Here is a 105,799-nt window from a genome sequence, read left to right as displayed (position 1 = left end):
CCTCTCCCCAGATGGCGGTGGCCTAATCTAATGCTTTGCCGGTGAGCAGTGAGCAGACGAAGGATATGAGGCTGGAATATGTGGAGTACAGAGAGGGCTGCTGATTAACATACAAAGAACATTGCGGGAGAAACCCCTTACAATTCATAGGTGTGCCATCAAAATTTTCAGGGAGAGCTAGCTGAGGGTTAACAACAGGTGGACTGGGAACTGTCGGTGTGGCAGCTGCTGCGGCCTGCGGCGTGGCCGCCTCGGTGGGATTGAGGCAAAGGCCTTGCAGCGTTTTCACCAGCTCTTCAGTCAACGAGGTGAGTCGTGTCAACTGATGATGATGCATGGCTAGTTGGCTGGCTTGAGCGGACAGTTCAGTGGATATCTGAACTAGAGCTGCTGGATCGCTGTGTGGCGAAGTCTTCTGTAATGAAGGGTCAGTGGAGAGTGGATCCATTTGCAGCTTTTATTAAAAGATACAACAATATAACAGGGCAAAGACAGTACCGTCTTTTGGGACAGGCAAGAGGTCGAGGCTGGCAGCAATAGTCAGAGTCAGGTCACAGGCAATGGTCATGGCAGGCGGCAAGCAAACAAATTTCAGAGTCCAGGCAGTAATCTGGGCAGGCGACAACGGATCAAGCAGGGTTAAACAGTCCAGGTAATAACAGAGAATCAGTCCACAGAAATAACACTCAGAAATGATCACCTTAGCAAATCAAGACTTTGCGAGGTATGAGAGCATGTGAGCGTCTTAAATAGTGTGTGTGTGTGTGTGTGTGATATGGTGTATGTGCATGTGTAATCAGTCCCAGGAATGAGGGCCTATGGGAATTGGAGTCCGAATGGTAACCAGTCAATATTCAGGTGATGGCTCCCTCCGGTGGTCCGGAGGATGAGTCGAGGGAGCCTCATTCATGACACAGCCCATTCAGATATATCGATGATTGTGAATGATTGTGCTCTCATCTTTTTCAAGGTTTCTAGTTGGTTCTTTAGTGATTTTTCAACTATTTACTATGTCTTGTCCCAAATAGGTGGATTTAGAGGTTTTTGCGGGAAAAAAGCACAAGTGGATTTAACTGGTTTTGATGCAAAAGAAAATCTAACTTGTTAAAACCAATGAATTGTCTAAAGTGACATTTTGGAAAAAATGTTATTTTATTCACTAGCTAATAACCTTATTATTAACTTTAAAATGAAACTCCTGAACTTTATTGTAAAAACCTGGTAAAAAAATGCTCATTTAAAAGAAAAGAAGTCTGATGGATTTGGAGGGTTTTGCATCTGAACTCTTCGTGAACATAACCGTATTAAGACACAAATACAGGACTGACAACCATATTCTGCTGCTGTGTGAATGTGGCCTATGTATATCAATGAATGACACATTTTGTCTGTGATTTCTTATTCCAGTCACTTATATTTGGTTCTTTTGCACTTAATTTGGCTTATTCTTACTGTTGACATTGAAAATGATTACATTTGTTTTTCTGAGGGTTAAAGTCATTGGTTAATTTCTTGACTGCCGTTTTGACATAGTTTCCACCTGGACATTTTAATCATATTTGCTAATTCTATTTAATGTATTTGCCCTGTTTCGATCCAGTTCCCTGGGAAATTGATTTATTTTTTTATTTTTTTGTCATTATTATATTCTTTTAATGAGGTGCTAATCAACCTTGATTTACATGGAAATAAATTTCTATCAGATTATTTTGGCAGTTCAAGTTTTAGGGCTGGTTTTTCTTGAAGTGGGAGGGTTTTGGTGAGCTTTTGGGCTGGAAATCGTTGACCATATCTGGCAAGACTACTGCAAGGAGTTTCACTTTGATATGAAGAAGCCACACTGCCAGTCATTTCAACACACTGTGAAACAAATTTCTCGTTGTGTTTGTTGATTTTGCAGGTAAGATAAGTGATGTGACATTGCAACTAATGTTTTCTAATGATTATATGTGGATTTGATGTGTTTGCTTGATGCACTTGTGTTATAAATCAATTAAAAAAAAAAAACTGCATCACCACACCTGTGGCTGGAGGATGCCATGTGAGGTATTGTGATATGACAGAATGCTTGATGTCGTCAGAGATTTTAATTACATTGCGCTCAATGTTGTTTGTAAATAGAGTTGAGTAACTTTTACTTATTAAGGCGCTTGTGTCCTATAACATTTGGTCATTGTTTGGTGACTATTACAATGCTGGTGATTAGAGTTTACAGAGTTATATATAGTTAAATAGCTTCTTAAGATGCGTGTTTGTGGATGTTCATTGAGCATTATTATCTGATTACTGTAATGATAATGTCATTAAGCTTTGGTGGAATACATTGTTCTCCTTTTCTGTGACATACTACCAGTCATCGCAAAGCACTGTGAATCGAAATCTAATTTCTTGTTGTGTTTGTTGATTTTGCAGAGTGGGACAAAAAGAAAAGACAAATACGAACCACCAGAAAACACCTACTCTTCTGTGTGTGCAACAGCAGCCAAAATGACAAGAACAGTCATACTCCTTTACTTCTTTTTGGCAGTCTGTCCTCTCTCTAATGCCATTCTCCTTGATTGGCCTTTTCCATTTCTGAATCAGAGTGCACACCTGGGATCAGGTAAACTTTGTGCAACGCTGCAACTGCAGACCAAGTTGCCCTGGCTCAGTGTAAACCTGTCAGTGAGTGAAAATGTGCTGCTGAATCCTGAAAAATTGCTTCTGGAGAGTCTGTCACTGAAGGTAAGGTTTTAAAGCAGAACTAAGTAACTTTTTTACCTTCATAAATAGTTTTCTAAGTCCTTACGGTGGTTAATTGACTTGTAGTGGTGTGTTTGAGGTGAGCACTAACCCCCTCTGGCACGTCTACGCCATAAAACAGCACTTGCAAGTTGAGCTGCACCAACCCGACACAATCTCGCCTCATGTTCACGTTCACGCAAGACTGACAAAATGTTTTACGGTAATTCAATATACATATAGCGACCTCACACAGTATGTGTATATTATGACTTTATAAGACAATTTCGAAAATTACCCACCTCCATCGAGATTTCTTGTACTGCATTTGCAAAACTACTGCGCTGGTGATCATTGTAGTCGTTGTAGTCCAGAGCTGCGCTTGGAGTATTTACGACAGTGTGATTCACTGAAGGAACCTGTAGGGGGAGCTTCGCAAATCTTACTGAGTTCTGCTTTAAGATGAATGTTTACTAAATTATATTTTTCTATATGGAAAATAGTATTAGAACCCTTCTTGTCAGGACATACATGATATTTCTATATTTGTATGTAGGTGAAATGTGGATGTTAAGTGTAGATGATATATATATTGCACGTCCTGATATTGCTGAGTTAGATGCGTTCCTGGGTCAACATATTTTGTTGATCCTGGAACAACATTCTAGTCTGAAAATTTAGTCTTAACCCTATTCCTACCACTAAACCTAACCCTACCCATAAGTTATCCCAAAAATCAGAGGGAAATTATAGATGAATAACACTGATGTAGAAGCACCAATTCATGATTTTAAGACTAAACTTGACATAATCTGTAATCTGTAAACTTGTCCCTCAAATCTGGTTGATTTGAATGTTGTTCCAGGATCAACAAAGATGTTGACCCAGGAACATGTTGAACTCAGCAATATCAGGTTGTGCGATATATATTAAATTAAAAATTACATAAATTAAAACAATACGCAGATTCGGGTCATACTAGTTCCCCATTCAAGCTTTCACTTCAGAGCTGAGCAGTTTCTCACTCTGCTCTTGACAATCATCATTTGTGAGAGCTGAACAAGAGGGAAGCAGTTCTGCATTTGTGTAATGGCATATCAGCGATGGTCGCGATCTGAAAGAGTTTTGCACAGCCAAGTGCAGCGAGTAGTTCCCTAAAAAATTAAACGGGTGACGTTGCATCTTTTTCAAGATGGCATTCCACCCATGTGTTTCTATATGTGGTCATTTCCTGGACCCTTCTAACAGCCACGATCACTGCCTCACATGCCTGGGCTGGAACATGACTCAAGTTCCCACTGCAGGAACATGACCATTGCAATGTTGAGATTGAGACCTTGAAAAAGGTGGAGTCCCCTCTGCGTTCCCCGATCTGGTTTCTCTGCACTTCAGAGGACCACTTTGTTTAAAACTCATGGTGATCTGTGCAAAGTCAGACAGTAGTGAAGTGCCTTACAGGGCTAAGCTATTTGGTATGCTAAGGAGATGATACTGATCAAGTCTACTTTTGTCATATATCTTATAATCTTATGAGCTGTAACATTAAATCTTACCTTTTCTTTTTAGGTGGAAAGAACCTGCAGTTTCATGGTGTTTCAACAAGACAAAGAAAGCCAACATTTTCCTGGAGGATTCTATTCCAACATTACTATAAACTCCAACAGTACACAGTCAGGAATTTTGTGTGTTTGCTCAAAATTGCACATCAGATACAGACGTGATCCAACATTTCAAGATTTTGGTATAACACATTTTTTAAACAGTCCCAGACCTTCATCTGACAACAACTATTGGCAGAAAGTGTGGGACTGTGCAATAAATTATAGAAAGACTCATATAAAAGACAAAGGCAAATTTAAACCACCAAGGACACAGTCCTTCATGAAAAGTGAAAATTTCAAAGAAAAATTTAAAAAAGATCCCAAATATCTTATTAAAGTTAACAACAAATCTTTATACAGAAGCATGGTAAAAATTGATATTTATGATGTCACTTATTCATCAGAGGGACTACACATTTCAGAAAGAAAATATTTTGTTGTGGTTGCTCTTGACAACAATGATAATCCAATTCATTATGAACGAGTTACAGATGAAATTGCTAAACAGTTTCCACAAATGACTACAGCCACGATTGTGGACACTGCAGACGTGACTACAGCAGACGTGACTACAGCAGGCTTGACTACAGCAGACGTGACTACAGCAGACGTGACTACAGCAGGCTTGACTACAGCAGACGTGACTACAGCAGAAGTGACTACAACAGATGTGACAGAAGTAAGAGGCAAATGTGACTACAGCCACGACTGCGGTGACAGAAGAGGCAAATGTGACTACAGCCACGACTGCGGTGACAGAAGAGGCAAATGTGACTACAGTAGCTGTGACTACTGCCACGAAGATGTGACTACAGCCACGACAGATGTAACTACAACAGAAGTGACTACAACAGACGTGACTACAACAGAAGTGACTACAGTAGACATGACTACAACAGAGGTGACTACAACAGAAGTGACTACAGTAGACATGACTACAACAGAGGTGACTACAACAGAGGTGACTACAACAGACGTGACTACAACAGAAGTGACTACAACAGAAGTGACTACAACAGAGGTGACTACAGCTGTGACTGAGGTCACAGAAGAGGAAGACGTGACTACATCCACGAATGTGGCCACAAAAGAGTCAGATGTGACTAAAGAGGATGAGGATGAGGATGAAGACAAGGATGAGGATGAAGATGAAGACAAGGATGAGGATGAAGATAAGGTCAAAGAAAATGAGACTGTGGATGAAGGTGCATTCAGACGTGCCATGAATATGATTAGAGATGCTTTGATGAACTTTGCAAGTTTGATCGGAAGTGCCTTGGCTGCAGTCGGAGGTGTTGTTGGAGGTGCAATCGGAGGTGCCTTGATTGCAATTGGAGGTGCCTTGAATCCAAACATAGGTACAACTGGAGAAGAGGCAGCCAAGACTACAACTGCGACTGTGGTGTCAGAAGAGGCAGACGTAACAACAGACGCGACTGCTGTCACAGAAGAGGCAGCCAAGACTACAACCGCAACTGCAGTGACAAAAGAGGCAGACATAACTACAGATGTGTCTGCGGTGACAGAAGAGGCAGATGTAACTACAGAAGATGTGACTGCAGCCATGACTGCATTGACAGAAGAAGCAAATGTGACTACAGAAGATGTGACTACAGCCATGACTGCGGTGACAGAAGAGGCAAATGTGACTACAGAAGATGTGACTACAGCCATGACTGCATTGACAGAAGAAGCAAATGTGACTACAGAAGATGTGACTACAGCCATGACTGCGGTGACAGAAGAGGCAAATGTGACTACAGGAGATGTGACTACTGCCACGAAGATGTGACTACAGCCACGACAGATGTAACTACAACAGAAGTGACTACAACAGACGTGACTACAACAGATGTGACTACAACAGACGTGACTACAACAGATGTGACTACAACAGACGTGACTACAACAGATGTGACTACAACAGACGTGACTACAGCAGATGTGACTACAATAGACGTGACTACAACAGACGTGACTACAACAGAAGTGACTACAGCAGATGTGACTACAATAGACGTGACTACAACAGAGGTGACTACAACAGACGTGACTACAACAGAAGTGACTACAACAGAGGTGACTACAACAGACGTGACTACAACAGAAGTGACTACAACAGAAGTGACTACAACAGAGGTGACTACAACAGACGTGACTACAACAGACGTGACTACAACAGAAGTGACTACAGCAGATGTGACTACAATAGACGTGACTACAACAGAGGTGACTACAACAGACGTGACTACAACAGAAGTGACTACAACAGAAGTGACTACAACAGAGGTGACTACAACAGACGTGACTACAACAGACGTGACTACAACAGAAGTGACTACAGCAGATGTGACTACAATAGACGTGACTACAACAGACGTGACTACCGTGACTACAACAGAAGTGACTACAACAGACGTGACTACAACAGAAGTGACTACAACAGAGGTGACTACAACAGAAGTGACTACAGCAGATGTGACTACAACAGACGTGACTACAACAGAAGTGACTACAACAGAGGTGACTACAACAGACGTGACTACAACAGACGTGACTACAACAGAGGTGACTACAACAGACGTGACTACAACAGAAGTGACTACAACAGACGTGACTACAACAGAAGTGACTTCAACAGAAGTGACTACAACAGACATGACTACAACAGACGTGACTACAGCCATGACTGAGGTCACAGAAGAGGAAGAAGTGACTACATCCACGAATGTGGCCACAAAAGAGTCAGATGTGACTAAAGAGGATGAGGATGAGGATGAAGACAAGGATGAGAATGAAGGTGAAGACGGTGCGGTCAGAGGTGTTGTTGGAGGTGCAATCGGAGGTGCCTTGAATCCAAACATAGGTACAACTGGAGAAGAGGCAGCCAAGACTACAACTGCGACTGTGGTGTCAGAAGAGGCAGACGTAACAACAGACGCGACTGCTGTCACAGAAGAGGCAGCCAAGACTACAACCGCAACTGCAGTGACAAAAGAGGCAGACATAACTACAGATGTGTCTGCGGTGACAGAAGAGGCAGATGTAACTACAGAAGATGTGACTGCAGCCATGACTGCATTGACAGAAGAAGCAAATGTGACTACAGAAGATGTGACTACAGCCATGACTGCGGTGACAGAAGAGGCAAATGTGACTCCAGGAGATGTGACTACTGCCACGAAGATGTGACTACAGCCACGACAGATGTAACTACAACAGACGTGACTACAACAGACGTGACTACAACAGACGTGACTACAACAGAGGTGACTACAACAGACGTGACTACAGCAGATGTGACTACAATAGACGTGACTACAACAGAGGTGACTACAACAGACGTGACTACAACAGAAGTGACTACAACAGAGGTGACTACAACAGACGTGACTACAACAGACGTGACTACAACAGAAGTGACTACAACAGAGGTGACTACAACAGACGTGACTACAACAGACGTGACTACAACAGAGGTGACTACAACAGACGTGACTACAACAGAAGTGACTACAACAGACGTGACTACAACAGAAGTGACTTCAACAGAAGTGACTACAACAGACATGACTACAACAGACGTGACTACAGCCATGACTGAGGTCACAGAAGAGGAAGAAGTGACTACATCCACGAATGTGGCCACAAAAGAGTCAGATGTGACTAAAGAGGATGAGGATGAGGATGAAGACAAGGATGAGAATGAAGGTGAAGACGGTGCGGTCAGAGGTGTTGTTGGAGGTGCAATCGGAGGTGCCTTGAATCCAAACATAGGTACAACTGGAGAAGAGGCAGCCAAGACTACAACTGCGACTGTGGTGTCAGAAGAGGCAGACGTAACAACAGACGCGACTGCTGTCACAGAAGAGGCAGCCAAGACTACAACCGCAACTGCAGTGACAAAAGAGGCAGACATAACTACAGATGTGTCTGCGGTGACAGAAGAGGCAGATGTAACTACAGAAGATGTGACTGCAGCCATGACTGCATTGACAGAAGAAGCAAATGTGACTACAGAAGATGTGACTACAGCCATGACTGCGGTGACAGAAGAGGCAAATGTGACTCCAGGAGATGTGACTACTGCCACGAAGATGTGACTACAGCCACGACAGATGTAACTACAACAGAAGTGACTACAACAGACGTGACTACAACAGATGTGACTACAACAGACGTGACTACAACAGAGGTGACTACAACAGACGTGACTACAGCAGATGTGACTACAATAGACGTGACTACAACAGAGGTGACTACAACAGACGTGACTACAACAGAAGTGACTACAACAGAGGTGACTACAACAGACGTGACTACAACAGAAGTGACTACAACAGACGTGACTACAACAGACGTGACTACAACAGAGGTGACTACAACAGACGTGACTACAGCAGATGTGACTACAATAGACGTGACTACAACAGAGGTGACTACAACAGACGTGACTACAACAGAAGTGACTACAACAGAGGTGACTACAACAGACGTGACTACAACAGAAGTGACTACAACAGAGGTGACTACAACAGACGTGACTACAACAGAAGTGACTACAACAGACGTGACTACAACAGACGTGACTACAACAGAAGTGACTACAGCAGATGTGACTACAATAGACGTGACTACAACAGAGGTGACTACAACAGACGTGACTACAACAGAAGTGACTACAGCAGATGTAACTACAATAGACGTGACTACAACAGACGTGACTACCGTGACTACAACAGAAGTGACTACAACAGAGGTGACTACAACAGACGTGACTACAACAGAAGTGACTACAACAGAGGTGACTACAACAGAAGTGACTACAGCAGATGTGACTACAACAGAAGTGACTACAACAGAGGTGACTACAACAGACGTGACTACAACAGAAGTGACTACAACAGACGTGACTACAACAGAAGTGACTACAACAGAGGTGACTACAACAGACGTGACTACAACAGACGTGACTACAACAGACGTGACTACAACAGAGGTGACTACAACAGACGTGACTACAACAGAAGTGACTACAACAGACGTGACTACAACAGAAGTGACTTCAACAGAAGTGACTACAACAGACATGACTACAACAGACGTGACTACAGCCATGACTGAGGTCACAGAAGAGGAAGAAGTGACTACATCCACGAATGTGGCCACAAAAGAGTCAGATGTGACTAAAGAGGATGAGGATGAGGATGAAGACAAGGATGAGAATGAAGGTGAAGACGGTGCGGTCAGAGGTGTTGTTGGAGGTGCAATCGGAGGTGCCTTGAATGCAATTGGAGGTGCCTTGAATCCAAACATAGGTACAACTGGAGAAGAGGCAGCCAAGACTACAACTGCGACTGTGGTGTCAGAAGAGGCAGACGTAACAACAGACGCGACTGCTGTCACAGAAGAGGCAGCCAAGACTACAACTGCAACTGCAGTGACAAAAGAGGCAGACATAACTACAGATGTGACTGCGGTGACAGAAGAGGCAGATGTAACTACAGAAGATGTGACTGCAGCCATGACTGCATTGACAGAAGAAGCAAATGTGACTACAGAAGATGTGACTACAGCCATGACTGCGGTGACAGAAGAAGCAAATGTGACTACAGAAGATGTGACTACTGCCACGACTGCGGTGACAGAAGAGGCAAATGTGATTACAGCAGATGTAACTACAGCCTCGGCTGCAGTCACAGAATGTCAATTTCAGTTTCAATTTCAAATTTATTTGTATAATGCTTTTTACAATACATATCGTTTCAATGCAGCTTTACAGAAAATGCATGCAGAAGAGGCAGACATGACTACAGCAGATACAGCATAAATGCATTTAAATTATACTTGTGAATGTAACCATAAACTACGCATGAAAAATTTTGACAACTTTGTAAAATGATGTTCAGCATGTGTCATCACAATGATACAGATGTTTTCTTAACTTGCTGGTGTTTTTTCAATTGCATGTGTTTTCTTTAGTTGCAGGACATTGAGCTCTCTCAGCTACCTAACTTTATAATTTCATACAATTGAACAGCAGTGATTATTAATACAATATACTAATGCATGTGCCTGAAAATGATAATTAAAGGTGCAAAACTCAATCTTTGCAGAAGCAAACATCCATCTATCCTCTACACTGCTTATCCTCTTCAGGGTTTGACGAAATATTTTATTTATCCTATAGAAAATAATTGTAGAATAAGTTTAAATATCATTTAAGCCAGATGTGTTGGCCTACGTGACTGTGAGGGTCAAATGTATATGGGAGGTTAGCTTGGCCATTGAGCATATTTTGCTTAGTCGTGGATTTTCTAGTAAAGAACGGGTGGCTGTGGAAAGAAAAAGGCCATTGTGTCACATGGAGGCTTCTTGCCTTGGACAAGTGTTGATTGGCCTTGGAGATTGTTACATTTGTTAATTTGCTCAATAAAGTCTAATTTTCTGGAACTCTGACTGCTAAACTTAATTTCCAGAGATAGAACACTTTTCTCCACGACAGGTTTTGGAATTTTACACTGATGAATTTTCTGTCCTGCATGCACTTTTGCAAGTGCACCATCTGTGCGGTCTCGAAATTTGGCCAGCACACCCTGTCCATGTGCAGTCCACATTTTGAGACAGTGCGGGCAGTGCATGTGCAACAGCGCCTGCGCAAGCAGGACAGAAGAGTCCACTAGGTGGCAATACATACAGTACTAAGCACAGTTTGCAGGTGTCGAAGGAGAGAGTGGAAAGAGTGATTTGAAACATGCTTGAAACAAAGAGAAAAACATGACAGCGAACTTGGCAAGCATTTGTGCAAAGAGATTAGGAAGTACCCACAGGTAACACTTTAGAATAATGGCCCGTCATTAATAAGTAACTATGCAGGAAGTAATGCAGGACTTATGAGTAGTTCTACATTAACACTTCAGCTACTACTATTAACTAACATAGAAACAATCTTAACTAATCGGTAAGTAATATCAAATTTAGGACTAAGATAGTTCCTTATTAGCTAATCAATAATTACCTAATGAGATTACCATCATTAATAACTATTAACTAACAGACAAACTGTAAAGAACATTAGCATGTGTCTGAGATATAATCGGTCATAATTTTTACTCTGAATATTGTCATAAAATGCACCATTAATTACTCAAGTGTTACCTAGTCACTATGCAAGAACTACTAGTGATCAGGACCATTATTTTAAAGTGAAAAACATGTTTTTCGCTTTAAAATACTGGTCCAGATCACTAGTAGTTCTTGAAGAATGACTAGGTACTTGATTGAAAATCAAGTACCCATAGTGATGCATTTTATGACCACATTGAGATTAACTACTAGTGGTCTGGACCATTATTATAATGTGAAAAACATGTTTTTCACTTTAAAATAATGGTCCTGATCACTAGTAGTTCCTGCATAGTGACTAGGTAACACTTGAGTAATTAATGATGCATTTTATGACCAGGTTGAGAGTAAAAAAGACAATTGCTCACATCTCAAACACTTTAATGTTGTGATTAGTAATTAATTAGTAATTCTTTATCATTTCTAATAGTTACCTATTAGTTATTACTGATGCTAATCTCATTCTCTAATTATTGATTAGCTAATAAGGAGCTATCTTAGTCCTAAATTTGATATTACTTACTGATTAGTTAAGCTTGTTTCTTTATTAGTTAATAGTAGTAGCTGAAGTGTTCATGCAGAACTACTCATTAGTCTTGCATTACTTCCTGCACAGTTACTTATTAATGACGGACCATTATTCTAAAGTTTAGGGCAGCAAAATCATGAAGGGAAAAGTAAAAATAAGGGAAAGGATTAAGCATTTTACCAACAACAATGACACGACTCTGTGCTGCCCTTTGATGTTTCACAATAATATGGTTTTGATGATATGTGTTAACGATACAAGCTAATAAATCAAAATTATACATTAAAGCTGCTGTCTGTAAATTTTTTACGTTTAAAATGGTATTTAAACCAGTCAAGTAATTAGGGTCCAAGAACCGAAGGTGCATAGGCACCTAATGAAATCATTAGTGTTCTTATTCTTATTCTTCCACCATTGATTCGACTGCACCCTATGACGTCATTATATGTTATGAAAATTTTCCTGCCATTTTGAATTTGACAAAAAACATTGTTTCCCTTTCAAGGGAACTCGCACTGCGTAAAACGCTATGGGAACGCCTCTGCGTGATGTCGTCATGAAGCACGTATGAAATCTGTCCAATCAGGAGACAGAACGTCATAGGCGGGTGACGTCACTGACCAGAAACTATAAAACCCGCCCAAAAACACTGTCATTCAGCTTCTGTGTCTTCAGCATGCGCTTCGTGTGATACTGTCTGTCCTATTTATTGTTGTCTGTCTTTGCAAAGTTTGGTTGAAATGGCGAGTGAACAACTCTACAGGAAGTGTGTGCACCCTTGCCCATGTTTATCCCGGGCGGGGACACACATGAAATGTGTGTTGTTTGTTTGGGAGCGCAGCATGCCCAAGCAGCTCTCGAAGGGGCTGCCTGTGTGCATTGTGAACAGCTGCCGCTATGGACGCTGCGCTCCCGCCGAGCCCTCTTCGAAGAGAGTGGCTTGGCTCACGTTCTTCAGGGCTCGGGTCCCGCTTCTGCTGAGGCAGGGCGGTGCCTTTTGTCCTGGGGTTCGCAAATGGATGTAACAGAGGGGTTAGAGACGGGCCCTGCCTTATCTCTGCCCTCACCTGTTGCATCCGGAAGTGTATCCATCCGGAGGCAGGAAGCACGCGTTGTGGTTTCTTCCGCTCCGGTGGATACGGTCACGTTAATGGCATCTAGATGAGGAGCTAGATGTTGTTAGCGTGGCCACGGGGGAGTCTGAAGATCCGCCACTTCAGTCTCCCGCCAGCGAGGAGCTTATGGAGGTGCTTTCTCGTGCTGTTGCCAAGTTGAACATCGATTGGCCAGCCGAAAAGCAAGAGCAGACCGTGAGAAGTAAACTGGATGAACGCTTTCTGCCATCTAGGTCTGCTCAGCCTCCACGTCGGGCATTACCATTCTTTCCCGATCTCCACACTGAGGTGTAGAGATCGTGGAAGAAGCCGGTATCTACCTGTGTTTTCACACCTCAGACCTCCATATACAGCAATGTGGCAGGAATGAGAAAACACGGGTATGGGGCGATGCCAAGAGCAGAAGAGACGCTTGCGAGCCATCTCTCTCCGCAGGCGGCATCGTCCCTCAAAACCCTGACGTTGCCCACTAAGTTGCTCAAGACAACTTCAGCGCTAGTGGGCAAAGCGTACTCAGCAGCAGGTCAGGCTGCAGCATGCTTGCACACGATGTCTATCTTGCAAGCATATCAGGCTGATCTGCTGAAGGATTTGGGGGAAAGTGATGAGGTTGGGGCAGATCTGATACAGGAGTTACGCCTTACTGCCGATCTCGCTCTCCGTGCCACTAAGGAGACAGCTAAGTCTGTCAGCCGTTCCATGTCTTCCTTGGTGGCTACGGAGCGGCACTTGTGGCTTAATCTCACCGAGATTAAGGACAAGGATAAGGCGTTTCTCCTTGATGCCCCGCTGAATCCTTCCAACCTGTTTGGTGATGCTATCTCTACCGTCACCGACAGGTTCCAAGAGGCGAAAAAACAGTCTGCAGCCTTGCTGTCAAAAGTATCTCAGTGGGTCCTGCGAACTATAGAAAAGGGGTATGCGATTCAGTTCAGAACACGCCCAACCCGATTCAACGGGATTCTGACCACGGTGGTAGATCCCGAGCAGGCTCTGGTGTTAGCACAAGAAGTTCAGACACTCTTGCAAAAAGGAGCAATAGAAAGGGTTCCTCCTCCCAGCAAGGAGTCAGGTTTTTACAGCCGATACTTCATTGTGCCAAAGAAAGACGGGGGATTATGTCCGATTTTAGATCTACGACAATTGAATCGAACAGTAGCAAAGCTCAAGTTCAAAATGCTCACAATAAAGCATGTCGTGTCACAAATCAGATCCGAGGACTGGTTTGTGACCATAGATCTGAAAGATGTGTATTTCCATGTGTCAATCCTCCCGCATCACAGAGAATTCCTGAGGTTTGCTTTCGGGGGCGAAGCATACCAATATCGGGTTCTTCCCTTCGGCCTAGCATTGTCACCCCGCACTTTTACCAAATGTGTAGATGCGGCTCTAACGCCCTTGCGAATGCAGGGCATCCGCATATTAAACTACATAGACGATTGGTTGATTCTCGCTCAATCAGAGCAGATGGCGGTTCAACATCGAGGTGTTGTTCTCGCTCACATGGAAAAGTTGGGGTTGAGACAAAACGCGAAGAAAAGTGTTCTTTCTCCAGTACAGAGAATCACTTATCTGGGCGTGATATGGGACTCTGTGATTATGAGAGCCCGTTTATCTCCGGCTCGAATAACATCAATCCTCAATGCAGTCTCGGACATAAAGCTAGGCCAGTCACTCACGCCCGCTTTACAAGCTTTACAAGCTGGCGAATCAGATCCTCCTGTGGTCCCAGGGGAAACTGCTGTCCCTCAGAGCAGTTTACATCCCTGGGTACCAAAATGTGGGAGCGGACATCCTGTCGAGGCAGGGGCCGAGGCCCGGGGAGTGGAGACTTCACCCGGATGTGGTGAAGCTCCTTTGGGAGAACTACGGCGAAGCCAAGGTGGATTTGTTTGCGTCTCGAGGGACGACTCACTGTCCACTGTGGTTCTCCATGACAAACCCAGCACCTCTTGGGCTGGATGCGATGGTACAGCCGTGGCCGAGGCTACTGTTGTATGCATTTCCCCCGATCGATAGTTCTGGACAGAGCTCACCGGGACGGAGCCCGTCTATTATTAGTAGCCCCGTTCTGGCCGACTCGGATATGGTTTTCGGACCTGGTCTCTCTCCTAGACGGCTCTCCGATGGAGATTCCGGTCAGGAAGGACCTTCTATCCCAGGCGGGCGGTCTAATATTGCATCCCCGCCCGGAGTTATGGAATTTGTGGGCGTGGCCTCTGAGGGGGCACGTCTCATAGATTCCGGTCTCTCAACTGAGGTTGTTGAGACCATACTCCAGTCCAGAGCTCCATCCACGAGGAATCTTTACGCCTTGAAGTGGAGATTATTCACTTCCTGGTGTGAAAATCATCAGTGGGATGATCAACTGCCCGGTTAGCGCGGTGCTGGACTTCCTACAGGATAGATTTTCTGCAGCGTTATCCCCCTCCACACTGAAGGTGTACGTGGCGGCCCTAGCTGCTTACTACGCTCCTTTAAGTGGGGTTTCTTTGGGGAGACACACGCTCATTACTCGTTTCCTTCGTGGCACTTTGAGGCTGAGACCTGCAGTATGCACGAGAGTTCCAGCATGGGATTTGGCCACTGTATTACAAGGCCTTTCTATGGCTCCCTTCAAACCCATTGAAGAGGTTGCAGAGAAATTTCTAACACTAAAAACAGTGTTTCTTCTGGTTATCTCGTCTCTAAAGAGAATTGGTGACATTCAAGCCCTGTCGGTTGCTCCATCGTGCCTGGAATTTGCGCCTGGTAATGTGAAGGCATTTCTACACCCCAGAGCGGGATATGTTCCGAAGGTTCTCACTAATACTGCAAGGCCTATTGTACTGCAGGCCTTCTGTCCTCCTCCGTTTACGTCATCGGACCAGGAAAGACTGAATCTGCTATGTCCAGTTAGGGCATTAGATGCTTATGTACATAGAGCTTCTACATGGAGAAAATCTGAACAGTTATTTGTTTGCTTTGGTGCACCAAGAAAAGGTCTGCCAGCATCTAAGCAGAGGATGAGCAAGTGGGTGGTTGAGGCTATCTCACTTGCGTATGAGTCAGTTGGACAACCTTCACCATTGGCTGTCCGGGCTCATTCAACTTGGAGTATGGCTGCCTCCAAGGCATTTATTTCAGGGGTTTCCCTAAATGACATTTGTAATGCGGCAGGCTGGTCCTCACCGCACACTTTTGTGAGGTTTTATGAATTAGACCTCAGCTCCACTCCAGGAGTGCAAGTGCTACTGTGAACTGTGCGCCTCGGCCTCACACGATCGGTCACTTGTTACTATGGCGGCATGGGTATAGCGTTCCCATAGCGTTTTACGCAGCGCGAGTTCCCTTGAAAGGGAACGTCTCGGTTATGTATATAACCTTAGTTCCCTGAATAGGGAACGAGACGCTGCGTATCCTTGCCATACTCCCTGCATGCCCGATAAGCGACTTGCTTCAGACTTTGAGAAGCTGAATGACAGTGTTTTCGGGCGGGTTTTATAGTTCCTGGTCAGTGACGTCACCCGCCTATGACGTTCCATCTCCTGATTGGACAGATTTCATACGTGCTTCATGACGACATCATGAACCTATTCAGAGAACTAAGGTTATATACATCAGTGGTTCTCAACCACATTCCTGGAGGCCCACCAACACTGCACATTTTGCATGTCTCCTTTGTCTGACACACCCATTTTAGATCTTTGAGTCACTACTAATGAGCTGATAACCCTAATCAGGTGTGTTTAATTAAGGAGACATGCAAAATGTGCAGGGTTGGTGGGCCTCCAGGAATGTGGTTGAGAAACACTGATATACATAACATAAATATTTTCAAACTCCTCCTAGGCCGTTACTCCGATTTTCACGAAAATTGAACCAGATCATCTTCAGGCCATGCTGACAAAAAGTTAAAGGAATTTAAGTCAATTTCTAAAATGTTTTTTTTTTAAAAACATGCAAACTAATTTTACATAGCGCTTATGGAAATAGACATAAGGCTGTATCTCCACAATGCTTTATCGTATTCAGACCAAACCAGGCACATGTCATCACAAGCATGACCTGAGGTAACATGTAGCGTTTTGGCACAGTGACACCTACTGGTCCGGAGATACAAAACAAGATGTTTATTTTTCCTTATAACTTCTGATGGGTTTATCCAAAAGTCATAAATTTATCAATAAATTTCATTAGATTTGGGACATCATGTTGAGTCGAGCAATATCCAATTTTCCCATATCGGCCATTTTGAATTTTGTGCTGAAATTCTGTATTTTTAAACGCATTAGCTTGTCGTAATGGAACTCGGTATGCACCATCAGCACAATGCCCTGAAGAAGCCTGAGAAGTTTCGGACCAGTGCCACCTAGTGGAGAAAAAAATATTTTTATATTTATAACTAGATGTGATTGGCTTATTTTCAAGGATTCTCCTGAATCCTTGCAAATTCAACGATACCAAACTTGCTAGGTTTCGACTTACGGTTTGTGCAACTTGGTGATTTAGCGCTTAAAAAATTATTGCGAATATCTTCGAAACCGTTAGTCCGATCGAGACTAAACCAGCATAGTAAACACGAAACCTAAGCATATTGTAGCCCAAATGTCAAAATGTTAAGTGGCAAAAAAATCTAAACAATCCTTGGGTCTTTTTTATGATTTCATACATATACATGTCTATAACTCCAAAATGAAATTAGATATGTTAATCAAATTTGACACACACATGTATGGGGATCCCTCTGAGGACACACAAAAAATGGTGGGATTGTGCATTTTGGTAGTGCTATAATTGAATAAAACACAAAATTGTCATTAACTACAATACGGTATTATGATATAAAATACTATATTATATGAATGCACTGGTGTACCATTATAAAACTTAGTACCATCCTAGGTTTCATATGGTTTTGAACTTGTGGTCAAATTTTGTAAAAACATTTTTCAAAACAATGCTAATAGCTTTATATAAATGTGTCCTATTGTAATGAGACTGGTCTTATTAGATTCTGTGGGTCATGCTGAGAACAATAATGCCAATTTTGCCATAGTCAGCATAACTTACTGTCTGTAATTTTGTTTTGATTTTTAAACATTTCTTGAACTACAAATAAGTGGAGACCCTGTCAGTAAAACATTATTTCGTGTTGATAGACGAAGCTGTAGTCAGCAACGAAGAGGCTTGATGCAAAAATGCCTCTCGAGGCTGTATCTCAGCAATGCTTTGACATATTGACACCAAACTTTGCCATTGACATTGTCACTTCAGTCTGACCGTACCACATTAATTTGATCACAGCACCACCTATTGGTGGTTAAACCAGTAAATCTTTATTTTTGACTGTATTTGTGATTTTTCAGCTCTTTTGCCTAAATTGATCTTAATAAATCTTTAATTAACCTTTAATTGGTGACTGTTGCAGTTGGTCTGATGCCCACAGCCATGTTGGCTGGCTTCTTGTGCCGCATTTGTGCTTGGCCCCAAAATGCAGCTTTAAAGCTTGCAGCTTTAATTTTAACTTGGATTTTCTGAGTAAGAAAGGCATAGCATGCAAACAGTACAGGTTACTAAATTGTTTTAAGTAAGTTCAACAAATTCTTGAACATTAAGTAAATTTTCCAAAAAAAGGTTAGTTACTTGTTAGGTTTTACAGTGACAGTGAGGTTAGGGTTAGGTTTAGAGAGACAAAAGCGCCAACTACAGTCACAGATTTCGATGGTCAAAAGAACACCATGTTAAACTATAAGCTTACCAACTAGTTAATAGTACTTATTATAAGGCATGTCTCATGTTTAGGATGATTTGGATCTTGCACTTTCTCACATTCCTCCATTATGTGTTTTATTTATTGTTAAAAATGTTTAATGTTTAATAGTTCCAATATCTTTTTGCGTCACCTTTATACCCATACTGAAAGCAACAATGGCTACACAGTAAAATCCTTAATTATCTCATTAACTTTAACTCTGCTTTAGTGTTATTTTAACACTATTTAGAGAGGGACCATATACTCTGTGCAGAGTTGATTTAACTCTGGGGATTTTGCTGTGTAATCACCTCAGATCTTAAATAATAATAAAATAGAGTCCACAGTTTTTACATCTGTGTGAACAAACAAGTCTGTTACATGATAAAAAAAAATTTATGCCACTCAGTAGGCTATGTATTTTTAATAATGTTAAAATGATTTAAAATCTACAAATCTAGTTGCAGTATGCTTGCAACGAGAGAGCCTATAACCCTCTTCTGATTGGCTATGATTTTTTAATTATTATTTTGTTGTGTTTCATAGCCATGTCTCGTCTTTCATGAACAATTGAGTTGTGTGGGTTACTAGAGAAGAGCCTGTGCTTCAGTCAAGGATGAGCTGAGAAACATTGGTGTTATGCTGCATGTTGCTTTATTAAAAATCATTAACTGCATCTCACTTAAGTTTAATTTAAATAATAACTTAAATAAAACTTAAATTGTATTTAAGTTCAGAGAAAATATACACCAATGTTCCAGTATGATGTTGACATGAAACAGTTGTCTGTATTATAAACATGTGTAAACAATGAGTACTCGTTTACAGTTACAATACTAATAACTTCTCACATTATAGAAAACTTTTTGAAGAATAATCTTTGGATAGTAAGTGAATATCAAAGCAAACAAAATAAAGTCTTCCTTGACTGTGTTCTGCGTACTGTGTTTTCCTCGCCTCTGGGTGGCGCTTGTGTTCAGTGTTCTGGTTTCTATGAGTCGCTGTACTGTGTTTTCTGTCCTGTACGTTAGATGGCGCTGCTGCTGTGACGGACGGGTGGACCATATTAAGACACACGGGATGGATTGTCCATATTAAGACAAAGACCATATTAAGACAATGGCGAGACGCGGAGTGACTCCTCGGTTAAACACTGTGTACATTCTGTCGCAACTTCTGTTTGCTGAGAGACACAGTGTCCTAAATCAGTGTTTACACGACGCAAAAACATGTTTAAATGTTTTAATTAACATTTAAAGGCATGTTCATTTTATTAGGATCAATAAACCTGAATAAGAGAAGAAGTGAAAGTGAAAATGAACTGAAAATTAGGACAATAATCTGTGCTCTGCGTGTGTGTTATCAATGAGGTTGTTCTTGTACAGGTTAAAGTGTAAAGAAGTGATTTGATGTTTGCAGGAGAGCGCGATCATCACGTCCCTCATTTAACTGGGTAAAAAAAAAAAAAAAAAATGTCATTCTGCACCCTCTGAAAATCCACAAAAAACCTAAAACAACAACTAAAAATAATTGGTCTAATAATAATAATAATTAGCTGAAGTCTTTCACCAGATGTTCACTTACAAAACTAGCCATGATATTTATAGTTTCCTCCATAATGCCATTATTATTGTTACAGCAGTAAAACTGTGCTAACATAAAAAGATTAAAACAGACAAAAACATTAAAACAGACTTAAAATAACAGGATGAATATTTATTAACTAAAGAGTCTAAATGTTATTTAATCAAAATACTTTAACAGAAATATTATAAAGAAAAATACCGTTTCTGATTTTTTAAATAGCCTATAATAGTTTAGACTCATGAAAAAATTCCCTGAATTTTGTTTATTCAAATATTTAAAAATAAATAAATAAATAAAGATTCTGAATGATATTTATTAATATAATACTTTATTTATTAAAACAACAACAATTCTGAATTTTTTGTAAATAATATTTTATTGAAAAGGTAATTTGGGGGATACTATGACATAAGTTTATGTAAAGTCGCTTTTAAACAAACAAATAAAAATGACTAAAAGTTTGTGAAAAAATTTTCTGCTAACTTTATTGAAACATTCAAGAAACTTTACAAACATTCATTCTTCATATTCATATAGATGTAATTTCTTAATGACATCTAAATTATCAAAGTTTTTCTCAAAGTTGCAATGGCATTTGTTATTTTGAACATGTCAAACACAGAACCAGATGTAAAGCGTTACACATTTTCAGCGTGTCGCACGTAATGATTGTCCAGTTCAGTGTCATGTTGTCTTGTAATGGTTTGTGTACTCTCCTTTGACTCTTTTGTAGGGATTTGCGTAAGAGGCTCGTTTGAGGTCATCAGTCTTATCTGCTCCCCTCATTCAGAAAATCTGCTTTTGACCCTCGTTCATATTAGAAAATTACTGAACAAGCAGGAAAAACGATCTCAATTTACATCACAGCTTGATTTTCTTACACAAACAATGATTGTTTCTTGAATCTACACCCAATAGGGCTTTAAACCCTGGGTTATTGTTCTAAACTCTGCTTTTTAACCCTGGGTAGAATAACTTTCACACTTGTAATTTAGAAGCGGGTTTAGCACTGAGTTTTACCCAGGGTAATGAAACCTGCTCCAGAGCAGGATTAGAACTGCTTAATCAATGACACTGACATCGTAAATATTCATATTATTATTCATTTCAATTATTCGTTATTCATTTCATATTTGCAGTGTCAGAGTCATTGTGAAATGGCAGTTTATGAATACTAATTGGTTACCCATGAGCATGTGAAAAGCAGGATAACCCAGGATTCCACTTACCCAGAGTTTACATTAACCCCGGGTTAACTAGCTCAATTTTGAGAAAAAAAAAAAAAAAAAAAAAAAAAAAACTAATGTTGTGATAAAACAATGTTATAAAAACAGATTTCAGTATTTATTTAAAAACGACAAGCTGTCTGTGAATGATTGTGATGGGACTCAGTTCTGAGTGTTTTAAAGTCACCATTAAATCAAATTTGACAATTCATATTTTTAAAGGAATATTACAGTAGGCTATAATAAACTATTTAACTGTGAACATCATTATTCGTGTGCCCTTGTAATTAAAATAACTTATTCTCCATCTTGCAGCTTCTGTTCTCTTCTCTTGAGATAATTAAGCAAATAATAAAGCTGTGGCTGAAGTCAGTTGTACTTCTTGTGTTTCTCTTTTCTTCAGTGATTCTGCTTGTTAACAGCAGGTGTTCATCACTAATGCTCAATCATCACTTAATTAATTTCTTAATTATCTCATTAACTTTAACTCTGCTTTAGTGTTATTTTAACACTATTTAGAGAGGGACCATATATTCTCTGAGCAGAGTTGATTTAACTCTGGAGATTTTGCTCTCTTCTCTTCTCTTCTCTTCTCTTCTCTGATGACTGGCACGAGGGCGGGGCAACCTTTCAATCACAACCAGATCTACCAATAGCAAACTACAACGATCCAATCAATTTCCCATGGACAAAATTAAGCCCCGCCCTACACTGTTTTAGAAGCCGTTTCACTCGGATATACATCACAGGAAAGAAAAGACTATCCCCCCTCCCATTTCATGCTGACTTTAATAATAATAATAATTTGACTCGATAAACAACATATTAAGTTAACCTGTCAATCATAACCTGCAACATAATACTATAAAAGTCACCAGATTATGACTGTCCTAAAGCAGCTCATGAACTGTATACAAACATTATAAGAGCAGAGCATAAGCAGCATAAAAACAGACAAGACAAGCTGAGCTGACATGTTAAAGTGCGTTTCAAAGCTCAATCTCTGTGTTCAAGATGTTTCTCACTTCAGTTCTCCATTGATAATCAAGGCAGTTTGCCGAACCATGATGATCACAGTCAGTCAGACAAACAGATCATTTTCTATCGCCATGTTTCCAGACCCACGTGATCCTCACCGTCGAGGATCTCAGAGTCAAACACTAAAACATCAGACGGGCCCGTGAGCCACTGTGAAGATCTCGTTCAGTGTGTGATGTGATGTGTGTTTGATCGCTCTCAGGATTTGAGGCCCATCTGAGCCATCAGCTGCTCGTACACCGTCCACGCCATCGCCGCCATCATGGTTCTCCTCAGAGAGCGAGGAACTGCGCCACGGAAAAAACCCACCAACCCGTGATCCTGACAGACAAACATAGAGACAGGTCAGCAGTGTTATCTTAGTATTTTTATTTTTTTTTTTTCATTAGTTTTTATTTTAATATTTTGGTTTTAGTAAATTTGTTCTGTTTTTTAGTTGTTGTCGTTTTGATTAGATTTTATTTTTAAACTTTTAATCCAATGTAAAGTGTGTCATTTAAGATCCAAAAGAACTGTTTATTTAAGCAGTAAAACAGAGCTGGAGACGAGCATGTTACCTTGTAAATGTATCGCACCACATCTGACGTCCTCCTGAAGACATCTGGACTCACTTGAACGTGAGTTTTCACCACATCTGCCGGCTGGGTCACGACGGAGGCCAGGACGCCGGCCAGAACACCGCAGCTGAAGTTAGCCAGTGGAGCGTAAGATGACTGACTGATCTCTAAAAGAGAGAGAGTTTATCAGTACAGTCTGTGGAAATGATCTGCACGGCTGTTACACAATTTACCATCACTATGACTCCCTGTCTGGGCTGTCGGGATGTTTGAACGGCTCTCTTATCTCTTATGTAGAAACATTTGTACATTAAGAGCAATACTCCTGTTAGCTGTTATCTCACCAAACCTCTTAAGACACTGAGAAAAAAAAAGTGTTCCAGAAGAACATGGGGGTGGGAAAATATATGAGACAGAAGGAAAAACTATACTTCAATCCTTTTTTTTTGCATTCCTGAGAAACTTTGCATTTATTTGCAAAGTGTTGGTGTTCCCTTGAGAAATGTTGCATTTGCTTGCAAAGCTTCTTCTGCAAAACATTTCTGTTTCCAAAGACATTTAGAGTTTGCTCATAAAACATTCCTCTGAGACATTTTGCATTCGCTGGCAAGATTTTAGTGTTCTACAGAAGCTTGTTTCTGCCACTGAATAAAAATAATAAATAAATAAAGTAATTGTGACTTTTTATCTCACAATTTCGTTTTTTTTTCTCAGAATTAGATATTATAGCTCACAATTGCATTTATATCTTACAATTCTGAGAAAAAAAGGCAAGAAATAGTCACAATTGCAAGAAAAAATGTCAGAATTGCATGAAATAAAGTCACAATTGTGAGAAAAATGTAAAAATGAAAAGAAACACTCGCAATTGCAAGAAAAAAGTCAGAATTGCAAGAAAGTCACAGTTGTAAGAAAAATAGTCAGAATTATGAGAAAAAAGGCAGAATTGTGAGAAAAAAAAGGCAGAATTGCAAGAAATGAACTCACATTCGCAAGAAAAAAAAGTCAGAATTGTGAGAAAAAAGTAAAAATTACAAGAAAGAAACATGCAATTGAATTGTAAGAAAAAAAAGTCAAGAATTGCAAGAAATAGTCACAATTGTGAGAAAAATAGTCAGAATTGTGAGAAAAAAAGGCAGAATTGCAAGGAAAAAAGTTGCAATTCTCTTGTTATATATTGTTTTATTCTGTGGCAGAAACAAGCTTCCATAGAACTCGTAAGACTTTTGAGTACGCCAAGAAATTTTGCTTTTGCTCACAAACTTTTTACGTTCCCCTGAAATGTTGCGTTTGCTTGCAAAAACTTTGCATTGGTCTGAAAAAACTTTGCATTCGGTCGCAAAACTTTTAGCGTTGCCATGAGAAACTTTGCATCCACCTGCAAAATTGTTACATTCCTCCAAGAATTGTTGCATTAGCTTGGAAAAATGTAGCTTTCCTCAGAGAAACTTTGTATTCTCTGGCAAAACTTTTGCGCTCCCATAAAAACGTAGCGTGCTCTTGCAAACTTTAGGATTACCTCAGAAATATTGTGTTCACTCGCAGCGAACTAATGATATAATTTTTCCTCCCATGACACAAATGTTCCAGTGTAAAAGAAAAAATCCTAACTTTCTTGCTGTAAAATAATTATGAACACTTTAAGCGGATAAAATCCTATTTAATCACGCATGTTTGAAGCACATGTAGTATATGGCCACACTCTCAGTAAGTGTACAGACCTCGTGGCAGCAAGTATTTGGCCTGGCTGTAGATCATGACATATATCCCGGAGAACGGCGCGTCTCTGAGCAGAGTGGCTGTCAGACCTGAGAACAGAGCCTTCGGTCCCTCCACCCGGCACACGGACCGCAGCGCTCCTCCCACACTGCTGTACTGATAGCGGCCGCTCTGAAACACACACACAAGTCATGATTTCACACTCTCTCATGAGGCCGATTTACACTACTGTTCAAGGGGACCTATAATGTCCCTCTTACAGATCATTAGCTTGTCAAATTTGCCCCTATTTGGGTGTGAGCAAAAAAACACGCCGTTTTTGTGTGTTTCCCTTTAAATGCAAATGAGCTGCTGCTCCCGCCCACTTTCCAGAAGAGGGCGGAGCTTTAACAGCTCACGCTTCGGTTCACAATGCTGGAGAATCTCACGCAGCCAAAATGAGGATTGTCAGTAACGGTGTTCAGCCTTACATTGTTCAAACCGGAGTCGACACTGATGGAGAGACTCAGGAAGAAGTTACAACTTTTAGAATGAAACTGGACGTTTCTGAATGGTTAATGGATAAATTTATGTAGTTTCTGTGGAGTTTGATTCAACTTATCGACTAGCATGTGCCGTCATGTTAATCTTTTGTGCAAATCCAGCATTGAATTGACCCTCGTTTGTGAAGCAGTCTGGCGTAAAACAACAACTCTTCCTCTTCTCTAAAGCAGCCCAACATGGCCCCGCCCCCTTTGTTGTGTGTTCTTGGGGGCGGGGTTTATGTAAATTTTAGGGTTATTGATCCACGCACACACACACCTCGAAGCGTGTTTTGATGACAGTGACAGGCAGCATGCAGACGCCCGCGACGCATCTGGCTCCAGCTCCCAGCAGCACTGACTGTAGGGGCCCCGGGGCCCCGTCGGCGAAAAAACGCTGCTTTAGCGTGAAATACGTGCTGAAGTAGATCCCGACTCCTGGAATACAGCGCACAAACGACTGCGGAGAGAGAAAGAGAGAATATTACTATACAAACACAAACATAATAGAGGCCTTGTATCAAATCAGACGTGACACTCACAGGTGAGACGCCTCTCCACAGTCCAAGAATCTTCTCCGTCCGCAGGACACTAACAAAGACTGCGATCATGCCGACCCGACCCGATCTGATGCACAGAATACAGTTCAATCAAACTTCATTCAACCAGACTGAACCTGTCAATCAAACCCGTCTCGCGTGTGTACTGACCCGGGCTGTAGGGTTTGCAGGCGCGTCTTCACCAGGTCCAGAGGCTGGAAGAGCAGCGTGGAGCACGTACCGCTCAGAGAGCCACACATGAACGCCTTCACTGCGGGATGAGCCTAAATCATATTCAAACATGCGTATTATAAATACAATATTCAACAGTCAGTCGAAAGCTGCGCTAATCACATATTTTACACAAGAATTATAAAAATATTAGATTTAGTTCAGCATGTCACACTTTTTTTTGTTTTGTTTATAAAACAGGTTTATGGTTATTTAAAACTAAACTTAAGCCATAAAAATAATTTCCGTTACTTGAAATAAACGTTAACTGAAATAAAATAAAATATAATAAAACTTGAACTTATTTCAGGTAGAGCTTCTTTTTTTTTTTTTTTTTTTTTACTTAATTTAAGCATTTAAGCTTTAAACTGTACAACATTAGGTAGTAAAATAACTAAAACTCAAGTAAAAACTATACATATTTTATAATATATATATATATATATATATATATATATATATATATATTAAAATAAAATAAAAGTAAAATGGAAGATATAAAATAAAAAAAAAAGAATTCAAAATATTAATAAAAACTATAATAGTATATCAATTATGCTAAACTTAAGCCAAAAAATGTTTTTTATTACTTGAAATAAAATATATGTTAAATTAAATAAATTAAAATATAAATAGAACTAGCTATTTGTCATGCTTGGCAACATTTCTCAGTTTATTTAAGTTTTAAATTATGTGAAATAAAGTACTGAAATAACTAAAACAAAATAAAAACCAGACATATTTTATATATGATGTATATATATTATTGACATACAGTATTTTATATAGATTTAAAAAAAAAAAAAAAAAACACAAACACACATTATTTAAACTTTAACTAAAATGAAAATGGAAGATATATATATATATATATATATATATATATATATATATATATATATATATATATATATATATACTAAAATAACACCAATGATACTAAAATAACAAAATAGTTTTAGTTGGGCGGTATTTTGGCCATCATATCCACAAGATCAATGAAATGATTTCATAAGTGAATGATATGAATGTGATGTAATGCATGACTCAGCACAGCTTCAGCTTGTCTCTTTCTGCTGGACTTTAAGATTCTCATCTGTGCGTCTGTCTCGTTAACTGAGCGTGTGTTTGCTCAGCCCCGCCTCTTTGGAGCATGACCATAGCAACCGAATGTTTTACAGAGGACCGCTTCACACGGACCAATCAGAGTGCAAGAAAACAGGAGGCTTGGCTAAAGCCCGCCCCCTTCAGAGGATTAACTTCACTGCTTCACTTCTGCAAACGCCTGAGGTAAACAACAACAACCTCCGTGAAATCAGCCCATTCAGGTCTTAAACCGCATATTACAATCACTCTATATGATCAAACACAACGAACATGTTAAACCTCATGGATTGAGACGTCATAACCCTCCCGCCTCTGTGTTATTATTGCACAGTCAGAGCTGCGGTAACTATCAGTCATTCTGCCCTATCATCACTAACCAGATAACATGACTGATAGAAACGGGGCAAGCTGATGTGACCGGATCAAGTCTGAGGTCAGAGTTCAGAGGGAAACTGCAGAACAGACGAACTTATACATTTCAAATAAACTGAATCAATAAGTCAGTCACTATATTGATTAGCCTACTTATAGTGTTGCATGGTGTACAGTATGAGGGTTGCTGAATGAGATAGGAGGGGGAAAAATATGTTTGCGTTCTCTTGCAAATTTGAGTTGACCCGAGAATCTGAGTTCGCTCGCAAAACTCTGCGTTTCCCTGCGTTTACTTGTAAAAAAAACTTTTGTTCCCCATTAAACGTTGTGTTTGCACACAAAACTCTTGCTTTTCCTCTAAGAAACTTTGCTGTCGCTTGCAAAACTATTGCGTTCCCCTGAGAAACTTTGCATTTGCTCATAAAAAAAAATAAAAAAAAACTCTTTCATTCCCCAGGAAACGTTGTGTTTGCACACAAAACTCTTGCGTTCCTCTAAGAAACTTGCGTTTGCTAGCAAAACTCTTGCGTTCCCCTGAGAAACTTTGCTCGTAAAAAAACAAACAAACAAACAAACAAAAACTCTTTGGTTCCCCAAGGAAACGTTGTTTTCGCACACAAAACTTTTGCGTTCCTCTAAGAAACTTGCGTTTGCTCGCAAAACTCTTGCGTTCCCCTGAGAAACTTTGCGTTTGCTCGTTAAAAAAAAAAAAAAAAAAAAAAAAAAAAAAAACCTCTTTGGTTCCCCAAGGAAACGTTGTTTTTGCACACAAAACTCTTGCGTTCCTCTAAGAAACTTGCGTTTGCTCGCAAAACTCTTGCGTTCCCCTGAGAAACTTTGCGTTTGCTCGTTAAAAAAAAAAAAAAAAAAAAAAAAAAAAACCTCTTTGGTTCCCCAAGGAAACGTTGTTTTTGCACACAAAACTCTTGCGTTCCTCTAAGAAATGTTGCGTTCGCACACAAAACTCTTGTGAAATATTATAACATAAAAGAAAAACGATATTTTAATGCTTTTGATATTTCAATGCGAATGCAAATGTTTGTCATTGTCAGGGAATAAGTTTCAAGTTTTTTTTTTTACATCATAAGAAACAAATTCAGTGTCTAAACGTTTGACTAGTAATGTCACGTTTGTAAAAAGTGATAAAAGCACAAAGTCTTACCAGTGAGAACTCCATGAGATGATCAGTCAGTTTGTCCTTGAGAGCAGCGAGCTCAGCTTCTGAAAACACCAGAGTGATCTGAGAATAAATCACTGACCGCATCTCTCTGATTTCACACAAACTTAACATCACCTGACTGCTTCTCTCTCAACACACACAATCACTCAGTGTTTGTTATTCTGTTAGTGTCCACCCGTGCCTCTCATTCATGCGCGCGCTTCTCACGTGAGGTGCACCGCACGTTCTTGTGGTTTCAGAGATGCTGTTTTAAATTAAGTGGCAGAATTTGCTGAGTTATAAATAAACTTCTTAAGTGAAAGACCAGCTCACCTCTTATGATCCGCGGCGGGTGTTCTGGGTCACAAAATGGGGTTTCCAATAAATGTTGCTGCAAAAGGTGAAAAATATTCCCAGACGACCTCGATAGTGATTAGGAAGCTTTGAAATAAAAAATTATAAAATAAGAAGAATAACGAAGAGAATCAGAAGGGGTCGTGGTGATCACACACTGTTCCCAGTCGGTTCAGTAGCGCTGCTGTCTGGCTGTCAGTTTACGCGCTCCACAGGTAGGTATAAAAGAAAGGGGCGGGGCCAGATGCAAGGTGTATAGTACACTGAATCTGATTGGCCCATTACCAGCTAGCGGTTGCAAGACCAGTGCCCAAATGTAACAGTGCACGTATAACGTCATAATTTTCTTTCACATAAGAAAATAATAGTAAAATGATTTCAATGAAACACATAATTATACACACAAATTTAAATGGAATAAATTCCCTTCAATGTAAAGTAGATAAATCCGCTCAAAACCAGTTTGGACCATCGTGCTCGGTCTGCAGCAATAGGCGACCAGCGTGCGCGCTCTCGTGGCAAAACTCAGTAACGGTCAAAACAGAGTCAACCGTTTCATTATTTAGAAGAAAATGGTTTATTTACGAGTTGTGGGACAAATTAGTGGAATAATTTGTGTTTAATTTATTAAATGATTTGATTCACGAAGAACATGAATAGTTGAATACGTTCTATTCACATATTTTGCAAAATAGTTTGATTTGCCTAGCAACAGTGCAGCTACGGGTTCTGTATGCGCGGGCTTTATTCTGAAAGGAAAATTACCTTGATAAACATGCTTTAAGGGAAAAAAAAACGTTTAGATTATCAATAAATATTTGTTGGGAAAAGGTAGATGAACGAAATGCGGAGGTAGGGAACATTTCATATAGCCTAAATAATTTTTTGTTTCATTTGATGTTAAAGCTCATTATTTAATCCATTTGTGTCCAAATTTTTTTTGTTTCATTCATATAGTCCTGTTAATAGTGTCCTATGTGAACATGTTCTGAATTTATTTCCCCCAGGTTTTTTTTTTCCTTAAAAAACGTAACGTTATTTGAATGTGCGGCAACTAACGTTAGTTGTCGGTGGGCAAATATGTTGTATGAACCCCTGACCCTCAATGTAAAATTGGAATAGGAGGCGAACATTTGGCATCTAACTCAAAATAACTGATTTCAACAGATCAATCAATTTGATCAAAGTCGAAGAACATTCAATGCAAACCCAAAAAAGCTGCATCTAGCTTATATATAAGCTAGATTGAATATGAAAACACAACAAACAACAAATCCATTTGTCTTAAAGTGGTCGAACACAGTGCAGAACAAAGTGCAGCTGTTAAGTTGTTCCAACAGAGCATTGTGAATCAAAAAAGTTAAATTACATTGTTCAAAAATGACTCCATATGTGACCCTGGACCACAAAACCAGTCAAAACTCGCACAGGTATATTTGTAGCAATAGCCAACAATACATTGTATGGGTCAAAATTATAATTTTTTTTTTCTTTAATGCCAAAAATCATTAGGATATTAAGTAAAGATCATGTTCCATGAAGATATTTTGTCAATTTTCTACTGTAAATATATAAATAATTCTTTTTGTGAGCGGATATACATTGTTAAGGACTTTATTTGGTCAACTTTAAGGCAATTTTCTCAATATTTTGCCTTCAGATTCCAGATTTTCAAATAGTTGAGTGTCGGCCAAATGCCCTATCCTAACAAACCATACATCAATGGAAAGCTTATATTCACCTTTCAGATGATGTATAGATCTTAATTTAAAAAAATTGACCCTTATGACTGGTTTTGTAGTCCAGGGTCACATATAACAAACAAACAAACAATTAAAAAAAAAAAAAAAAAAAACATATATATCAATATAAAATATTATGAAAGCAAAAGCGCTAAACAAGATGTATTAACCCATTAAAGACAGTATTTCCCCATGATATATGTACCTACAAGTCATTTTCCCACCGGCTATAGTTGCCGCTTGGACTTTTGACCAAGTATACAAAAAACTATAGATCTCTTGTAAGATTTCTTTTTGTTTGGATGATTCTAGAGACCCTCATGATATATATATATATATATATATATATATATATATATATATATGTGTGTGTGTGTGTGTGTGTGTGTGTATATATGTCAACAAAAAATACTTAATACTTTTTTTTTTAAATGCATGTACCTTTATAACAATATACTTTGTATTATATTGCATCAAATAAAAAAAATACTAGTTAACGCTGCTGTGACGGTAAAAATGACATCTTTCTCTCTTCTGACTGCCATCAGTCGCTCTCTATTTTTTTCCCCTCTTTTTGAAAGTTATGAAAACACTATTGTGAAGTTTTTCTTTTGCTATTTGCGCAAATGGAAACAACAAATATATTTAAAGAAGTCTCTCATTCACCGCTATAAAAGTTTACCCGACTATGACGACTTCTGCTTCTGAGAAACCCGGAAATGTGAAAAGGGAGAGCAGTGGGTGGCAGTCCATTTTAAGGATTAGTTCACTTTCAAATTAAATTTCCTGATAATATACTTGAACTAGCATATTGTATATGACAATTTAGATCAAACTTTGACCTGTGGAGGGCAGTAATACACTTAGCAGTGTCTACACTGCTGGAAGTCAAATAGAGAAGAAGAAGAAGAGAGCTAGTTCAAGATGAGCATTTATGGTTAAAACATATAATAATTCCTAGTCTGGGATCGCTGTAAACTATAATTTTGACCTTCAACCGTTTTGAGGCCATTGAAGTCCACTATATGGAGAAAATCCTGGAATATTTTTCTCAAAAACCTTAATTTATTTTTGACTGAAGAAAGAAAGACATGAACATCTTGGATGACATGGGGGTGAGTAAATTATCAGGAAATTTTAATTTAAAGGTGAACTAATCCTTTAACAAATTTAAATATTGATAGGTCTGTTTTTAACTGTAACTAGTGTTAGATAAAAAAAGAAGAAAAGATAAAGATCAAGTCAAGAGTCATACACTTGCTAAAGCGGTTTTGAAAAAGCCATTTTATTGCATCATTATAACGATTTATGACAAATCTCTCCAGATATCATTTAGGAGCTGCAGAGAGAGAACATAACACAACATCACAAAGTCATTATTGGGAGACAATGAGAATGAGAGAGAAAAATGCTCTATCTATCCATACATAATCAATAATAGTAAATTTCTCTCACTTCCCAGCAGTGTGAGCGAAAAAGCATAAACTGAGCACGAGCTTCGAGGAGTGAGAGATCACGAACGTTAATCAAATCCTTACTTTTTTTGGCCTTTCTGAGGGAAACCCCAGAAAGAGAAAACAAATACAGATCGCAGAATAATCAAATATGATGTCAGAGTTTTAAACGCGACCAGAGGTAGCCATGGAAACTCCCGCCAAACAGTGGATTCCCGCCCCTCGCGGCCGTGCTCAGAGTTTACAGTGTGTGCGTGAGAGAAACCGTCAACCCATCCACCCATCATGCCCTGAACATTAATAAAGACACGGTAATGAAAGGAAAAGAGGATCAGAAAATATCCAAATAGTAGATTTAAGGCGATAGTGCATAGTGCCATGTCTAAATGAGTTCGTGCAGTGCCTACTCTGTCCTTAATCCTTCAATCTGCTGCAAAAGTGCGAAAAAAACGCATTTTATTGCTCAGAACAAACAGACAAATCGTTCCCCATTTCATGTGCATATACGGTGGTATGACAATCTCTAATATTCTCGGTGCTGGTTTGAATTACTAAATGCCTTATTTCGTGTTTAAAGCCCAAAAGCGTAACTGTATGATACTATCTGTAATTATCGTCACAATCTCGTATTTACCAGCAGGAGGCGCAAGAGAGCGAGCGCTATGTTCATCCTTTACCATTATAAAAACTTAAGAATAAAATACAGTTGTATAGAAAGCAACGTTGCTTTGGTCCCCTTCAAATAAGTTCTTTCTTCACTTTTTTTTTTTTTTAATTCATTTTTTTTCTTTTACTTCAGTTAGAAAAATAGATCCAGAATCGGGACTATCACTGAGGGAATGTGTCCTTAAAAAAATATCATTCCGCTCTTTTCTATTCTAGACAATGACATGAAAACACAAATTTGGTCCTCAGTGTGAGTGAAGCTGTCGAGTGTGATTGTCAAGAGAACCATTGTGTGTGTGTGTGTGTGTGTGTGTTTGAATACACTATGGCACTAAAATAATAATAATAATAATAAAAAAAAAGAGAAGGATTCTCTGAGTTTTTATGGACGATATTGTCCGAGACTTGTGTGTATCTGTTTGTGTGTTTGTGAGGGAACGCTGCAGTTCGGCTTCTTTCACTCTGGTTTGGGTTCGGGGGTTTCGCTCTTGGCCTCTGGGTCTTCGTCGCTCTCGATTCCTGAGCGACTGACGATGCGGCGCATGGTGAAGGGTAAATCGCCACGCCTGGACACGAGAGATGTACATTTCAATGTCAGATATGCATTTGATCACATGTGCAGGCCTCTGCATGATTTATTGTATTTTAAGCATTATCACAATCGACTGTGATATTGGCCTACTGGTGACTTATCCTGAAAACTTGGGTTATCTTGCATGCTTAGGGTTGCCAGATGTCAAGAGTTTAAATCCCCCAATCAGGGTGTTTCTCTTTAAGGGATAGTTCACCCAAAAATGAAAATTACCCCATGATTTACTCACCCTCAAGTCATCGTAGGTGTATATGACGATCTTCTTTCAGATGAACACAATCGGAGAGATATTTAAAAATATCCTGGCTCTTCCAAGCTTTATAATGGTAGTAAAAGGGGGGCAGATTTTGAAGCCCAAAAAAAATCATCCATCTATCATAAAAATAATCCATACGGCTCCAGGTGATAAATAAAAGCCTTCTGAAGCGAAGTGATGTGTTTTTGTAAGAAAAATATCCATATTTAAAACTTTATAAATTCAAATAACTAGCTTCCGGCAGACGACCATATCGTCGCTGTCCGATGAAAACCACGTATGTCCATTTTGCCGATTTTGAGATTTTTCGACGGATTGAATGTCCAGGTTCATTTCCGTATACAGTATGCTTCACATATCTAAATGGCCAATGAAAAGTTGTGAAATCATGTCATCTGATTTTCACGTATATCCATTTGGTGTCAAAGCTGTCAATCACGCCGCGTATCTCCCGCCCTGTGGAAGCATCTCGCCGGTCTCGTGAAGTTTCATCGAAGCTCAGCACTGGATAGCCAGTGTATAAAGTATCAGCAAACGTTTGTTTTTGACAACTGTTCTCAAGTAAACGTTTCCCCCCTGACGCCAGACGTACGTCTAGGAGTGACAAAATTACGGTAGGACTGTGCAAACAAAGTATCTGTCTAGCATTACCATGTCAGTGTATTGATTCATTGTCCCTTCATAGTTTGCAAGAGACATTTAATACATTTATAATTAATATTAAATAAACTAAGCGTATTTAATAAACTAAGACGTAGGCTATTTAATAAACTGAACGTATTCATCTGTCAATATGAAACGCGACTTGGCCATTCTAATTAATGATCGGAAGAACGCGTATCGACCACCGTTACTGTAAAATATGCACGTATGTCCATTTAAACTCAATTTTGGTCAAATGTGGATTATATCGTTACACTGGCAAGAATATGGTTACATGTAAAGATGCCGTATCAAGTATGACAATGCTACATTCAACTGCTTTTGAAATACGGTGTTTTTTTCACTTCCTGAAAAGTAACCGTTTTGGACATACGTGAGTTTCATCGGGCAGCGACGATATGCATGGTCTTCAAAATTGTGCCCACCATTCACTACCATTATAAATCTTTGGAGAGCCGGATATTATTTATATTATATATATATATATATATATATATATATATATATATATATATATATATATATATATATATATATATATATTTATTTATTTAAATATATCTCTGATTGGGTTTGTCTGAAAGAAGATAGTCATATACACCTATGATGGTTTAAGGGTGAGTAAATCATGGGGTAATTGTCATTTTTGGGTGAACTATTCATTTAATAGGAAAATAATAGAAAGTATAGAAACATACAGTAGATATAGAAAAAAAAGAAAAATATGAAGTATAGAAAAACAGTTACAATAGTTACTATTAAACTACAGAACAAATGGAACAACAGAAAAAATTCCAAATAGATTATTAACATACTTTGGAATGATTGGAATTAATATCAGGAATTTCACAGTTTTAGCTTTTGAGGGAAGCTTCTTGTTTCGCCACTTTTCTTAAATGTAGAGAATGCATGCATTTACATGATAAATATAATAAATAAGGAAACTACAAAGGTGAAATAACCAAGCAGTTGACATTCCCTTGATTTGTGTTTAGGTGAACCAGTGTTTTAGTATAATTAATATACTATTATAGTTATTAATATTTACACAATGTTATCTACACCTAATAATATTATCTACACCTATTTTTTTTTTTTTTTTTATGTTTAACAGGAATATTTGTATTAAAAGTTTACACTCCATTCTGTGTTTACTTCCGGATATTTTTTGTTTGTCATTTTTATTATTTTTGTTTATTTCTTAAATATGTATTAGTTTGTATTTCAGTTTTAGTTAGTTTAGTACCTGAAGTTAAACTAAACCAAAAGGAATTTTTTTAAATAAATTTTAAAAAAGCTATTTGGTTTTTATTGATTTTTTTATTTATTTCAGTTTTAGTTAATTTTGTTCTTCTAAAAAAAATATTTATTTCAAGTGAACATTTACTTTATTTCAAGTCATGAAAAAAAAATTGTTTATGGTAAGCCTGAATTTTGTACTGAAGATCATGCAAATAATTGCAATTAACAATATTTTTTACTCAGAAAACGTTTGATTTACTTTAATGCTGTGAAAAATAGTTTTTTTATAATATAATATTATACAACCATCTTATTTGGATGGCAAAAGCTAATTGAAATTTAAACTTCACAATTATTACCAGTGTTGCCAAGTGCGCAATTTTCTCGCTGAATTGGGCTACTTTTACACTGTTGCCGCGGGTTGTTTTTCATGTCCGTAGGTTCACACGACCCCCAAAAACATGATATTTAGCACCTGGAATGCTAATTTTACCAAGGGAACCCCGTCAAAAATGCAGATTTTACCCTCTGGAACGTGGGGGACCCTCTCCGAAACACGATTGGGCTAGTTTTAGGCTAGTTTTAAGTAGCAATTGGGTGGGTTTTGTTGTGAAAACCTGGCAACCCTGATTATTGCGGTTATCTCAAATAATTGTGATTGGCTCCAATAAGCACATTCAGATTATTAATCAATAGTTGCGACAGGCCTAGTTTATGGTTTTAGATTCAGTTCACAATAACCCTGATGTGAACGTGCAATAATTCAGCAATTGTGATTAATAATTGCAATTCAAATATTGAGGAGAATAATGGCGATTATGGTGCAGTCGTGACACTGAGAGTTATTGCTCACCTGAGTTTGCTCTTCAGACTGTTGACCTCGCGGTTCATGGCGTCGGCAGACTCGGTGGCGTCCTCCAGCTCTCGCTGCAGTTTCCTGCGGTTGGCATTGGCTCGCTGCGCCTCCTCCTCCGCCTCCTCCAGCTGACGCTTCAACTGCTTCATGCGGCTGTTCAACTTGTCAGACTGCAGCCAATCACAACCAAACGTTATGTCACAATCTACTTCAACCTGCTGCAGTGTAATTTGCACAGAGATGTAGTGAGCGTCACCTGATCTTTATACTGCTCCGTGTTGCGTCTCTCGTCGTCGACCTGCAGAATCACCTCCTTCAGCTTCTTCTCCGTGCGACGCACCAGTTTGGACGCCTGCTGCCGCTCTCTGAACACAAACATCATGTACAATCAGCACGGGCAATCCATAAACATATGGTGATGAATAAAAGCTCTGGTTTTTCTCCTCACTTGGTCTCGACGTCGAGCTGCTCCTCCAGCTGACCGATCTTGGCCTCCAGGGCGGCGATGGTGGCCTTGTACTTGCTCTTGACGGCTCCCTCCAGTTCAGTCAGTTTGAGTTTCAGCTCCTTGTTCTGCCGCTCCATCTGTGATCGCGCCCCCTCCAGGCGCTGTGTGGTGCTGCGCTCTGCCGTCAGCTCCACGTTTATCTGGTCCGTCTACAGACAAAAGACAGAGATATTTGTAGACATTTCGTCGACACAGAACAGGTTGTGTTAATCTCGGGAGCGTGTCGGACCTGCAGCAGGGCTCTCTTCAGACGGTCGTTCACCAGCTCCGTGTTGTTCTGCTCCTCCTCCAGCTCCTCCTCCAGCTGAGCGATACGCGCCTCCAGACGCCTCCTCTCCTCTGAGCCCAGAGCGCTGATCACACACACACAACATTGGGTTACAAACCACAAGATCAACAATACTGGATGATAAATTTAGAAATCTGTCCATTTTAATGTTTTTTTTTGTTGTTGTTTTTTGTGCAAAATGGTGCCATATGTATTTGACTGAATTATAACAAACACTTATGTTACACTGAAAGACCTTTAATTTTTTTAATTGTTTCATTTCAAAATAGTTTTTAATACAAGCCATTAATTGTGAACATTTGTTTTTTAACTATTTATAATAAATCTGTTTTATTATAATGTATATACCTCTTTTGGGAAAACGAATGTATTCTCCAAAACAAAAGGAAGAATATTACTTTATTTTTTCCAGTAATCCTAAATCACATTTCCTTAAAAAAGAAAACTAGTTGATGAAATAATACAATTAGTAGGGCTTTTTAATTTATTTTTTCTTAAATAATTTTCATTATAAATTACTTATAAATTACTATTATAGTCAACGCTTCATAAAAATTCATACTTTTATTGTAGATTTAAAATTGTTTTTTTTGTTTGAATTAAAATGTTTATAAAATAGTAGGAGAAATAATATATAAATAAATAATAAAATGTTTTACTATAGGATATATTCTGAAATATTTTTAATTTCTTTTTTGTTAAATAAGTTTCATTCTAATTTACATATCAATTACGAAAAATAATATTCTTCATTTTAGTATTTTAAGTTTTTGTTTGCATTAAAAATAGTTCATTAACTATTAAAATTAGTAGGGCAAATAAAAATCGACTATTTAGTCAACATTCTTCATAAAAAAAAATAAAAAAACACTTTTATTGTAGTTTCTTCAATTAAAATGTTTATAAAATAGGAGAAATAAAATATAAATAAGTAATAAAAAAGTGTTATAATTATTATAATATATATTCTGAATTATACATTTTTCTGACTAATAAAATACGTATCTTGTAAAGATATGTAGTCTAAAAATGTATGTATTTATGTTTCTATGGAAATAAATGTATGATATGTAGTTTTTGTTTTTGATTTGTATATCTTGTGATAATAAACATGTAATTTCTAATTTAATTGTATTTATTTATTTGTATATTTTAAAATAATAAAATACATATCTGGTAAATACTTTAAAATGTATATGCATGTGTATATGTTTCCATGAAAAAATGTTTTTTGTTTCTTTATTGTGATTATCAAACTTTTTTCTAAGTTAATCATATTTATGTAGTTTTGTAGTTTGTTTCGATTAAAAAAAGTTCATAAAATAATCAATACACAAATAATCAAAAAAAAAGTGTTTTTAATTTATCTGTTATAAATATTTTTTATTATAATTAGGGGAATTAAATACAAAAATCAAAAGTCTTCAAAACACTAGAAGATTTTTTTCAGTAGTTCTGAATCATATTCCTCTAAAAACATGTATTTATTTATTTATTTTTTGGGATAAAAACTTTCACGAACATAACAATCAGTATTCTTAATAATGAAAGATTTTTGTAGTATATTTAATAGTTTTGAATAGTTTTCCACACAAGGTGTGCTATTAATTTGATAATAATGTGATTTAACTGTGTTCTTCTCACCCTTTAGCGGCCTGGTTGTTGATCTCATCCTGCAGTTCGTCTCTCTCCTGCTGCGCTTGTCTCTTGGCTCGCTCGGCAGCTGCCAGTTCCTGCAAACGCATTCAGAGACACGTTAGACGGACATTCACTTATTGTGAGGAGAGAGAGAGAGAGAGAAACACACTGACCTCCTGCAGCTGGATCATCTCGGCCTCCATGCTCTTCACCTTCTTCTCGTTCTCTTTGCTCTGAGCCAGAATCTCCTCGCGGGACAGACGCGTGTCGTCCAGCTCCCTCAGCAGGTCCTTCATCTGAGCCTAAAACACACCATCAGCAGGTCTGGGCATTAGATGAGCTCCAGTACACTGTTTGTAAGGAACGTTTTGTGGCATATGTTCCTTAGTTTAAAATAACATGTTAAAGCACTTAAAATGAAAGTCAACGAGGCACAATGTGATGCCAAAATTGCAACAGTTTTTGCTTAAAAAGGGTAAGGGCCAGTTTTCTGTGGTAGTTTGAAGAATTGTTCAGCTTCTCTTGTTGGTAATACAGGACTGTCAGTGTGGAGATAAAGACGAACCTGCACTTTCTTGAGCTGCTTGAGAGCCTCGTCGCGGCTCTTGTTGGCCTGGTCGATGGCGGCCTCCAGCTCCTTCAGGTCCAGCTCCATCTTCTTACGCGCCGCCATTGCCACCGTACGCTGTTTACGCTCGTCCTCCAGCTCCATCTCCATCTCACGCACCTGAAAACAAACACACAGCATCATTAGGGCTGCAACAACTATTATAATAACATATATAAAACTCTGCTTTTTAATTAATGGATTATCAAATAATCACTAGCTGTAGCTCTACAATAAATACTGCAAGTCCGTGTTGTTTTCGCACCTGTTTGAGCAGCTGTCTCTTCTTCTCCTCTCCCAGCTCATCTCGTCCCTGCAGGTCTCGCTCGTACTGCGCCTTCATGGCCTGCATGTTGACCTCCAGCCTCAGTTTGGCGTCCTCTGTGGCCTGCAGCTCGTCCTCCAGCTCCTCCAGCTGCGTCTTCATCTCCTCCAGCTGCTGCTCCATCGCGCGCTTCGACTTCTCCAGATCGTGCACCTGAGAGAGAGCGAGAAACCGTGAGACTACTGGAGACGAGGCGGTGAAGTCGAGGTTTCTGATGACCCGAAAAAGCCTCTTACGCTCTTGCCGACGTCGTCTTTAGAGGACACCAGGTCCTCCATCTCAGCCCGGAGCAGTTTGTTGGTTCGGTCCAGCTCATCCTTCAGGTCGGTGAGGGCCTCCAGCTCTCGGCCGAGCGCCAACACGCGGGTCTCTTTCTCGCGAGCTTCGGCCTCGGCGCGGTCGCGCTCCTCGGCGTAACGGGCAGAGATGGACTTCTCCTCGGCCAGCATCTAAAAAACAAGCATGTCAATAACTTTTTAGTTATATTCAGCTGTTATTTTTTGATGGTCGTCAGCAGGAATGCTCAAAAATACGTTTGTCTAAACCAGCGGCTCTCAAGCTTTTGAATTCGTCAACAATAATCGAACCTCCAAAACTTTTCCCTCAATTTTTTTTTTTTAAATGCTAACTCAAAATACTTAAATTACATCCCTAAAACAACAAAAAATTAAAAGTATATAAAAAAAAACCTTTGATATAAAAAAATGGTATATTTGAAAAATAAATAGTAAAAATTCCAGTCATTTTAAGATTTTTTTAAATAGAAAAACATATTTTAAATATTTTTTAAATGCCAATGTCATTTTATGATTTTATTTTTTAGAAAAAGTATAAAAAAATAAATTAACAAAACTAAAAAAAATTAACACATTTTAAAAAAGCAACAAAAACATTTAACTAGAAAATGTACATTCATAAAATATACATAAAAAATGTCCATGTCGTTTTAAGATTGTTTTTTTTTTAAAAGGATTTTCTTTTTATTAAAAACACCAGATAAAATATTTAAAAATGACATTCCTGAAACTGAAACTACTAAAAACTAAAATAAATAAAACATTAAAAATATATATATTTAAAAAAGCTCATGATATCTAAAAAAAGTATATTTAACAAATGTGTATTAAAATGCCCATGTTGTTTAAAGATTTTATTTTATTAAGAAGATCTTGATTTTTAGTTGTTTTAGCCAAATGCTTTAAATGCTTGTTTTGTCTCATTTTGAACTCATTTTCAGTCACCTTGATTCCTCTTGTGTTTGAGAACCGCCGCTCTAATCGACTAACCCGTCCTGACCCATGCTGGCTCTCACCTGGTCGAACTTCTTCTGCTTCTTCTCCAGGTTGGAGACGATCTGTCTCAGATGGTCCTGGTCCACCACCATGTCGTCCAGCTCCTGCTGCAGGCGCGTCTTGGTCTTGTCCAGCTTGTCGTAGGCGGCATTCCTCTCATCCAGGCGCTGCGTCACGGCCTCCAGGTCGCGCTGCACCCGCTTCTTCGTCTCCTCTGTGCTCTCCAGAGAACTGGCCTCCAGCTCCATTTTCTTCTTCAGGTCCACCATCTACAGGAGAAGAGCAAAGCAAAATAGTGTTCAGAAGAGTACGCTATCATACAACTCACATCATTTTGGATTTATCAAAATGTGCAGTATCCAAAAGTATTATCATCTGAACATGACACATTACATCTCAATAGACTTTTCCAGGTTTGGAAAACTGTGACATGTACCTGCGCCTGCATGGTGTTCAGCTGCTTCTCCAGGTTCCTCTTGGCCTCCTCTTCCTCCTCCAGCTGCTCCTTCAGGCTGTTCTGATCATCCTCCAGCTGCCGCAGGCGCGTGTTCAGCGCCAGTTTCTGCCGCGTCTCCTCCTGAAGCACTTCCTGCAAGGACACAATCAGGTGAGCGAGACGCGCGGACACACCTGCAGGAATCCCATGATTCCACAGTCCCTCATATGTACCTGCACGTCCTGCAGCTGCGACTCCACGGCTGAGTAGTCCTTCGTCGCTTTGATGGACTTTCCTTCAACTTCACTCAGCAGGGTGTTGACGTTATCCAGCTCCATCTGAAGAGGAAACACAACCGTTTGTCACGCTAACACTTTAATAGTGACGAAAAACGAGCATTACTTACAATAACTACTTAAACGTGAGTTACCATGGAATATAATCAGATCTAGAGTGTAAAAGAGCTGTCAAAATAAAACACTCAATAAATAAAGATTAAATGTTTATGTCATGTGACAATTATCTGTTACCAGAGGACCATGAACATGCAAATGTGGCGTTAAATTAGTGAATTATTTACTTAAATTCTCAGGGGGACTTCCAGAAAATATTTCATGGGTGGCAAAACTATTGAAGCCCATTTTCACCACAAAAGTCACGCTTTTGTAAGTCATAATTATAAATATGATTAAATCATAATTGTGACATACTAAGTAGAAATTGACAAAATTATTACATATTAAGTCAATTTAAACTTCATACTAAGTTGAAATTGCGACATTCAAAATGAAAATTAAGACAAAAAAGTTGAAATTATGACATACTACATCAAAATTATGACAAAAAGCTGAAATTATGACAGTTGAAACTATGATATTCAAAGTCGAAATTATGTCTACATCGAAATTATGACAAAGTCTAAATTACTACAAAAAAAGTTTAAATTATGTCAAAAAGTTTAAATTCTGACACGTTGAAAAAAAAAAAAATGAAATTATGACGGTTGAAACTGACATTCAAAGTCGAAATTACGACAAAGTTGAAATTATGACAAAAAGTTGAAATTATGACAAAGTTAAAATTATTAGTTAAACCTGACATTTAAAGTCGAAATTACTACAAAAAAGTTTAAATTATGACACGTTGAAATTATGACAAAAAGTTGAAATTATTACGGTTGAAACTGACATTCAAAGTCGAAATTACAACAAAAAGTTGAATTTATGATACAAAGTTAAAATTATGAGTTAAACCTGACATTTAAAGTTGAAATTGCGATAAAAAGTTGAATTTGACACAAAGTTGAAATTGAGTTAAAACTGACATTTAAAGTCGAAATTACGACAAAAAGTTGAATTTACAACAGAAAGTTGAAATTATGACAAAAAGTTGAAATTATGACAGTTAACCTGACATTTAAAGTTGAAATTAAGACAAAAACTTGAAATTATGACAAAAAGTTAAAAACTGAGTTAAAACTGACAAAAAGATTAAATTATGAGTTAAACCTGACATTCAAAGTTGAAATTATGACAGTTAAAACTGACATTTAAATTAAAAATTTTGAGAAAAAGTTGAAATTATGAGAGTCACAATTATAAAGTGTCATTTGTGACAGAAACTCATCATTTTGACTTTTCATGTCAGAATTTTGACATTTTATGTCAATTAAGATTTACCAAAACATGATTTCTTTTCTTATGTGGCAGAAATGGGCTTCCATACAAACAGTTTGTGAATCACTGAAATAAAATACAGTGTTATTCTGTTTTGTATTTATTCGTTGCGTCTCTTGTGGACTGTTGATTTAAATCTGTTGTTCACTAGTATTTTCTCCCAACTGAAAAAAGTCTTTAGGATTCCAGTGTAATTTGAATTTTTGAAATTGCGCACCTGCATCTTGGCGACTTTGTCGGCCAGTTCGAGCCGCTGGCGCTCGCTCTCGGCGTGTTTGACCTGCAGCTCCTGCACCTGCGCCTCGGCTTTCTTCCTGCGGTGCTCGGACTCTCCTTTGCCCTGCATGAGCGTCTGCAGCTCGATCTGCAGCTCGTTCCTCTCCGACTCCAGAGCCTGCTTGGTCTTCTCCACCGACACCTTATTCTGTGAACAGAGACGCAGAGTGAAGCTGGCGAATCACACGTTTGACCCACCGCTGTTTTTCAGGTGTGTTTGAGCGTCTTACCCGTTTGACCTGCTCCAGCTGCTCATTGAGCTCGTCGAAGGCCTGACCATGTTTCTGCCGCATCTCCGCCACCAGCTGCTCGTGAACTTTAGCCTCTTCCTCCAGAGTCTTCTTCAGCTGCGCCACTTCGGTTTCACGCTTCGTCCTGCAGGAAATACACATGATGAACGTCAGTTGACATATTTAGCCAATGATAAACATCTGATCTCATATTGCTGAGACATCCAGACAAAAAGAACAGACCAAACTCTGATGCCAATAGAAATAGAGTGTTCACAACTTTACAAGAACCAACTAAGAATATAAAATGGACATTTACACTGTTGTTCAATCAGTTTGAATGTATTGAATTATTATTTTCATATTATGAACTATTTTAACTATAATTAGAACATTTTAAATAGACCTATAAAAATAAAGAACTATAAAAAAGGTAAAAAAAAAAAAAAATTGATATATATATATATATATATATATATATATATATATATATATATATATATATATATATATATATATATATATATATATATATATATATCAATAATAATAATAATAATATAAGAAGAATATTATTTTCATATTATAATTGTAATTTGAAAAGACAGAAATAGGAGAATTGTAATGAAATTTTACTGCTGAATAAAAAAAATATCTAATAAATAAAAAATAGAATAGAATAATAATAATAAAATTAAGTTATTTTCATATTACTTTATAAATTATTTATAAAAAAGAAAAAAGAAATGCAATACAATTGTACTGTTAAATAAAACAATAATATTTAATAAAATATAAATACAATAAAACTAAATTATTTTCATATTTTAATTATTACTATAATAATGTTTTTATCATTATTTAAACATTTGAATAATAATAGAATTGTAATGCAATTGTACAGTTATATTAAATGTGAATGTCTAATAAAATAAAACATTTAATAAAATATATAAATTAAAATATAAATTAAAATTGTCCATATTATCACTATTATTTAATGTCTAATAAAAAAAATAGAATAGAATAATAATAAATATTGAATAAGATATTTTCATATCATTACTTTAAATTATAAAATTAAGAATTGCAATGAATTTGTATTGTTAAATAAAAAAATATAATAAAATAAAAATATAGTAACAATAAAATTATTATTTTCATATTATTATTATTATTATTACTATTATAAAAATGAAGAATTACAATAGAAATGTACTGTTAAATTAAAAATGAATATCTAATCAAACAAAAACCTTAAATAATAAAATATAAATACAATTTTTAAATTAATTTTTTTTTCATTTTATAAAAATTAAGAATTATAATGCAATTATACTGTTACATAACAAATAATATCTAATAAAATAAAAAATAATGAAATATATTATTAATAGTAAAATTAAACTATTGTCATATTACTATTATTTTAACTAATAATAAAAATGAAGAATTGTAATGCAATTGTACTGTCAAATAATATCGAATATAATAAAATTTAATTGTTTTCATATAATTGTTATTTAGAACTGAAAATGTAATTGTACAGTAACATAAATGAATATTTAATAAAAAACAACATTATTGTCATTATTATACACTAGAATAGTAAAAATACTAATATCCAATTCTGTATTTTTTCCACTTTCACATGTAAAACTGTTCAAGCATATAATTTTATGTATATTTCATCCTAAAACATAGCATAATGTGTAAGTGATGTGTGTGTTTCTTCACCTGAGCTCCTGCTGCGCGGCCGTGGAGTCGAGTGTGTCCTCCAGCTCGGTCTTCAGCGCCTCCAGCTCCTCTCCCAAGTCCCGGCGGTGTTTCTCGGCTTTGGTGCGGGCGACTCGCTCCAGCTCCAGGTCTTCCTGAAGTTCACTCAGCTGAGCCTCCAGCTCACGGATCTTCTTCTGGGCCAGATTCTTCTGAGCCGCTTCCTCCTCGATCCTGATGGGAAATCACTGTCAGTCACATGCTCTGATCTTACATTCAGATGGATTAATGCAGTGGTTTGTGATTGTGATTGGCTCCTGTAGGTCAGCTGACACACACACACCTGGCCAGAGCCTCCTGCAGCTCCTCCTCCTTCTTGGCGAGTTGCGCTCTGAGTTCAGCGATCTGAGCCTGCAGCTCAGCGATCTGGTCGTGCAGCTCGGTGGAGTCGCCCTCCAGCTTCCTGCGGTTCTTCTCCAGCTCCTGACGCTGCTTCTCCTCGCGCCGCAGACGGTCTGACCGACAGAGACGGCACATTTAATCCACAGAAACTTCCTCTAGAAATCCTGTCAATCCTCCACCAGATCCTATCATGGGTGTGTTCGTCACTGCCTGATTTCTATTTTTATCTATTTTGACGTATATAAACTAATACATGATAAACTACATATTTAAGGATAAAAAAATATTGCATTATGACGTTCCATTCATAATCATTATTTTAGGCATCAGAAATGTAATATGTTAAAGTAATATTTACACAGCAATACTAAATATATATTATACTATATTTTACATTAATAACATATTATAAATGACAAATATTCTCTCTCTCTCTCTCTATATATATATATATTACATATAAATTATGCTATAATTTACATAAATTACGTATGAATTACATATATTATGCCATATTTCATATTAATTATACATAATGAATTATACAATATACGCTGACTTATACATGGTTAGATACATAATGCTATATTTCATATTAATTGTATATGTATATTACAAATTATAAATATGATGTTGTATTTTACATTATTTACAGGTACATATTTTGAATTATAGCATTATATTAAATAATGCTATTAAATTTTATGAATATTATATATCATGTTATAAATTATATTTACATTTGTGCATTTAGCATAACTAACTATATATTATGAATTATATATATTATGCTATATTTAACTACATATTATGAATTGTACACATGATATATTTTACATGGCTTATACATTATAAGTTATATACATTATGCTATATTTTATGACTTATAGATCATAAACTATATACATTATATGAATTATATACATTGATATATTTTACATGACTTACACATTATGCTATATTTTACATTACTAATAGCATAATGTATATAATTCATAATGTATATTTTACACAATTTACATTATAAACTATATACATTGTGGATTATATACATTGTTATATTTTACATGACTTAAGTAGTATATAATTCATAATGTATATTTTACATGACTAATACATTATAAACTATATACATTATGAATTATTTACATTATGATATATTTTACATTACTTACAACACAATTTATAAATTCATAATGTACATTTTACATGACTTACACATTTTGAATATCATTATGTTATATTTTACAAGACTTAAACATGATGAACTATACATTATGCTATATTTTAAAAGTTGTATTCCTCACTCGTAAGTCGCTTTGGATAAATGGTTAAAAGTACAATAAACGTTGAATGATGATTTTAATGCCCCGATCATTTACAGCAGGATAAAGCCTAAAGTTTTCTGCACGTCTTACAAACATCATTAGGATTTGCATCTGCACTCACCCTCCAGGTCGGTGATCATGGCCTCGTGTTTGTTCTTGAGCTTCTGCAAGCTCTTGGACTTCTCCTCCTCCTCGGCCAGGTTTGTGGTGAACTCAGAGATTCGCTCCTCCAGAAGTTTCTTCTCCTGCACGAGCAGAACACAGACGAACAGTGAGAAAAACCACCAGCGTTTAAACAACATCAAAACCAGCGTGTGTGAGGACAGACCTTAGACAGCTTGTTGTTCTGGTCGTCCAGGATCATCACGTCATCCTCGGTTTTCTTGAGCTTGGCCTCCATCGTGACCTTCTCCAGCTGCAGCTTCTGTCGGGCGGCTTCCTCCTCATCCAGCTGCTGCTCCAGATCCTGTTGGACCAAAACACAGACATTCCTCATTCAACCAATCGCAGAGACACACCGGAGCCCGTTCCTGAAAGCAAACTCTGGTTACCGCGATGTTCTGCTGCATCTTCTTTTTCTCCGTCTGCAGATGATTGGCTCGCTCCTCCTCTTCCTCCACTCGAGCCTCCAGGTCATGCAGGATCTCCTCCAGCTCCTGTTTCTTGGCCACCAGGCGGTTCCTCATCTCGTCAGCCTCGGCGCACAGATCCATCTCCGCCTGCAGCTGCTCCTGAAGCGCCATCTTCTCCGCATTCAACTGGAGAAACAATCACAGCGTTCAACATTCCCACCCAAACTGCTATATAAGTATACTACATACATCAATTATATACTAGAGCTGCACAGTTAATCGTTAAAAGATTGTGATCTCTGTTCAAACACCCATGCATTCTTATGACAAAGATTCGGCTCTGTCTATTAAACCTTTGACAAGTACGATCACAGCGAACATTCAGGTCTGTGTTGGCGCTGCCGCTGAGCCAGAGAGTTCAAATTATCACAGAAGTCCTGGGTTTATAGTTCGGATATAAACACTGATGTCTACGGTAGGGATCAAAATAGAGTGAATCACCTTTTGGAAGTGACTTGTTGCTTCAAATAAAGATTGTTTCATTACACGAGTAGGTGGCGACAAGTAACTGTTAAAAGTTTATTTGTCATTAAATCATCCATTCAGGAGATTAGTTCAAAAACTGATTCATTCAGTAATGAAACAAGTGAAGTCTTTATGATTGAGTCATTGAATCATTCACGGATTAAAAAATTAATTCAAATGAATTAACTATTTTTTAAAATAGGCTGCAGCAATTAATATTTAGTCAAAACATCTAGTAAATTTCATGTTATTTTGTTAAGAGATGTGTTAAAAATTTGATTCATTCAGCCTTTATAAACGAGTCATTAAATAATTATTTTAAGAGATTCGTTCAAAAATGCTGATTCATTCAGTAATGAAACAACTGATTTATATGAGTGAGTCACTGAAACTAACTTTTTTTAAACAGACTGTAGCAATTAATATTTAGTCAAAATATCTAGTAAGTTTCATGTTATTTTGTTTAGTTTGTTTATTCAGAATCGTGAGAGATCATGATCTCTATTTGAAATAAAAAAATAATGATTCTCAATGTATGCAGAATCATGCAGCTCTATTATATATAATTCATAATGTATAATTAATGAAAAAAAAAGAAAGAAAAGTATATAAATAAAGTGTAACCATGACAACATTTCGAATACGCGGTTCACACCTGCTGTTGTTTGGCCTCCAACTCCTGCAGCTGCTGCTCGGCAAACTGCTGCTTCTCCCGCACCTTGTGGAGCTCCTCATCTTTGGCCTGCATTTCCTCTTCCTGTCGGCTCACCTGCAGCAGCGGCTTCACCTGAAACATACACACACACGGCATCAGTACAGAACACACATCAGGCACATCTGAACATGTGTGTGTGTGTGTGTGTGTTTATTAACCTTGGTGAAGAGTCTCCACCATTGCCAGTTCCTGAGCTTCAGGTAGGCAGCACAGTTCCTCTGGATCACTCTCATGGCCGTCAGCTGCTGCTGTCTCTTAGCGAATGCCCTGCATGACAAACAATCAATATATTGCTGTTATGTGGATTTTAGTTCATGTGTAGGTCTATTTTCTAGCAACCACCCTGAAAACCCTAGAAACTGGCTAAAAACATAGTAACGCCCTAGCAACCAGCCAGAGCACCCATCCATCTCACTAACTGTCATTAAGCTGTATTATGTGTGTCGTAAAGCTCACTTGCGGGCGACGTATCCACGGCACCAGGCCTGGAAGTTGATGATGACGTCAGTGATCTTCATGTCTCGCTCTTCCTCAAGGTGAGCCAGAACTCCAGCACGGAAAAACACCTTGCTCTGTCCGATCCGGTACAGGTTGGGATCCAGCTCCAGCGCTTTGATCTGAGACACAGATGAAGAGCTTATTATAAACAGGCGTTCGCAAACCTTTTTTTTTTTTTTTTTTTCTGTCGACCCAATTTGACCCCTAAAATATTTAAGTGTTTTATTTTCATTGTTTTTAATTTAGAAAAGAAATAGAACACAAAGATTTTTAAATATGAAACAAATCAAAACAGAACACTAAAAGGATTTATAAATATTCTAAATTAAAATAAATCATTTTTGAATATAAACAAGTCAAAATAGAACACTAAAAATATTTATAAATATTCTAAATTAAAACAATTTTTTAAAAATAAAAACAATCAAAATAAAACATTAGAAAATATTTATAAATATTCTAAAATAAAACAAATACTTTTAATATAAACAAATCAAAATAAAACATTATTATTTAAAAATATTCTATATTAAAACATTTTTATAGTTTTATTGTGATTGTTTGCATTTGAAAACTATTTATTAATTTTCATTTTATGTTTTGATTAACTTTCTATCAACTCACAAACACCATGCAGTTCCCTCATCAACCACCAGGGGTTTGCAAACCCCAGTTTCAGAAACACTGTGCTGAAGTCACACCAGGCACCTCTAAATTGGTTAATTTAAACTCTAAAAAATGGTCTCACCATCAGCACACAAGCCTGTTTGCCATCCATGAAGCCTTTGGGAATGGCGTTGGGCGTGAGGATTTCATACCTGAGCAAAAAAACACAAATTAACATCAGTGAAAACACACAATCAGGTCCTGTTCTTCAGTTAAATTAGATTCAGTTTGTAACAGATGCTAACATAATAAGATTAAGCTGTTTTTTTTAAAGCAGTTTATTCTGATGAATTAATTCAGCGCGAGAAAATGCCAAACATCCGCAGTGTTCGTCCGATACCTCTGCCTGAACTCCTGGAAGACGATACGGTTGGGGAATCCCTGTCTGCAGATACGGATGCCCTCCAGCACACCGTTACACCGCAGCTGATCCAGAACCAGGTGAGGGTCCAGCTTACCAGCCTGAGACGAACGGAGACATAAAACACAAATGCTTACGATAAATTCAGGACAAATTAAGCCTAAAGTATGCGTACGCTAAAGTAGGTAGTTTATGCAAGTTTCATCATTTTTCTGCAGTAATTTGTTCGACATTTTTAACACTTGTAACTTCTGGAGAGAAACAGCACAGCCAGTGGACAAAGACGTGATTGCGCACAACATCAACTGGCTGCTAAGCTTTTGCATCAAAACTGAAGTAAACTTTAGGCTTTATAGTGTTTATTTTTTTTTATTATGCTAGCAAAAAGTAAGCAAAAAAAAAGTTTAAATTCAAATTCAAAGACAAATTCATCAAAAATTTACCAATTTTGGGACTTTATTGTATATGGTAAAACGGTAATAAAATGGTGATTAGACCCTACCATAATAATCCCAATATTCTTTGAGGCATCTTAGAGTAACACATAAGCATATGCTAAACATACATAGTTTTATCATTTCTTTAGAATCTTTTTCATACCTTCTTCTCGTGGTTGGGAATGATGCACCGGACGAAGTTGGGGTTGGTGTTTCTGAGCGTGGCCATAAGTTTGGACAGCTGCTCCTTATAGAGCTGCCCGACCGTCCGGAACATTCCCTTACGGGTCTTAAACGCGCCCGGCAGCTCGGACATCCCGGCCACTTTATCCAGACCCACGATACGGTCCACTGAGAGACAGACAGACAGAGACACAGACAGAGTCACTGCGCTGCAGAGAAAGCTTCATCTCCGGCATGCAGTCTGGTCATGATGATGTGACAACTTCCCACAGTTCAGTGGGGTCAAACACACTTCAGCACTGGTGACAAAACCACAGAGACACACGATGCTGGTGAAGAGTGGAGGGGAAACACACACGGGGAAATGGATCCAACTCAATGCAGTGCAGGTGACACGTACGTGTGTGTGTGTGTGTGTGTGTTTGTGTGTTCAAGGGTCCAAAATAAACTCTCACCTCGTTCACCTCAATTGAACTGAATGATACAACTTCAACAATTCATTTTCCTCGTGTTTCATGAAAGAGGCTCAACAAATTCGCTTTGATGAGTAAAACAATTGTTTTTAATTTGCCTCTACTTTTAAATAAGTAGTACATGGTTTAAACGTTTCAACGTAGGAACAACAGTCTGGTACTTTGTTGTACGTCATTTGAGCAAATCAAATTAAATAAATCAAATTAGAAGGGCAAGGACCGTCGCAGGTCTTATGTTTTTCAACCTTTTTTTAGATAGGAAAAGTAATTATTGACGTAAATCCAGTATGTTCTGCACTGTATTCACACCGCATGTTTCAATTTACTAAAATTCAAAGCAGGGTTGTCGTCGTTAACTGAAACTATTTTTGCTAATTGAAATAAAGCTGAAATAAAATAGAAATACAAGATAAAAAAACTAAACTTAATGCAAGACAGCACTAAAATTACTAACTGGAAATAAATAAAACTAAAACTAAACTAAAATTAAAATAAGTAATATTTAAAAAAAAAATGGCACAAGCACATAAGAAATATTAAGAAATAATAATAAATATTAAAATAAAATAAAAATAAAAAACAATATAAAACATAAAACTATAAACAGGATATAAATAATATTAAAATAACAATGATTTAAATTTTATATAAAATGATAAAAAAATATATATAATTTCCCCTTAAATATATATATATATTTATATATGTATATATATATATATATATATATATATATATATATATATATATTTTTTATTTTTTTTTTTTTTTTTTTTTTTTTTTAATAAAGCAGTCATTGTCAGGTTTGGCTGAAGTGAATTTTGGACCCTGTGAGTGTGTGTGTGTGTGTAACTGCATACTGTGGTCATGTTTCACTGGTGAGAACAGAACCAAACCCATGCAGTTTATACCCATTTCTGCAGTACCACAGACCAACAGCGGGGGCGCCAAAGCACACTATTACACAGAGAGGAGAGACAGCAGAAATATCAGAGAAATATATATATATCAACACCTCGGAGAAACACAGTCACACAGGACAGCTGATGGATGGAGGAGGAAAAGAAAGTCACGGGAGAGAAAAATCAAGAGACGTCACCTGGTTCTAAATGAAGGAATGGAAAACGCTGATAGAAATAAGCTCTCTGACAGTTCTGGACCTCTGAGAGAGACGGACAGACGGGAGACGGTGTGTACAGAGGTCCAGGAGGACAAGAAAAAAGGGACGGACGGATGGATGGATGAAAACAGAGGACCAAACACCAGACGATACGAGCAGAAGAGAACAAATCCAGTGAGTTTCCACCGATTTTGGCATGAAATAAGGTGGCCAGAGTCTAAATACATCAGTCTTTGTTCACTTTCTCCATCAACCTGCTGCTTTATTATTCATTTAAGAGCTGATCGAATGTGATCTATCAACTCACCATCTTTCCACAGCTCTGAAACGAACTTGTCGGTGGACTGATTGAGCAGAGTGGCCACGTTATCGTTCAACGGGTCCATGTTCTTCATCAGCCACTCGTCCGCCTTGTAATCCACCTGAAAAACACAATCACAGACGTTTAAAATTCAATTATGCTTGAAATCCCACATGGGTTCAGCCGAGGAACTTGTCAACACCTTTCCAGCGTAGTGGATGATGCAGAAATCAGCCTCGTCCTTCAGTTTCTTGGGTTTGTGGAACTTGGGATGCGTTCCCTGTTCCTGCAGGACCTTCTCCACAAAGCTCTTGTCCGTGGCTTTGGGGAACCAGCACTCCTCATCCAGGAGAGCCAAGATTCCTGGAGGACTTGCCTGGAAACAAAAAACACGGGTTACAATCAAAGAAAGTCTTCATTTGGTGACCTGTCTAGATCAACAGAAGATCACGAGGACATTGTGGAAATCAAACTGGATTCCAAGTTCTCGATTTCCAATCTTAGGCCCTGTTTCCATCTGGTATTAAGATGCATTTTGGTCGATCGGATCACAAGTGGACGACGTTAAGTACAGGTTTAAGCAGGGTCTAAAATGTTTTGAGGTTTTCCACTTTTGACCACATCCAAAGGTAGTGGATAATGCATTCGACTGGATTGCTTTCGTAGTGGAAACACTCATGTGGTCGAATGCTTTTGAACAGTCGCAAAAGACGCCTACTCTCCGCCTACTGACCTAATGCTACCAGGTCAACCTTGGCTTCATTGGCTGGTAGTCTAGTTAATCAACCATCCAAACCAGCTTGGAGCATCTATAATAAATAACAGATTTCTCGATTGAAGTTCTTGATTTCTCAATCTTAACATGAAAACAGATCACATGATCATTCTGATGGAAAGATTACTGGGTTGAAACAACACAACACAGACAACAATCAAACATCTTAAATGTGAAAACAAATCATGTGACCATTCTAGGAGTCAAACAATTGGTGGAGAGACATTAATAGGTTTCTCAATTACTAAGTTCTCTGTTTCCAATCTTAAACATCAGGATTTGACTAATATCCACACATAAAAACAGCTCGAAGTCACATGATTGGTAGAGTGGATGATCTACCAGGTCAACCTTGTCCCCACATTCTGGTAGTCTAGCTAATGAACCATCTAAACCAGCTATTTTTGCCATTTTTTGCCATTTTTGATCATTTAGAAACCATGTAAAACCACCTTTCTCTCTAAGTCAAAAAAAAAAAAAAAATCTTGAAGATATCATAGAAATCAAACAGGATTCAGGATTTTTAAAATAATGGATCTCAAGTTCTCAAATGACCCTTAGCCAGGAGTTTGATTGACAAGCGATGCAACCAATCATAACACAGAATCCGCCATTTTGTCTGACAAAGCAGTCGGGAGTTAGAAGATTAACCTCGGTGGACTTGAACTTGAAAAATGGTGTGTACTGACGTCTTTCTGCGATTGAAACAACATTCCTTCTGATGAGAAGGGTCAATTCCTAATCATAAACATGAAAACAGCTCCATTAAAGGTCACATGATCATTCTAGAAGTCGCATGATTGGTGCAGCCATTCAGAAATAATACATTATTGGTTTACTTTTACTATTTGCTCTAACTTGATTGTCTAAGATGATCTACTAGGTCAACCTTGGCTCCACTGGCTGGTAGTCTAACTAATGAACCATCTAAACCAGCTTGGAGCATCTAATGGATATTTTTGAAACATGCAACAACCTGCATGATTGGTGGAATCAACGATTTGCAAGGTCAACATTGGCCCTTATTGGCTGGTAGTCTAGCTAATCAACCATCTAAACCAGCTTGATCATTTTTGACCTTTTAGTAACCATGTAAAACCACCTTTCTCTCTACGCCAACAGAAGATCATTATAGAAAGCAAACAGGATTCAGGATTTTTAAATAATGGATCCCAAGTTCTCGATTCCCAATTACAGACATGAAAATATCTTATTTAAAGGTCACATGATCATTCTAGAAGTCGCATGATTGGTGGAGGCATTCAGAAATATTAACTGTTTTGGATTACTTTCTCTACCTGCTCTAACTAGTTTGTCTAAGATGATCTACCAGATCAACATTGGCCCTATTGAATGTTAGACTCGCTAATTAACCATCTAAACCAGCTTGGTGCAGCTAATGGCCAAAAACTTGCATGATTGGTGAAATCAATGATCTTCCAGGTCAACATTGGTCCTATTGGCTGACAGTCTAGCTAATCAACCATCTAAACCAGCTTGACCTTTTAGAAACCCTGTAAACCTCATTTCTATCTACATCCACAGAAGACAATGAGGACATCATGGAAATCAAACAGGATTTAGTATTTTTAAAATAATGGCTTTCCAAGTTCTGGATTCCCAATACAGCTCCATTAGATGTCACATGATCATTCTAGGAGTCACGTGATTGGTGGAGAGACACTCACGGGTTTCTCGATGAGGTCGATGCAAGGCTGCAGGTCGAGGCCGAAGTCGATGAAGCTCCACTCGATGCCCTCGCGCTGGTACTCCTCCTGCTCCAGGATGAACATGGTGTGGTTGAACAGCTGCTGGAGCTTCTCGTTGGTGTAGTTAATACACAACTGCTCGAACGAGTTCAGCTGCGGAGACGAACACAAACACAGTTACTACCGCTAGGAGTTGTGGGTAATCTTACTGTAAGGCTGAAGCTGTAAGGATTTGGCCGTACCTCAAAGATCTCGAAGCCGGCGATGTCCAGGATGCCGATGAAGGAGGCGCCCTGACGCTTTGGTCTTATCCAGAGCTTTGTTGATGCGCATCACCAGCCAGCGGAACATCCTCTCGTACGTGGCTTTGGCCAGAGCCTCCACCGCAAACTCTGCCTGCTCCTGCGTCTGGGCCTTCTGCACGTAGTCACGGCCCACTTTGATCCGGGGTGAGAGGATGGCGCGTGTGAAGTCAGTCACGTTCATGCCCATCAGATGGCACACCTTCTGAGCAGCTGGAGACGTGAAGGAAAAGTCGTTTAGAGATACACTCTGATATTAGTTTACATTCTTGACCTGCTCTAACCAGCTTGACTAAAATCACCTACAAATATTGTTATTTTTTACATTTTTTTTTTTTTTTTTTTTTTTGTGGATTAAATTAAAATACTTGCTCTAACTGTATTAAAATAAAATATGAATATTGTAAGAAAACAATTTCAAACATTTTAAACAACTTTTTATTAAAAATGAGAAATGTTGCCTAACTGAATAAATGAAAGTTGATTATAGTAAAATGGCTAAAACTGAAATAAAATTATAATATTAAACTAAAAAATAAATTAAGAATTTAATAGAAATATTAAGAAAAAAAATGCAAGATTTCAAAAATTTAAACTAAAATAAAATGAAAACTGAAAATACAAAATATAAAAATATAGAAGTAAAAAATTCAAAAATAAAAAAAAAATACTATAATAAAATTAAAATTGAGTAATAAAATGACTAAAAAAACAAATAAAATTATAACATTAAACTAAAAATTAAATAAAAAAGGTAATAAAAAATTGATAGAAATATTAAGAAAAAAAACACAAGATTCCTAAAACTTAAAATAAAATGATAACAGAAAATAGAAAATATACAAGTAAAAATTAATTCAAAATATTAAAAAATACTATGATAAAATTAAAGTTGACTAGTAAAATGACTAAAACTGAAATAAAATTATAAATTTAAATTAAAAATGAAATATGAATAGAAATATTAGGAAAACAAACTACAAAAACGCACAAGATTCCAAAAACTTAAACCAAAATTAAATTTAAATGAAAACTAGATTACAAAATATTAAAAAAATATAAAAGTAAAAACGAATTCAAAATATTAAAAAAATTCTATAATAAAATAACAACTAATTCAAATATAAATAAATACTGTAATAAAATATAAAAAATATAACATTTAAAAATAAACTAATTCAAAATATGAAATACTATAATAAAATATATAAAATATAAAAATACATTAATTCAAAATATTAATAAAGACCAAAAAATAAAATACTAAATTCGAAAATAAAAATAAATTAAAAATATGAATAAATACTGTAATAATACATAATATAAAATTTAAAAATAAAAACAAATTAAAAATATGAATAATATAATTTAAAAAAACTTAAAATATAAAAATAAACATTAATTCAATATATTAATAAAGACCAAAAATAAAATACTAAAAATATAAAAAATAAAATCTTTTTTTAAAATGAATAATTGAAATAATTCATTGTAATAGTATTAAAGACTATAATATCATAACACTACAAGGTCAGCCTTTGCTTGATATTCACTGGTTGTCTAGCTAATTAAGCATCTAATGACCATCTTTGACCTTCTAGAGACCATGCAAAAGCACTACCTTCATGATGATAAAAAGACCACAACACAAAGCCTGTTTGTAAAGACACAATGTTGTGTGTTTACCTGTATCATCAGGCATGGAGGCCTGATCGGAGTGACGCTCCTTCTTGAAGGACATGTTACCCAGCTGAAGCACAGACGACATGACCTTCAACAGACCTGCAGGGGGCGACGCACACAATTACAAACCCTCAAACATGCTGCAGATTATAATGCTGTCATGTTAGCAAGCGGCTCTATATATTCACCGATCTGCTCTTCCTCAGCGATGCTCATGATCCTCATGGCCTCCATGGTCTCCAGGTACATGTCTCGGTCCTGCTGTCCCGGGATTGTCACATTCCCGTTGGACAGGAACCGGTACTTACTGTAGCCCTCCAGACACAGTTCAGCTGATGGGCAAAGAAAATGATTGAATCTTTTACTAGAAAAGCCTGAGATTAGAGTCATTTATAAACATCAAAACATCCAAAAATCATGCACTGAAGCAGTGAAGAGTGACACTCACAGCGCAGTTTGTCTCCTGCGCCGGACAGCATGTAGTAGAACATGTGGAAGGTCCTCTCTTCTTTGGCTTGACGGATTGCACGAGACTTTTCCAACAGGTCTGACGGTCAGAGTCAAGGACCACAACAGGACAGATGCAACAGACTTAAGAGTCTACCTTGTGACTGACTCAGTGCAGTGCTACAATGCCAACAGCCAATCAGGAACTATCTCAGCTCTCACCTCATTAATTATTCATGCTCTACATACAGTCATAGAAAAGCCTTAGCCATTAACTTAATTTGCTTATCCACATTTTCATTATTTTTTCAACTTTTTTGTTACAGATTTATTGTTTTTAATGTTGTGCTAATGTTTTCAGCCTCATAACTATGAAAATAAGCCATTGTAACTTTCACCATGAGTTAATTTCAGACTTTTTCACACTTAAAGCATCATCATATTAAAGATACAGGTTTCGATATTGGCTCCAACGATGTACCCGTTAACGTCAAAGTTGATTCTGATGAATTTGCCCTGAAACACAGAAGAGACAAAAGATAAATCACATTTATGTACATTAAGACTGTATGAGGACTTCAATTTAATAATTCAAACACGACAATGTAGATAAATGCATTTTAAATGCACAAATTAGCATACTTAAATAATTTATTAATCAATCTACTATTTTAAAACAGGAACTAGATGAGTAAAGCTTGATGACAAACTTTGATGTTGGCTTGGCAAAGCCTCGTCTGAAAGTTTGAAATAACTCTGCAAAGCTTGAAATTTGAAGTGTCTAAAAAGTTATTAACATGTTCTAGCACACTGATAACATGTTTTAACAAAGTTGCTAACATATTTTAACATTATTAACATGTTTTATCAAGTTGCTAACATGATTTAACATATTGATGATTCATCATGATTTAACATGTACTAACATGTTTCTAGTATGATTTAACATGTTAGCATGATTTAGCATTACTAAAATGTCTCTAGTATGGTTTAACATATTGTTAGCATTATTTAAAATGATTTAAGCATGATTTAGCATGTTAACATGATGTAGCACGTTGCTAACATGTTTCTAGTATGATTTAACATGTGAGTGTGATTTAACACATTGATAGCATGATTTAACACATTGTTAACATGTTTCTAGTATGATTTAACATGTTGTGAGCATGATTTAACATGTACTAACATGTTTCTAGTATGATTTAAAATGTTAGCATCATTTAACATGTTACTAAGGTTTCTAGTATGATTTAGCATGTTTCTAGAATTATTTAAACATGATTTGGCATGTTAGCATGATGTAGCACTTTGCTAACATGTTTCTAACATGATTTAACATGTTGTGAGCATGATTTAACATGTACTAACATGTTTCTAGTATGATTTAAAATGTTAGCATGTTAACTTTTTAAACACGTTTTTTAACACGTTACTAACGTTTCTAGAATGATTTAGCATTTTAGCATTATGCTAACGTTTCTAGTATGATTTAGCATTATTCTAGAATGATTTAAGCATGATTTAACATGTTAGCATGACGTAGCACTTTGCTAACATGTTTCTAGTATGATTTAACATGTTGTGAGCATGGTTTAACACATTGATAGCATGATTTAACATGTTGTTAACATGTTGCTAACATGTTTGTAGTATGATTTAACATGATTCTTAGCATGTTAACTTTTTAAACACGTTTTTTAACACGTTACTAACGTTTCTAGAATGATTTAGCATTTTAGCATTATGCTAACGTTTCTAGTATGATTTAGCATTATTCTAGAATGATTTAAGCATGATTTAACATGTTAGCATGACGTAGCACTTTGCTAACATGTTTCTAGTATGATTTAACATGTTGTGAGCATGGTTTAACACATTTAAGATTTGAATTTAACATGATTGTTAGCATGTTAACTTTTTAAACACGTTTTTTAACACGTTACTAACGTTTCTAGAATGATTTAGCATTTTAGCATTATGCTAACGTTTCTAGTATGATTTAGCATTATTCTAGAATGATTTAAGCATGATTTAACATGTTAGCATGACGTAGCACTTTGCTAACATGTTTCTAGTATGATTTAACATGTTGTGAGCATGGTTTAACACATTGATAGCATGATTTAACATGTTGTTAACATGTTGCTAACATGTTTGTAGTATGATTTAACATGATTCTAGAATGATTTAAGCATGATTTAGCATGTTAGCATGACGTAGCACATTGCTAACATGTTGTGAGCATGATTTAACATGTACTAACATGTTTCTAGAATGATTTAAGCATGATTTAATATGTTAACATGATTTAACATGTTGTTAACGTTTCTAGTATAATTTAGCATGTTTCTAGAATGATTTAAGCATGATTTAGCATGTTAACATGTTTCTAGTATGATTTAGCATGTTTCTAGATTTATTTAGCATGTTGTGAGCATGATTTAACATGTACTAACATGTTTCTAGTATGATTTAAAATGTTAGCATTATTTAACACGTTACTAACGTTTCTAGTATGATTTAGCATGTTTCTAGAATGATTTAAGCATGATTTAGCATGTTAGCATTATGTAGCATGTTGCTTACATGTTTCTAGAATGATTTAAGCATGATTTAGCATGTTAACATGATTTAACATGTTAACGTTTCTAGTATGATTTAGCATGTTTCTAGAATGATTTAAGCATGATTTAACATGTTAGCATAATGTTTCTAACATGTTTCTAGTATGATTTAACATGTTGTTAGCATTATTTAACACATTGCCAATGTTTCTAGTATGATTCATCATGTTTCTTGCATGATTTAACGTTGTTAGCATTTCTAGAATGATTCAGCATGTTTTAGCATGATTTAACGTTGTTAGCATTTCTAGAATGATTCAGCATATTTTAGCATGATTTAACGTTGTTAGCATTTCTAGTATTATTCAACATGTTTCTAGCATGATTTAGCACATTATTAACATGTTTCTAGTATATTTAGAATGTTGCTAACATGTTTTAACATATTGCTACCATAATTTAGTATGGTGCTAACATGTTGTGAACATGATTTAGCACACATTGGTAGCATGATTCAACATACTAACATGTTTCTCGTATGATTTAGCATGTTGTTAGAATTATTTAGCACATTGCTAACGTTTCTAGTATGATTCGGCATGTTTCTAGTTAGTATGATTTACCATGTTTCTAGTATGATTTAACATGTTACTAACATGTTTTAGTATGTTTAGCACATTGCTAGCATGATTTAGCACATTTCCAGCATTTTTCTGCATGTTGCTTGATAATAACAATTTTCAGTTTTCAATATGTCTATTCATTTATTCATTTAAAAAGTGTTATTCTAAGTGTCACTCTCAGAGCTGATGTGCAGAACAGAGGTCTTACGAATCGAGAAGAGTTGTCGTTCTTGACGGTCTTGGCATTGCCGAAGGCTTCCAGGATGGGATTGGCCTGCAGCAGCTGCTTCTCCAGCTCGCCCTGCACTCAAACACACCGATCATCAGACATCTGAGTTCACTTCAAACCAACCACTGTGAAGAAGAGCTGATCACAACCGGCTGTCGAAAGCAAAGCTCTCCAGCACAACATCACAAGCTATTTGCACACAGAAGAGCAAACGAGCTGAAACAAACACAGACGACATAAGCACGGTCTGATCCCCAATCCCAAACACCACCAAAGGGAGCGACCCGTCACCTCTGAACACATCCAGACATCCACCATGACACTCGTCTCATACACACACATTCACTTTAAAAACACACAACTCTTACCTGGATTATTATTTACTTGAAATAAAATATAAAACATTTCTAATTTTCATTTAGTTTATTTTAAAATGGCTAAAACTAAAACTGATACCCATAAAAACTATATATACATGTTTAAAAAAAGAATAAAAATGACAAAAACAAACTAAAAAATTAATGAAAAACTACATTTAAAATAATTAACTCAAAATATTACTGATGTGAAAAAATTTGAAATTCAACTAAAATTAAAATAAACTGAAAAATTGAAAAACTAAAATTGAAAATAACAAAAAAAAAACTATAATAGTATACTTTGTTGTAATAAAAACAATAAAATTACTAAACATTAAATAAAATTACAATGAATTAAAAAATTATAGTAAAATAACAAAATAATAGTACATTTTGTTGTAACAAAAAACAACAAAACTAAAACTTCAACTAAAATGAAAACTGAAAAAGTGTAAAATAACCCATTTAAAATATTAATGAAAACTATAATAATATATAAAACACAATAAAGCTACTAAAACTTAAACCAAAATTAAAATTAAACCTGAAAAATTAAAAATAAAAGCAAATTCAGAATATTAATAATAATAAAAATATAAAATAAAAATAATTATTATATATTCAACCAAAATGAAAATTAAAAAGGAAATTATTCTATAAGTTCTTCCAAATAAAAAGCATTTAAATAGGTCTTATGTTAATTATGTGTATGTAAATTTGAGCCAGGACAACTTTCCTAGGTGGATGGACTTCCAGTGGGCGGAGCCTAATCCATCAGCTCTGACATAACCATCTAATTTACATGGACTAAACCACACCCACAGCAATGACATCACTAGAGGATCCTATCCTCCTCATAGGGGGCAGAGCCTAATCCTTAAAGTTTAGGCGCTGCACAGAGCGATCGGCGTATGACATTAAAGTACCGCAAGAGCGATTCAAAAGCATAAGGAGTCGTATGCTCTCCAAACACTCTCCCCGTACTTTGATTTCATACGTCGATCGCTCTGCAAGTCGAAAACACCCATTTACATGGAATAAACTCCACCCACATCATGACGTCACTAGAAGATCCTCCTCCTAAGGGGGTGGGGCCTAATTCATTAGCTCTGATGTAACCATCTCATTTACATGGAATAAACTCCACCCACATCATGACATCACTAGAAGATCCTCCTCCTAGGAAAGCGTCTCCACAGTTTGAACATATTTTCTCTGCTCAAAGGTTGATCCAGTTCTGGCTGTTATATATCCAGGACTACTCTTACATGCATCATCTTGTTCACATCATGTCAGCATGTGAGATCTCTCTGTAAATCGTTTCACATGCTCTCGTAAAGCGAGGCTCGTTAAACACGCCAGAACATTCCAGCAGCATGAGGTTTGTGCTTCCCAACATCGCTGACGTCATGATTCCCGCCGCGGGAGGGATTCGCTTATACCTTTGGCCAAAGTGAATCGACACACATAAACACACATCTTACTCCGACAGCAGTTTTCAAACCCGGATCCCAAGAGCACAGAAACAGACAGACAGACGGATTCAGACGGATGAGACTGAGAGCCCAATGTGATCACGCTCAATCGAATCTTGAAAAATCTGGCATTAACTGCTTTAAAAATGAACCAACCGCTGATTTTTTATTATTATTATAATCTCTTAACATTACTGTGATGTGATTCATTGGTTCTCAGGGTCGTGCGTCTGAATCGCGTGTGTTCGGCTTCACTTGTTCACCCAGCAGAGGCTACGGAGAGAGATGAGGGTGAGATGGGAATGAGACGGAGGGAGACAGGTGGAGAGATGATGATGTGACTCACATGTGACAGGATGGAGCTGCTCTGTTGGTACAAAGAGAAAAACACTCAAACCATCAACTTACACACACACACACACACACCGTCACTGTCCAGATACACACCATGATGACTGACTGGAACATCAGCCACGTGTTTGGACACAATCCCAGGAAAAAAAATTTTTTTTTCAAAACAGTCTGGATTGATTCCTTTCCATGAACGAGGAACACACGAGGACAAACGTATTAGCAGACCTGCGCTAGTCGAGCTCAATCGTTCGATGCAGTTGGTTGCAAACTAGATAGACTTCACTGACTTAATTAAAATCTGCAACCCTGTTACAAAATCTGAAATTAAAAACTTTATTTTATGTACATTTAATGTATATTACAATATGCAAAAATAAGTATGCTATAGATAAATATAAGGTATTAAATCTGACTGAAACTATATGCAGAAAAGCATCCCAACAGGCTTGCAAAAATAAAATTAAAAAAAAAGTTTAAAATAAAGCATAATATGAATAATTTATATATTTTTAATTTATTTTCTATTTAATATATTACAATATACAAATAAATGAATAAAATGTTTTAAATTTGATTAAAAATATTTGCAGAAATCTGGCCTAACAGGGTTGCAAAAATAATGTATATTAATGTATATTATTTAATGTATATTACAATATGCAAAAAAAGTATGCTAAAAATAAACAAATTAATTAATTAATGTAAATAAATAAAAATGCAAAAATAAATATATTAAATTATAAAATAAATAATTGTATATGTTTTTATTTAATTTTATGTATATTTAATGTATATTATAAAATGTGAAGGCCCAAAGGGCTTGCAAAAATAAAGAATAAAATAAATAAATAAATAAATGTATATAAAATAAAAATAAAATAAAACATTTAATTTTCTGACGTTTTAGGTGCCTTCTTTTACTGACCATTTAAAACAAAAATAAAGTTAAATAAATTCATATTTAATGTATACTACAAAAATATATGCAAAAATATGTATGATAAAAATAAATAAATGATTTTAAATCTGATGGAAACTATATTCAGAAATATGGTCCGTCACACTTGAAAAAATAAATTATACAATATTTTATTTTATATTACACTATGCAAAACTACATATGCTAAAAATAAATAAATAAAACATGCAAAAATAATAATTTAATACAATTTAAAAAATAAATCAATTTAATTATGAAATATATAAATAAATAATATAAATAAAGTTTTTATTTCATTTTACATATTTTTAGTTTATATTACCAAATGTAAAAAAAATTTAAAATACATTATGCTAAAAATAAATAAATATAAGGTTGTAAATCTGACTGAAACTATATGCAGAATTTATTTATTCTAAAAGTTAAGCACCTCCTGGTTTTTCAACCATTTGTTGAAAAAAAAAAAAAAAATTTTTTTTGCAGATCTCCGGCTGTCTTTGGTTCAGTTCACGTGGTGTGAGGCGAGCGAATGTCTCTGATTGACATCAGGAGGAAGTGACGTCGGTATAATCATCATATATCATTATATCATAACTATATCATATCTGATGTTTGCCATTGTTCAGGAGTTTGACTGGATTAAACTGGACTGGGCTGTTTGAGATCTACAGCTGCTTTGATGTTTATCAACTGCTTTAAACTCCCTCCCATCACCCAAACCAGCCCACAATCCTCCGTCACGGCCTGATCTGATACGATGATGTGAAACCAGATGAAAGCAGGGTGGAGGACACTAGAAAACCGTCAAAATACTGAACGAGGAAACTCGACCTTTAGTCTACCACTGATACACACGCTTGACGTTCAGTGAAACCGAAAGACTCAACAGACGCGCTGCGGTATTTGCTCTCGTCGTCTCGTCAAGAACTAACCTGGTCTTTCTTGGTCTTGTGAGACGAGGCCACGTGAGCCAGATACTGAATGACCTTCTTGGTGTTTTCTGTCTTTCCAGCACCAGATTCGCCTCTGAACACACACACAAACACACAGTGTGACAAATCAAGCACAGCTTTCATGGACAAATCCTAATCATTAAACGCATGCAAGACCATGTGACTCACGTGCAGAGAATCGATTGGTCCTCACGGTCTGTTGGAGGAGACAGAAACATGGAAATTAATCATTTACATTCGCCAAGCATTTAATTTCTGGCATTTTATATATATTTTGAGATTTTTACTTCACATTTTATATATTTTGAGTGAGATTATTTGGCAGGAAATAATAATTGTATATTTTATTTATGTATATTTTCATTTTTCACTTTGAATTTATTTATAGTTAAATTCTCTTTTACTTACTGATTTTATTTCTTTATTCCCTTTAAATGCAGAATGTATTTTATATATTTTCAGTGAGAAATTTTATTTGGCAGGAAGTAATAATTTTTTATATTTTATTTTATATTTATATATATTTTTGTAACTTTGATTTTACTCATATTTTATATTTTATTTTTATTGATTTCATTCTTAAATTTTTATTTGAAAAGCATGGTGTGTTTTGATGAAGATTACTTGGTAGGAAATAATTTGTATTTTATTATATACATATATTTTTAATTTGATTTAATTTCTATTTTATTTATTTTACTTTATTTCAAATATTTATTCAATTTTTTTGAAAAACAGGATGTATTTTATATATTTTAAGATGATGTTATTTGGCAGGAAATCATAATTTTATAGTATATTTTATGTATTTTACTCATATTTTAATAAATATTTTATTGATTTAATCTTTAATCATTAATTTTTTTTAAAAAGCAGGATTATTTTTATGTATTTTAATTATTTGGCAAGAAATAATTTTATGTTTTATTTTATATTTAAATATTTATTTGTATTTATTTATTTATTTTACTTAATTTCAATTATTTTATTCTTGATTTTTTTAATGAAAAACAGCATGTATTTTATGTATTTTGAGTAATTTAAAATGTATTTATTTTATGTTTTAAATTTATATATATATATATATATATATATATATATATATATATATATATATATATATATATATATATATATATTAAAATTATACATTCTTGATTTTTTATTTGACACACAAAATGTGAAATTATTGGCTACTATCAGTCTAATAACATTTGTTGTTTATGATTATGAAAGCAAACATTTCTTCATTAGAAGAGCGTGTACTGATGACTCAAGCATGATAAGAGTATTTGATAAACTGAACAAGGTCAAGATTGGCTTTCATGTGAACTCAATCAGTGTCATTCATTTGTCATGTTGGTTAGCTGAATTAAGTAAGCCGAGCAGCTTTAAATTCCTCAGGGCACAGAAACACGCCTCCTTCAGCAGGAAGGGCTCAGACCACAAAACAGGAAGTCAATATCTGGCTTCCTGTGACTGGAGAAGGAGCCGCCTTTCCAGCAAACTGCCCGAATGACTCCAAGCAAGATAACGGTCTCGCTCAAATTAACACTTACACTTACTAAAAACACATTTTTAAACGAGATTAAACGGCACATTCTGAAGATTAATGTCAGGAGAACCTCTAGATAAAGTAATACTTCAATACTTAGTGTTCGATGTTTCACCACATCATTCACCCCAAATCTGAGCAATAATAAAACACAAATATTCTACGCAGGAAAACATGAGCCCCTGAAGGCTAATAAACGTGCTCCGTTTCAGACGCCTCTGTGACCTGAGAGAGGCTCGACGGCGGGGGAAACGCCACTAATCGCGTACGATCATGATTTTCTGTCAGGCGGTAATGAGGGCCTCCCGGAGCGAGGCGGTTAAGCGCGTTCCCTCGGCAGGAATCGGGTCAGAGACTCACTGCAGGAGGCCGCGGAGGATTTGAGAGGCACATTAAATCCTGACGGGGGGGAACAGAGTAAATGAGGTCTGGCACAACACAAACCAGCTCCGAACGCCCGCGGGACAAACACACAAGCAGAAAACAGCATTATGAACTGTTATTGAGAGTTCGCAGTCAGAATCAGATCAAGATGCCAACTCTTATTTCTGAGCAAACACTGTAGAAATCCAATCAAAGTCTTTAACTCTTTAAATCACACATTTTCATGAACACTTTATGTTGCTGTTTCATGGTTGTGTATTGTTTTGACAGCAGAGAAAACATCTCAAATCAGCTGATAAAATCTATTTACATTTCAGGGAATAAATATAATCAGTCTACATTAATGATGTAAACATTTATGTTTTGTCTGTGCTGGACTAATGAAATCACCTTATTGTGTGACTGTTGAGTTTCTCTGAATGACAGGAAGAAGAATCGACTGAACTGCAAGTCAGATTCTACATCCTGTAGGATGTGTGTGTGTGTGTGTGTGTGTGTGTGTGTGTACCCTGCATCATGCTCCTGTAGGCCGTGTCTGTGATGGCGTAGATGTGTGGAGGCATCTCATGTCGTTTCTTGCCCTTGTACATCTCCACGATCTCCTCTGAGTAGATGGGCAGGTTCTTGTACGGGTTGATGACCACACAGAACAGACCCGAGTACGTCTGCGACGGAGAACAGAGATATTCACTCACAAAGAGCTCACAAACACAGACGACACCAGCGCTCGAACACCTGGGTTCAGTGAGACATTAATGTTTGTGAAAGAAGTCTCAGTAAAAACAGTAAAAACTATGACCCTACAAAGTCATAATGGTCAATTCATCATTTCATCATCTGAAAGCTGAATAAATAATCTTTCCATTGATGTATGGTTTGTTAGCTTAGGACAATATTTGGTCGAGACACAACTATTTGAAAATCTGGAATCTGATGGTGGAAAAAAAAAAAAAAAAAAATCAATATATTGAGAAAATTGCCTTAAAGTTGTCCAAATGAAGTCCTTAACAATTATTTCCACTCACAAAAATAAATTTTTGATATATTTATGGTAGGAAATATACAAAATATCTTCATGGAACATGATCTTTACTTAATATCCTAATGATTTTTGGCTTAAAAGCAAAAATTCAATGTATTTTTGGCTATTGCTACAAATACACCCCGTGTGACTTGTGACTGGTTTTGTGCTCCAGGGTCACAAACATGGTGTAAAAAAGCTGCTTTATTTGAGTCTCAAACCTTCAGATTAATCTACGTTTACAGTTTTTTTCTATTTCACATCAGTATTTGAAGTGAAATCTGTTTCTGAATGCAAACCAGACTGAAACCGGCAGTCTGGGATCTACTATAGTTTCCAGTTGGTGTGAAACTAATCTGGCCTGATTTGCATAAGCAAACCGACCCTGATGAGCAGGATCACGTTAAATCTGTTCCTTCAGAACAGCACAGAACATCGTGAAATTTTTAAATGTTATGCATTTAGCCACCATTAAACACATTTCACCACTAGAGATGCACGTATGAAGCCCTATGAAGCCTACTGTATCATATTTGATACGCACATTTCTAAAGCGTCTAAATTATCAACATGATCAAAAAATTTGCTAAAAACCTGTTGCACATGATCTACAACATGCCTTCTGTCATCTGATTGATATATTTTTAGCAAGTAAAAGGCTTTTTAGTTCAATTATAAAAATGTCCACCTTCAGATTGTGGTTCATGTGTCTTTTTGATATGAAATATTTAATGATTTTTTTTAAAGTAAATGTAAGATTAACTTTTATATTGTTAGTAATACTTCAAGATTACTGAAACAATTTAGTTTTCCTTGATTATCCATACATCATTTTTTAGAAAAATTATTGACGACTAATATGTATATGCATTTTATGTAAATATATGCTATATTGTTATAAAGATCTCATTGATTTCCATTACAAGCATAATTTCATACTTTTTGTCGATAAAAATATCAGCATCCTCACCAAACTGCATTTTATTTGATTTTTTTAACTAGAGATGCTAATGCTAAAGATGTATCGGCCAATAATCGGTATCAGCAGATAAAAGCAAATTTTCACACTATTGGCCGATAGTTTAAAAACAGCTGATAGTCAGGGCCGATATATCCTGTCAATCAAAAGAGGGCAGGGAAATGCACTGAATTTGGGCTTTGTGTAAAGAAAATGCTAAGAAACCAGTTTGATGTTCAATATTAATAGTAATTATATGAATTAATAACATTCAAAAAGTTAAGAAATATTAATTTGATCTTCAGAATTTAGTTAATGTGTGTTCATATTAATTTGAGTAATGTGTTTGTTTATAACTGATACCAGTTACTCTGAAACAAGTTGATGAAAAGGATTAAAAGTTTTTATTTGGATTTCTTTCAAAAAATAATTATTAAATATAGGATGATTAATTATTATTTATAATGAAATTATCATACATTTAAAAAAAGGTATAAAAAGGCAGAACCCCCAAACTATCGGTATCGGTGCATCTCTAGTTTAAACACATTTCACCAAACAGCAAAGTCCGTCTGCTAATAAACTGCATTTCTTTCTCTCCAGCCCTCACTGCAGAAAGCACCTGTGAGCAGATTTCATTTGTTTGATTCATTGCGATGGTTGTTGAGTTGTCGTCATAAAACCACAAGAACAGAAATATAAGCGAAAAGGTGAAGTGAAAACTTTCCATTGCTGGCATGTTCTCCTGCTGTGTGGTTCATCGAGTTAATGTGGTTAACAAGTTGAGACAAAAATGTTTTGGAAAAATCGAATACGTTTTTTATTTTCTGTTAATGCAACTGAATTTGTGGCTCTGCAAAAAAAAAAAAAAAAAGATTTTCTGAAGACAATACAAATCTTGTTAGTGTGTTCTATATGGTAGAAGTTGCTAGGGGCGTTGCTATGTGGTTGCCGTGCTAACCGGGTTGTGCTAGTGCTCACATTTATAAGTCAGATTGGTTTCAGAACCAAATAACAGACATGTGAGGAGAATCGGCTCAAATAACTAAAAAAAAAAAAAAAACCTAACCTGGATTAACCAAACCTGACTTATCTTAACCAGACTAGATGTCCATAACTCTGTGTAAAAGGGATTTAAAAGATTTTTCTCTCTTTCTCAAACGTTTTTTTAACTTAAAACTCCCCTCTCCTCCCACATGCATCATTTCCTGTCCCTCGGGAGCACATTGTTCCTACAGCTTCCTGTTTAGAGAAAGAGCACTAAACAATTTCAGTGATCGAGTCAGCGAGACCCTATTATCTACATTCAAGGCTGTTGAACCTCTTAGCATTTCTCAAAAACAAAAACCTCTGACAGACAAAAACATTGAACAAGCTCCTGTTTTACCTTGGAAAAACAATCAAACTGGTGTGACTGTGGAATTGTGGGCAATTATCCCCCAGTTTCACAGACAAGGCTTAAGGTAGTCCAGACTAAAATGCATGTTAGAGCCGTTTTCACACCCGGTGAAGTCCGCTATATAGAGAAAAATCCTGGAATGTTTTCCTCAAAAACCTTAATTTCTTTTCGACTGAAGAAAGAAGGACATGGACATCTTGGATGACATGAGGGTGAGTAAATTATCAGGAAATTTGAATTCTACAGTAAACTAATCCTTTAATGTTACTGGAACCACGTTTGTTCATAACTTTGAGAGAACCTTGCCAGAATGTTCCCTGTTATTCGGGTTCAGTCTTTGGTCGTTAATAACAGTGTTTGCGCAGACTCACGTATATGAGGCCGGAGTAGTATCGCTCCTTCAGGTTGTGCAGCACGGACGCCTCGTTCAGGCAGGTGAGCTCGGCCATGTCCTCCACCTTGCTGAACTTGGGCGGGTTCATCTTCTGGATGTCATCCTTGTTGACTCGCACTTTCTTTCCCGAGTCGGCCAGCTCCACCACGACCTCATCACCGTGCTCCTCCTTCACAGAGCCCGGCTCGAACCCCAGGCGCTCCGACGGCACCCACACCAGCTTCTTGGTGGCCCAGTCGGCCTGCGCCAGCGGGTTGTTGACCAGGTTACGGTCCACGTACAGGAACTTGTCGGCGTCCGACATGGTTTCTGGAGGCGAGAGAAGAGAGCAGGATGTTACAAGTTGTTTGTAGACCATTAATATACACACGTGTTTAATAATAAGCATGTTTAATAATGTACAGTGTGTTTATTTCAAACCCTAGCTAGCAGAATAAACAAGAAACAGCAAAAATAGACAATTACATCACCCGCCTGAAGAAGCTTTTCCAGTTTATTTTCTCCATAAATGTCCCTGATTGGTTCTGTATGCTATTCTTAAGACAAATTTTTTATAATAGTTCAGAAAAATATGTAATGGCACAACAATAAAGTTGTGCCATTACATAATTATTTTTTTAACCAACCAAATTTCCCATTTTCTAGGTTGTTGCTATGTTGTTTAACATGATTTTGCATGTCGCTATGTGGTTGCTAGGGTCTTTGGGTGGTTTCTAGGGCCATCACAAAGGGATAAGAGGATATCAGTGTTCAACATCTTAAATAAACATCAGCTGAAGAGACTCTTCAACTGATGCTAACAAGGCGAGCGGTCGAGAAGCAGATCTACAACGGAGCACTTTCTGCTTGTCTTACACAATCCCTCAGGAATGCTGGGTCTGTAGTGCCAGTCCAAACACAGCTCGTAAAACACAGCAAACGTCAGAAAGGAGAGCTTTTGCTCCTGGCGGCCACATGAAATGACACCACCGTCCGCAATTACAGCCACGGCGTCTCAAACACACACACTCGGGCTGATGAACACGGTGCGCGGGACGCTTTGTTTTAAATGCGGTCGTGCCAAACACATTGTTGATTATACTATTCAGAGACGTGTTTAGACAACGCCGTGCTTGTTTAAACTTCGTGTCAAAGAGCAGCGGGTCTCCGGTGGGTCACAGGCCTGTTCAGATCGCCGAAGGCAGGGAACAACAAGGCTAAATGCAAATAAAACAATGCAGCTAACCTTATAATTGTGCAGAGTTAGTTACTATAGTACAATACATTAAAAAAATATTAGAAAAACACTTCCCAAATCATTTACATTTACTCATTTCCAAATTTCCATTGATTCCATATCCAAAGTGACTTATAAACAAGAAATACGACAAACCGATTCATCTGAAGAAGGCAATGCCATTAAAAATGGTAAAATTAGACATTTCAAACATTGTTTAGAAGAGGAAAGGTAGGGAAATGAGACATATTGAAAGCATAGACAGGATTCAGTCAAGTGCTGAAGGAAAAGATGCGATTTTAGATGTTTTAGAGGCTTGGGAAGATCAAGCCACCGCTGAGGAACAGCGAAAGTAAAGGTTCTGGAAAAAAATACTTTTTTTTTTTTCCTGGCTTTTATTTGGAATCCTATATAATGCTAATATAACATAATACAGTCTAATTAAACCCACAAACCTACATTTCATATGAAAGAAGACCGTTTGACTATCTTTGTGTACTTTATAATAGTGGGTTTTTTTTAATAAATTTAAATGGCACATTTATTGCAGGTATCTCAAATAATTGCGATTAGATGGAATAACCATGATGATTAATCAACAATCGCGTCGCGACAGACCTAGTTTCTGGAGGGGATGCAAATCTACAGTATTTTGAAAATCAAATTAGACAGACAAGTTGTCTGACACTCATTCTTTAAAAAAAAAAAAAAAAAAAACACGAACAAACAACAGAAGATAAACTGTCAGTGTCCATGTAACCCCTCCTGTTCGAACCGCCCACTCTAAGCAGGACTCGAACCCAGGTCCTCTGGCATGGGAGTCAGGCACTCTAACAACGAGGCTAAAGACCGCAGTCTCTAGTGTCAGTCACCAGAACCAAACTTTAAATTTGGAACACAACTTGGTTAGACATATGGTAATTTTAGAGTCCAAATTATTTTGAAAAATGTGTATTTTATATAAACATTTGCTTTACAGTAAACTATAAAATTTTTACACTTTAATTTTTTGAAATACTTTCACTTCTGCTATAATCTATAGAGCTTGCGTTTAAGTTGAGATCTATGCTCAAAAAGCAGGGTGACAGTTAACAGGTTAAACCATCAAAATTCAATGGTTTGGATCTTGCTGTGTTTACAAAACCTCTTGGCGCGAAGGAACTAGTCAGGCAGGTGAACTCACACAGGTGTTGGGTTAATGCAGCTCAGCGCAGTCACTCAGGGACACAAACAATCTCTGAGTTCAACTGAACCACAACACTGCAAGCCCAAACAGGCGCAAGATGGCCGGCAGCGGTTCCCACGCGCCACTGCATCTCAAAGCATTCGAGCTACAGGAGAGGGAGGGACGCAACAGGTCTGACTAGATCAGACGAATGCACAGAATCATAAACAACAATCCTGTGTGTGGCTTCAATGGACAGTCCACAAAACATGTTCTGCTTTTGCCACTTTCCCAATAAATCTTTCTTTTTTGTTAGCTGGGTTTATAGTGTAATTATGGGCAAAAGTGATGGGAACAAGACTAAAAATAATCATAATTTCCAAACACGCTTCCCAAGCACACTGCCAATAGTAGGCCAAACAGATTTTATGTAGATTAACACTGACAAAAAGCAATTTATAGCTAATGAAATCTTTTACAACTGAACAGACAAATTTAGCTTCAGAAGTTTCTGGATGTTCCAAACCTGGGAATCACAATTTATTTCCAGGTTAAAAACTGACCAGCAAAAAGGTTGCTCTGATAGCGGCACACGTTCTCCTGCGACTCGTGGCGTTCGTCCGCGCCCGGGAACTGGTTTGGGTGGTTAGTGATTCAGAGCTGCGCACTCCATTGAGTCTGTCAGGCCGGTGAGTTATTTTAGTGTTTGATGCTCTTCCACACCCTGAGCAAGAAACAGATTCCCACATGGGAGGACTTTGGCTGATCCAAATTTAAACGAGATAATTCAGTGTATTTGTAATGGCAGACACTCATATGTGGAGTTGCTAGTTTAATAGAACTATGACCGGCGATGCTATCTAGAGAGCAGAGACTTATAAAGCCAATACTGAGCAGTAAACTAGAGAATTTTTAATCATTCTGAGAATAACTGCATCAATAGCCAGCATGCCAACGGCTTGATCAGTTAATAATGGATTGTTGGTTTCTTGTTTTCCAACATTCATACATTCATGCCATAGCAGCAGCACAAGGCATTTTAATTGCAAATTATCACAAATAAAACTTCAATAAATAAAGGAAGTTATGCATAATAATTTAACAATATTTCTTACAACAAAATAAAAGTATAGTAATTGTATAAGCTCTTTCAGTTTCTGATTTCAAATATTTTTTAGATGATTTTTTGTAATTTTGTGAGTAATATTCATCTAATTTCTATTCAATATATTAAATTATGTAACTCAATTTACTACAAAATATTTTTAGAACACACTCTTAGAAGAAAAGGTTCTATATGGAATCTTAAAGGGTTCCATCCGCTTAATAATAGGGGTTCCATCATGGGATCATTTTATGGATTTAGTTTTGTTTTCATTCAATTTTAATTAAACATGAAAGTATTATCCAATCAGTTAAGACATTTCTCCTTATTTAAAACCTTTACGGCATAAAACGTTCTTTAAAATTGAGCCAAGAACCCTTTTGGATTCTACTTAGAACCCCATTGAACCTTCTTTTTCCCAAGAGTGTAGACACTGAATTATCCATTAACAACGGCTGTAGATTTGGGAAAACGTCTGTTGACCAGCCATTTGGTCTCAAAATGGCCAAATACTGGTTAATTAATGGGAATGGTTGATTAATACAGCATGATTGGTTAATCATTGGATCAAACGGCACTAGCATTGGTAGAGTATGTGTGTGTGTGTGAAAAACCCTTGAGAAAACACATCTGCAACAGTCCATTAGCATCCAAACAGCAGAGAGCGAGGCGACCGCTGGGCCGTTCTCATGACCCCAAACACATCAACAAAACCCCAAACACGCTGACCTCCACAGCTGCTCGCCGTCTGACAGGCTAAAATAAGAGAGTTCTAAAGGTTCTAAAAATCGAAAGTTCAAAATTTTAACCATTTAAAAAAATCTAAAGAACCTTTTTCCACTATTCCTGTGGAATGAAAAGATTCCATTGCTGTTAAAGGTTCTTCACATGCCAATAAAGAACCTTTATTTTTTACGAGTGAACCACCCTGACATGCTTCCCCTCCTGGGACGTCCACATTTAAGAGTTTAAATGAAAAATGTTTTTGCACTGATGCATCAAAATGAACAGCAAAGGCTATGCAACTGGTCCTGCTGCCACCAAGAATGATGGGAGATGTAGTTTTATTGTTCATAAACCAGCTTTGTAACTAAACCGTGCAGTCGATGAACGGGTAATTATGATCTGCTTACGCCGTGACTCTTTAATGCTAGACTCGAGTTTGCATGGTTAATGTTTTCCACAATTACAACATGTGGCGTCCTTCATCTCATAAATACGGTCATTAGTCCCTCTCCCGCTCGACCACCCATCGGCGTTTCTTTGTCAGAGAGAGTTATTCCACCCGTTTCTTTCCCTATTCCTTTAATTTCAGCAGTTTTCCCGTCCTTCTCTCCCAGAAATGGCTGCACCCTTATTCTCAGAAGACACGCGGTCCGTCTGAAGAATATACTGCACTCAAAAACCACAAGCGTTTCTCGATCAGACTGAACGGCTTTACTCAACCTGGTACAATTTTATCCATTCACATTCCTACACACATCAAAAACATTATGTCTGGAATCACTTCTAAATCCATTTAAATGACTCCAAAAATCAGTTTGTAACCAGATTTTATATTTGTGCAGTTTTGACTACAAACAACTAAATGCGACTTTAAATTTATTTACAATTATATACAAAAAGCATGCTGTTCTACAGGATCGTGTTTTCAGAGCAGTTTGTAATCAATGAATGCCATGCATTTAGGATAATAGATTGCTTATGACCTACTAGAGCTGCACGATAACTCAATAAAATCACTATCTCATTCCTAAATGACAGCAAATCACCTGTGTTTATTAAATCTTTGACAAAATCACACCGGAACATTCAGATCTGCGTTTGCGATGCCATTGATCCAGAGAGGGCAGTTGTCATGAATAGGTATGAAACTGCTTAACAAACAGTCTTTTCAACCATACTGTTATTTCTGTGTTATATTCAAATTATCACAGAAGTACTGGGATAAAAGTATTCTGAACAGACAAAATAAATTTTTACTAGAGGTTCTTACAAAATGTCTAGCCTATTTAAAATGTTTAATTAATCTGAATGAATTGTTTAAAAAAAAAAAAAAAAACAGGTTGAATGAATGATTCAATGACTCACTTGGCATTTTTGAACGAATCTCTTGAATGGATGATTTAATGACATCTATTCAAGAGTTATTTGAAGCGTTGTTACTTTCAAAAGATTATTTGCCCAATTTTGATTGCTTCCGTAGACATCAGTGTTTATATCCGAACTATAAAGTGGGAGAATCGTGATCTCTTTTTTTCGAAACAAAAAAAAATATTGTGCAAAAACAATCGTGCAGCTCTATGACCTACTGTTGATGAATTATGACAATGTTTACTTTATGGTGTTTATATTGTAATATGTTTTAGACAGTTTTGCAAATTTTATATCCCCCATCTTTTTTAATTGGCATTTCAAAATAAGAGTCCCACTGTATTTCAGGCTTATTTACAATAAAAGTCCTGCATTATGCATAAAGTTTTTTTTTTTTTTAATTATTATTATTATTGTTATTTTCCACAATAATCTGTACCTGCCATTTAATTCAATGTAACTGCTTGTAGTTTTTTGGCTTCCCTGTTACAGGAAGGAAAGACTAAGAGCTCAAGATCACGTGTATCGAATAGTACGTTCGTCCAAGTAAACATAAAAGAAATAAATAGAAATAATCAGACACGGTCATTTCTTCTTTGTTGTTTTAAAGACGGACGATTAAAACATGTTCTCAAGCGTGGCGTGAAATGAACTTCCTCTTGAAATCACTAAGTGTCTGATAAGAGCGGTAAATCTTTGACTGTGTTTGAATCACTCAGAGGTGTAAAATTTGAGCTCAAACCTCCTTGACGAGGAGATGGAGTTTGACACAGATCCGCCTGACACACTTGAGTCTCCTGGTGCTTCTGTGAATCTAATTATAACCGCGAGTCTCTCTGCTGCTTCCTGCTGCGATCTCGAGACTTCCTTCCTACGACTCGCTTCAGAGCAAAGGCTCTTCGGGTCCAGCAAACAAACCACTTCATGTGATCTCTGACAGATTCACTCACATAATCCGTTCAAGAACCCTATGAATACAGTTACACACATCAGTGAAACATTTCACCCCAAAATCAAATAAAATTATCATACAAAAAGGTAAAGGGGTGGTTGATTATGATTTCACTTTTTTAACTTTAGTTAGTGTGTAATGTTGCTGTTTGAGCATAAACAACATCTGCAAAGTTACGACGCTCAAAGTTCAATGCAAAGGGAGATATTTTCTTTTAAAGAAATCTCTGTTGTTGTTGAGCGACTGAAGCGTGAGTTGTTAAAGCTCCGCCTTCTCTTGGAAGGCGGCCAGGAGCAGCAGCTCATTTGCATTTAAAGGGACACACACAAAAACTGTGTGTTTTTGCTCACACCTAAATAGGGGCAAATTTGACAAGCTCTAATAAATGATCTGTGGGGTATTTTGAGCTGAAACTTCACAGACACATTCTGGAGACACCAGAAACTTATATTATTTATCTGTGAAAAGGGGCATTGTAGGTCCCCTTTAAAGCACCAGAACATGGATGATTTTCTAAAATAAATCGTTCTGTTTTCTGTTTGTTGTTTTTATTTTTTTATTTTATCAAAACCCTCTGGAAGCTTTAATTCATGATTAATTGTGATTTAGTACAGAAACAGAGACAGAGATGCAAATGTGACGCAACAGACACACTCATCTAATCCGGACCACATTTGTGTCTTTAGATCACTGCGTTCTGACTGAAGGTCTCTGAGGAAAAACACGCAAACGCTCCAGTTGCCAGTTAAAATATAACGGAATGTTCTGTTTCCGTGTTTGGCTGAAAGAGAGAGAGAGAGAGAGTTTGTTTCTGCAGACTGACACACAACTATCAGCACAATCCTGCGGAATCCCTCCAGCCAATCAGACGAGAGCTGCTCATCTTGTATTCACCTCACATTTGCATATTAATCAGCCACACCTATTTGTTCCCACCCTCATGTCTTTCCTGTGTGTGTTAGACAAAAGGACATTGTTTCCCGCCATTACAAGTGTAAACAACACACCTTCTGTGGTACGTACATGACAGAGCAGTTACAGCGGGTAATAAAGCGTTTTTATCTGATTTTATGATCTGCGGTGAGGATTGGTTTGCAAATACTGTCCTTCCTCAACCGTGTATCATTTATGAATCACATTTCTGTGTAACTGGTTCATGAATTCATTCTGCTTGTGATTCCTGAAAGAGGCACAATAACACAGTCGTTCAGGAACATTAGGATTCTCATCCTGAAGCTGAGGACTTGTGAGAGAGGATGGTGTGAGACAGGAAACCATAAACAAAGAGAGAGGAAATGACAAAGGAGGATAAGTATCCAGCCATCCGAGGGCCTGACACTGAATTCCTGCTTGAAGAGAGTCAAATGATACACACAAACAGACATTAATGATACTGATCGCTGATATTTCTGAAAATTAATAATAATAATAATAATAATAATAATAAAACAATACATATACATATGGATTCTAATAAAATAAGAAATAAAATAATCAATATTTTTATAATGTGCAAAAAAACATTAACATCACTGATTGCTGATATTTCTAAAAAAAAAACAAATAAATAAAAAAAAAAATTAATTTTAATTTAAAAATACAGTTAAATTTAATATTATATAATTAATAAAGCATTTATAGTTTAATTTATAATTACTACATACATTTATCTATTGATTGCATGTTTAATAATAATAAAAAATAATAAATATAAATATCTTACATAATACATATGCATTATAATGCATAAAATAAGAAATACAATAATCAATATTCTTATAATGTGCAAATAGACAGTAACATCAGTGGTTGCTGATATTTAAAAAGAAAATATAATACATATTAAATATTATATAACAATATGTATAATATATAACATAATACATTTGCATTATAATAAATAAAATATTATAACCAATATTTTTATTATTTTTAATTATTATTTAATTTAGTTAAAGTAATTTAATAATATATAATTAATAAAGTTTAATTCATAATTAACATACATTTATCCATTGATTATATATAAAACAAATAATATAAATCTTACATAACAATAAATATAAATATGCATTATGTTAAAATAAGAATTAATTTGCATTTATTTATTATTGTAAATTAATTTACTCATTATAATTAAAAAATAAATGAATAAAAATGAAATAAATCACAACTTTATATGCACAATAATTAATGAATAATACATGAATAAATAAACATGAATTCATTTTATTTTATTAAGAATTTAGTTTATAATACTTTAATAATAATAATTATATTTATTTAATAACAACAACAATACATATAAATATATTTCATAATACATATGAATATTATTATTTTAAATATAACAACAACAAAAAAATCAAATCAATATTTTTATTTGCACATTGATTTGTGAATAGTGGCAGGGTTTCTTTAACTCTGGGGTTTATTTTGCAGTGATGACCTGGAATATTTTGGCCACCCAGATCTATATTTATTTGTCATCACTGAGTGTTGAAAAAGCCGTATCAGTAACACTAAACCAGATTTTGATCATATTTCTTTATAACATCAGGAGACGGTTAATCTCTGACTGGAGTAAGTAAATATTTATGAGCGTCTTTATCTGTAAATCCCGTCGCTTTCATTCGGTGGTTTTGCGTCTTATCTCACTCTGCTTATCTGCGTTTGATGACGCCACACCCAATGAAATCAAAGCTCAAAGTCCAGCTCTAAACAGACCCTGACCCGTCCCGCCCGCACCAGGACGGCGATCGGTAGTTACTGATGAACCAGACAACGTGCTTCTGGCTATTAACCCGACTCAATTAGTTCAAGACAAAACCAGCCGAGCTTAATAAAACCTCTGATCCGGCTCCAGGAAATAGCCAGAACGGGTTTTCCCTGCGAAGACAGACACAGTTTATTCTGAGCCACCATCGTTTCTGCAACAGGAAGTGACATCATGAGCCTGGCAATCAGCCAATCAGCAGAAGGAATGAGTCTGCAGTGCATCATAATGCAGTCATGCAGCAAATCATGCGCTAAACGACACGGATGGCGAAACTAGACCTTTATTCATGTTAATGCGGTCAGCAAACAACCAGGACGTGGCTCTTTACTGAGCACTTTGTCTGGATATCAGCTCTCGTTCGCTCATTTCCTGTGATTGTTGCGTTCTCCCACTACACAGGTGCATTATGGGAAGGGCCGTTAGATAGGAAAGAAAAGAAAACCAAAAAAGGAAAAGGAGGATGAGGAGAAATAGTTTGGACACTCCCTGCAGACTCCAAACAGCAGCAGTGTAAAATGTAAAAAACAAGACGGACTTCACTGCGGAAGAATTTACCCATTCAAAAGGGGGGGAAAAATTATTTTAAAAGCAAGACATGGTACAAGAATGTGATATATTTCACCTAAAATGATCACTCTGGCATCGTTTACTCACCCTCATGTCGTTCCAAACCTCTTCTTTAGGACATAAAAGGAGATGTTCTGAAGAACATTGGGGTCGAAACAGATTTGGACCCCATTGACTTTCACTGAACGCACAAAAACAACATTCTTTAAAATCTCTTCTTTTGTGTGCCATTTAGTTATTAATAGCAAATATACATGGTTTATAATTTATTTATTCATTATTATTTAATTTTAAATAATATTTAAACATTTTTAAAAATGTAAAAAGAATATTAGTTTTATTATTTATTAATTTATTAGTATTTATTTATTTATTTAACTAACAATACATATACATATATAATGCATAATGCATTTATATATGCATATAAAGCATAAGTTATACATAATATATAATATAAATACTATATAAAGTTAAACATAATAATAAATTAGTCCAAATCTCTAATGGAAAGAAGAATCTGATAATCAGCTAAGACAGACAAGACAGAAACAGATATGATCTCTGCTATTTCTGAAAAATAATCATAACTAACCATAAATAATACACATAATTAACATTGAGACATTCTTTGAAATGTTCCACTGAAGTCATTTGATTATTAATAATAAATGTGCATTAATTTATTATTTAAAAATATATTTAAATTACATTTAATTAACTTAATTTATTAATTTCTAATAAAGTATTTAATAATATTAACATTGGGGTCGAAACAGCTTTGGACCCCATTGACTTTCATTGTAAGGACATTCTTCAAAACATCTCCTTTTGTGCTCCATATAGTAAAAAGTACATTATTTATTATTCATTATTATTATTATTTAATTTTAAATACATTTAAACTAGCATTTTGTTAATTAAATAAAATATGTATCATTTATCTATTTTTTATTTTTTTTATTAAAAGTATTTATTTAATAATAAAATATATTACATATACATTAATAATAATAAATATAAAGAAAAAAAAACAAGTCTATTTCTGAAAAATAATCATAACCATAAATAATAAATATAATAAACACTGAGTCATTCTTTGAAATGTTCCACTGAAGTAATGATTATTAATAATAAATGTGCATTAATTTATTATTTAATTATTTATTATTTAAAGAAAGAGATTAGAGATACATTTTATTAATTTAATTTAATATATTTATAAGTTAAGCTACTAATATGTATTGTTTAATAATTTAATTAGAAAATAAAATCATGTTTTACTAATATTTATTTAATAATAGTGAAATATAAGATACATATAAATTTATAGTAATAAATATAAATATATGCATTATTTATTTGATAATACAACATGACTCCGACACCGAATTCCTGCACGTCTAAATCGGAAGAGTCAAATGATCAAAGAAGACCACACTGAAACTCACATAATCTCTGATATTTCTAAAAAAATATATTATAATAACCATAAATAATAAACATTTAACATTCTTCTAAATATCTTCCTATAAGTTCTTCTGAGCAAGAAAGCAAGTGACATGAGGGTCAGTAAATGAGGACAGAATGATCATTTTAAGGTGAACTATCCCTTTAATGAGCCATGCATCCCATGAAGCACTGCAAATGATGTAATCGCATAAAACAACAACGCTCTATGGAGAGAAACAAAGGGATTTTTACGTCCAGAACTGGACTGCAGAAAACACAGAGAAATCACAGGGTAAGATCAGAGGAAATAACATTAATCACCACGGAGATCAGAGGCCAGGTGGATGACATCATACTGGCGAGACACGATCGCTCATCATCACTAACCTCGCACCTGAACGTGACCTCATTCAGACACGCCAGCTGCATCCATCAAACCCTGCAGCCATTCGCGCGCTCTACCCACAATGCCACGGGCTCTGAATGCAGGATAAACAACGCCTGAAGCTCAATAAAGTCCTGCAAGTCCACACCTGTTCATCACACCAGTATTCCTGCGGATTAACATCAATCGGCCCGCGGCCATTTTCCCTCCACTGATCCCAGCAAAGCTAACAAAAATATGGAACGCTCCCATTAAGTTATGAAAAAGTTGACTGATCTCTAAACACTCAAAAATATTTAAAAAATGCTTTTTTCTTGGTTATTCGAATGTTAAGCAAAAGTTCCATTTTGAAAACATTATTGGAATGTTACTTTAGAATGTTCTCTGAGAATTATGAAACAAGATGTAACATTTAAAAAAAAAAACATTAGACGAACATTCCATGAGTGATGTATAGATCAAGGCTGTAACCATTAAATTTAATTATATGTAGAGGATTTTAACTGTGACAAGATGATTGACAGGGTAGTTTAAATAGTTACAGGTTGCGTAACTAAGCGACAAAACGTACATTAAAGACGCAGTTATGACGAGGTAGTATGTCCCAAAGCTTGTATACTCTTCTGCTACACACTCAAAAGTATGTACTTTTTCTTTACAAAAACAGTACATATTTTTAGGACGTAGTATAAGTAGGCGAATTGGGATCCAGCACATGTCTTGAACATTGGGGGGGGACCAATTTTTTATAAAGCTAAAAAAAAAAAATAGAACCGTGAAAGAAATTCGAGGTCTAATTCTAGTTGAGAAATAATCATTTTGTAAATAACATTTGCATTCAATGCATTTGTATTTGTAGTTTGCATCACTAGATGTCGGTCATAAAACATTCGACGTATTATATGTTTCGCTATTTACCTCACTCTTTCAACGTTAAACTGACGCTTCGTGCTGGAATTCACACTCTGCTTCCGTAAACAGTAAACCCCGCCTACTTTGATTTGATTGGCCATCTCAATCATTTTGACATTGACGAGCGCTGTTAAACCACTGAGGCAGAACAGACTAAAAATTTTAACTTTAAAACCTTTTTATTATCCTAATTTCGTTCAATAATTTCAAATATTGTGTGTGGGGGATTATTGGGGTACTTGTCTCCCTCAATGTCTATGGTGGTTACGGCACTGGTATAGATAATGTTTTTGTGCTAACGCTTTGAGAACATTATTAAAACCAGATAACTGAACAAATGTTAAGAACGTTAAGAACGTTTGTTCGTAACTTTGAGAGAATGTATTGAGAACTTATTTTTTTACCCTATTCAAGCTATTCTCACCTTAATATTTCTATCGTAAAACATTTGACGTATTATATGTTTCGCTATTTACCTCACTCTTTCAACGTTAAACTGACGCTTAGCGCTGGAATTCACGCTCTGCTTCCGTAAACAGTAAACCCCGCCTACTTTGATTTGATTGGCCATCTCAATCATTTCAGACCAGACTAAAAATGTAACTTTTTTGTCTTCCTAACATCATACAGAGCACTGCGTAATGGATAGAGCAGTGCAGTGCGAGAATTTCAAATATGGGGATGGGGGCAGTTTGGCCATTTGTAATTATTGGGAGGACTTGTAGTGGCAATAGTGGTTACGGCCCTGGTATAGATGATGTTTTTGTGCCAATGCTTTGAGAACGTTATTAAAGACCAGATAACTTTGAACAAACGTTCTGTTAACGTTACTGGAAGGCTGATTGTTCGTAACTTTGCCAGAAAGTTCTGAGAACATTCCCTGTTAGCCGGGACAGTCGCTCAAACACTCACTCTCAGGAAACGGAGTGGTTTAACTCGCGAGTCTCCTGAGGAAAAGTGCATGCGGAAAGATGGCGGTGAATGATAATGCAAAACTCTTTATGAGATCCACAGCAGCCTACAGAAGTAAATGTTTATTGATCATGGCTGTTTATTTATCATATTGATGTTGTCACTGTTTTATAAAAGCAACATGTAACTCAAGAAACTGATTTTACCATGCTTTACATTGGGACTAAGAGCCTCTGAACATGGTAAAAATCACTGCAATACATGTCTTCCCATTACATATTGCTTTACTCTACACTGAAAACGCACAATTATGCTGAAAATGCTTTAGTTTGTCACATTACAATGCATCCAGCGCATAATATGTTACTTAAATATGGTTATTTTGCATTTTTAAGCCAATTTGCATTTCAAAATGTCCTAATCTTTGACTTTGAGAGATAAAATGGTGGTTGTCATCGCTTCTGGCTGTATATTGTACATTTTGGCAAATAGGTCCAGGTATTTCATGCATTTAGATCCTCCTGGGATGATTGAATAGTAGCTATTTATGAGTTGGGAAGATGTAATTACGACATCAGGTGTGGTCAAATCACTTTGTGCATTCAAGAAAGGGCATTCCAACAAATTTACTGTCAACTACAGACGTGGCATCCATTGTGCCCGTCATGTTTTCTCACTGGCACACCCTCAAGAAAATTGTCTCCCACTTGTAATTACAACGTTCAACTAATAAATATGATCTTTTGATGTGGCTTGCACCAGTATTGTGCAGTAGTAGTATTCCCAAACATAACATGTGAGGGTTAACAAATGAGAACAACTAAAACAAAATGCAGAATAAGACCAGCATGTGCTTTAATGGGTCACAGCGTCCTAGACACACTCCCTCGCAGAAAACCAGGTCACACACACACACAGTCTTCTAAGAAAGTGAAACTGGTTAGACTATGTCAATAATACCTGCAATATTTGCAGATTATGTGTGATTTAAACTACACCACAACGAAATCACATCAGTACATGAACGTTGAGCTGACGTCATCGCGTGAACGAGCTGTCAATCCCTAAATGAGTAACTTCAGTTCTTCATGAACATCCTGTTCGTTTTCTTGTCATTGTGAAGGCCAAACAATAGGTGTGGTGAAAACAATCAGGTTATAATAAATAAAGTTGAATATTTATGAAAGCTATTTTACAGACCATCTTCCTTTAAGTACAACAGAGTTGACAATGTACTGCAAAGTCGGCACGAGCTCGCGCAGCGCGCTCCCAGGAAGACAGTGTGCGCGCTTTGCAAATATTAACTGTCTAATGTATGTTTCTTGCAGCCTCTGCTGAATTTTATACAGTTTTAGTAAGCGAGCGCGGGCGCACTGCGCGAGGCCGCGCTCATCGAACTTTGAGAGCGCGCTCGCGCTCCGCGTAACCCATTTGTAACCGTCGCCAACTTGCCAGAACTCCCTGAAAGTGTCAGAAACCTTTCCGGACCTCCCATGCGCGTTCATATTTGTCTACTCAGGTAAGTACCCGCTAATTCAGCTTTGTCCTGAAGCTCGGGCGGAACGGAAAACGCGCCGCTCGGCCCAGTTTAACGCGAGCAATGACGTAATGAGCGCCCGTGAAACGTCACTCGCCACTATAACATCATGCTCACTTCTCACTTTACTCGACTCCGTGCAAATAACGTCTTCTGTCGCGTTTTAATGCGCCGGAGACCACGTTAAGGCCCACGCGAGCCGGTGCTCCTGAGCTCGAGCACTTCCTGAAACTCACCTCGCGTCTATTGTAGCCGATCTGACGCGTCACCGCAGGTTATCAGTTCCCGTTCGCACGAAATAAAGATGAAGCGTGAAGATTTCAAGCTCGGAAGTTTGAATGTGCTGCAAAATCAGGTCGCGTCAGTGAGGTCCCACCCAGCGGCGCGCTGCGCGCTTCCTGCTTCACTTCGCGGCGTCTGAATGGTGCTGCGGAATGAACGTAACGATCAACCCGGTACCGTGCGGCTGGTTTACCTGCTAATCAGATGCAGACGCTCGGAGTTCAGGGGGGATGGTGTCAAAAACTCCAGGGACTCAGTGTGGATCCGTGTCGCTGCGCTCCAAACTTCAATTTTCAATCCGCAGCAACTGCGCACAAGTTCGCTCCGTTCTCTCTTTTCTCTTTTTTTTCTCCTTTCTTTCTCTTCCCTCCCTCTTCCACTCGGTTAGTTGAACTCCGTCCTGCTGTAATGGTTCGGGGTGCGGTCCCGATAGGGGCGGGGCCTGTGCTGCGCGTCACCGCCCCAAGCCCCGCCTCTCCTCCAATAACAGCCCGCTCGCTCTGCATTCCCAAGGGCTTCGGCCAATCACAAGTGGCGCGTGGGCGTGTCGGAGCGGTAAAGTTCGCGTCAGAGGGTGAACTTGAAATAGTTGGGCCGCAGGGGCCCGTATGTGTGTTTAATGTCTGAGGTATGTGAGCGACTTTTGGGCTTTTGTGACCATATAAGTCGCCGGACCGTGTTTACACACATACACACACAAACATAAAGGAATGTCTGGAATCAGGAAATTTCCTCACAAATACTTACTTTTAATAAATAATGAGTGGCAGTGTTGACATGCATTCCACAATATGAAGCGTTTATTTTACTATTTCCAATCAAATATTTTTGTTTATATGGTTTATTTTACTATTTTAAAAGTTTGTTTTTTATCTTATCACAGATCTCTCTCTCTCTCTCTCACTATAAAAATGTTGGGTTGAAAATGGACTACCCTGCGGTTGAGTTAAATGTTTGCCCAATGTGCTGGGTAGTTTTATTTAACCCAACTATTTAAAAAAAAAAAAAAATACTATATGGCTGTCTTAAAATTAACCTAAAATAGGTTGGAAATTAAAAATCAGACAAACAATTACTAGAGGCAACAATAATAATCAAAAGGTGAACTTTTATTAATAAGCAATTTAATAAATGCTTATTGTTTTATTATTATTTATTAAACTTATTAATAAATATTAAAGTACAAAGGTACTTTGCTGCCGTACCATGGGTGCAGCAGGCGAAATGATATTACGCAGCGCCTGTGACCCCCTGCTTGCACAGGGAGCATACCTTGCAACCATGAAGACATTTGTGAGAGATGCTGCGTAATATCATTGCGCCTGCTGCACCCATGGTACGGCAGCAAAGTTCCTTGATTATTACGCCGGAATGAGAGTATAGTTCCTAGCCATATCGGCCTAGAAAATCCTAACCCTAACTACAGAAGAGTCAAGTTTTAAATAAAAAATATCGAAACTCTTTGGTCATTTTTTTGAGCGAGATGCTAACGGTCTAATCAGATTCAATGAACTATGCTAAGCTATGCAAAAAGTGGTAACGCCAGACCCCGAGATCAGCTGAATGGATTCAAAAACGGTAAAACTCAACTCTTTAACTCTAGGGGAGTTGGAAAATTTGCCTATTTTCAAAAAAAGTGGAGCGTTCCTTTAATTTCCAACATACTTTGGGTTCATTTCAAGCAAGCAATACAGTAATTTTGTAACAATAGTTAAGTTAAATAAAACTACTCAGCAGGTTGGGCAAACATTTAACCCAACCGCTGGGTTCATTTTCAACCCAGCTTGGGTTGTTTTTAACCCAGGATTTTTTAGAGTGCTGTCTGTATATCTATATATCTTATGGTTTTGTATGAATTGTTTTATTATTGAAATACAATTAAATATTTTTTTAGCATTTTATTAATTTTATTGTCATATTAAATTCTTAATATTTAATCAGGATTAACAAACTGACACTCACCAAAACATCCCAAACAAGAAAAATAGTAAAGATAAAATCTCGCAAACATGCAAAACCTGAATGATATCTGCACATCTCGGTGTACATACAAAAATAAATATATGTGAAAGCTGCTTGTCTGCTTTATTATATATTTTGTGTAGTGCGTTTTACTGTCACTTATTTATGTATACAATCCAAATGTATATGACATATTGGAATATTTCACATATAAGTTGCTTTGAATACAAATTGAACACACATAAATGCAAATGTGTGCTTACAGGAAAGACTGTCACAGATTGTCTCTCATGCAAAACCCAAAGACGCGTAAACACGCGCATGCATGAATGATCCCATGCGGGAGGCTGGAGAGTCTCCCGGCTGCATGCTTCACTGAAGTATCTGAGGAATGCGGAATGATGTCCAGGGAAAGGGACGTAAAAATCCTGCCGGGAGACTTTTATCAGCACGTAAGGAATGTTTGTGGAAGCCTCCAGTTCGCCCTGAATCATCACTAATAACTCTCCACTCGGGAACGGAGCGATGTGTAGGAAAAATCAATGCGTCGCTGCAGCGTCTCTCTCTCTCTGCTGATTGGGCAACTAGAGGAATTTCGAACGCAAAGTCAAAGGTCTCTAGCTGAGCGATACCAGATGCAGAGAGACAGACAGAGGGAGAGAGAGACAGATTACCAAATAAGGTCACTTCTGACCTCTCTCTCTCCTCCTCCTCCCGTAGTTTGACCCGCTCGGCTCCTGATGTGTGCCGCCCGGTCTGGGTGTGTCCCTGCCGCTGGGTGTGTTCACACAAACTCACTGTGAATGCATTCATGCAACGTCTGCAGTGTGTGTGCAACATTTGTGCTTGCTGTATTTGTGAGAAAACTACCATAGATGAGTTTTTTTTTAATGTCTGTTGTAACGCAAGCTAAAATTGTTTAGGCGACCCAACGCGGCGTTCCCATGATCCTTTCTCATGACTGATGTTCTAGGCGCTTGTGTTTGTGTGTTTGTCCTTAAATGGCTCCAAACAAAACCTCAGAATAATTAAAAACAGCAGCATCAACAAAAGAGCAAGAGCAGGCCGGCGTGAAGGCGATGCATCCTGTCCTCCCGCCTGCTTTCCTCCAATCAGAGCGCAGGAACCATCAATCGATAAGGCGTTTGTTGACTCACTCGCTTCGGGAATGTTCTCGAGAAGTTCCTTTTATTGTGAAATTTTGCTCCTTTGTCAGCCTCCCTCACACTAGAAATAACACATTGCTCACAGCTAAGAATGAGAAGTGAGAAGTTGAGAGTGTATCAGACTCAAACAGTGTTTAAATGACAAATAATGCATATTCAAACAACATATTTACTGTAAACACTGACTGGATTAGAGGTATTTAGTGTTTCTCACACACACACACACACATACTTCGCTTAGCTAACTTAGCTATTAGCTTTTACTTTATAGATAATTTCTATAGCCTATATGTTTTGTCATCGAACAATATGGAGGAAGAGCTTATGACATTTTTTTCACTGGTTTGCACTGAAAGGGAATAAGAATGAATGTGAAATTGTAAAAAATAATGCTTTTATATTAAAGGCACACTATGTATTTTTTTCTCCACTAGAGGTCGCTTATTCAAAACAAAGGCGTAGCTTGATGACACCGAGATTGAGTGTGGAATCATTGGAGGTGTTGTCTTCACGTCTACAGCCGGTGGAAAAGAATCCCACGGGACTCGGACAGAAATCATGTTCATGGATGAGATAATTAACATCCCTATAGACCCCTTAAAAGTTTGTAAACATTGCAACGTTTCCTGGTGGGCGGGGCTTAGCTGGAGGCAAAAAGAGACGCTGGACTCAATGTTGACAAGCGTAAGCTAGCATGTTTTAGGAGGGATTTATTAAACATAGATGCAGAAGAAGGTTCAGAACTGTTCGAATATGTACTGTCACTGACTCTGCGGGACCGTGACAGCTATTTTTGTAAATTAACTTAAGTTTTGGATATTTCCTAGACAACATATGAATTACTTTCGGGTGGTTCGGGGAATTTTGTCAAGGCTTATTGTCTAATGTAACCTAACGCTGGGCTAACTATGATTATGGCTAGCAATGTGGATTATTTTAAGAGACCATTCAAAGGATGGCACGCACATCTATCGCTGTATGTTTGTTTAACATTTAAGCTAGCTAGTGCGCTGAAAGTTGATGACTTTTCACCTATAAAACAGAAACTTGCTGATTTGTACTAGATAAAACCAACACACCATTACATATGCATCGATTATTTTACCTGATATAAAGTGTGCACTGCAAACACGAGTATTATTTATGATCGTTTCCGTCCAGTCTGTGCGCCGTATTGCATTCAACCACAATTATCTTTTTGATTTCTTTGAAGGAATGTTTGCCGGGATCTGGTAAAACTTTAGTTTTGAACCAAAAGTCCTGTTCCTTCTATTCTGGCAGCCAAAAACACAACAAGACGACATTTTAAAGTCAAAACCTCAAACTTTTAGCGCGCCCGCTATTAGTTCTTATGTTTTGCCTACAGCTAGAGCGGTGACGCCACAGTGACGTAGGCGATTAAGGGGTCTATACTGTAGTATAGGGATGTGACGGTGAGAAAATTTTCCCACCCGTTAATCAACATGTGACAACACTGGTAATAGCGGTGTCAAACCGCTTATGGGGCTGTTCACATTTCGCATCCAAAAACACGTGGAGAGCATCGCCAAACGAATGGTGGGTTACTATAACTAAAAAACACTCAACAAAACGGACATTTTGGTATAATTTGTGTGTGTTATGGTTCGTTAAGAGCAGAAGAGAACTCGATACTGGCGTGTGTTGTGTGTGTGTGTCACATAGGCAGGACATTCACAAACAGCACGTTCTCTTTTGCTTTGTCATGCTTGAATGGTTTAAAAGCATTAGCATGAATAAGACCTTGATATAATGCAGAAAATGGATACTACGTTAATTGCATTAAAGGTCCTGTTCTTCATGATCCCATGTTTCAAACTTTAGTTAGTGTGTAATGTTGTTGTTAGATTATAAATAAAATCTGTAAAATTTTAAAGCTCAAAGTTCAATGCCAAGCGAGATATTTTATTTAACAGAAGTCGCCTACATCGAACGGCCAGTTTGGACTACATCCCTCTACTTCCTTCTTTAATGACGTCACTAAAACAGTTTTTTGACTAACCTCCGCCCACAGGAATACACAAAAAAGGGGGCGTGGTCTTGTTGCGCTCCCACGGAGAAGAGCAAGAGTTGCGTTTGTAGAGTGTGTTTGTCGCCATGTCGTCGAAACGCTGTTATTTTCATCCCGCAATCCAATCACCTTTGTTTGGCCTTCCCAGGGACGCTGTACTTAGAGCTCAATGGTTACAATTTATGTTTAACTCTGTTCCCGAAAATTATAATTGTGGTATCCTTACTGCAATAGTTAATGTTGGACTGCAGTGCACATAATGGCCACAAGAGGGGACTATGTTTATGTATATGGCTGTTTTCCGTATGAGGTACTCTTCTGAGTGAGTGCTAATGTTGTACATTTTCTGTCGCTGCTTGTGGAGATTAAAGAGTTCAGTCTCTCGGGAATTATTGTCTTTTGTGTTCATTCGGCACAACACCACAATAATCCACATGTAAAACTATGTGTAGCACACGTTATGGTAAGATGCGTGGCAAGGTGCGCTCAGAGCCATCTCTATGGCTCTGGGTACGCTAAGCTGCTGTCGAATCACAACACAGGAACCGCTGGCACAATCAGAACTCGTTACGTATTTCTGAAGGAGGGACTTCATAGAACAAGGAAGTCATCAGCCCGTTTTTATGACAGTGGAAACAGCGGTATACAGATAAGTAAATTATGTGAAAAATACTGTGTTTTTTTACACGCGAAACATGAACACATGTTATATTGCACACTATAAACACAATCAAAGCTTCCAAAAAAACACGAAAAACGGGACCTTTAAATGCAAATATTTTTAATGTGTTAAAGTAAAAAAAAAAAAACGGTAACTGAACACCGGTAACACCAGTAACACTGACTACCGTAGCAAGCCTACCGTAGTATGAAGCAGAGCAGGGCGAGTGCTGTGTGAGCAAAAACAAGGCCGTTGGAGTGATTGCTAATGAGAGACAAGCGCAACAGAGAGCAGCAAAACTTTTATTATGCTGCAGTCGCCGTTTCCGCTCCTTCCAGTCAAACGTATGTGGGGTAACGCAGCACTGTTAATCATATTAGATATTGTCTGAGTGTTGAAAGTTGATATACTTTGTGCATTTGCTTGGCGGCTGCTATGAGACACTTATCACACTGCAGTAAGATAGATCAATATTAGGCATGCTAAAACATGGTACTCGCGGTAAATCAAGAAAACGAGATTTAAACAATAAGACTTACTGTGTTGAGCTATATAACATGATTCGTTTTCTGTTGATGAATGTATCCAAACAGTTGCTCATCTGTCTAATAAAACATATTATTATTAAAGTGTCTTCAGTGTTTCCATGGTTTCTACAAAATTAAACCAGAAATCAAGGGTAATGCAGGTATGATGTCATTGATAGGCTAGGTTAAAATTGCTTATTTCTCTAGATATAAACATTCTTGGAAACATTCGGGATAATGTAAGTACACAAGTCAACAAAATATGTTCTAAAGGTTTTTGGATATTTTAATCAAACAATCTTACATATTGTGCATTTAAATCAATCAACCAATAAATAAATTTAAGAAATAAAAAAACCCAGAAACGAGAATTTTAGCACTTCCTGTTCCATAGTTCTGAAGTCAATCGCTCCGTATAATAATCTAAAAGCCAATGAAAAAATCCTATTGTTTATGTCACCGCAGCTCTATTTCATTGGCTGTTGTTCACCGTTTCGACCGTTTCCCCCTCACACTTGAAGACTTCATGGTCAGGTTTGAAACAAGTGTATGAGAACTGTCGTAAATTTTGCGACTAGTCCGTGCGCGTGTTGATTTCTACTTGTCACACAATGCGACGAGCTTGAGTGTTGTAATGACTGTTGTTTTCAGGTAAATATATACACACTTTATCATCACTATAGCATCTGAGGTATGCAGCATAGCAAGAACAACACGAATAAGCACACTTTTACTTTTCAAGAGCCTGACATAAAAAAAAAAAATCATTAAACGTGAGTAAGGGAAAAGTGACGGAGTGTGAAAATAACGAGAGTGCAGAGGAATTCTGCAGCGGCGTTTGTTCGGCGTGTCTCACTGGCGCTGTCTTTTTGCCTTATATGGTCACAGTGAGAGAGAGCTCTGGAGAGAGGGAGAGAGAGGTGGAGGTGTGGTCTATTGTTGTAGAGCGGAAGAGGTGTTGAGTTTCGCTATTCCGTCATTTCTTTCACCTTAGGCCCTGTTGTTTGTCGCTCGCAGACAGCAGGTCTCAGTAACGCAAACAATACGCCTTTCAGCAGCTCATTTACCTCTTCTCAGACTACTGTAGATGGGGAGATATGTGACTTATCCAGCACTTTATACTCTGACAAAAGCGTCAGGTTAATCAGAAAATATATAAAAATAAAAAAAAAATCTAAAAATAAAAACAAGAAATTAAGACTAGTTTTTGATAGATATCTACAACCCATTTTTGTTAAGTGAAATAAAATAAAGGTTAACTGGAAATATATAAATATAATATAAATGTAAACTTTTTTTCATTTCAAGACTAAAACAGAAATAAAATAATAATAAAATAAACGATTAAAACATTTAAATAAAATATTAATTATAGCAACTAATGTAAGTATGAATAAAAAACTTTAACAGTATCTCAATGACAGACTGATAAAATAACACTGTGCTCCGCACAATCTTTTGAGAGGAAGTGCTTGTGGCTGATGTGACATGATGATGTCATGTGCGGTCAGGTAATGGCAGGCTGTCATTGGTGGGCTGGAGTTCTGCTGGATGACATCATGCGGCAAGAACAACCGCAGCGCAGATGTTTGAGGAAGATGGACACTGTGACGTCATGCCTTCTTGGCAGGATATATAAGTCACTTAATATATATATATATATATATATATATATATATATTATATATATATATATATATATATATATAAGATTCTCACAAGAGACACAACTCTATAGAGTTTGTTGCTTTTCAGTTCTTATTGACACCTTATAATTGACATTTCACTGCAGTATGTCACACAAAACACACGGTCTATTTATCTCAAAAGGGCAAGAAAACAGCAGTTGTTGATATAACGGTTGGCAGACCGTTATGAGCTTACGTAAAACACACCTGGAGGATTGCATCACTGCACTGCAATATGAGAAAAATGGTATTTGCGACCGACCGTAACCTGTTTCAGGCACGCAGCTTTCCCATATCTTGATGACAGACAGGTATATGAACTGATCCCACAGTAATTATTTAGGTTAGGAATCCTTCAGTTGAAAAGAGCCTCGGGCTGAACTAAAACAAGACCTGGAGATCTCTCTAGAGATTCACACACACGCTACACAAACAGTGATTATATCAACCATTATCTCATATAGGGTGAAGTCAGCTAAAATGGGCCATGTTTTGGTAAATGACTTATAATACCAAGCTATGCATGAGAACGAATGATATTTTTATAAATTAGCATGGGTCTCTTAAATATATATGTATTTTTTTAAATGTGAAAAAGTATAATTGTTTTAAAATTATGAGAGTTAGAGTATCAGCAGGTCCCTTTTTGAGCCACCGCACAACATTCAGGTAAAATGGGCCCAATATAAAAAGAGGCTGAAATCATTTTATTTTTAACAGTAAATTGACACTATTGTCTTTAGTGTGCCATAGCAACACCATAAATTTATTTTTATTAAATAGAAAGCTGAACAAATATTTCATTAAAAAATGCAATTAAAATAGGTGTATGTTTTTGTGCATTGGTGTCTTTTGTGTGCAGATATCTGTCAAACATTTTGTTAAAGATTAGAACATATTTGACCAAAAAAAAAAAAAAAAATCACATTAACATTTCCTGTATACTGTACTGACATCTTCATTTCTTTCCCTTTCTCTTATCTCTCTCTTTCCTTTCTTTGCTTGTCCTCCTGCCATACTGTCTGCAAGGCCATTTTTAAAAAAAAAAACTGTTAAAGGTCCCGTTTTTCGTGAAGCTTTGATTGTGTTTATAGTGTGCAATATAACATGTGTTCATGTTTCGCGTGTAAAAAAACAGTATTTTTCACATAATTTACTTATCTGTATACCGCTGTTTCCACTGTCATAAAAACCAGTGCCCAAGGAAGTCGACCGGAAGTTGAAGTCGGCCGGGTGCCGCCATCTTGTAGCAGAACTTCACTTGCGTTAGCATCCCCATTGACTCCTATTCATTTTGGCGTCACTTTGACAGTGAATAACTTTACATCTGAGGCGTTTAAAGACTCCATTTGTCCATTATTTATTTCTAAAGATACACGACAATGTATAAAGGGCTCCATTACCTTCTATGTTACATTATGGCCCCGTAGAAACAGTTTTTGTAAAAATAGGCTAACGATTGCGTCATAACCACTCGACTCTCTGTCGCACAGTAGAGAAATTACCGTAGAGACAGGAGGAGATGCTCGCAGGCAATCGGGGTGATTATCTTAATATGGCGTACTGGCGTTACATTTTAAAATATTATACAAAATAATTAATCAGAATACTTACTCCTGCTCACTCACGCCAAAGAACTCCCCGCTCAAGCTCGCCGTCTCTGCAAGATTAACGATGGCAGTTTGGACGCACAGCTACTAGAATATTTACATCTGTCAGACAGGTTGCGGACGTCATCAAGCTTAGTTTGAGTCTGCGCGTCAGAAACGGAAGTGCTAAAAATCGCTAAAAATGGGCTTCACTTCTCTCAATTGAGTTCCTGATGACTTCCTTGTTCTATGAAGTCCCTCCTTCAGAAATACGTAACGAGTTCTGATTGTGCCAGCGGTTCCTGTGTTGTGATCTCGACAGCAGCTTAGCGTACCCAGAGCCATAGAGATGGCTCTGAGCGCACCTTGCCACGCATCTTACCATAACGTGTGCTAAATAGTTTTACATGTGGATTATTGTGGTGTTGGCGAATGAACACAAAAGACAATAATCCCGAGAGACTGAACTCTTTAATCTCCACAAGCAGCGACAGAAAATGTACAACATTAGCACCATAGACTGTAAAAAAAGTGGACGACGCGACGCCGCTTCCTTCCATTGTATTGAACTGAAGCCAAAATGGGCTGATGAATGGGCGCTGACACGTACGCAATACGAAAAAAAAAAGTTTGGAGCCTGGGCATGCGCAGAAGGATCGTCGTGGAGCCGGAGGCGGAGTCGCGATATCAAACTTCCGCCCAGGCGACTGCGTCATCATTCATGTATTTTAAATAGACTATAAAAATTATACACAATTTAAAAGTCTACCTATAAAATAATAGGCTATTCTGTTTTAGAGCAATAATATTTTTGAAACAGCAAATTCAGTAGATAAAACAATATAATAGCCACTAGAAACAACTCTAAATCGCCAGAAACGGTCCTGCCATTTTAAATCAAGTTCAACTAACGTTACAGGAGATCGATTGCTGTAATTAGAGTATCATTAGTTTTGTCCGCTAATTATTATTTTATACCCATAAAAATAATAAGTAACTGCCAGATAACGATCACCTGCTTTTTCCCGACATGGTTAACATTAGGTGTGTTATCTTAACTAATAACATTTATTAATTAGCTTATAACGCCCACATTTAATGTTACAGAAAAAAGTTCAGTGATCCGTCAGATCCTGTAGGTCAGTTATACAGTTACTGCTGAACAACTCATTTTGTTGGTGTTAAATAACAAAGAAATCGAAAATTAACATTGTTAATACATCTTCAATCTCCCCTGAAGTCCGACAGTCCTCAGACAAGTGTCAATCAACTTCGAATCACGACGAACGCCCCGTTTTTATACATCAAATTGCTACTAAAATCTAATCATCCAAAAACGAACAATTGAATATATATCAGCGTGATAACAACTACTTAAATGACCAGACCATCTTTCAGAAAGTTTTATTTGAAGCTTCACTAATCTCATTCACTGCATTGAAGCGGGGTTTATGACCTGTACGCATCCAGCCTCCAGGGGGCGATCAAAAGCCCGCGGCTTCACTTTTCAGGACGTATGAGACACACCCGATTAGCACCAGCACTCACTCAGAAGAGTACCTCATACGGAAAACAGCCATATACATAAACATAGTCCCCTCTTGTGGCCATTATGTGGGCTGCAGTCCAACATTAACTATTGCAGTAAGGATACCACAATTATAATTTTCGGGAACAGAGTTAAACATAAATTGTAACCATTGATCTCTAAGTACAGCGTCCCTGGGAAGGCCAAACAAAGGTGATTGGACTGCGGGATGAAAATAACAGCGTTTCGACGACATGGCGACAAACACACTCTACAAACGCAACTCTTGTGTATTCCTGTGGGCGGAGGTTAGTCAAAAAACTGTTTTAGTGACGTCATTAAAGAAGGAAGTAGAGGGATGTAGTCCAAACTGGCCGTTCGATGTAGGAAAATATCTTGCTTGGCATTGAACTTTGAGCTTTAAAATTTTACAGATTTTATTTATACTCTAACAACAACATTACACACTAACTAAAGTTTGAAACATGGGATCATGAAGAACGGGACCTTTAAGATTTTGTATGGATAGATCTAGGCCTATAAACCTATTTTCACCCTCAATTTCTGTGTAAAACTGTGTGTGTGTATGCAGCCCATTTTAGCTTATCCAGCCATTTCTTAATAAAATTACCTTTTTCATAAAAATTGAAGTTTCTTTTTTAAATTAAACCTTTTTATTTGAAAGAGCATCCCAAAATATTGTTCATAAACCTTTGCTTTGTTGGTAAGTGTACTTATAATTGCTTTAGTACCCTTATTAGTGACAAATGAAATTTACTATGTCAGACTCACTTTCCTTACAATTTCTCTGACAAGCTTCATGTAATACTCTGCCCTGCCCACCTTAAAAAAAAACTCAGACCAGTCACAACTATTGTTACATGTACATGTACACTATTAGTGTTGAAGCAACAATGCAAGATCAGTTATTGTGATTGGCTGTAAAAATTTAAAGAGATATGACGCTACAACCTTATTTAGCTGTATATATAAGCATATATATAGCACAAAATATTAAATATCAAGAGTCATGATATGTCATAATAGATAGCAACACTATGAATGCAAATTTAATGATTTCACTCAACTAACCTATAGGTTTTAGTGAAAAGCAAATATATCTAAAATGTACATCTAATTCATGTAGTTAAAAACAACAAAAGCTGGGTTAAATATGGTCTCAACTATTGTTTAAAAACAACTATATGGCTGGCTTAAAATGAACCCAAAATCAGACACATAATTACTAGAGGCAACAATAATAATCAAAATGTGAACATTTATTAATAAGCAATTTAATAAATGTTTGTTGTTTATTATTATTCATTAAACTTATTAATAAATGTTCATTTATTAAAGATATTAATAAATGTTCATTTCCAACATACTTTGGGTTCATTTTAAGCAAACAATACAGTCATTTTTAAACAATAGTTAAGTTAAATAAAACTTCCCAAGAGGTTGGGTCAAACATTTAACTCAACTGCTGGGTTTGTCCATATTTAAACCAATTTGGGTTATTTTTAAGCCAGCGTGTGGAAATAATAACCCCATTAACTGCATTAAGTATTACATTTAAAAATAATAAGTAACAACATGCCACTTGGGGCCTTCTGTGGCAATTCTGGGTGGCTCATCTTACCCCAAGGGTCTAATTGTATATTTTTAACTATAAAATTAAAACTTTAGCTTTTACTCCACAAATCTAAAAACATTATTGTGTCCACAAAGCCCTCATAAACAAATAGAAACAAAAAAAAGCTTTGATATTCAACATAGTTTGATATTCATCATTATTTTCCAAAGACACAAAATTAGATCAATTAACCTCAAAACTGTTTTGGCTGACTAAATCTCACAAATGTTGATATTCAGATGAAATGACAAAATTTAAACCATTCATCAAAAGTGCTGAGATGAGATTTTGTCATCAATGGTCAAGAGAAAAAATAAAGTAGGGGGACATCTTACCCCATGTTACCATATTTTATATATATATATATATATATATATATATATATATTATATATATACACACACACACACACACAACACCAGCCAACAGTCTGAGTTAAATATTGTACAGTTGCTTTATTCATAATTTCACTTGACTAGTGGGTTATATTACAGTTTATATGAGTTAAAGTCTAAACATCATCAATCCCATGCATCCTGCACGAAATTCACAGTCATAACCAAAAAAGAAAGAAAACCAAACGGAGACAAACACACGTCTGTAATCATCACACACTTTCACATTAGTAGGCATTCAGGTGTAAAAGGAAGGAGAGCGAGAGGAAGGTCGCCCTCGTGTGGACCGGATGAGTCGTACGGCCGATCAGTTCTCCTCCAAAGCAAAGTACAGCGGCTGAATGATGTCCAAGAACACTTTACTACATTGTTACCGCAGTAAACATGGTGCACTGCCCCAGACCCTCTAACAAACATGTAACGACACACACACACGCAGTTAATGAAAGCAGGACAGATGGTGAAGCAGGTTGCAGTTGTCTGTGTATGTAATTAGATGTAATGGAGTTTCCAGCAGGAGGTGGGCGGGACTAGAGGGGCGGTGACTGACAGCTTCACTGTCCAATCAGCTTCTGCACAAAAGAATCTAGCTGGTCTTCATCTTTGATGCCCACAAACTGGTCGATGACATCGCCGCCGCGCATGGCGATCACCGTGGGAACGGCCGACACCTACAGCACATCAGGAACAATCAGCATCCAATAATAATCGGAGGAAAGTTTTTATTTTATATTTTCTTATTTCATTTTTATTTTAGTTCAAGTTTTAGTAATTTTGGCTGTATAATTTTGTGATTTTTATTAACTTTATTTTTTTTAAAATGTCTATAAAATTTTTAGGGTTAGATTTAGTTATTTTAGCAATTCAACTTCAGCTAAAGTTAAACTGCCTTTGCAACTAGCTAAAATAAAATACTTACTTTCATAATTTTGTTTCAAGTGATTAAAGTGTTTTTTCCATTATTTTTTGTTTTGTTTTTTTGAGCTGCCGATCTCGTATCAGTGTTATTTTTAGTAATATTACTATACTATGAGTATAAATATTTTTAAAAATTAAATTTAATTAATTTAACAAATTAAATTTGCTTTTATTTTTCATTTTAGCTTCATTTTTTGTAAAATGTTTTGTGATTTTTTTTTATATTATTAATAAATAAAATAAATAAATAAAACAAGTGTCAAAACAAACAGTGACAAGGCAATATTTCCTAAAAGTTTCCTAACCTATATATATATATATATATATATATATATATATATATATATATATATATATATATATATATACACATATATATATATATATATATATATATATCGTCGCTGCCCGATGAAACTCACGTATGTCCAAAACGGTTACTTTTCAGGAAGTGAAAAAAACACCGTATTTCAAAAGCAGTTGAATGTAGCGTTGTCATACTTGGTACGGCATCTTTACATGTAACCATATTCTTGCCAGTGTAACGATATAATCCACATTTGACCAAAATTGAGTTTAAATGGACATACGTGCATATTTTACAGTAACGGTGGTCGATACGCGTTCTTCCGATCATTAATTAGAATGGCCAAGTCGCGTTTCATATTGACAGATGAATACACTCAGTTTATTAAATAGCCTACGTCTTAGTTTATTAAATACGCTTAGTTTATTTAATATTAATTATAAAGTTATTAAATGTCTCTTGCAAACTATGAAGGGACAATGAATCAATACACTGACATGGTAATGCTAGACAGATACTTTGTTTGCACAGTCCTACCGTAATTTTGTCACTCCTAGACGTACGTCTGGCGTCGGGGGGGAAACGTTTACCTCGATAAAGGAAAGTCATTGTCTCACCAGGCTATGTTTATTTGGCAATGTAACCTCACAGTGTTATTCGGCTATCCAGTGCTGAGCTTCGATGAAACTTCACGAGACCGGCGAGTGCTTCCACAGGGCGGGAGATACGCGGCGTGATTGACAGCTTTGACACCAAATGGATATACGTGAAAATCAGATGACATGATTTCACAACTTTTCATTGGCCATTTAGATATGTGAAGCATACTGTATACGGAAATGAACCTGGATATTCAATCCGTCAAAAAATCTCAAAATCGGCAAAATGGACATACGTGGTTTTCATCGGACAGCGACAATATATATATTTTATATATATCAGCTTCATTTAATTGAACAAATATGTTTTTAATAGTTAATAACCGTGTGTCGTACCCCGTACTCGATGGCGAGGTCTGTGTGTTCGTCGATGTCGACTTTGGCCATGGTGACTCGACCCTTCTGTTTGGCGATAGCCTTTTCCAGCCGAGGGCCGAGGATTTTACAGGGGCCGCACCATCTACAACACAAACACTAACCAATCAGCTGCTTCCTACGACATGCACTTTAAACGTACCTTCATATGGCATCACATATAAATGAACATGACGGACTGAAGAACTATAAATCACTCTGCTGTGAACTCTGAGCCACAACAGTGAGGCTCACAGAAACTGATCTGAGGTCAGCTGACATGATCCTGAATGAACACAAAGCTGTCAGTGAGTCGTCAAACACACATATCTATATATAACACACAACGCCTGTTCACTGATCTGAACGCACACTGTTTCTGAAAACCTTTACACCCTTTTAAAGAAAAGTTTTGGTTTAATGTCATGTGGTGTAAACATAACATATTTTCCGTACACTTTGACGTGACTGTGCGCGTGTTAATCATTAGTTTAAAAAGTTTTTAATTCTTTTAGTATTAAAGTATTCTTTTTTTATCTTAAATATCATGAACTATTAATTTATAAATATTACGTTTTTGATGAGTCACACCACATTTTATAATCGGAACAAACCCAATTGCCCTCTCATAGAAATGTATATTTAATACAGAAATGTAAAAACATGCTCATCATAGTGTCACCGTACGTAAAAAATTATGAATGTATTTTAGAATTAATAATTTGACAAAAATAAAATATAGATCATTACAACTACTGTTTAATAACAATGAATAAGAATAATATTAATTACTGTTTCTTGGCTGAAAATTATGTTTAATATTCATTTTAATTAAGTATAATATTATTTAATATTAATTTTACTTACAAATTACAGTCCAAAACTCTCCTTCAATAATATTAAATGAAATTATTTTTTAAATATTTGACTTAATCACAACTTATGTTTACCAAATGAAACTTCCATTTAATAATCATCATTTTAATTAAGTAACATTAAAAATATTAATGTAATGATGTTAATATTAATTACTGTTTACCTAATGAAACTAGTTAAATGTTATCAATTTTAATAAAGTAATATTAATAATATTAATATTAGCTGTGGTTTACCGACTGATGCTTGTTTAATAATATTAATTTTATCTAATATTAATAACTTTAATTTACTAATATTAATATCAATTACCATGTGCAGACTGAAATGAACAATCAATAATATTACTTCAATCGTAATAACATTAATATTACACGACTGGAACCACCGTATAATAATATTAATTCAACAGACTGACTATATTTAGCAGACACACAGTTTAGTATCTAAAGTAGATCTTTTGATTCCAGTGGCAGCATTAAGATCAATCCCAATACTTCTCTTAAATGGTTAGTTCACCAAAAATGAAATTTCTGTCATTAATTTCTCACCCTCATGTCGTTCCACACCCGTAAGACCTTCGTTCATCTTCAGAACACAAATTAAGATATTTTTGATGAAATCTGTGAGGCCTCCATTGCCAGCAAGATAATGAACAGATGCCCAGAAAGCTACTAAAGGCATATTTAAAACAGTTCAATGTGACTACAGTGGTTCAATCCTAATGTTATAAAGCGACGAGAATACTTTTTGTGCGCCATAAAAACAAAATAACGACTTTATTCAACAATATCCAGTGATGGGCGATTTCAAAACACTGCTTCATGAAGCTTCGAATCTTTTGTTTCGAATCAGTGGTTCAGAGCGCATATCAAACTGCCAAAGTCACGTGAACCATTGAAATTTCGAAACACTTATGACGTAACGAAGCCTCGTTAACTGAAATCACGTGACTTTGGCAGTTTGATACATGCTCCGAACCACTGATTCGAAACAAAAGATTCGAAGCTTCATGAAGCAGTGTTTTGAAATCGGCCATCACTAGATATTGTTGAATAAAGTCGTTATTTTGTTATTTTTGGCACACAAAAAATATTCTCGTCGCTTTATAACATTAGGGTTGAACCACTGTAGTCACATGAACTGATTTAAATATGTCTTTATTAACTTTCTGGGCATCTGAAAATGTTAATTATCTTGCTGTCAATGGAGGCCTCACAGATTTCATCAAAATTATCTTAATGTGTGTTCTGAAGATGAACGAAGGTCTTACAGGTGTGGAACTACATGAGGGTGAGTAATTAATGACCAGAATTTTCATAACCCTTTAATAACTCGACCTCTTTAGGTCAGTTGGCTGCAGTTCTCCTGTCCGTCCATGAATCAGATGTCCAAAAGCTAGTGAGGGATGTACGTACTGTGCGTGGAAGTCTATGAGGACGGGCAGCTGGCTGTTGATGACCCTCTCGGTGAAGTCGTCGTGGTCCTGCACGTTAAACGACACGCTCCTGCTGGAGGCGAGCGGGAGCCGCGGGAGCGAGCGCGAGAGGAGCGGCTGTGTGGCGCGAGACGCGCTCAGACAGGATGAGAATGACGAGGAGCGCGAGACTGTGACGGAAAGACTGCTGAAATCTCTCACAGACACTCGACAAACTCTCCGCACGACAAGCCTGAAAGCCATCTGAAACCAAACAGAGAGAGGAATTAGCTTTAAAATATGACAAGCTTCATAATCATAAGTGATCAGTCTGTTAAAGTTCAAAACTCATTTTAATGAGTTTTTACCTTCTTGATGTGTAACTTTAACCACTAATCAGGCTTTCCACAGATGCAGTTCTTCATATTCTCATTCTTTGTCTCAGTAATAAAGTATCAGGCACTAAACACTGTTCTTGTACACTGTACATTTAAAACGGGACATTGCTCTATGCATAGTAATTCAGCAGTTTTGCTCGAAAATAATAATAATGTAAAATAAGAAAACAAATATATATAATTCAATGTGAAATCGTATGAGTGTTGTTATGAAACAGTGTTTCCTGTGTTAGACACACTGTTGACAATCTGACAGACACGGAGCCTCTATAAAGTCATCGCTCATAATGGGCGTATATATTTCTGTCTGTCGTTTTTTCATGTTTTATCTGCGGTTGTGTGTAAATCTGTGTGGTTTTTAACCTCCATGTGACTTTGAGCTTCTGATGTGTTATGTGTGTGTGTTTATAATAAATCTAGTGAGTTTGTGAACGCATATGTAACGCGTCAAATCGGATTATTTCAGCTTCGATGTTGTTTTTTATGTTTATTATAGTTATGATGCATAAAATAAACTCTTACCGTGAGCTCTAGAGTCCTCTGGTCACAGGGACCACTGACGTACTTCCTCTCACGCGGAGGAGTTGATGCGGCACAGCGACACGCCGCGGCGCGGAGAGGAACTGCAACCACGACTATGACGCATGCAGTATGCGATGCACATAAACAGTAAAAAATCTAATGAGTGTAGTGTAGGAAATAGAATGCAGAATAGAATCTAGAGCATTTAGTGTTGGAAATCAAATAAAATTTAAAATAAAACAGTAAACAAACTTAGAATAGAATGAATAGAATAGAATAGAATAGAATAGAATAGTGTTGGAATAAAACAGTAAAAAATAGAGTGTATAGGAAACAGAATAGAATAGAATAGAGCTAGTGTTGGAGTAAACAAATCATTTAGTGTTGGAAATAAAATAAAAT

At 36.8% G+C, this 105,799-nt stretch overlaps 4 protein-coding genes across 7 annotated transcripts; 1 reads left to right on the top strand and 3 right to left on the bottom strand.

Annotated features, from left to right (window-relative positions):
* The first annotated feature begins 1,338 nt into the window (after positions 1-1,338).
* On the top strand, positions 1,339-8,102 carry LOC125270477 (flocculation protein FLO11-like). Of its 3 annotated transcripts, XM_048194144.1 has the most exons (4): positions 1,339-1,900; positions 2,413-2,724; positions 4,288-5,659; positions 7,168-8,102. In XM_048194144.1, exons 2-4 carry the CDS (start codon positions 2,488-2,490, stop codon positions 7,512-7,514), a joined length of 1,956 nt encoding a protein of 651 aa, XP_048050101.1. In that variant the 5' UTR covers positions 1,339-1,900; positions 2,413-2,487; the 3' UTR covers positions 7,515-8,102. The 3 variants fall into 3 exon arrangements, with proteins under 3 accessions (XP_048050101.1, XP_048050086.1, XP_048050094.1); XM_048194129.1 differs by lacking the exon at positions 7,168-8,102 and having other exon boundaries at positions 4,288-6,256; XM_048194137.1 differs by lacking the exons at positions 1,339-1,900; positions 7,168-8,102 and having other exon boundaries at positions 1,956-2,724; positions 4,288-6,256.
* Positions 8,103-20,871: 12,769 nt separating this feature from the next.
* slc25a38a (solute carrier family 25 member 38a) lies at positions 20,872-29,445 on the bottom strand. The gene is made up of 8 exons (XM_048194289.1): positions 29,215-29,445; positions 28,885-28,943; positions 26,184-26,296; positions 26,016-26,100; positions 25,754-25,933; positions 24,955-25,123; positions 23,234-23,400; positions 20,872-22,997 (listed from the first exon to the last, which is right to left on the bottom strand). The coding sequence occupies exons 2-8, from the start codon at positions 28,897-28,899 to the stop codon at positions 22,875-22,877; spliced, it is 852 nt and encodes a 283-aa protein (XP_048050246.1). The 5' UTR covers positions 28,900-28,943; positions 29,215-29,445; the 3' UTR covers positions 20,872-22,874.
* A 2,797-nt stretch (positions 29,446-32,242) lies between these two features.
* Positions 32,243-87,188, bottom strand: myh9b (myosin, heavy chain 9b, non-muscle). The gene is given in 42 exon segments (XM_048194114.1): positions 32,243-33,663; positions 36,704-36,876; positions 36,963-37,071; positions 37,155-37,363; positions 37,444-37,567; positions 39,148-39,236; positions 39,315-39,443; positions 39,707-39,868; positions 40,014-40,226; positions 40,310-40,522; positions 41,386-41,634; positions 41,802-41,954; positions 42,035-42,139; positions 43,695-43,901; positions 43,984-44,128; positions 45,721-45,933; positions 46,043-46,214; positions 47,551-47,674; positions 47,758-47,895; positions 47,981-48,187; positions 49,182-49,313; positions 49,400-49,508; positions 49,698-49,858; positions 50,488-50,557; positions 50,746-50,867; positions 51,367-51,554; positions 53,287-53,401; positions 53,483-53,656; positions 55,744-55,917; positions 56,007-56,066; positions 56,068-56,279; positions 57,753-57,848; positions 57,938-58,081; positions 58,198-58,296; positions 58,649-58,712; positions 61,595-61,687; positions 63,796-63,816; positions 65,676-65,769; positions 65,865-65,892; positions 68,144-68,300; positions 71,385-71,716; positions 86,959-87,188. Coding segments are annotated over 41 exon segments (5,883 nt in total). The 5' UTR covers positions 71,712-71,716; positions 86,959-87,188; the 3' UTR covers positions 32,243-33,554.
* A 12,798-nt stretch (positions 87,189-99,986) lies between these two features.
* txn2 (thioredoxin 2) lies at positions 99,987-105,535 on the bottom strand. Of its 2 annotated transcripts, none has more exons than XM_048194305.1 (4): positions 105,398-105,535; positions 104,479-104,741; positions 102,167-102,290; positions 99,987-100,617 (listed from the first exon to the last, which is right to left on the bottom strand). In XM_048194305.1, exons 2-4 carry the CDS (start codon positions 104,739-104,741, stop codon positions 100,501-100,503), a joined length of 504 nt encoding a protein of 167 aa, XP_048050262.1. In that variant the 5' UTR covers positions 105,398-105,535; the 3' UTR covers positions 99,987-100,500. The 2 variants fall into 2 exon arrangements, with proteins under 2 accessions (XP_048050262.1, XP_048050273.1); XM_048194316.1 differs by lacking the exon at positions 105,398-105,535 and adding an exon at positions 104,846-105,330.
* Between the last annotated feature and the right edge of the window lie 264 nt (positions 105,536-105,799).

This window comes from Megalobrama amblycephala, linkage group LG1 (genome assembly GCF_018812025.1).
Source record: "Megalobrama amblycephala isolate DHTTF-2021 linkage group LG1, ASM1881202v1, whole genome shotgun sequence".
Lineage (NCBI taxonomy): Eukaryota > Metazoa > Chordata > Actinopteri > Cypriniformes > Xenocyprididae > Megalobrama > Megalobrama amblycephala.
Note: the sequence above shows the minus strand (reverse complement) of the source record. Positions and strands in the feature narration are given on the sequence as shown.

Coding starts and splice junctions, on each gene's coding strand:
- LOC125270477 (XM_048194129.1), top strand. CDS start 2,488: ATGACAAGAACAGTCATACTCCTTTACTTCTTTTTGGCAGTCTGTCCT. Junction 2,725..4,287: donor TGGAGAGTCTGTCACTGAAG/GTAAGGTTTTAA, acceptor TTTTCTTTTTAG/GTGGAAAGAACCTGCAGTTT.
- slc25a38a (XM_048194289.1), bottom strand. Junction 25,124..25,753: donor TCATCAAAACACGCTTCGAG/GTGTGTGTGTGC, acceptor TGTGTGTTTCAG/AGCGGCCGCTATCAGTACAG. Junction 22,998..23,233: donor TGGTGCGATACATTTACAAG/GTAACATGCTCG, acceptor TTTGTCTGTCAG/GATCACGGGTTGGTGGGTTT.
- txn2 (XM_048194305.1), bottom strand. CDS start 104,741: ATGGCTTTCAGGCTTGTCGTGCGGAGAGTTTGTCGAGTGTCTGTGAGA. Junction 102,291..104,478: donor CTCATAGACTTCCACGCACA/GTACGTACATCC, acceptor TTTGTGTTGTAG/ATGGTGCGGCCCCTGTAAAA. Junction 100,618..102,166: donor ACCTCGCCATCGAGTACGGG/GTACGACACACG, acceptor GATGTGCTGTAG/GTGTCGGCCGTTCCCACGGT.